A 144,179-nucleotide genomic window follows, 5' to 3' on the forward strand; every position below is an offset into this window, starting at 1 on the left:
GCCACAATTGTTGCAAAGTTGGTGGTTGTAAAAGTGACTGTTAAAAGGTGGTGCTTTTTCTGTGCTTGAAGATTTTTTTTTAAATGCAAGTACGTAGAGAGCCCAAAAATGAAACATTAGTATTGAAAGGCCAAGACAACAGGCTTTTAAATTAGCCAATTAATTTGAATCAGGCACTTAGATGCCAACAACCTATTAAATTTAAATCTGATGGTTTTGACAGCCTAGGTCAAATCCTTTTGTAGGAAATATTGATGTCATCACAAGTATAAAAGAAGGGGCAGCGGGACAAAGTGAGAGAGCGACTACCACCTGCTAGAGTTAACAGCTCTTAGCTCAGCTCTCAGCTGTAGAGAGAGAGAATCACTGTCTCATAGCTTCATCTATGTCTTAGAGAAAGCCCCATCGAGATAACAAAGGTACTAAAGAAGAAAGAAGTTCCAGACAGAAGGATCAACAGACAAGGTCCTGAATATTCCGGAAGACACAAAACCTGGTTGTAATTTAGAGAGTGACTAAGTTCCGTTTTGTTAATGAGTGGGAATTGTATTTATTTGAAAGCATAGCATTAAAATCTTGTTGTATTTGGGAATAGTTAATAGTTAGAAGGGATTTATTCCGTTTGTTAATAGTTTAGTAAATTTGTTCGCTGTTAGATAAATTGTTACATGTTGATTTTAGAGAGTGTCAGGGATTTATTTTGTTTTAACCTGCTGAAGAGCAGGTCATACCACTTCACACACACTTTTTACAGATTATAAAGTGAGGTACTCCTCTTTGGGCGTTTCGGTGTTAGTTCTCAGAGGGGGAATCCACCTCTGCTTTATAACACAGCATTTATATGGCCGACCGAGGTCAGTGATAACCTCCAGGATGTTGATAATGGGGGATTCAATAATAGTCATTGAATGTCAAGGGGCAATGGTTAGATTTTCCCTTGTTGGAGATGGTCATTTCCTGGCACTTGTGTGGCACAAATGTTACTTGCCACTTGTCAGCCCAAGCCTGGATATTGACCAGGTCTTGCTGCATTTGGATATGAACTGCTTCAGTATATGAGGAGTGGGGAATGGTGCTGAACATTGTGCAGTCATCAGCATCCCTGACCACTTCTGACCTTATGATGGAAGGAAGGCAATTGATGAAGCAGCTGAAGATGTTTGAGTCCAAGACACTACTCTGAGGAACACCTTCAGTGATGTCCTGAAACTGAGACGATTAACCTCCAACAACCACAACTATTTTCCCTTACGCCAGGTATGACCAGCATTGATTCGCATTGACTCCTGTTTTGCTGGGGCTCCTTGATGCCATACTCGGTCAAATGCTGCCTTGATGTCAACTCTTACCTTACCTCTGAAGTTCAGCTCTTTGGTCCATATTTGAACCAAGGTTGCAATGAGATTGTTGCAATGTGACCCTGGCAGAACCCAAACTTAGCATCTGTGAGCAGATTATTGCTGAGCAGGTGCTGCTTGGTAGCACTGTTGATGGCCCTTTCCATCACTTTACTGATGATCGAGAATACATTGATGGGATGGTAATTGGCTAGCTTGGATTTGTCCTGCTTTTTGTGTAGTGTTGCTGGAATATTGTTAGGACTCATAGCTTTTGCAGTATCCAGCACCTTCAGTTCTTTCTTGATATCACATAGTGAATCGAACTGGCTGAAGACTGGAATCTGTGATGCTGGGAACCTCTGGAGGAAGCTGAAGTGGATCATCCACTTGGCACTTCTGGTTAAAGGTTGTTCTGAATGCTTCAACCTTATCTTTTGCACTGATGTACAGGGCTCCTCCATCATTGAGGATGGGGATATTTGTGGAGCCTCCTCCTCCCCTGTGTGGATTTTACATGTTTTCCCCGTGTCTGCGTGGGTTTCCCCTGGGTGGTCTGGTTTCCTCCAACAGTCCAATGATGTCCAGGTTAGGTGGATTGGCTATGGTAAATTACTCCTTAGTGTTCTAAGGTGTGTAGGTTAGATGGATTAGCCATGGTAAATGTGTGGGGTTACAGGGATAAAGTGGGGGAGAGGGCCTGGGTAAGATATTCTGTCAGAGTTGGTGCAGACTTGATGTGCATAATGGCCTCTTCTGCACTGCAGGAATTCTATGATTCCAGTGAGTTATTTTATTGTCCACCACCATTCACGACTGGATCTGGCAGGACTGCAGCGCTTAGATCTGATCCGTTGGTTATGGGATGACTTGTCTCTATCGCATGCTGCTTCCACTGTTTGGCATGTACATAGTCCTGAGATGTAGCTTCACCAAGTTGACACCTCATTTTTAGGGATATCTAGTGCAACTCCTGGCATGCTCTCCTGCAGTCTTTATTGAACCAGGGTTGATCCCCTGGCTTGATGGGTTGAGTGGGGATATGCCCGGCCATGAGGTTGAGTTCAATTCTGCTGCTGCTGATGGCCCACAGCCTCGGAGATGCCCGGTTTTGAGTTGCTAGATCTGTTCAAAATCTATCCCATTTAGCACAGTGGTAGTGACACACAACACAATGGAGGGAATCCTCAATATGAAGATGTTACTTTGTCTCCACAAGCACTGTGCAGTGACCATTCCTATTGATACTGTCAAGGATAGATGCATCTGTGGCAGGCAGATTGGTGAGGATGAGGTCAAGTATGTTTTTCTCTCTTGTTGGTTCCCTCAACTCCTGCTGCTGTCCCAGTCGAGCAGCTATGTCCTTTAGGACCGAGCCAGCCCGGTCTGTATTGGTATTACTGAGCCACTCTTGGTGATGGACACTGAAGTCTCCCACCCAGTGTACATTCTGCACCCTTACCACCTTCAGTGCTTCCTTTAAGTGCTGTTCAACCTGGAGGAATACAGATTCATCAGCTGGGACTGAACACACTCAGGGATAGAGGTGTCTGGAGCACAGACATAATCATGCCTTACAGACAAGGTTAGGCAAGCTTCCAGATTTTAATAAGGAGGACTTTGCAGAGTCAACGGGGATGAGTTTGCTGTTGTTATCTCCTGTGCCTAAGTCGATGCCAAGTGGTTCATCTGGTTTTATTCTTTGTAAGCTTTGCAGTGGTTTGATGCAACTGAGTGCTTTGCTATGCTATTGAGTCAAGCACATTGTTGTGGGCCCAGATTCATATGTAGGCCTGAACAGCTAAAGCTGGTAGAAAGGGCCAGATGTTTTTTTTTAAACGACAATAAACAATTGTTTCATGATTATTGTTAGACTTTTTTAATTCCAGATTTTCCTGTTAATCTGTCATGGTGGGATTCGAACCCAAGTCTCTAAAGCGTTCACCCGTGTCTCTGGGTTACTAGTCCAGTGATAATATCACTACGCCACTGCCTCCCCTACATTGAATACCACATCCAACTTTGTTCACCAACGCACAAAGCAATAAAAAGAAAAGTCTTGTACTTATACAGCGCTTTTCATGACTACTGGACAACTCAAAGTGCTTCCAACCAACAGCTTTTGAAGTGTAATCACTGTTGTAATATAGAAAAGGCAGCAACATGCAGCAAGATCCCTCAAACAGCAATGCAATAATGACCAGTTTTTGTTTATATTGTTGATTAAAGGATGACTATTGGCGAGGACACTAATGATAACTAGTGACACTGTGGCACAGTGGCTAGCACTGCTGCCTCACGGCACCACGGACCCGAGTTCAATTCTGGCCTCGGGTGACTGTCAAAGTGGTATTTGCATATTCTCCTCATCCCTGTGTGGGTTTCCTCCGGGTGCTCTGGTTTCCTCCCACACTCCAAAGATGTGCGGGTTAGGTTGATTGGCCATGCTAAATTGCCTCTTGATATCAGGGGGACGAGCAGGTTAAATGTGTGGGGTACGGGGACAGGGCCTTGCTGGGATTGTTGTCAGCGCAGGCTTGATGAACTCCCCTGCTCTAACAGATTCAGAGAAAAGCAACAAGTTTGAACTTTAGAAGGGTAAGTTCTGAGAAAACAGTAGAAAAACTTCTCTAACCTTAGTAGGCAAATAAAGAATACTTGCAATAACACCTTCAACAATCTTAGAACATCCTAAAGCATTTCACAGCCAATTAGTGCTTTTGATATCCAGTCATCCTCAGTGTAATGCAGGAAATAGGGGATTTTAGAAAGGAACCTTACAATAATGTGGGACAGAAATGGTTAATGTTAAGCACTGTTTCAATGTAGCATAGTGGAGGTTGGGGGGCGGGGGCAGTGGGTAAACAAGTGCAAATTGGTAAAAGAACATTCAGGATTTATGTTACCTCATACATCTTCATACAAAGGCAGACTAATGCCTGGAATGGTCTTCCTTATGGGACATTCAGGATCTTTCATGAAGCAGTTAGATGTATGATTGACCGTGATTAAATGCGTTTCTGATTGTTTCATCAGATGATTTGCCCCACGCTTCAGCCATTAGTCAGCCAACACATCCATCCTTGTATGATGACTGCCAATCTCCAGATGCAATTTTACAACTCATCCGCTTCATCCTGGACCACAATGTCTTCACCTTCAACAACCAGTTCTTCATCCAGACACACGGAACAGCCATGGGGACCAAATTCACACCTCAATATTCCAACATCTTATGCACAGGTTCAAACAAGACCTCTTCACCACACAGGACCTTCAACTGATGCTATACACTAGATACATCGATGATGTTTTCTTCCTTTGGACTGATGGTGAACAATCACTGAAACAACTACATGATGACATCAACAAGTTCCATCCCACCATCAGACTCACCATGGACTACTCTCCGGAATCGGTTGCATTCTTGGGCACACGCATCTCCATCAAGGATGGTCACCTCAGCGCTTCACTGTACCACAAGCCCACGGTAACCTCATGATGCTCCACTTCTCCAGCTTCCACCCTAAACACGTTAAAGAAGCCATCCCCTACGGACAAGCCCTCCGTATACACAGGATCTGCTCGGATGAGGAGGATTGCAACAGACACCTCCAGACCTCCTGAAAGATGCCCTCATAAGAACAGGATATAGCGCTCGACTCATCGGTCGACAGTTCCGACACGCCACAGCGAAAAGCCGCACCGACCTCCTCAGAAGACAAACACGGGACACGGCGGACAGAGTACCCTTCGTCGTCCAGTACTTCCCCGGAGCAGCGAAGCTACGACATCTTCTCCGAAGCCTTCAACATGTCATCGATTAAGACAAACATCTCGCCAAGGCCAACCCCACACCCCCACCTCTTGCCTTCAAACCACCGCACAACCTCAAACAGACCATTGTCCACAACAAACTACCCAGCCTTCAGGAGAACAGTGACTACGACACCACACAACCCTGCCACAGCAACCTCTGCAAGATGTGCCGGATCATCGACACGGATGCCATCATCTCATGTGAGAACACCATTCACCAGGTACACAGAACATACTTTTGCAACTCGGCCAACGTTGTCTACCTGATATGCTGCAGGATGTCCCAAGGCATGGTAGATTGGGGAGACCATGCAGACGCTACGACAATGGATGAATGAACGCCGCTCAACAATCACCAGGCAAGAGTATTCTCTTCCTGTTGGGGGACACTTCAGCAGTCACGGGCATTCAGCCTCTGATCTTCGGGTAAGCGTTCTCCAAGGCGGCCTTCACGACACACAACACAGAATCGCCGAGCAGAAACTGATAGCCAAGTTCCGCACACATGAGGACAGCCTCAACCGGGATCTTGGGTTCATGTCACACTATCTGTAACCCCCACGACTTGCCTGGGCTTGCAAAATCTCAATAACTGTCCTGGCTGGAGACAATACACATCTCTTTAACCTGTGCTTAACCCTCTCTCCACTCACATTGTCTGTACCTTTAAGACTTGATTACCTGTAAAGACTTGCATTCCAACCATTATTTTGTAAATTGAGTTTGTGTCTTTATATGCCCTGATTGTGAACAGAACTCCCACTCACCTGATGAAGGAGCAGCGCTCTGAAAGCTTGTGGCTTGTGCTGCCAAATAAACCTGTTGGACTTTAACCTGGTGTTGTGAGACTTCTTACTGTGCTTACCCCAGTCCAACGCCAGCATCTCCACATCATGGCTGTGAGGCAACACTGCTCGGCCTTTTGGCTAAGATCAAGTGTAGTATCGACATGCTGCGCTTGGTTGAAGTCATTAGGTTACATTTTAGCTTCATTTGAAGCAATTTTTAAAAGCAGCATCTCGGCCTTTTGGCTAAGATGCAAATGAGATCAAGCCTTGGAGGAGGAGCTATGCCTACTCCAATCAGCTTGGATCATGTAGATCAAGCCCAAGATAGGAGGTGAGAGCCCTGTCTTGTCAGCTTGGATCGGGAATGTCTCAACTTGTTGAGACTCTGAATTGGACTTGATTTGATTGAATTGGAATAAAAACAAAAAAAAACATTGTGCCATCGTGCTGACCTCATATAAAGCTGATCTTTCTCTACACCCTATCACTGTAATACTACATTTTGCACCCTCTCCTTTCCTTCTCCCTTCTGTATTCTAGGAACGGTATGCTTTGTCTGTCTAGCACGCAAGAAACAATACTTTTCATTGTGTCCCAATACATGTGACAATAATAAATCAAATCAAAGCTGAACCAACTGTCTTGTCTCCCTCATTTCTGGGAGATGATGTCATGGTGGAGCAGACATAATAGAAACATAGAAAAACTACAGCACAAAACAGGCCCTTCAGCCCCACAAGTTGTGCCGAACATATCCCTACCTTTTAGGCCTACCTATAACCCTCCATCCTATTAAGTCCCATGTACTCATCCAGGAGTCTCTTAAAAGACCCTATTGAGTTTGCCTCCACCACCACTGACGGCAGCCGATTCCACTCGCCCACCACCCTCTATGTGAAAAACTTCCCCCTAACATTTCCCCTGTACCTATCCCCCAGCACTTTAAACCTGTGTCCTCTCGAAGCAGCCATTTCCACCCTTGGAAAAAGCCTCTGAGAGTCCACCCGATCTATGCCTCTCAACATCTTATATACCTCTATTAGGTCTCCTCTCATCCTACGTCTCTCCAAGGAGAAAAGACCGAGCTCCCTCAGCCTATCCTCATAAGGCATGCCACTCAGTCCAGGCAACATCCCTGTAAATTGCCTCGGCGCCCTTTCAATCTTTTCCACATCTTTCCTGTAATGGGGCGACCAGAACTGAGCACAGTACTCCAAGTGGGGTCGGACGAGGGTCTTATAAAGCTGCATAATTATCCCCGGACTCCTAAACTCAATCCCTCGATTGATAAAGGCCAGCACACCATATGCCTTCTTAACCACCTCCTCCACCTGCGGGGCCGATTTTAGAGTCCTATGGACCCGGACCCCAAGGTCCTTCTGATCCTCTACAGTACTAAGAGTCTTTCCCTTTATATTGTACTCCTTCATCCCATTTGAGCTGCCAAAATGGACCACCACGCATTTATCTGGGTTGAAGTCCATCTGCCACTTCTCCGCCCAGTCTTGCATCCTATCTATGTCCCTCTGTAACTTCTGACATCCCTCCAGACTATCCACAACCCCACCAACCTTCGTGTCGTCGGCAAACTTACCAACCCATCCCTCCACTTCCTCATCCAGGTCATTTATGAAAATGACAAACAGCAAGGGTCCCAAAACAGATCCCTGGGGCACACCACTGGTGACCGACCTCCATTTAGAAAAAGACCCATCTGTACACACTCTCTGCCTCCTTTGGGCAAGCCAGTTCTGGATCCACAGGGCAGCAGCACCTTGGATCCCATGGCCTCTCACTCTTTCTAGAAGCCTTGCATGAGGGACCGTATCGAACGCCTTGCTAAAATCCATATAAACCACATCTACCGCTTTCCCTTCGTCAATGTGTTTAGTCACATTTTTGAATAACTCCACCAGGCTCGTAAGGCACGATCTGCCTTTGACAAAACCATGCTGAGTATTCTTGAGCATACTAAACCTCTCTAAATGCTCATAAATCTTGTCCCTCAGGATCTTCTCCATCAGCTTACCAACCACTGAGGTTAGACTCACCGGTCGGTAATTACCTGGGCTATCCCTATTCCCCTTCTTGAAAATAGGAACCACATCTGCAATCCTCCAATCCTCCAGCACCTCTCCCGTCTCCATCGACGACGCAAAGATCATCGCCAGAGGCTCTGCAATCTCTTCCCTCGCCTCCCACAGTAACCTGGGGTACATCCCATCCGGACCCGGCGACTTATCTATCTTGATGCCATTCAAAGATTCCAGCACAACCTCTTTCTGAAAGTCCACATACTCAATCTTTTCAGTCCACCGCACGCCCGCAGTACATCCACCCAGGTCCTTCTCCTCTGTGAAAACCGAGGCAAAATGCTCATTAAGCACCTCTGCCATTTCTACTGGTTCCGTACAGATTTTCCCGCCTTCACCTTTTATGGGCCCTATTCCTTCACGTCTCATCCTTTTACTCTATCTAATATAATATTCTATATGTTTCTAGACAAAGTTCTACATGCGTTAAACCGACTTTGCAACCTGTCTTACTGTTGGCTCACTCTGAGATTCAGGACCTTTACCAAGATGGCGGGGCTCTCCCACTCCCCCCGCCTCCGTCAGATGGCCGACCAATCAAAGCCGGCCCAGTGAGCATGCGTAGGCCAAGGCCCGGCGGAAAGGGGCGTGGTCTGACCCCGGGGCCTGGTCTAACCCGGAAACGGAAGTGGCGGCGGTGATGGGCTTGTTGTTGATGGAGTTATGCTTGTTGCGAGAGGGAAGGAGAAGAGAGCTGGGCGCGAGGAGCCGGGTACTAACTCTGCCAGTTAACACTGAAAATCATTATCATCCCTCATCATCAATAATAACACCTTAGGTCATGCAGATTACAGGGAGAAAAGTTCAGGAACACAAGAGGAGGTTTTGGCCTGATCTGTTATTGTCTTATGTTGTGCAGGGAATGTAATTGTGTTGCTATGTGTGTGTGTAATTTCTCCAGTTGCTGCTATGAGATTGCTGATCACAGGAAAGTCATTCTTACAAAGGGAAGCCTCACTTGCCATAATGCCTTTAGGGCAGCTACATTTCAAAAGGCAAAAGCAACCATGCATGTGGTATTGGATGTGGGCCTGTTTTGAAATAAAACATTTGCTCTCGATTGGGCCCTTCATGGCAAGTGTCTCCTTGTGCACCCTCTTGTGTGCAAAAGTTTCCTAAGTTTTATGTAAGATGAGTGCAGCATGTACAGACTTAAATGAAGATTGTCATGCAATGTGCAAGGTGTTTTGGACAATAATAGGACCTTGGAGTGTTCTATCTTGTAGATTAAATGGTGGTGGAGTATTTAACAATAGCTTAGGTTACGCATATGCCAGAGAGAAATGTTCAGGAACACAAGAGGAGGATTTGGCCTGATTTCTTATTGTCTCATGCCATGCAGCAAATATAATTGTGTTGCTATGTGTGTGTATAATTTTTCCAGTTGCTGCTATGGGATTACTGATCATAGGAAAGTCATTCTTACAAAGGAAAGTCTCACTTGCCCTAATGCCTTTCGGGCAGCTTCATTTCAAAAGGCAAAAGCAACCATGCATGTGGTAATGGATGTGAACTTGTTTTAAAATAAAACACATTATTTGTTCTCAATTGGGCCTTTCATGGCGAGTGTTTTCTGGTGCGTCCTCTTTTATGTGCATAAGTTGTATAAGTTTTATGTCAGATGAATGCAGCATGTACAGACTTAATTGAAGGATGCCATGAAATGTGTATTTGGACAATAATAGGACCGTGGAGTGCTCTGTCTTGCAGATTAAATGGTGGTGGAGTATTTATTTCTGTTTAATTATCTAGTATAACTTGTATCAAGTTACAAATTACAGAATATATCTCACTGCTGGGAGCAACAAAAATGAAGCCTTGAAACAAAATTATAAAGCTTTTAAAATGTTTTGAATAGTTTCATGCACAAATCTGGATTGTATTTTAAAATAACTCCTGTCATTTACAGTGTCGCTAGAATTTCAGAAAATTGTAATCGCGATTGACTTAACACAGGCAGATACTGAACAGTGTTATGAGACACAGCCAGCAGTATATGATTGATTCAGTCTCTCCAAATATTTCTGGACACTACAGTTCAGGATATACAGCACAAAGGTAAAAAGTGATGACACAAGTCTGTCACTGGTGTTTGAAACGTGCATCACAGAACATTAGACTGATTTTTCTTTTTTTTACAATTACCGGTAAGCTTTGTGACAACACTGATAATAGATCTCTGGGAATGATTGCAAGTTTGCAAAGATTGAGATAGTAAACACTGTAGTTTGTGAATATAAGTTTTAAATACTTAATTGTTCTATTGACCAAAAATTACAGCTTTCTAATCGCTATCAAGCAGATTATTTCCCAATTTGCACTACTTGATCCCTTCAGAACAAACTTTATTCCACTGTGTGGAGGTGAATATACATTACATTTATATTATATATATATATTCCATATATTTTATACCCAGGGCTTAAGTAACACCGAGCTAGAAGACTTTCTAGATCGGTGTTACTTAAGCCCTGGGTATTAACTTTTGTGAAATAGACCAGTATAAAAATGCGCTGAGTGGTCATTTTTTTAATGCAGGAGAGTGGAACGATTATGAGGGTTCAGGTACAGAAATATGCTCTACTTAGAAGTAGGAATGTAGATTTTAAAAGTTGTCAAACATTAATGTGAAAACAAGGATGAATTTGCAGGAGTTCTGTTAGGAATATGACAAATATTGCCTAAGTAGCACTTGATCTTAATCTAATCTTGGTACTTAAGTGGGAGTTGGATAAACACTTGAAGAAGAGTATAATGAACAGGAAAATGAGACTGGGGCCGTTGCAATGTGTAAACCTTAATGATGCTGCACAATAGTCAAAATGACATTCTGTTCTTAAATCTGCATGATTCGTCCAACTCATGGTTAATGTGCCAGTTCAGCTTATCCCAGGTAGCTTTTTGGGCTAAGAATGTTTGAAATTTAGCAGTCAAATTAGTGTTGTGGTACTCAGGTGCCACTGGAGATTTTAACCTCTTGCCATCATAACTTGTAAATGGTCAGTCACCATGAATGTGTCTCTAACTTTTCTGACATATTTTGTTCTTTCTTAGGGTTTTCAATGTGCCCAATCAAGTAGATAGCTATTTTGTCCTGAGAAGATGGACTTGAAATGATGCGGAGTCTTCCTCTTATCGGTGTACAGTGCCCATTCACTCCAGGTCTGTCAGTGTCTGAATGAGTGCATCATGTCAATGCAGCAAGGCTGCTGAACTGATTTCCAGTCTAGGAGAGCACTATACAACTAAGGTAAATTGATGCTTTACTTATATTGACTATTTGCCCCCATTATACCTTTTTGCTTGACTGGCAGTTAAACGGCTCCCATTTCTGTAGATGTTGGTGATTATCTAGTTATAAACTTTATGGGCAGTGCCTTCTTGATGTAAGTCCATTCTGGTATAAGTACATTCTGACCCATCTATGGAACTGGTGTTGACCTGCGATGTCTCTCCGCTGGGTGGCATGGTGGTTAGCACTGCAGTCTCACAGTGCCACGGACCCGGATTCAATTCCGGCCTCGGGGTCACTATCTGTGTGGAGTTTGCACATTCTCCCAATGTCTGTGTGGGTTTCCTGTGGGCACTCCAGTTTCCTCCCACAGTCCAAAGATGCATGGCTTAGGTTGATTGGCCGTGCTAAATTAACCCTAGTGTCAGGGGGATTATCGGAGTAAATATGAGGGGTTACGGGAATAGGACCTGCGTGGAATTGTGGTTAGTACAGATTCGATGGGCCGAATGGCCTCCTTCCACACTGTAGGGATTCAATGATTCTAAAGTTTCAAAGTTTATTTATTAGTGTCACAAGTGGGCTTACATTAACACTGCAATGAACTTACTGTGAAAATCCCCTAGTCGCCACACTCATTGTTAGTTCGGGTACACTGAGGGAGAATTTAGCATGGCCAGTGCACCTAACCAGCACGTCTTTCAGACTGTGGGAGGAAACCGCAGCACCCAGAGGAAACCCACGCAGACACGGGGAAAAGCATGCAGACACCACACAGATATCAATCCAAACCAGGAATTGAACCCAGGTCCCTGGCACTGTGAGGCAGCAGTGCTTAACCACTGTGCCACCCCTCAGCTATCAACATCCTGGGTTTACCATTGACCAGAAACTGAACTGGGCTAGCCATATAAATACTGTGGCTATCAGAGCAGGTCAAAGGCTAGGAATCCTGCGGCAAGTAACTCACCTCCTGACTCCCAAGGCCTGTCCACCATTTACAAGGCACAAATCAGGAGTGTGATGGAATGCTCTCCACTTGCCTGATGAGTGCAGCTCCAACAGCACTCAAGAAGCTTGACACCATCCAGGACAAAGCAGCCTCCCTTGATTGCTACCATTTCCACAAACATTCACTCCCTACAAGTCTGTATACAGTGGCAGCAGTGTCCTATCTACAAAGTGTACTGCAGGGACTCACCAAATTTCCTTAGGCTGCACCTTCCAAACCCACAACCACCACCATCTAGAAGGACAAGAGCAGTAGATATCTGGGAACCCCACCACCTGGAGGTCCCCCTCCAACTCACTCACCATCCTGCCTTGGAAATATACCACCGTTCCTTCACTGTCGCTGGGTCAAAATCCTGGAATTCCCTCCCTGTGTACACTGAGTGTACCTACACCTCAGGGACTGCAGTGGTTCAAGAAGGCAGTTCACCACCAGCTTCTCAAGGGCAACTAGAGATGGGCAATAAATGCTGGTCTAGCCAACGACACCCACATCCCATAAATGAATGAATGAGCAGTAGTTGAGACGTGTATGTGTATAGGCTTGCGTTTCCCATTGTGTATTGATACTAAAGTGCCAAATGCAGTGAAGAGGCTTGGTGAGGCTTTAAATTTAAAATAGTTCATGTGTGCATTCAAGAGGCAGAAAATGTTAACACTTCGGACTCGGGTCAACAATAATATCAGAATCTCGGGTTATACTATTGAGCACTTGACCATTGGTAAGAGAAAATTATTTTTAAAAAACTTCTGTTGTTGTCACATTCACAGAAGCAAGAATGTTCAGCATGGCACAAACTTCCAAGACGCAGTTCCTGGACAAAGCCCGGGCAGCTCGGGAGGAGAGGAAAGGGCAGAAGGAACGAGAACGTGCAACCATTCAGATTCAAGCGTTGGTCAGGAGGTACCTCTGCAGGTGTCGGCTGCTCAGGGAAATCAGGTCAATTATTTTGTTTTGCAAGAGATTTCATAATGCAATTTTCAAAAGAATAATAGCTTAAAGAACAAATTATGTTTTAGAAACAAAAAATACCAATGGAAGATAAAACGGGCAAGAACATAGCAACAACTGTGACGAACTCGATAAAGCCAAAGAACCTCCAAGATTTGGAATGTTGCTCTTCATATCTGCGGAGACTTTAAGCCTCAGTTCTACATTCCTCATTGAGTTTTCAGGCTTAAAAAAAAACAGCTTGGTATCACTCCATTACTGTGACTATTTCCAACAGCATAGTGGTCCCTAGGCATTCCCAACAGGTTAAAAAAAGATACACTCTCCCTAGTGTCTTGGGAAAGCTGATTGGATTCCAGTTGAAATGGGGAATGCCAGTGTAGAAAGGAAATCATGGATAACATAAAGTCTACAGATAAATGTGAACGGCCTCAAAAATAGAGTGGGCAATATAAACCTGCCTCATTCGCTAGCTCCAGTCCACAAAATACAATAACTCCTGTCAGAAGCCAGGAAATTAAACACAATGCAACCAGCTCAAAAAGTAAGCCAAGGCAAAGGAAATGATATAAATTTGTTAGCCACCTAACAACTATTTTTTCCTGTAGTAATGGGCCTTGGATTCATGTTTTTTTTTAAAGTCTTCCCTAACCTCTCGGACTTGTGCCAGAATTGGAAGAACTGTCCCACAGACTAGCCAAGCCTGATGTAGACATACTCACCAATCCAACCTTATAATGTCCCAGACACCACCACCATCATCATCCCTGGGTATATCCTCTCCCACCAGCAAGACACATTCACCAGAGGTAGAGACACAGTTGTATACAGTTAGGAAAGAGTTGCCCTGGGAGTCTTCAACATTGACTCCAGACCCAAAAAGTCTTGTGGCATCAAGTCAAACATGGGCAAGGAAATCTCCTGCTGATTACCACCTCAAAGCTGATGAATTAATACTCCTCCATGTTGAACACCACTTGGAAGAAGCACTGAGGATGGCAAGGTCACAGCATGTACTCTGAGTGACGGTCTTACATGTCCATCACCAAGAGTGGCTCAGTAATACGACTACTGACTGGGCTAGGCAAGACCTGAAGGACATAGCTGCTAGACTGGGTCTTCAGTAGGTGGTGAGGGAACCAGCAAGAAGGAAAACCCTACCTGATCTCGTCCTTGCCCATCTACATATCGTAGACGCATTTGTCTATGACGATATTAGCAGGATTGGCCACCACATGCACATCCTTTCTCTTCAAATAACTCTCTACTTTCCTTTTGAATGTTTCAATTGAACCTGCCACTACCACACTCCAGCAACAGTAGTGATAAGTTATGCTCCACAACTAGCTGTGCCCCAAGCCAAGCTCTTCAAGTACAACTACAACACTGATATCTAACCAATAATATGTAAAATTGCCCAGATATGTCCTTTTCACACAAAGCAAAACAATCCAATCTGACCAGTTAACGCCCCATTAGTCTACCCTTGATCATTTGCAAAATGTTTTTTTTTCATCCATTCATGGGATAACTGTCTCTTCATCTATCTGGATGTCCTGAGTGATAGGTCTCCGAGGATCATGTGGAATCATAGCACTGCCATCATTCTTGGATGCGACTTGGTCCAGCATGAATGATTCAGCGATCTTAAACTCATTGCCATAATGTCTTCCTTTCTTAATTTAATCCTTATCTTGCATTTAGATCATTCTTAGTTCACCTTATTTCTCTTTTATTCAAGCTTGAACCTTATTGATATTTAGCTCTATGGGCTTCAACCCATCAGTGAGGTTTCTTAAAACAAAACCCCCGAGTGTCATCTTTCTGAGAGCCTCTCTATAATTTTCTTTAAAACGTTATCAACGTTGGTTAATTAGGTGATGTTGCCTTTATAGGATGGAAGTTGATGAATTTTTTGACGTCAGTGAAGCAAATCCATCAAAAAGAAGTGCACTTGCTATATTTAAAATCACAAGGAAGCTACTCTTTGTATACCACATGAAAGAAGATAAAGAGGTAAGTGTACCGGCCGCGGTTAATCCTGTGGCCTAGAATGGGGAAGGAAAATCGCTAGTTTGGGATCCTTTTGAGTAATGTTGTTTCGTTTAGAAAACTGCGATTTAAGTAATTAAAGTTGTAATTTAATCCGGCTGTTGTGGGGTCAGATTTCATGTATTCATCTACTACCCATCATCCCGTTCTAATATTTAAAGTTATCCTAAAGACTGGTAAAAGTGAAAGATTCTCAGACCCATGTTTAAACCGGATTGACAATATCGCTCCAAGGTCAAAGGGTGGCTAGTCTGGCAAATAAAAAAAAAGCGTCACACTGGTACAGTTTTGTGATTCAAGGCGGGACAGAGAAGAAAGAGTTTTGTCAGCTCGCTTATGGTGTAGCTAATCAGACAATCCTTGCCGCTGACACCATTTTCCATTCCCCGGAATAAACATCCTACAAGTGCAAACTTCTGATGAAACATGCAGCTCTGGGGACGAATGGATCTGTAAGACTCTTTAGTGGTGTGGAGTTCCTTTACACCAGCATGTTGGAGCTGAATTAATGACCTGCAAATTTGACTCCCTTGTTCCCCTAGTTGCTGAATTCTTGGTCCTGGCCAGACCAGGCCATCCTGCACCATCACCAAGTTAAAAGAGCAGGCTTGTGACCCACAGCTCCCAATGCCATAAGTGTAACTTGCTGTTAAGACTGAGAGTATGGCCTCCCTTACAATCTCCAGTGTGCATCGAAATTAACCTCTATCTAATTTTTTTTTTTTGCCAGCAAGCCATTAGACTTAAGGAGTAAAGAGTTTGCCAAACATGCAGAACTGTGGCATTGGCATTCCAAAGTCTGTCCTTCTAGTCACTCCACAGGAGATCAATCATTTCAGTTTGTGGAAATTGGGAATGCCATTTGTCCATCAAGGTGCAAAATTTTGTGCAAGTCCTTCCTCTCCTCGCGAGATCTGCACAGGTTGTTTGAATAACGAGTTTTTGTATGTTTCCAGAGACTTCAGAAGCTGTGCCGCTGTATCCTTAATAGCATGGAAGTAGAGAATGAGTCCAAGGTTTGTATGTAATAGTTTTTAATTTCAAATGTATCGCGTATTTCCTATTTCTATCCACCTCTAATGGTTTAGCTGATAGATGTTATGCCCAGTGTATAATTCGACATTCAGATAAGCAAGGTCACGTTCAGTTCTTAGTCTCTGGACATTCCACGGTGTTTTCATTCTGTGATGCCATCTGGTTTGTCTGAAAACTGAGAACCAGTGACCTTTGTCATCAGTCTTGTCTCAGTTTAATTGCCAGACTGTATTAATGAATTGTAGTGGAAAATAAAGGTAAACTTGATTGCTCCTCCCTGTGCTAATGACAGGTCTGTAATCCATTCTCCTCCATTCCAATGCTGCACAGCATAAATACACTCTCCAGTCATGTTGCAAATTGGGCTGGGCAAAATCAGTATTTGAACTCTCCAATTTCTATTTCTCTAAATCTCTATTTCATGAGATGTGGACATTTCATGAAAATTTCATCCAGTCACCTTTGCACTTTACTGTAATTCCTGCTCTGCCCAAGACTGCAAGAAACTACAAACGGTCGTGAATGTAGCCCAATCCATCACACAAACTAACCTCCCATCCATTGACTCTGTCTACACTTCTCGCTGCCTGAGCAAAAGCAGCCAGCATAATCAAGGACCCCACGCACCCTGGACATTCTTTCCTCCACCTTCTTCCGTCGGAAAAAAGATACAAAAATCTGAGGCCGCATACCAACTGACTAAAGAACAACCTCTTCCCTGCTATTATCAGACTTTTGAATGGACCTACCTCGCATTTAGTTGATCTTTCTCTACACCCTAGCTCTGACTGTAACACTACATTCTGCACTCTCGTTTCGTTCTCTATGAACGGCATGCTTTGTATAGTATGCGAGAAACAATACTTTTCACTGTATTCCAATACATGTGAAAATAATCAATCAAATTCCATTTACAGGAATATTGAGCAAGATCTGGTCAGTACAGATAATTTATGCATTTTTTACATGATTTATATCTGGAAGTGTGGTGGGCTCACAAGCATGCTCTTTTTATTTTGGTCAGAAGTTTAACAATACCAGGCTAAAGTCCAACAGGTTTATTTGGTAGCAAAAGCCACACAAGCTTTCAGAGCCTTAAGCCCCTTCTTCAGGTGAGTGGGAATTCTGTTCAAACAGGGCATATAAAGACACAAACTCAATTTACATGAATAATGGTTGGAATGCGAATACTTACAACTAATCAAGTCTTTAAGATACAAACAATGTGAGTGGAGAGAGCATCAAGACAGGCTAAAGAGATGTGTATTGTCTCCGGACAGGACAGCCAGTGTGACTCTGCAGGTCCAGGCAAGCTGCGGGGATTACAGATAGTGTGACATGAACCCAATATCCCGGTTGAGGCCGTCCTCATGTGTGCGGAACTTGGCTATCAGTTTCTGCTCAGCGACTCTGCGCCGTCGTGTGTCGCGAAGGCCGCCTTGGAGAACGCTTACCCGAATATCAGAGGCCGAATGCCCGTGACCGTTGTTCAGTCTGGCAACCATTATTCATGTAAATTGAGTTTGTGAACAGAATTCCCACTCACCTGAAGAAGGGGCTTAAGGCTCCGAAAGGTTGTGTGGCTTTTGCTACCAAATAAACCTGTTGGACTTTAACCTGGTGTTGTTAAACTTCTTACTGTGTTTACCCCAGTCCAACACCGGCATCTCCACATCATGACTTTTTATTTTGGAACAGGATTACTGATTGATTTTGTTGTCATTTAAAATATATATATTTTAAACTTTCATGGCTATTCACAGGTCTGGTATGTCTCATTAGCACTCTCCAAAGATCTCACCCTGCTATGGATCAAACAAGTTAAAGACCTACTCTGGCTCTGCTGTGAGTTTCTGAAGCAACTGAAGGTAAGTCACTTTGTGCAAAGTTCCAGCTGTGTGTGGAGAGGAGGCTGCAGTGTGAACTCCTAAATTACACTTTCAAAAAGTAAGATTAACTACTGTTTGATTTTGGTTGGCAGTAGATCAGAGCATTTAGTGAGGTTGGTTTTCCAACGTTGTCTTTTTATGGAGATGTCTCTGGACCACTGTTACAGAGCCACATGTTCCTGTCATTTAAAAGCCACTCGTGTTCTCACTGAACTTGTGTAATCAGACCAACTTCTGCGGGGGGGGGAGAACCGCAGTTAAACCACTGATGTGTTACTTGCAGTTTTACAACTAAAGTAAATTAAAATGTCAGCTAAATTAAAATTAGTATTAATTTTTTATGAAGGCAGTGGAGAATCTGCTTCCTGGAATTTAGTAGAATATGGGGTAGCTCAAAATCATGTTGCTTATTTAAAGTAAAGATTTACTTAATAGGTGGAACTATTTGAATTTTCTTTTCTTGCAGCCTGATATTCTGCAGGACTGTAAGTTCATCACATTGTATCTCACCATGCTGGTCACATTCACAGACACCTCAACCTGGAAAATACTGAGAGGGAAAGGTCAGTGGCATAAACAGCCTTTATAGTGTCAATTACTTTATTAATTCACTAGACATGTTCCATCTGTTATAGACTTTGGACTTTTGAGGTTCAGGCAATTAATTCCCACTTTTTTCTTTCTATAGGTCCTGTACTCGGGAGCCCGAGTTCAGGATTCTCTTAAGGTTAACTTGCAAGTCGGGTTGGTAAATAGGAAGACAAATGCAATGTTCACATTTATTTTGAGAAGACTAGAATATAAAAGTGGGGATCTACTGCTGAGGATTTATAAGGCTCTGGTCAGACCACACTTGGAATATTGTCAGCAATTTTAGGCCCTGTATCTAAGGAATGACGTGCTGGCCTTGGAGAGGGTCCAGAGGAGGTTCACGAGAATGATCCTGAAATGAAAAGCTTGACAGTTGAGGAGCGTTTGAGGACTCTGGGTCTGTACTCGATGGAGTTTTTGAAGGATGGGGGGGGATCTCATTGAAACTTACAGAACACTGAAAGACCTCGATAGAGTGGACATGGGGAAGATCTTTCCATTTGTAGGAGAGACTAGGGTCCAAAGGCACAGCCTCAGAATAAAGGGACGACCCTTTAGAACTGAGATGAGGATGTATTTCTTCAGCCAGAGGGTGGTGAATCTATGAAATTCATTGCCACAGAAGGCTGTGGAGGCCAGGTCATTGAGTGTATTTGAGACAAGAGATAGATTCTGGGTTGGTAAGGGGATCAAAGGTTATGGGGAAAAGGCGGGAGAATGGGGTTGAGGAGCGTATTAGTCATGATAGAATGCCGGAGCAGACTCAATGGGCCAAATGGCCTAATTCTGCTCCTATATCTTGTGGAAGTCCTATCTTCCTCTTTCTGTGCATTGGCACACTTGTCTGGCTTTCAAGTTTGTGCCTATACCTCTTTGTAACTCAAGAGTCCAAGTGATCAGTTGTCCATTTTTTTTCTTCTTCCTCTGTTCTCTCTGAGGAATTGCTTGGTTTCCACTAAATATTCTCCCCTAACAGCATAAATGCAATCAAGAAAATTAGGTTTCCACTCTTTATAAAAGCAGGGTAAAGTGTAGATCAGTATCACATTATCTATTTCAGTTTAATGGGCATCATTACAATTATGAATTGAATGGAACGTATTTCCATGATCCCACCGAAACGTTTTTTTGATGTCTTTTTTTGTTGCCCTCCCTGTCCCTTTTCCCCCTCTCACCACCCCCACTTTCCTGATGTACGCAGCAGTAATGTTCTCTGTGCTGAATATCCTCTGGTGCATCATTGCATTGAGCAATTGCAGGAATTTCAAAGCTGAGTCCAACACTATCCTCATCTGATGGGCACGGTTCCATTTCCAGCAGAGGCCACCTCGAGGTAGAGAGAGAGAAAGTTCAAAAGTAAGAACTCTGGCTGATCTTTCACCTCCCGTCCTCTGTGCCAAGGTTTCAAGCGGACATTTCAGAGTTCCAACCACCACTTCAGCTAGTTCAGCACAGGTCGAGAGCCAAGACAAAACATGCTGCAGAGTGCAGTAAATTTACTGATTAAATTTATATCGAAATAAATTAAAATTTTCAATCATGTATGTGGGCAGCATGAAGGAAATAGTCATTTTCAATTTCTGAAAATGTTGCTAGCCATCTAAAATGCCACACTTCAGGGCAGTGTAGAGATTCAGTGAACTTGCTCATCTCGCGTTGCCAATCCCATTGATTTTTCTTAATGACAGGAGAAGTTCTGAGACCCGCCATGAACCACATCTGTGCCAACATCATGGGACATCTCAATCAAAAGGGATATTACGTTGTGCTACAGGTTTGTTCAAAAATGCTGCTTAATTTCGGTAAATCTAGTGTTTAAAAAACAGCCTATTGTGGTGGTACCTTTCAGTGAACATTTGAGCTATTTCTGAGATTTTTGCGTAGATTAACTGGATGCCGGATAGGAGTAGAAATCCCATCATTGGGTTAGGTGGTCCCAGAAAACATTTGCTGAGTTTCCAACTGTTTTATTTTGTTAATGGGATGTGGGCATTGAATCATAGAATTCCTACAGTACAGAAGGAGGCCAATCGGCCCATCAAGGCTGTACTGACCATAATCCTACCCAGGCCCTATCCCCATGCATTTACCCTAGCTAGTCCCCTGACACTAAGGGACAATTTAGCATGGCCAATCCACCTAACCCACATCCACCTAAAGCATTGTCTCAGAGCCCATATGGTCTCTTATTATGGAAATGGTGTACCCCTGTGGGAACAGTGTGCATGCCATGCAGTAACTCGCCAATTCTCCCCTAACAGCATCCAAACCCACGATCTCTATTGCCCAAAAGAACAAGGACAGCATGCACATGTCCATCACCTGCAAGTTCCTCTTCAAGTCACACACCATTCTGACTTTGGAAATAAATCACTCCATCATCACGGGTCAGAATCCAGGAACTCTCTACTTAATAGCATTGTGGGTGTACCTACGCCATGCAGCAGTTCAAGAAGGCAACTCATTTAGGGATGGGGGAATAAATGCCGGGCTTACCGGCATGGTGGCACAGTGGTTAGCACTGCTGCCAGGGGCCCGGGTTCGATTCCCGGTTTGGGTGACTGTGCGGAGTCTGCACGTTCTCCCCGTGTCTGCGTGGGTTTCCTCCAGGTGCTCTGGTTTCCTCCCACAGTCTGAACGATGTGCTGGTTCGGTGCATTGGCCATGCTAAATTCTCCCTCATTGTACCCGAACATGCGCCTGAGTGTGGCGACATGGGGATTTTCACAATAACTTCATTGCAGTGTTAAGCCTACTTGTGACTAATTAAAAAAAAAAGTTTAATAAAATAAAAGGTTAAAGCTGATCTCTCTATGTATGGCAGTGAGACGTATGTACAGAACTTTTACTTGCATCGATTTTTGTTCATTGGTGATGGAAAATAAGTTTCTTTATCTCCAGATATTGTTAACAAATGGACTGGCAAGAACCAAACCATCTTTGTCCAAAGGGACTTTAACAGCTATTTTCACCCTTGCATTACGGTAAGGGAACTTCCAGGTCAAAGCTTAATTTCTGGTGCATCTTGCCTTAAACCCTCCTCAAAGTTGCCGGTTAAGCTTTTTTTAGTAACAGAGAAATAAAGTTTGTAGATGAAGCATCATCTTATTATGACCTTGAAAGCCCACCACTCTGCCCGTCCACTGCCATTGCTTATCTGTGACCTGTGATCCAATGACGGTACTAGGCCTCAGGTGGGTGTGGCATTGACAGCAGCCATGATCTATCTGGTGACGCTGCCAGTCAGTGGAGCTGCAGGCTTCTGATTGGCCTGCGGCCCTCAGTGGGTGCGATTTCCATCCCCAGGGCCCTTGAACTGAGTGACATTTAACTTTGTGGGCCTTCCCTAAAAGAGACGCTGCGCAGCTCTCCAGCCAGTAGGGAACATGGCCGTCACCTCCATTAAATCCAGCTGGTTTTGTTTTGTAATGCTTCTACAGTGCAGTGCCTTGACATTTCGTTGAAGGCATTTATATAAATTCAAGTTCTTGTAAAAATATTGGGTGGGATTTTTCCATCCCGCCTGCCACAGAACTCGTAGCGAGTGGGACACAGACCATGCAGAGATCCGTTGACCTCGGGCAGGATTTTCCGACTTTGGGGCAAACGTGGCGGAAAAATCCCGCCCATAATCTTTTATTGGGACAAGTCTCCAGTTGGTTAAACGAGGTACATGAAGGAGAAAAGCATAGAAGGTAAGCAAATAGATATCGATGATGAGGAGTGGGAGGAAAGTCATGTAGAAGATAAGCACTGGCATTGACTAGTTGTGCTAAGCATTCTATTTTCTGTGCTGTGGATCCCATGTTTAAGACCATTAGTTGGTCCTTTCCTACTCGCATGCATTTATTTTTTTAAGAGCACCAGTTGTTAGCTCTTTTGGCACAATAATAGTTTACATTCTTTTCTCCAGCCCAGTGATTGCTGCCCATTTCTCAGACAACCTACTCCGTTCCTTTCTGCTGCACATCATGTCAGTCCCAGCACTGGTGACACATCTCTCTACGATAGTACCTGAGGTAAAGAACTATCACAAAGAAAACTGCATGCAACTTGATATCTATTTGTATAGGTACCTTTCATCTCTCTTTTTAAAGAAAAGCATACGCTTTGTTTCCATCCATCCATCCCCCCCCCCTAGATTTGCCAATCTTCCTTCAACTTTCAGTTTTCTTCCAAGGCATTGCTCCATGAGAACAAAGGTGCAGTCTCTCACCAAACCTCTTACCAATTTCATAGTTGAACTGGACACTAAGGGGTACAAAGAATGGCGATCGTTTGCAAATGGTTCCTCCTCTTCTCCTCATTCCCTTCCCCTCAGAAACAACTTTAAGATAGTTTCTTGTCTTTGTCTTCCCCATCTCCATCAGACTGCCTGACTAATATTTGATTTGACTTATTATTGTCACATGTATTAACATACAGTGAATACTATTGTTTCTTGCGCGCTGTACAGACAAAACATTCCGTCCATAGAGAAGGAAACGAGAGAGTGCAGAATGTAGTGTTACAGTCATAGCTAGGGTGTAGAGAAAGATCAACTTAATGCAAGGTAAGTCCATTCAAAAGTCTGACAGCAGCAGGGAAGAAGCTGTTCTTGAGTCGGTTGGTATGTGACCTCAGACTTTTGTATCTTTCCCGACGGAAGAAGGTGGAAGAGAGAATGTCCGGGGTGCGTGGGGTCCTTAATTATGCTGGCTGCTTTGCCGAGGCAGCGGGAAGTGTAGATACAATCAATGGATGGGAGGCTGGTTTGCGTGATGGATTGGGCTGCATTCACAACCTTTTGTAGTTCCTTGCGGTCTTGGGTAGAGCAGGAGCCATACCAAGCTGTGATACAAACAGAAAGGATGCTTTCATTATATTATATTTAATATACATAAAAAAGAGGGAAACAGAGAAGTGCGAGGACTGCAGTGTAGGTTGATCGGCACCTGGAGTGAGCAGTTCCTCTTTACAGGTACTGACAACACTGTTTTGCTTTCCTCGCCTTTTCTGTTTTTGTTTCAGATTTTAATGTTGGTGAATTGCTGCATTAATCTACACTGCAGTGGGGTGCATTATTATCCCAAGGCTCTGCAGCTTCTACATATTGGGTTATTTGTTTTTGGTGGTGTCTGAGAAAGCTGAATTTGTCTCTCCAGAGGCACGTTGTATCTCCGCAAAACAGACCATAAGACATAGGAGCAGAATTAGGCCACTCGGCCCATCGAGTCTGCTCCGCCATTCAATCATGGCTGATTTTTTTTCTCATCCCCATTCTCTTGCCTTTTCCCCATAATCCCTGATCCCCTTATTAAACAGACGCATCATTGTTATCACTAGCTTCAGGGAACAGGCTATTCATTTAATAAAAGACGGGTTGGGAAGTATTTTCAACAGATTAGAAACTTCTATAGAATATTTTAATGTTTTTTAATTGTTTTGAGCATTAAAGTGCTGAGATTTGTTTGGAATCTTTTTTTTAAACCCAATAACCATTTTTTAGATGATGTTTCTGCCTCTGTTAGAATGAGTGAAAGTTTGGCTTCAAAAAAGTGTGGCTATTTGTTTCATATGCAGGAAGAAATGTCATTGGTTGTAGGTGTTTTCTCCATTTTGAGAGCCGCATATATTTTCTAAACTGCTGATTTGGTCAATTCTTTTGCATTTTACCTTATGGTAAGCGAGTAATCATTTCCATAACATCTTACAATAGCTGGGAAGTTTGACAGTCACCTCTTTTTTTTGTTGCTGTAATCACAGCAGTTTCTGAGGATGACTCTGAGCTCAGTGTGGTACAGTGTGATTGTCTCACACCAGAGTGCTGTTGCGCCGTGTCCGCCCTTCCCCGAGATATCCTCTCAGCTACTCACCAGATCTGAATGAATTGTCCCTTTCTATTCAGTGCATGGCTATGGTCCATTCCCATGAGCTACTTCGGAAATTCATCCTGTTTTTAAGTCGTGACGAGCAATGTGATGATATCTGTGTGTGTTTGGAGGGAAGCCATACGCTGTGTCTGCAGGGTGAGTGTTCCAGGAATATTGACTTATTTAAGGTTGTGCTTGCAATGTTGTTTTTATTTTGCCAATGTTAAAATAATGATTTGTTTCACTATTGCACATGCAGTTTCTTTAACAACACTGTGCATGCAAGGTTCCCATTATCCTTTGTGTTAGCTATTGAGTGGACCCCAGTTCTCACTGCTCTGAAGGTGCTATCTGGGCACCCTCAGTGATGTAAAGGATAATTGGAAGTGACTACAAAGCAGGTTGTGGATAACATGAGCCAAATTTGATCTTCCTATCTGATCTGTTAATTTATCTTGGTAAAGTTGGAGGTCACAATTTATCTTGAAGTTTCTAGGGTATAGAATCATAGAATCCCTATAGTGCAGAAGGAGGCCATTTGGCCCATCGAGTCCGCACTGACCACAATCCCACCCTGGCCCTATTCCCGTAACCCCACTTATTTACCCTTTTAATCCCCCTTCGCAAAGGTCAAATTAGCCTGGCCAGTCAACCTAACCTGCACACCTCTGGACTGTGGGAGGAAACTGGAGCACCCGGTGGAAACCTATGCGGATACGGGGAATTCCGAGACCGGGTCCCTGGCGCTGTGAGGCAGCAGTGCCAACCACTGTGCTGCCGTATTGAGAGAGAAAATACATTCCTAGTGCTCACCACTACGGTGACGTTTGCTGATAAGCAGCATGTGAATGTTGCTTTAACATTGCATACGATGTGTCTCATTCTTGAATAGTTTACTGATACTCACCCATGACAGGAAATTCTGGCCAAGTATTAGAAAGCTGCTTATGGAAGCTTAGTCTCATAGGAGTCAGTGCAATCAGGGAAAGCGGAGGGAAAATTGGGAAGAGGAGTGAATTAATTTAATCTTTTTTGGACTACAGCACAGAGTAAGTAATCTCTGAATATTGATAAAAGTGGCGGTTCGTTCTTAATTTTGATTTTTTTTTTCCAAAATTAAATCTGTCCAACTGACGCAGGGAATCTAATTTATTTGGCATACCTGTCAGAGAATGTGTTGGAGGAGGAGACAAGTCACTTTGTCAATGTGCTGACTGCCATGCTGTCGTATTGCCAGAAATATGTATCTCAGAAGAAGTCCAACTTGACACATTGGCACCCGGTACTTGGTTGGTTCTCGCAGACTGTTGATTATGGGTATGTGCTAGCAGTGGATATGTGAGTTAATCTGATGATATCTGTTAAACTAACATGTTATGTTCATTTAACTTTTCCTGGCTGCTTATTGACCTCCGACCTCTGTTAATAATCTCAACCTCTCACAATGGGAACAGTGATTTAGTGATGACATTTGCACTGCATCTAATCTGTGCTTTGCTTCACCTGGGAGAATTTGATGCTGACACTGTAACATTGTGGCAAAATGCTCCAGTCCCCAGCACTGATGTTTATTACCTCAACACCAGCATTTTGAGCAAAGATACAAAGAAAATGTTTGCCCAGCCTTATCAATAATTGTTTATTGTCAATAAGTTGTAGCTGTTGACCAGTGATTGTTAAATCGCTTTCCATTTTGACAGTTTATTAATTCAGTGGTTTAGGACATTGTCCTTTTTATCTTTAGAATTTGTTTGTCAACCCAACCTAGAGTTGGTGGAACTTTTTTTTCTTTAAGTTTATTCAATAGTGTCACAAGTAGGCTTACATTAACACTGCAATGAAGTTACTGTGAAAATCCCCTAGTCTCCACATTCCGGCACCTGTTCGGGTACACTGAAGGAGAATTTAGCATGGCCAGTGCGCCTAACCAACATGTCTTTCAGACTGTGGGAGGAAACCGGAGCACCCGGAGGAAACCCATACAGGAGAACGTGCGGACTCCACACAGACAGTGACCCGAGCCAGGAATTGAACCCAGGTCCTTGGCGCTGTGAGGCAGCAGTGTAACTAACCACTGTGCCGCCCTTACTTGCTTGTTATGAAGTGAAATTAATTCAGGGAAGCGTTAATACTTATCACTATGGATGTGAGCATTAAATTCCTCCGTCTTAAACTTTGACGCCACAAGAGCAGTTGAAAATGCTGATGCACGAATGGTCCTCAAATTGGCACTTTCACGGAAGAAAACTAGAAGGACAACTTGTATGTTAAAAGGCAAAATCAACAGGCAAGTTGGATCATAGGAATATTGTATATATCCACTAAAATCAGCTTTACACTGAACCTTTTCCCCCAGATAGAGTTGTCAGCAGAAAACCAGTTCCCCATTTATGATATACCAGTACATGGTGTTCACCTTGAACGCAGAACAGGAAACATTCTGTCCTTCAACGTTGATGTTTTTCACTTTGATTTGTTATGCTTTAAAGATCCAGTCTTCAACTAATAATAAAAATTGAAGCACAATTAATTAAGGTGCAGTGTTGAAAGTGAGGACAACATAATAAAACCAGTGTTTAATAGTTCGCTCTGTGCATCATTAAAGAAGCTGTATTCTAAAGAATTTTTCCAGTGATTCCTTCACTCTGCCTCTTTTCAGGTTGAACGAAGCAATGCCTCTGGTCACCAAACAGTTGCAGTACTTGTGGAGTGTCCGGGTTATTCGCATGCTTTTCCATGATGTGTTGAGCAAGAAACTGGCTGAGAATCAAGACCTATCTCATTCTCAGTACTCCAGTCCTTCAAACAACATTCACGTCAAAAGTAAGCATCCTTTTTAGTCTGCATCCTTAATGAAAAGCATTAATCGGTAGGACTTTTACCACCACAGCTTCATTCCCCATACCTGCATTGTCCAGTGGTCATGTCTAGCTATGCAAACCATTTTGGCCTTCGGACTGATCTCAGTTGAGGAACCACAACTGGGCTCAGCACCCCTGAGTGTAAGAGGAGGAGATGCATTAGCCAGGATTTCTGGCCATCTCGGCCTTTTGGCTTAGATGAAGCATTAGATCAAGCCTCGGAGGGGGTGCAATGCTGCATCCTGTCACCTTGAATCTTGTTTGATCGAGCCTAAGATGGGATGCAATGCCTTGTTTTGTCGGCTTGGATCTTGTTTGTCCTTCATGTGGGGTCCACGATTGGAGGTGATTTAAATTGGCTTTTTTGCTTAGAATTAAAGTACCGCAAGGCAAAAAAAGAGAGGTTCTGTTGACGGATGTTTAAAAAACTAGTAGTTTATGAACAGATGTTGGGCATTTATTGATTAATTATACTTTGATGTGCATAAGAACATAAGAAATAGGAGCAGGAGTAGGCCATCTAGCCCCTCAAGCCTGCCCCGCCATTCAATAAGATCATGGCTGATCTGAAGTGGGATCAGTTCCACTTACCCGCCTGTTCCCTATAAACCCCTAATTCCCTTACCGATCAGGAATCCATCTATCTGTCGTAGCCTCCACCACTTCAGTGGGCAGAGAATTCCAGAGATTCACCACCCTCTGAGAGAAGAAGTTCCTCCTCAACTCTGTCCTAAACTGACCCTCCTTTATTTTGAGGCTGTGCCCTCTAGTTCTAGTTTCCTTTCTAAGTGGAAAGAATCTCTCCATCTCTACCCTATCCAGCCCCTTCATTATCTTATTGGTCTCTATAAGATCCCCCCTTCTAAATTCCAACGAATACAAACCCAATCTGCTCAGTCTCTCCTCATAATCAACACCCCTCAACTCTGGTATCAACCTGGTGAACCTTCTCTGCACTCCCTCCAAGGCCAATATATCCTTCCGCAAATAAGGGGACCAATACTGCACACAGTATTCCAGCTGCGGCCTCACCAATGCCCTGTACAGATGCAGCAAGACATCTCTGCTTTTATATTCTGTCCCCCTTGCGATATAGGCCAACATCCCATTTGCCTTCTTGATCACCTGTTGCACCTGCAGACTGGGTTTTTGCGTCTCATGCACAAGGACCCCCAGGTCCCCCTGCACAGCAGCATGTTGTGATTTCTTTCCATTTAGATAATAATCCAATTTGCTATTATTTCTTCCAAAGTGAATAACCTCGCATTTGTTAACGTTATACTCCATCTGCCAGATTCTCGCCCACTCACTATATAAAGAGTCGATGAGGATGAGGCTGGAGTGGTTAGAGTGGAGACGTAAGCTCTGTGGCAAACATTGAACAGTTTCTACCAAAGCTTCCTAGTCTGTGTTTTCTTCGCAACCAGGAGTAGGAATTCCTACAGGAGTAGGAATTTCTCTGACACTAAAGACTGGGCATTTTCTTATGCTTACACCACTTAGACTCACACTTTGTAAGTGAATTCCATGGAGCTGCAGGCAGTTGTGTCACCTTACCTCATGAGCAGTCTGTGAGGAGAGAAGAAAACTGGTGAAAGGTGGAAATGGGACTTAAAATCTGACAGCTGTGTGGTAGATTGGGCTGCATCTCTGGGACTTGGATTGGAAACTATCCCTGACCGTGGAAATAAAGTCTCCCCATTCCTGTAGCAGTGAATTATGAGATGCAATTGGAGCTGGCAGTGGAGTAGTGTATTGTCACTGGACTAGTAATCGCGAGCCCCAGGGCATTGCTCCGGGGACCCAGGTTCAAATCCCTCCAATGGCAGATGGTGGACTTTCAATTCAATAAAGATCTGGAGTAAAAAATTCTAAAAAGGACCATGAAACCATTGTCGATTGTTGTAACAACCCATCTAGTTCACTAATGTTCTTAGTCTGGCCTATATAATGTTCCAGACCCACAGCAATGTGCTTGAATCTTAAAAAGGTCTCTGAAATGGTTTAGCAAACAACTCAATTCACGGGCAACTAAGAATGGGTAAAAAATGCTGGCCCAGCCAGTGACACCCACACCCCATGAGTGAATATAAAAAAAAGTATGCCCTTGCAGATGAAGTCTGTAACACAACTGCACATTGCTTTACCTGGAAATGCTTGCTGCTGTCCATGGAAAATTGGGAATGTGCTGCAGTTCCCAGATCCAGCATCTGTCACCCAGATGAGCATTAAAGGAACTATTCTGTACGATGCTTTGATTTATTTTTATTGTAGATCTCTTCAAGCGAGCATTTCAGAAGTCGGCATCCATGCGAAACATTCTGAAGCCAGTAGGGGGGAAGCGTGTGGACTCTCCAGAGGTGCAGAAGGTCTGCAGTATCTGTGTGCTATATCAGACAGCACTGACCACACTCACCCAGATTCGACTCCAGATACTTACTGGTAAGTCTTGTGTTTTTAAAATGGGCCGGCACAGTGGAACACTGGTCAGTGACAGGGACATGTTAGAGAATCTGAGGGTCTTCTCTTGAGAGCAAAGAAGGGGGTAGCACAATGGTTAACACTGCTGCCTCACAGCACCAGGGACCCGGGTTCGATTCCCAGCTTGGGTCACTGTCTGTGTGGAGTTTGCACGTTCTCCCCGTGTCTGCGTGGGTTTCCTCCGGGTGCTTCAGTTTTCTCCCACAGTGCAGGTTAGGTTCATTGGCCACGCTAAATTGCCCCTTAGTGTCCTGGGATGTGTAAGTTAGGGATTAGCGGGGTAAATATGTAGGGTTACGTGGATAGGGCCTGGGTGGGATTGTTGTCGGTGCAGACTCGATGGACTGAAGGCCTCCTTCTGCACTGTAAGGATTCTACGATTCTAAATGTCCCTTTTTTTTTAAAAAAAACACTTTTTTTGAGGTGGTGCAGCCAAATGAATAAATTTGCAGTGAAGAATACAGCAGAAAGGAATTTCACCGAAGTCAGTATCTGTAATGGAGTGATGAACTATTGAAGTGTTGAAGGTTTACCCCTATCATTTTCCCAAGGCTCCTTTATTTTGTTTTACAAATATTTATCCACTTCCCTTTAAAAGCGATAATAGATTCTGTTTCCATCACTGTTTCAGGTAAGACTCTACAAGCTCTCGAAACTCTCCATGTAAAAGAGTTTCCCCAAATTTTTCTTTCTTTTGATCATCATAAACTTATGCCCTTCAATTATTGACTCACTGGAAATAATTTTTACTTGTATACCTTATCAGAAACTCTTAAGATTTAGAATAATGATAAAAGATCTCTTAAACTTTTTCCAGTGAAAAAGCAAATCTATGCATGTCAACTTACATTATTACTAAAGCCTTTAATCCTTGGTATCATTTTACTAAATCTCTTCTATATGACCTTGGCTTCAGTCCCAAAGAAGGGTCCCTAAAACTTTACACAATCGCCAAAATCCAACTACCGTTGGCAGGATCTTATGGCTCTGCCCATGGCGCACCCTTGCTGCAGTTTTCCAGTGGCAAGGGGTGCGTTCAAACGGAAACCCTGTTGACAACGGCAGGACCATAAGATCCCGCCGCCTCCTACCGCTGTGAAACATGCCGCCGAGAGGGAGAAAAATCCCGCCCATAACATGTGCAGCCTTTCCAGTGATTTGTTCAGGTTTAGAATGATCTCTGCTTGTTTTTTATAAATCTATAAAATCTAGGATTCAATAACAGTTTTATCAATTTAGCCTTCCACTTCTAAGGATCATACCATACATTGTATTTAAAGTAAAAAGTTAAAGTTTATTTATTAGTCACAAGTAAGGCTTACATTCACACTGCAATGAAGTTACTGTGAAATTCCCCTAGTCGGGTCAATGCACCTAACCAGCACGTCTTTCAGACTATGGGAGGAAACTGGAGCACCCGGAGGAAACCCACGCAGACACGGGAAGAACGTGCAAACTCTGCAAAGACAGTGACCCAAGCTGGGAATCGAACTCGGGTCCCTGGCTCTGTAAGGCAGCAGTGCTAACCACTGTGCTACACCATCTATCTACTCATTGAGCCATTGGGAAAGCCTGGAAAATTCATGTTTAAAAAATATATACTTTTAGTCTAAAATAATCAAATGCTGTTGATGCTTAATGGAACAAATCAATAAAACATTTTCAGGGTCATAAATGGGGGAAGGGGAATCGTACTGAATCCAGTGCATTGAAAATGATTTTAATGAGGACCTGCTGATGAGAGTTGGGTGAATATTCTCAGCCCATCTTGTATCCAGGGGGATGAAGGCTTTTTTGTGTTTTCAGTGATTTTGGATGTCTGTGTTTCAGGGTTAACCTATCTGGATGACTTGTTGCCCAAGTTGTGGGCATTCATTTGTGAACTGGGACCTCAAGGGGGCCTGAAGCTATTCCTTGAGTGCCTGAACAATGATACCGAGGAATCCAAGCGGCTTCTTGCAATGCTGATGTTATTTTGTGACTGCTCTCGGCACCTTATCACGTAAGTTTGTGAGAGATTTGAGATAGACCTGCGGTCTTGAGTGAAATGCACTGGGCTGAAGGTGGTGGAACAAAACCACTTCATTTAAAGAGGACCAGCAATTAATGGTGAAAACTTCCTACTCCCAAACACTCCAACTTTATAGAAGAAATTACAGAGATACATTTTTTTTTTTTTTTTAAGGAAAGGCAATTTTCTTACCAGCAGCATGTCAAAGAATGAATTGTGCCTGCGAAGCCACACTGATGATGTGACCAGTGAGAAGCATCTACATTCATTCTCTTAAAAAGAATAGCTGTCACAACTTACTTACAGCCACACCAGAGCCCTCCATTCGGGTTATACTGCAAAATATGTTTTAGCAAAGCCTTAAGCCGGTTATTATGACCGTCTCTTCCAATTAGTTTTGAGTAACTAACACGGAAGAGCCTGCATCAACTTGTCCCATTTCATTGCAAGAAGCCTAGGAAATGAGAGCAAGCTTGTAGATTTGTGGAAATGCATAGTGGCGATCTCTTCAACCTATTTACGTTTAAAATGATGGCCGCAGCACAGGTTCGCTGCACAGGGTGAACACGTTTAATTCCGTTGAACCAAAATCTTAATGCTGAAGCTGAATTGATTTGATTTATTATTGTCACATGCATTAGTATACGGTGAAAAGTATTGTATGACATTTTTAGTTTAGATTTTCTTATGGCATGGCCATAATATGACTCTTGCTCTGCTGGAAATTTTGTTTTTTTTAATATTATTTTCAATTAACACATTATGTTAACAAAGTCATAATATTAGAGACTGTCGTTTGATCCTGAATACCTGTACCAGTTGGAGCCCCATGTCTGAACTATCTATGATTATATTTCTCTAACCCCTTCCTGTTTTTTAAAAATAATTTTCTGAATTATTTTTCCCTGTGTAATATTGGGTTACCTTGTTGCGGGAATGTATTTTGCTTCCACAGTATTTACAGGAGTCCATGTTTATCTAATGACTCTGTTGCCACAGCCGTACGGTTCCGTGGAGTGGACTTTATTAGCGGGATTTTTGCCTTGGAAATACAAAGCTATTGAGAAGTGAAGTAAAGAAGGGGGTTTGCATCTGCGTAGCACCTTTCACAACTTTTGAATTTATCAAAGTGCTTCACAACCAATGAAATAGTTTTGAAGTTTAGTCACTGTTGTAATTGTAGGAAAACACGGCAGCCTGTTTATGCACAGCAGGATCACATAAGCAGCAATGAGATATTGACCAGATAATCCTTTAGTGACTTTTTAGAGAGATAAAAATTGACCAGGTCACCAGGAGAGCTCCCCTGCTGTTCTTTGAATAGTACTATGAGATTTGTTGCACTCCTTTGAGTGAACAGACAGGGTCTTGCCTTAACATTTCATTGAAAAGACAGCACCATTGTTAATGCAGCATTCCCTCAGTATTGTTGAGGATTCAATCTGACCTGGTAGCCACTAACGATAAACACAGCCCCAATTTTTGGTTCACGTCATGTGGGCATTACTTTTTTGCCGGATGTATTTAATAGGAATAATTCAACTTAGATGCTGGGTGCACAAGTAGGATATCACACCACTGCTTCTTTCATTTTTGTGGTTCTCTGTAACAAGCCCCAGCTTCTGCTGATGGAGCTTCATGGATCACTGTTGCTGTTTAGTACAGGTCTGGGTAAATCTAACTTTTTTTTCCGCTGTTTTTTTGTACCACCTGCCTCACTCCCAGCTTTCTGTCTACTATGTTATGTAACTAAATTCTAACAACATTATTACAGGATCCTGGATGACATTGAGGTGTATGAGGAGCAAGTCTCATTCAAACTGGAAGAGCTCGTCACCATCTCCTCCTTCCTGAATAATTTTGTATTTAAAATGATCTGGGATGGCATTCACGGTGAGTTTACTTGCATAATATCAAGAATTGTAGCAGGTCTACTGTCTGGTTAGGTTTGTGGAAACACTGGATGGGGCCAGTGTTCACATTTAATCATCGAGTCTTGGGCTGAAAGACCCGAGGAGCGATCGAGTCGAATGGGTCTATGGTCTCTGCAGTTTAGAAACATGTGAGGTGATCTCGTTGAAACATTAGATATTCTTTAAAAGGCTTGACAGGATAAATAATGAAAAGCTGTTTCCCTTCGCAGTACAATCTAGACCTGGGAGTCATAGGGCCATATTTTACCATTTTGATTCTAAGTGCTGGGCAGACTTGAAACTGGGAGTGTTTCGGATCCGACTTTTAAACCCGTTCTCAGGCGCCCCCATACGCACTCTGCCTGAAAAAGTATCAGCAATTCCCAATTGCGCTGCAGAAGCCTGTGGGTGGGGTTTAACGCGCCCGAACTCCTGCAGCTTCGATCTGCAGCTCCGATCGGCACCTCCAACCGCGCATGCGCAGAAAAAAATGATAGAATGTGGCTCCCCTGCCACATCGCTCCCGGGACGGATAATGCCTCCCACTGGCCCCCACAGACATTTCCCCACGCCCACCCCCACCCAGACCAATCGCGGGCCCCTCCTCCCCCCTTCCCCACACCGATATCAGGCAGAGTGGCAGTGGACCCCTCCCGTACCCCTCACTGGTCTCGGGCAAAGTACCCCCCCCCCCACTGATCTCAAGCAGAGAGCCGTCAGACACTTGGCACTTATCTCCTCACTAATTGGAGCGCCCGAATCAGACTTTTATGAAGCATGTCTGTTTAGCGCCGATTCTGGATGGGCGAACGTGGTGGTAAAGGGGGAAGTGCCAGTGAGGTTGGGCGTGCGGCCCATTAAGTCAATTAAAATGCATGCAAATGCATTTAAGTGGTCGTCACGCCTGTTTCAGGCACGGTCCCGACCACTTCAATTTTCGGGCCTTGGTAAACGGGGACCCGGCGCGGAGGCGGGCGCGGATCATGCTACTCGCCTCACGCCCGACTTTATCAAGTTTTCACGTCCGAAAACAGGTGCAACTTGATGGTAAAATCGGGCCCAAGTCTCAGAATAAGGGGTCGTCCATTTATGACCAAAATGAGAAATCTGCTCAGTTGGAGACTTGTGAATCTTTGGAGTATTCGCTCCCTGAGGGCTCCAGATGCTCAGTCGCTGAGTATATTTAAGGCTGAGATTAATAGTTTCTTGGACACAAGGGAATCACTAGGATAGAGCAGAAAGGGGAGTTGAAGATGGAATGGCAACGCAGGCTCAAGGTTGAGCCTGCTCCTGATATTTCTTGCATTTCTTCGATTATGACGAGCGTGTCCTCAAATGTTTTGAACTTCCTGTTGAAATCTGGCGTTGAATCCAGTTCAGACAGATAATGATGTTGATCTGAGTGTCTCTTAGCTGTTGCCCTGGTCTAATGTTGAATGTTCTCTGAAATTCATTTGGATAAGTCCCTAATCCAGTTACAGGCTGCTTTTATAGTTTGCATTTTCAAATACGTTCGGCTACACCTAGTACCACCAGAAATCCATTTTAACACATTAGAAGAAGCCGAGTTGCATTCTCATCCTCAAAAAAACAGGCAGTAAAGATATAACATTTAAAAGATTATTAATTAAAAGATGTTTTTACGAAAAATAAACTTTTTATTAAGACATTATTAGTTGCACGTAGACAGCCCTGCTTATTTCTTGTTGAATCTGAATCAAGTGTCAGAATTTTGGACAGAATACTATCTGGCAACATTGGATTCTAATGTAAGCCTACTTGTGAGTAATAAATAAACTTAAACTTCAGCGACCCCTTGAGCTACTGTGAAAATTGGACAGATCTCTTTTTCTTTTTGAAAGCATTGCATCATTTCATTCAGGTCAATTCTAAAGAGCAAAAGCTACATTATTCCAAAATAATGTGAATAAATTGGAGACTGAGCGCACCCCACCGCAACCAAATTTGCCACATCTTTTTACACAAGCAGATTCACATCTGGATTTGTCCAATAAATGGATGTTTCCATTATTCTAATTGGGAAAATTCAGGTCAGCTTTTTAACGAGGTGGATTTGATCGCTTTCTCGTGTGCCCCCCCCCCCCACCTAAATCAGGCTTGCGTTAGTGAAGATAGAAACCTAATCAGCCAAAGTCTGAACCGAAATGTTTGTTTCTGTATCTCTCTAGAAAATGCAAATGGAGAGCAACTGGAGCTGTTCCATTCCGTTCACGGGTGGCTGATGACTCTGTATGAGCGAGACTGCCGGCGGCGCTTTGCTCCGGAGGATCACTGGCTGCGCAAGTAAGTGAAGAATGAACTTTCAACACAGTCTGTAAGAAAGCAAAGCCCTTTGTCTGCATCTTCCCTCAGAAAAATGACGCAAGCACCAATCAGACTGTTGCCCTTTCCTGTCTTATAGACAGTCTGCTCCTGAATACTGGTTAAAAATATAGCTATATTTGACAGTAACTGTCTTTTGGAAAATATTAAAAATGAATGGGCACTGAAAACTGGGCTGGATTTTACGTTGCCTGCCAGTGGGTTTGAAGGCAAGGGGCTTGTAAAGTCCAGTGGGCAGCTGCCCACCCACCCCTGACCTGTTAGAAATCTTGCATGGGAAAGGGGAGGCATTGGGCAGCCCATCTGCCCATGGATCTATTGAGGCCTGAAAGTGGACATTTAATGTATGCTTAATTGCCTCATCCAGCCCCTGCCACTATTTTACCTTTGGGGAGCCCATGCCATACAGGAAGTCTGGCAGCTTTAGCTATGCAGTCTGCTATCAGGCAAGGGGTAAGAACCTCCATTAGGGTGCACTGGACCCATTGGGGGCACACCCTCTGCTAGGACAGCCTCCCCCTTCCCTTTGGCCTCTTGAACCCATCCCCTCATCCCCTGACACCTCTGAGCCCAGACTTCCTTGGGCTTCTCGGTGGTGGGACTGCCTGTAATTCCAACAATTATCATGCCCCTTCTTATAAAAGCAAATTACTGTGGATGCTGGAATCAGAAACAAAAACAGCAAATGCTGGAAAATCTGAGCAGGTTTGACAGCACCTGTGGAGAGAGGACAGAGCTAATGTTTCGAGTCTGGGCGACCCTTCTTCAGAGCTCAGACCTGCTGAGATTTTGCAGCATTTTCTGTTTTTGCAGCACGCCCATCTGTTGGGCTACTAGGACTACAGAGCTGTTGGCCAATCAGATTGGTTGGCTGCTCTTTAAGGCGGGATTTCCTGCTGAGACGGAGTGGAATTTTCACACCTTGAGCCAACCAGGGCTGCACCAGTGTGAAATTGCTGCTCCGGACTGGGGGTGGCCTTCCCCACCCAGGCATTTTAATTGGGTGAGGTAAAGTTTAGTCCATTTACAGAATAGAGACAGAACAGCTACTCACTGGTAACTGGTGTGATCTTGAGTGAGAGGATTAGAACAGAAGGATGTGCGCACATGGGGAAACAGCACAAACATAACATTAGGAAATGATCAGTAAGCACGTGAGAAATTTAAAAATGTTCTTGGGGAAAACTGCAGAGTATTTGAGAAGTTTATTGAATTTAGAATCCATTGGAAGAGATGTTAGTGGCTAAGTTTTGTGCCTTAAGAATTTTGCTGGGATTCTGAAAATATTAAATGCCTTTATTACCTCGAGGAAATAAATTTAAAATGTATCAATGCTACCACTTTGGAGTCAAAATGTTTTGCTTTCCATTGTTTTGCAAGACTTCATTCATTAATAATTTTCCCTCTAGGGCAGGAACAGGTACCGAGTAATTGTAGAATCATAGAATCCCTGCTGTATAGAAGGAGGCCATTCACACCATCGAGCCTGTACCGACCACAATCCCACCCAGGCTCTATTCCCGTGCCCGGAATATTTATCCTGCTAATCCCCCTGACACTGGGGTCAATTTACCATGGCCAATCAACCTAACCCGCACATCTTTGGACTGTCGGAGGAAGCCGGAGCACCTGGAGGAAACCCACACAGACACAGGGAGAAAGTGCAAACTCCACACAGATAGTGACCGAGGCCAAAAAAAATAATGTTTTTTTTAAACCCTTTGAATACTGAAACTTTGAACATTTTAATACAATTATTTAACCAACTAATTTTTATTTTGACTCACTCCACCCCAAAATAGTTTGGTTATGCTTTAATTTATTTGAAGAATGTGAGCATGTCCTGCAATGCGGGGTTTGTCCTATGATGAGAGGCTGACTAAATTTGTCTTGTATTCTCTGGAGCTTAGAAGACTGAGCGGCGATTAAAGGCTACAAAATTCTGAAGTCGCTGAGAGATTGTTTCCACTGGCAGGGAATCTAAAACAATGGAATACGACCTTAGGATAAGGGGCTGATCATTTAGAAACTGAGCTGAGGAGAAATTACTTCACTCAAAGGGTTGTGAATCTTTGGAATTATCTACCCCAGAGGGTTGCAGATGCTCCATCGTTGAATACATTTAAGTTTGTGGTAGACAGATGTTTGGTGTCTCGGAATTGAGGGATATTGAGAGCGGGAAAGAAAATGTGGTTGAAGCCCAAGATCAGATGTGATCGTACTGAATAGCAGAGCAGGCTCGATGGACCATGTGGTCTACTCCTGCTTTTTTTATGTTCCTAAGCTTATTACCGTATTACTGGTTTGAATTGCTGATGTTCTAAAACATCTTTTCACCCTGAGTTGGCTGACAATCTTAGGAAAGAATTTTGTACATTGTAATTCCCAATGTCTCCATGTTCCAGTGTTGCCACTCCATAACGAGCTGTTCATCTTATTCATAAAGGGATCTGAAACCCAGCTTGATATTCCAGGACCTGGATAAAGGGAAGAAGAGAGCCCAGTTACTACTGCAGTACATCCCCCACACTATTCCACACAAAAATGTAAGTACCATTCTGAGTAATGGCATGGTGTGCGTGAACAGTCCCATTTATTCAAACAGCCCATTTAGTAATGAAGCTTACCAAATATCCTGGGGGTTACCATGAGCAAAATTCCTGTCAACTCTTAGTAATATTTTACTGACTGTCCTGTACTTTTGCCTCACCTGTGACACCCTTTGCGTTTTTAAAACATTACAATTGACTATTCTAGCACACTGAAGTATATTTTGTTGGTCTTTCTGAGGTTCGAGTCGCAATCCTATTGTTTTGAATAGGCTGTCAGTGAGGTTTATGATTTAACTGCTTCAGCATTATGATTCACTTAAATAAGCTAAATGGGTAACCCTAACCCTAAACCATGGGCAGCAAGGTGGCACAGTGGTTAGCACTGTTGCCTCACAGCACCAGGGACCCGGGTTCAATTCCGACCTTGGGTGACTGTGTGGAGTTTGCATGTTCTCCCCATGTCTGCATGGGTTTCCTCCAGCTGCTGCAGTTTCCTCCTACAGTCCAAAAGATGTGCAGGTTAAGTTGATTGGCCATGCTAAATTGTCCCCTACTGTCAGGGGGATTAGCAGGGTACATACGTGGGGTTGTGGGAATAGGGCCTGGGTAGGATTGTTGTTGGTATAGACTCGATGGGCTGAATGGCCCCCTTCTGCACTGTATGTATGGATCTAAAATGTCACCTAAGCGAGCTATACACTTGTCACGTATTGACCCAAGTACGTCATACATGGCTGCATTATCTTTATAGTTGGAGGGAACTTTCCTGGTGGTCAGTGGAAGTTGTCACAGTTCCCCAATTTTCATCCTCCACATGTGACAGTATTTTAGACATAGGGAAAGAAGACAAATAGGATGCATTGATAAAAGAAAGACCGAGGGCTCTACATCAGGAAATAAGCAGCATGGTCATGGGTTTTCTGTCTTTGGTAGTATGTATTTTGACAGTTTGGAGTTCAGCGGATTCAAAATATGTTTATATACTAGTAGATCCATCCAAGGCCCTTCCATTCTGTGACATGCTCTCAGATAGCCAGTCTGTAATGAAGGCAAAAACGTTTAAAATTGTAGAAGGGGAGAAACCTCTTCAAAGATGTAGGAATTTATTTTAAATTTCATTAAAATTTATTCCAGTTTACCAAACAATTGGACGCCAGTGATTTTGAGAAGATATTTAATCTGTAAATCGTTACGCTGATTGAATAAAGCTCACTTTGTCCTTTCTCTTGTTAGAGGGTGCTGCTTTTCCGAAACATGGTAACAAAGGAGAAAGAGTCGCTGGGGTTGGTGGAGACCAGTTCTGCGTCCCCTCATGTCATTCACATTACAATACGCAGATCCCGAATGCTCGAGGTAACCTGTCCCAAGTTTTGATGGCGATACCACTTTGGTTTAATGCACTCTAATTTTAATATTCCCACTGTTGGGATTTCTCTTCTCTTTTTTTTTTACAGCTACAATACAGGGATTTTCCCCAAATTTTCTTGGATAGTTCCTGAATTTCTCGAGTTGTCTTACTCCCGAGCTGGTCTGCTTTTGTTATCTAGTGGATGCGAGTTCTGGTACAAAGCTGGTATTTTAGCGAGGAGAGCCCTGATCTTTGTATTTCTGACCAATCTTAATAGCAAACACTTCAGGCGTATGTTGGTAAAGCTTAAAAATAGACATCTTTTCCACTGTTTCTACCCATGTCACTCCACAGAAGGTTTCAGTAGAATAATTAGGTTAACCATTTGTCCTTCGAAACGGGCTTTGAATCTTGATTGGTTAATCCACCCATCCAATGGTTTGATTAGCCTTCAAAATTAGTTTACAAGGTGTTTTTTGTCCTTATTTTTCCATTAAACAATCCAGCTGTTTCTATTCCTAAAGGAAGTTCTACATTAAGATGCAATGGCAATGTCTGTGCATATGTGACAAAGAGATGTAGATATGTCTGATAATGTAGATTCCATTCTGCAGTGGAATATGGGATCTGTGCACTAGAAGGCAGACAATTACTGGGAAAATATTGGCTGAATTACTGTTTAAGCCTAATATGCAGCATCTGTAATTCTTAGCAACCAAAGTATAAATAATCCATGCTCAATCCTAAGCAAAATAGAATGTGATCTCACTTTAACAGAGGGGAGTTTATTGGGATGGAGATCTGTTCCCAGGCTTGTTGCTTTGAAGCTGGGCAATGAGATACGCTACACGGTGGCACAGTGGTTAGCACTGCTGTCTCACAGCTCCAGGGATCCAGGTTCGATTCCAGCCTTGGGTGACTGTGGAGTTTGCACGTTCTCTCTGCGTGGGTTTCTTCCGGGTGCTCTGGTTTCCGCCCACCATCCAAAGTTGCGCAGGTTAGATGAATTGGCCATACTAAATTGTCCCTTAATGTCCTAAGATGTGTAGGTTAGGGGGTTTAGTGTGGTAAATATGTGCTTACAAAGATAGGGCCTGGGTAAGATGCTTTGTTGGAGAGTTGGTGCAGACTTGATGGCCTCCTTCTGCACTGTAGGGATTCTGTGATTCTACCTGGAGCCCAGATTGACTGCAGGTACACGTGGCTTTTGACTATGTTGAATGCTTTAATCACAAACACTGGATTGCTCAACAGCCATTCTCAGCAATATTTGTAACATCAAAAAGTAATAGGATTCGTGTTTTCAACAGGGTGTTCAGTACCTGCCAGGTTCCCTATTCTGAAGGGAAGGGGAAGGAAATACCATGGGGCTTAATGAGAAGCATAGATTCAATAGAATGCTTTTATTTTCCCTGTGGATAACAGTGCTGATTTCTGTTTCTGGACAGAAGAGGGTTTAAGTTTATTTATTTTTGTCGCAAGCAGGCTTACGTTACCACTGGAATTAAGTTACTGTGAAAATCCCCAAGTCGTCACACTCTGGTGCCTGTTCAGGTACACTGAGGGAGAATATAGCACGGCCAATGCACCCTAACCAGCACGTCTTTCAGACTGTGGGAGGAAACCTGAGCACCTGGAGGAAACCCACACAGACACGGGGAGAACGTGCAAACTCCACACAGACAGTGACCCAAGCCGGGAATTGAACCTGGGTCCCTGGTGCTGTGAGGCAGCAGCGCTAACCACTGTGCCAGAAGAAGAGAAGAGTCAATGCTGAATTCCGGGGCTGACAATGCCCCAGAGAGAGAGACGAAGGTTAACTGGAAGTGCAGAAAGCAGCAAAGCCACAAGTGAAGCAAGAATGAGCCACAGAATGTCCCCAAAACAATACCCATTTCCACTGCACAGAGTTTGGGAAGTCAATAGCCGAGCATTGTGTTGCCTACTACTATTAGTCAAAAGACATTAATGACATTGCTCCTGGGCAATTACTTTAATATTGTGTCTCTGCTTTGCTGGACATTGAATGAAACCCATTCTGATTCATATCTTAATCATCGTTTATGTCAGACTTCACGTATCAGTCAGCCCATGCACTATTGTCAAAGCACACAATTCTTTCGAAACATCTGTTTATATAATATTCGATGTTTGCTTGGCTCAATAATGGCATTCACAACTTCTGAGTTAGAGGTCATGTGTTCAATTCTGTACCCAGACTTGAGGCTGACACTTAAGGGATTGAAGTTGCTGCCTTCCCACATCTTTTACACGAGACATTAAATCGAGGCATCATTTGTTTTTCAGCAGTTTTTTTTTTACAAATTCCTACAGTGTGGAAGCAGGCCATTCAGCCCATCGAGCCTCTGAAAGAGCACCTTACCCAGGCCCACCCCTCCACCCTATCCCCGTCACCCTGCGCATTTCCCATGGCCAATCCACCGAACCTCCACATCTTTGAACTTTGGGAGGAAACCAGGAGGGAGCCCACGCAGACACGGGGAGAGCATGTAAATTCCCCACACACAGTCACCCAGGGCCAAAATCAAACACGAGTCCCTGGCGCTATGAGGCAACAGTGCTAACCATTGTGCAACCATGCAGTTGCAAAAGATCCCACGACAGTATCCAAAGAAGAACAAGGCAGTTCTCCCAGTATCCTGCCTAACATTTATTTCTCAGCAACACCACTTAAGCAGAATAACTAGCCATTTATCTCATTACTGTTTTATGGGGGCTTGGTGTGTGCAAATTGGCAGCTGCATTTGTATACAAAACACCAACACTACTCCAGAAGGTATTCTTAGGCTGAGCACCTCATTTGGGATGTCTTGGGGATGTGAAAGGCTCCAAATCAAAGCAGGTTTTTGTCAATGTTTTCATCATTTCTTTAGTAATGAGGTGATAGCAAGGCATGTTCTCTCTGTTTCTAGGATGGCTATGAACAGTTACGGCGACTACCTGTAAACACAATGAAAGGAGTCATCAGAGTGAAATTTGTGAATGATCTCGGAGTGGATGAGGCTGGAATTGACCAGGATGGTGTCTTCAAAGAATTTTTGGAGGAAATCATTAAGAAAGTTTTTGACCCTGCTCTGAATCTCTTCAAGGTAGATCACTGCTTGGGTAAAATGTGGGGGAAATAAAATTTAAAGAAAATGCTTTATACCTCTCTGCCTCCATGTTAGTTCTCTCATGTTTCTCTATCTTTCTCACGTATATGGCAACTGATGGTCTGTTCCCTCATGTCCAGTCTAAATTCTGTATCTGTGATCTGCTCAACTATATTTCTTTTTTTAAGAACATTTCAGCTCCAGTTAAATTCTTCTCTGCTTAGTTCTTAGCATAATTTTTTCTCTTGCAGACGACCAGTGGAGATGAGCGACTCTACCCGTCTCCCACCTCTTACATCCACGAGAACCACTTGCAGCTGTTTGAATTTGTCGGAAAGATGTTGGGAAAAGCCATTTATGAGGTATAAACAGGACTATCAAACCTTGTATGAGGCAATTTAACTCCAGAGGAGAATTCAGGATCCGGTGAAAAGCTAGAATTGATCTGCTAAAAATAGAGGTCTTTCCCTGCCCTTAAGTGTTCTCACGTTCTCCCCGGGTCTGCGTGGGTTTCCTCCAGGTGCTCCGGTTTCCTCCCACAGTCCGGAAGACGTGCTGGTTAGGTGCATTGGTCATGCTAGATTCTCCCTCAGTGTACCCGAACGGGTGCCGCAGTGTGGCAACGAGGGGATTTTCACAGTAACTTCATTGCAGTGTTAATGTAAGCCTACTTGTAACACTGATAAATAAACTTTAAGTGTTCCTCTGAATTTACATTGTCATGTTTGTTTTAAATCTTTTTTTTTCTTTGAACTGCTGTAGTGGCCACCATGGAAATCACAGGAATGTGAATTGCAATGTAGATGTATTGACACCAAACCCCCTCCCTTGTGCACTCACACCAAATGAATGTTAAAGCTGCATCTCCTTTAAATCACCCCCAGGCCAACTCAACATACATCGAGAAAGTGTTAAAAATCCACTGCAGCCTTCCAGTTTGATTTTAATGATGTTTCCTAAGGCACTGAACCTATAGGAAAAATGGGGATTGAAGCTTCAGGAAATGCAAGAATTAAACAGAGTGAACAAATAGAATTTCAAAAACCTCCACAAGAACAGACTATGATTATTAATTCACCTTTCAGCAACAGCTTGCTTTTATGATCTGCCTTTAATCTGCTCAGCAATCCAAAGAAGAATTGGATGCTGAGCAACAAGAAGAGTTTAGAGATAATTGAAATCACGTTTGAAGAGAGAGATTTTTGGGATGTTTTTAGAGGAGGGCAGAGGAGCAGCACAGCAGAGTGAGTGCAGGGAGAGAGCGTAGTTAGGAATGCTTTTCTGCCTCCGATGATAGTGTGGATGTACGGGAGATCACATTCAGAGGACTGAAGGACCTCAGCTGGCAGATGTTAGCAGAGTTCCGATGAGGCAAGATTGCGTGGAGAAATTTGTAAGCGAGGAAGAGAAGTTTGAATACAAGTCAAATGTATCCTTTATCTTTTCCCCTTGCAGGGAATAGTAGTGGACGTTCCATTTGCTTCCTTCTTCCTCAGTCAGGTGCTGGGACATCACCATAGTGCTCTGTACAGCTCAATCGACGAACTTCCATCCCTGGACTCGGAATTCTACAAAAATCTCACCTCCATTAAGGTAATTCTGGGACGTGATATTGGTAGAAGGGGTGTTGCATCTCAAACAATAAAGCAAAGCAACGTTGGAGAATTTGATTGCAATTTACGTTTGCCTCTTTTGCCATTAGGTCATCCTGCATAAATACACCCAATTAAAATCATCAGCTCAGCTTGGCAAGAATGCCATTGAACATGATCACATCAAATAATGGACAAAGCACAATCTGATGTATTATTATAACTTTATTTATCCACTGATGCAAAAAGAGGGTGGCACATTAGCACAATGGTTAGCATTGCTGCCTCATGGCGCCAGAGACCCAGGTTCAATTCCCAGCCTTGGGTCACTGTGTTTGCGGCATCTGCACGTTCTCCCCGTGTCAGCGTGGGTTTCCTCCGGGTGCTCCAGTTTACTCCCACAGTCTGAAAGATGTGCTGGTTAGGTGCAATGACCATACTAAATTCTCCCTCAGTGTACCCAAACAGGCACCAGAGTGTGACGACGAGGGGATTTTCACAGGAACTTCAGTGCAGTGTTAATGTAAACCTACTTGTGACACTAATAAATAGGTAAAACTTGTGGGCGGCATGGTGGCACAGTGATTAGCACTGCGGCCTCATAGCGCCAGGGAGCTGGGTTCAAGTCCGGCCTTGGGTGACTGTGTGGAGTTTGCACGTTCTCCCGTGTCTGCGTGAGTTTCCTCCGGGTGCTCTGGTTTCCTCCCCACACTCCAAAGATGTGTGGGTTAGATGGATTGGCCATGCTAAATTGCCCTTTAGTGTCAGGGGGATTAGCAGGGTAAATGCGTGGGGTTAGGGAGGATAGGGCCTGGGTGGGATTGTGGTTGGTGCAGACTTGATGGGCCAAAATTGTCTCCTCTTGCACTGTAGGGATTCTATGATTCAATTTATCACAACATAACCATAATTTAGTTTCAGAAATCCAACACCAGGATAGTTGAGTAAAACCTGATGTAATAATTCAGCATTAAAGTATAACAGATGTATGAGTTCAATTTAGCATAACTACAACATTCATTACTATAGATTACAGTACGTGCTTGGCAAGTTAGCCATTGCATTTTCTGTAGCTGGGAACAAGCATGCATGTCACCCCAGAACGAAGCATGTTAATTGCCCTCCTTCTGTCTTCCACAAGTCTGCTACATCTTTCTTTGCTTCTTTATTTTCACCTTTTAATTTTATCTTTTGTTCTATAACCTTTCTTGTTTTCTTTCATAATTGCTCTCCTTGTTTCTCTCTCTAACATATATATTTAAAGCATGACACATAATTTTATATACATCAAAATTAAAACAACTTGAGCATCTCGAGATGCTTTTTCACAGTAACTTCATTGCAGTGTTAATAAATAAACTTTACTATATGTTAAAGGCATGATATAAATGCAAGCTATTACAATTAGAGCATTAGCAATCAATCATTCCTCTTTGTTTATGATACCATTTAAAACTGCACAATCTTACCTATAAATGCTAGCTGTCCAGCTAGCTTTAGCCCTATTCACATCTGCACTAAATTAAAAGTTAATTTGTGTGAGTTATAATAGAATATCCCAGATCCCATGTCCAGGAAAGAAAAAGATGCATCGTTGCCTGATTTGTACGACTTCACTGATGATCAATATTCAGTTTAAGCCGTGAATATGTCAGGTTATAGAGCAATGGAAAATGTGCCATCCAGGGAATAAATGGGCCATGCACATGCAGTGATCCCTTTAAGATACATGCATGTACAGCAATGAGTTGCCCTTTGCTCCTAATTCATATATTCATTTGTGTAGTGCGACAAAGGGATTGCACACAGCTAAGGAGAATTAGAGGGAACATTGCTTTAAACATCTTGAAAGTTCTTGAAAGAACAGCTTGATACCAAAATCAGGAAAGAACAAAAGTTAACCATAATGCTGCACTATCTAGAGCAAAACCTGACCTCAGAGTTAAGAAAAAGTTAAAAGGAGAAAAGAGAATCATTTCACTGATTCTTACCAGAGAACATTGTCATCTCAATTTCACATTACAATGTATAATGATTGACTTGGTGAACTACATAATAATCTTTTAGTAGTTCCAACATTTGCTGGTGCCAGTGTCTCCCTGGTAACTCAGTCAAGTGCTGTTGAACTTTGACCCCGAATGTCAGCAGTGAGTTTTAACCTCGCCACAAAAAAAACCTGATTTTTAATTTGAGCGGGCACCTTAAGAACATGTGCTTTCGGAGGAATCACTGATGAGTGAGTATTGTGGTTAATTTTGTTTTTCTCCCTCCCAATCCAGGGTGATGCCAATTGTAGATCACCTTGGCTGAGATCAGGGAATTCAGCACAGGCAGAAGATAAAACTCGGGGATTTTTCTGCTTTGTATAGCTCAGTTAAATGCACCAAATGAGCAAACTGAATTCTTGAGTCTATCAGATTTTTTTCTCTCAAAGCTTTCCTCACTTAAAATGCACACAGGAGCAAGAAACCTAGTCACTTCCTTCAAATACAGGACTGTTGTGTTGTTGAGTTTGACAATTGCCACAGACTCGTGGTCATATGCACTCCCAGTGCCATCTTCTTTAAGTCCATAAATGCAGGAGACATCAATCACCACATCGATCCTTTAACAGCACAGCTCATATGATCTTTGCTTGTTAACCATATAATTTAATGTCAATCGTCAGAGGAGAGCTGATGCTGTAGAGTGTAACTGGTTTTACTTGTTTTATATTTATGAACTCGGATAAAAGGGAGAAGCTCAGATAAAGGGTGCAGATGCAGAATACAGCACACCACCAAGGTTGAAGAAACTAAGGGAAATTAAAATGAGGTGCACATGATAGTGGACACCAAGCTTGAGTTTTAAAGCTTGTAGGTTGTAGGAATGGGGAAAGTAATTAATTTCACACATTATTGAAGTATCTGGGAGAGAATGAGCTGCTGTAGAGAGAGGAATAATGAGTGGATTTCACTTCAGTTTGGATGTGAGATGGAGGAGGTTGTTGCATAAGTTTTGCTTCAGTTTTATTTTGCGCTGGTAAGACCACATCTGGAGTACTATGTGCAGTTTTGGTCTCCTTACTTGAGAGAGGACATAATAGCATTCAAATTAGCTGGGAGAAAGTTCACTCATTGATTCCTGGAATGAAGGGGTTAACTTGAGAGGAAAGGGCCTTTATCCATTAGAATTTAAAAAGGGGCGATCTTATTGAAACCTATAAGATCCTGAGGGGAATTAACAGGATAGATGCTAAGAGGATGTTTCCCCTTATGGGGGAGACTAGAACTAGGAGCCGCAGTTTAAAATTGAGAGTCTCCCATTTAAGAATCTTTTTCTCTGAAGGTCACTGGTCTGTGGAATTCTCTTCCTCAGGGAGCAGTGGGGGCTGGGTCACTGCATATTTTTGAGGTTGAGTTAAAGTCTTGGTTGACAAGGAAGTCAAAAGGGTATAAATGGGGGCAGACAGGAGAGTGGAGTTGAGGCCCCAATCAGATCTTATCAAATGGCGGAGAGGCTCAAGGGGCTGAATGGCCTGCTACTGCTCCTAATGGATATGTTGTATATTTTATATGCACCAACACAGCCTGCAATAATAAAGTGAATGTATTTATATTTTTGTTTTTGCAGCGTTACGATGGTGACATTGGTGACCTTGGTTTGACATTATCGTATGATGAGGATGTTATGGGTCAGGTAATGCCCTGGCAGTTTTTTAAAATTAGTAACCATGATAAAATCTCGGATTTATAACTAGGTGATACAGTGTCAGTGGTGTGTGGATCTGCTGTAGACCCTGTGAGGCCCGATCTTCAGAGTCAGATTCCCATGCACACACAACTCAGCTGTGATCAGGAACTGAACAAAGGCTCAAATTGAATGCAGCATAAAATTTATAAATAATTCAGGCTTTATTATTATCCAGAAACTTCCTATTGTTTCTATTATTTTCAGTAAAACTGTTGGGTTGGAAATATAAAGGGGTTTTCACATTCATCTTGACTCTTTAATTTAGTAACCGGTCTTGGCTGCCCCGTTTTGTTTCAACCCCTGGTATTGGTGCATCCTTGATGGATAAGGAACCTGGTGTGGAACCAACACATACAGCCTCACAATGAGTTTACTCTCCAGTCTTTGCTGAGATAGCTCATTTTCCAAAGTACTATTATTGGCCTCACTATTTCTGGTATAGGGAAAAAATAGGTGGATTGGCTAAGCTAAATTGACCCTTAGTGTCAGGGGGATTATCAGGGTAAATACATGGGGTTATGGGGATAAGGCCTGGGTGGGATTCTTGTCGGTGCAGGCTTGATGGGCTTAATGGCCTTCTCCTGCACTGTAGGGATTCTATGATCCTATGAATAGGAGAGTAGGAATGAGCTAAATTACCTTGTCCTAATCAGTAGTCAGCAACACCCTCTTGCTAGTAAATGAATGTTAGTATTGAGATTGGACATATAGCCCAGAAGTACTGCAAGAATTCAAGGGTCTGTGGAAATTTTGCTCAGCAAGAATCAGCACGTTCAGGAGAGTATTTAGTCAGCTATCTTGGTCAGTAGACTCAGTAAAATGTTGATTTTTGCATTGTAATCAACGTAGTTTTCTTTCTGATTCAACAGCTTGTTTGCCATGAGCTGGTGCCCGGTGGAAAAACCATTGGGGTTACTAATGAAAATAAGTGAGTATGTCACTGGCCTAATGATGTGTGGCGTGTATTTCTCCACTAGCCTTGTGTTGTTAACCTTGTTTTATAATATATCTTCCGTTTTCAAATATCTCCCCCAACCTGTGCCTCCCTAATCCCACCCCATTTTCACAGGCACCATGTTCTTTAGGTATTTATGTCGGTGAAAGCAAAAGTTTGCCCTGTGTAAATGAACCAGAGTTACTCATCTGTTTTTTAATTCTTTTATTTAATTTTCAATCATACCTCCCTTTGAAGAACCATTTTGTTTGTATCAGGAAACTATCAGTGCAAGTATGAAATGGACTGCAAGGATTAGTGGTGCTTGAAAACTCCCTCCATGCAGGCCAGCTGGTATAGTTAGACCAAGTCACTATATCACTATCCATTATGGATTATATTGTCCATTTAAAATCCACAATTCATGTTGATTGGGTTTATACATGGCACGTAAAGCCTCTAAGGGACTGATATTTCCCCTGATCATAATCCCAACCCGGACATCTAGCATTGATAACATTCAGTAACCAGGCACAGATCTCATTAGTGGGCAGAGATGTAGCTATTAATGTTAACAATTAACTGAAGCCTGTACATAGCTGGCCCCAAACTGCAGATCATTCCCAAGAGAAAAAGATCTCCAGTAAAATCTGAAGCCAGGACAGAGTATTTGGCCCATCAAACGATTCAAAGAACAGTACAGCACAGGAAACAGGCCCTTCAGCCCTCCAAGCCTGTGCCGCTCCTTGGTCTAACTAGACCAATCGTTTGTATCCCTCCATTCCCAGGCTGCTCATGTGACTATCCAGGTAAGTCTTAAACGATGTCAGCGTGCCTGCCTCCACCACCCTACTTGGCAGCGCATCCCAGGCCCCCACCACCCTCTGCGTAAAAAAACGTCCCTCTGATATCTGAGTTATACTTCGCCCCTCTCACCTTGAGCCCGTGACCCCTCGTGATCGTCACCTCCGACCTGGGAAAAAGCTTCCCACTGTTCACCCTATCTATACCCTTCATAATCTTGTACACCTCTATTAGATCTCCCCTCATTCTCCGTCTTTCCAGGGAGAACAACCCCAGTTTACCCAATCTCTCCTCATAGCTAAGAGCCTCCATACCAGGCAACATCCTGGTAAACCTTCTCTGCACTCTCTCTAACGCCTCCACGTCCTTCTGGTAGTGTGGCGACCAGAACTGGACGCAGTACTCCAAATGTGGCCTAACCAGCGTTCTATACAGATTCAATTCATAGCCAATTGTAGAATCCCTACAGTACAAAAGGAGGCCATTAGGCTCATTGAGTCTGCACCGACAACAATCCCACCCAGGCCCTCCCCGTAACCCCACAGTATTTACCCTAATAATCCGCCCTGATACTAAGAGGCAATTTTGCATGGCCAATCAACCTAACTTGCACATCTTTCAAGTTACATGGTTATTCTACCAAATATATTACGAATGCAATAATTTCAAACCACAAAGTATGCAGTTGACATTTTTCTGTCAATACCTCTTGACCTGTTTGTTTTCCCTGTTATTAGCATGTGTACAATTCGTTCTGATTTTTAGAAGGTTTTTTTTGTGTTGTTTGTCTGACATTTCTAAACGAAGCAGCCAGACATCATCTATTAGATTGTAGTGCCCTTTACTTCAGATTGATTGCCAGAAATCCCCAAGTTGTGGGTCTCTGCAACTGCCATGTAGACTGGTCCATTTTTTAAATCACAAAAGAGTCTGATGAGGAAAAGGATTTGGGAGTGATAAATATCATACACTGAAAACATTGATAGGAGTTACAAATTATGGTAATTCAGAAACTGGGTTACAAATGACCAATTATATATTCATAGAATCATAGAATGCCTACAGTGCAGAAGGAGGCCATTTGGTCCATCGAGTCTGCACCAACCACAATCCCACCCAGCTCCTATCCCCGTAACCCCACATATTTACCCTGCTAGTTCCCCTGACAGTAAGAGGCAATTTAGCGTGGCTAATCAACCTAACCCGCACACCTCTGAACTGTCGGAGGAAACCGGAGCACCCGGAGGAAACCTACGCAAACACGGGGAAAACGTGCAAACTCCACACAGACAGTGACCTTTGGCCGGAATTGAACCCAGGTCTCTGGCCCAGGTCTCTGGCGCTGTGAGGCAGCAGTGCTAACCACCATGCCGCCCAAAGTTTATTTATGGGTCAATGACGGCGCCATTTTGGAATATGGCATGCAATTGTGGTCACCCTCCCTGAAGGTTCGGAGAAGATGGTCTTTCGGAAAAAAGTTATGAAAGTGTACTGAAGTGACCAAACTGCTGGAGAAAAGACTGAAAGAAAGGCAAGAATACAGGTCTTTAATGAAAGGTGCAGATGAGGTTAAGGCTAGTAAACTAGCTTGAACAGGATACACACTAATAATTGAATCAATTACACAATTCACAAGCTTCAGGAAAGGTTACAGATTAGCAAAAACAAGTTTTCCACAACATCAAGAACAGAGTTCAGTGTGTGAGAGAATTCTTTGACTGGATGATCATACATTAGCCCTGGATTGAGTACTTTGATAGGCCCTTTCCTTGTGTCAGACTTTATTGAAGGTTAACCTTTTTTAAAAAAAACATTTATGGGATGTGGGTGTCACTGGCTGGGCCACCATTTTTGCTGATCCCTATTTGCCCTTGAGAAGGCGGTGGTGAGTTCCCTTCTTGAACCGCTGCAGTTCCTGAGGTGCTCACTCACGGTGTTGTCAGGGAATTCCAGGATTTTGATCCCGTGACAGTAAAGGTGATATATTTCCAAGTCAGGATGGTGAGTGACTTGGGAGGGGAACCTCCAGATGGTGGCATTCCCAGTTGCCTGCTGCCTTTGTCCTTCTAGATTGTAGCGGTTGTGGGTTTGGAAGGTGCTGTCTAAGGAGCCTTGGTGAGTTCCTGCAGTGCATCTTGTAGAATGTACATACAGCTGCCACTGTTGGTCGATGGTGGAGGGAGTGAATGTTGTGAAAGAGGGCTGCTTTGTCCTGGTTTGGAGGGTGAGGAGTTGCAGTTTTGGAATTGTGCTTATGGCAGGGTTGTGTATTTGCCAATTTGTAGTGCACGAACATTGTCCTTGCATCATCAGTTGACCGAGCAAGAATCCAGTTCAGGCTAATTACAGCATGGTTGAAGCTGTAGGAAATCTATGCTTTGTCTTTACTGGTGATTTCTGTCTTTCTCACAATTTGATCCTGATGGTTGTTTGACCTGTGCTATAGCTATCCCTGTCGTTATGCACCAAATATTGCCTTATAGCAGGTACAATTTGACACTTGGAATAGCCAGAGATGACCCTTACATCCAGCCAACAGCTCCAAAACGTTATCTCCTGCCATGTTTCTATTCTAGTAGACAGTAGAGCCTCTGTGATTAAACCCAAGACATCAACTTGTCTTTGTCTCTGAGTGCCCTGCTATGCACCCCAACAGATTCCAATTTATTTCAGATTCCTGGTCATTGTAGTTTCTCTTCTTCCTGTTGCTGCCATCACCATCACCTTATTTTGTGATGATGCAGCAGTTCAATTCACCTGCTTTTGTGTTTCTTTTGTGTGTTTGCAGTATAGAAAATACATGTTTGGAAAGTTGGGGCGGGTTGTTCAATACTTAAGAGCTAAAGTTCCTGCCATCCACCAACAGAATCAGTTACATCCATCTCATGGCTCACTTCCGAATGCACACTCAGGTTAAAGATCAGACGATCGCCTTCATCCGAGGATTCCGGTCCATTATTAACCCAGAGTGGCTCCGTATGTTCTCAACTCCTGAAGTACAACGTTTAATTGCTGGAGACAATGCAGAGATCGACCTGGAGGATCTCAAGTAAGACACTGAAATCGGCTTTTAAGTAAATTGCAGACAGTTTGTTTTATTTTTAATACCGCTGTTGGAATGGGGACGGCATAGCTTATTTGGCACCCACAGTCATGTTTAGACAGTTTGTACTTGTAGGTGGAACATTAATGCATTCCCTGGGAAATTCGATGTCCTGAATTTCTGTGGCAAAATTCACAGGAGATCCACTAATATAACTGATATAATTTAATTTTGTGCTTATTTGGGGATTCACATAGAATAATCACTGTTCTCCTTTAACAGGAAGCATACTGTGTATTATGGTGGTTTCCATGGCAATCACCGTGTCATTACTTGGCTGTGGGATATCTTGGCTCGTGATTTCACGTCAGAAGAACGAGCCATGTTTCTTAAGGTTAGTGGACCTCTAGCAGCTCTCTTCCCAGTTCTCTCATCTGATATCCTACTTTCTTTTATTTAGACAGGTTATAAGAGCCAATGTTCTAGGAGTCAAAACTTGGCCACAATTGGGCTGATCACGGTCTATGTTCAATATAGAACCATAGAAAATTACAGCTCAGAAACAGGCCTTTAGGCCCTTCTTGTCTGTGCCGAACCATTTTATGCCTAGTCCCACTGACCTGCACTTGGACCATATCCCTCCACACCCCTCTCATCCATGAACCCGTCCAAGTTTTTCTTAAATGTTGACGCATCGGAAGCATTTAACACTTTATCCGGCAGCTCATTCCACACTCCCACCACTCTCTGCGTGAAGAAGCCCCCCCTAATATTCCCTTTAAACTTTTCTCCTTTCACCCTTAACCCATGCCCTCTGGTTTTTTTCTCCCCTAGCCTCAGTGGAAAAAGCCTGCTTGCATTCACTCTATCTATACCCATCAAAATCTTATACACCTCTATCAAATCTCCCCTCATTCTTCTACGCTCCAGGGAATAAAAGTCCCAACCTATTCAATCTCTCTCTGTATCTCAGCTTCTCAAATCCCGGCAACATTGTGAACCTTCTCTGCACTCTTTCAACCTTATTTACATCCTCCCTGTAACTAGGTGACCAAAACTGTACACAATACTCTAAATTCGGCCTCACCAATGCCTTATATAACCTTACCATAACACTCCAACTTTTATACTCGATACTCCGATTTATAAAGGCCAATGTACCAAAGGCACTCTTTACGACCCTATCCACCTGTGACGTCACTTTTAGGGAATTCTGTACTTGTATTCCCAGATCCCTCTGTTCAACTACACTCTTCAGAGTCCTACCATTTACCCTGTACGTTCTACTTTGGTTTGTCCTTCCAAAGTGCAATATCTCACACTTGTCTGCGTTAAATTCCATTTGCCATTTTTCAGCCCATTTTTCTAGTTGGTCCAAATCCCTCTGCAAGCTTTGAAAACCTTCCTCACTGTCCACTACACGTCCAATCTTTGTATCATCAACAAATTTGCTGATCCAATTTACCACATTATCATCCAGATCATTGATATAGATGACAAACAACAATGGACCCAACACCGATCCTGTTCTGTGTTCTGACTGGCAAATCAGTGTGACAGGAAAAGTCCTAAATTGGGTTCTGCTGTTGAACCCAGATCAGCGTCAACAAAAATATGTTCATACAATGATTTTATACTCCATGCTAGTCAGATTTTGTACAAGTGTCATCTCACACTGATTTCTAGAAAGGCTCTGTTACTCCCTTCATTTTCCTTTACGTGAACTCAATTCTATGCTGTAAGCTGACCAAGATTGCTATTTTAGACACATGAAGACAAATTATTGTAATGAGGAAAAAATAGCAAAACTTTGCAAGTAAATGGATCCAATCATGCTTTCAAATAATGCTGTATTCCCAGCACTGGAAATAAGATCCTACTGGCCTAACCAGCTACTGTTCCATGCATTGACAAGAATATTTATTCGCTTTCTCTCTCAGTACATTTACAGCTGTTACTGAGTGGAGTTTGCAAATGACGATCTTGTGTTGAAGCTGATCCAATTCTGAATGCACCATGTTAATTCTTTACCCTTTCTCTTACACACTCTTACACACTCCGACCCTTTAATAGAACTTCAGTTTCAGCAACAGTAATAATAGCTGGAGAAATACAGATTGAGCCCTTTACTAATGCCCTAGTGACTGTGGAACCTCCAAGGACAGCCACAGTTATAACTTGGGAAGTATTTTCCTTTACGTAGTGCAGCAGAACTGAGGCTTTATGTCTTCCCCGTCTCCTTTGTTTCAGTTTGTCACTAGCTGTTCTCGGCCTCCGCTCCTGGGCTTTGCCTACCTCAAGCCTCCCTTCTCCATTCGCTGTGTAGAGGTGTCAGATGATCAGGTAAGTTATGTTTTCATTTCCCCCCTCTTCCTTCCCCCGTCCCAGAACACAGCAATTTTCTTAGTCTACTGAAAGTGCTGGTTTAAGCAACTGCAGGCCCTCCTCTACCTCACTTGAATGACCTTGTTACATCTGTGAGCTCAGATGATGAGTGTTGACAGACTTGCTCAACCATGCAAGGCACTATTGCCAAGTTTAATATTACATGTGTGCCAGAGGTCATTGGGTAGTGATCAGTAAAGTTAGTTTATTTATTAGTCACAAGTAAGGCTTACATTAACACTGCAATGCAGTTACTGTGAAATTCCCCTAGTTGCCACAGTCCAGCACCTGTTCGGGTCAATGCACCTAACCAGCACATTTATCAGACTGTGGGAGGAAACCGGAGCAAACGCACATAGACAAGGGGAGAACGTGCGAACTCCACACAGACAATGACCCAAGTCGGGAATCGAACCCGGGTCTCTGGCGCTGTGAAGCAGCAGTGCTAGCTACTGTGCCACCCATACTGTGATTCCTGACTGATATTTCTCTTTGCTAGCTCAGGAGTGTAAAAGGCCAACTGTGGCAACACCATGCTGCTACTTGATCCCAGATAGTTAATTCAACAGAGCAGGGATCAAACATAGGACGTTAGAGGGCAGTTTGGATCAGATTTACAATCGGCTAATTTATAAAAAAATTCCCTATTTCTTTACTGGAGGCGGATATGTTTACATTTCAGGACACTGGCGATACACTGGGAAGTGTGCTACGGGGTTTCTTCACCATCCGCAAAAAGGAACCAGGTGGTCGGTTACCAACCTCTTCCACCTGCTTTAACCTCCTGAAGCTTCCCAACTACAGTAAGAAGAGCATCCTGCGAGAGAAGCTCCGCTATGCAATCAGTATGAACACTGGATTCGAGCTCTCCTAAATCACTTCGACAAAGACATGGGGTGTGCATACAGCCTTGTGCACGTATGTAGCTGTGCACTGCACAGGACTGTTGTGGTCGGGAGTATCTTTGTCGCTCAAAGAAATCCAACTGATGTCTAACCAACAGCAATGAATCGTTTGGATATGAAGACCATGATGTGTTTCAGGGTAAAGCTGAGTGACCACGGCTCTCATCATCTGTTGGATTAATTTCCCTAAAGAGGCACAAGTTTAAATCCATTGCCAGTATAGACTTTTGAATGAATCAGAATAGTTAAACTGACTTCTTGAGTGAGAAATGGATTTTTTAATTCATAGCATCCAAAGTCCAGCTTTATCTTGATTTACACTGCCCAGTGACTGAGGATTCATTAACACTTTACTCATATAAATGTATCCAGGATTACAATGTTATACGATCTTTAAGGGGACCGTGAAGAAACGTTCCAGTTTCTACATTTTGCTCATTGTAAACTATCACATTAATTTTCAGTATATTTTATATTACTTTAGCAGATGTCTCAAATGACAGGAGGTGAAAGATATTGCAGTAGCAGAGCGCATGTATTGTTTGATTCTGGTGGTTTTGGCAAAGCTTTTGCCACCTGGTTCCCTCCTTGCACTGTCACTTGACTCTCAATCACAGCACAGCCTGGATCAGCCAAAGCAATATGCCGTATGTAATTGTACAGTGAGCAGTGAATCAATGCAAATAATCAAGTCACTAATGAACAAAACCCTCTTATTTCCGCTCCCCATCCTGCCTTCAATCCCCCGTTTGTTGATTTTGGTGCTGCTACCTTTAATGTAAAAGAAAGTTCAGTGAAAGAGGTAACGGCAAATTTTAACACTCTACTTTATGTTGGCACTGGACTTTGGAACAAACAGTATATTACGTCAGTTTTATTTTCCCTCTGTTTTGCTAAGTCTGGATGACGTGGGACTCGACAGAAAATGTCAGGCTGCTAAATCACAAGTATTTCAGTGGAAAGAGATTAACTCCACGTGTACCTTCATCATCTAAACCCAAGACTTGTGTTTTTAAACTACCAGGCAGCACCTATTGTTATTTATAATAAGTCGTGAATATTTAATGTAAAATAACTTTTTAAGGCGTTTTGAAGCACAGGGAATTGAACTGCATGGTCCATCTTATCTTGGGAGATGAGACTGTAATATTTAAATTATTTTGAATTGTAAGTTAGAAAAGTTTACTATTTCACTAAAATAAGTTATGATTACCTATGTGAATTTCTTGGGCATTGATTGTATATTATATTTTAAGCAGGTTTATCCTTTAATGCTATTAAAAAAACATACACATTCCATTTCCTCAACTTATTTCATTCAGAATGTCTGTCGTTGAGACTCTGGATTTTAATAACGTGAGATGCAGACGACCAGTGGCAGAAGGACCGAGTGACCCACAAGTTCCAAAATTGTGGGGGAAGCGGGCAGGTGATTAAGATAGTTAAGGCCTCAATTAATGGAAGGAAGTTTGCTGAAGTTGCACAGCTTCCCCACTCTGCATCCTGGCAATATGTTGATGCTGGTTTCACACTGGGAGGTATAACACGTGAAGACTTTTAATCATTTACTGGCAGTAATTCTCAGTACTCTGGTCTCTCAAGCAGTATGTATGCTATTTCAGCCATTTCGTGGAGACTGTTGTTTTGCTACTGCTATACTTGATGCAATGGCAGCTGCTCCCTCCTGCTGAGTGTCTCCATTGTGCCGCTGCTGGTTCTGCTGCTTGCTTTTCAGCAGCAGCTACACTGCAAAGGAGACCAGTGGCCATATCCATTGGCTATTAAAAAAATGAAACTCCTGACCCTACAACCATCCCTAATTGGACAGGGAAGCTGGAGGTGGCTTATTAACTGGCTGCCTCCAGGAAGATCACAGATGGTATGTGACTTGAACAGGAACTTCGATGAGGCAGTGTTCTAATGTACCTCCTGCCCTTGTCCTTCTAGGTGGTAGAATCTCACTGTGGCATGGTGCTGCAATGCATCATGTAGATTGTACTGATTCCAGTTAGTGCATGGGTGGAGAAGAAATCCCTACAGTGCAGAAGAGGCCATTTGGCCCATTGAGTCTGCACTGATTCTCTGGCAGAGTATTTTACCCAGGCCCTCTGCCCTATCCCTGTAATCCTGGACATTTATCATGGCTAATCCCATCTGACCTATACATCTTGGAGACACTATGGGGCACTAAGCAGCATGCTAGTCAAATAGATTGCTTTGTCCTCAATTATCCCATGCTCTTTTATTCCCCTCTAGCAATTATAATAACAAATGTTAAAATTTTACATTGGGATTTATTATTTGAATGACAATAGTTCTAGATTCGTCCATAATTTATCAGAGACAAGTTGATTATCCCATGGTATTTTTGTTTGAAATTATAATGGTTCGCGTTTAAAATGTTTACATGTGCAGAGTATAAAGTATTGAAAACCAGAACAATCCTAAATGTGCAAGCTATCTTAACATTCCTAGTAACAGTTATCTCACCTAATCATATGTATAATTTTCACAAATAGGTACAAAATATATCACTTCATATGTCTATGTACAATATCTATCCAATTCATCACATTTTGACTCCTTTCCCTAAAGCCCAGCAATTTAAGTATTTATCCAATTCTGTTTTGAAAGTTATTGACTCTCAGCAGCAATAATAGTGAAAGTGAGCATTCACCCATAATACTCTTCTAAAACTGACAACAACTTTGGCAGGTTTCTATCAGTGATTCTGCATTTCTCCAGAGAACTGTTAGTCTCTTCTCCTCTCTCCCTCTTCCTGGGAATTGCAAAAAATTAGAAATCACTGAACTGCCAAAATTTCCACTCTTGTACTGAATCTTGCTTTAAAAGCTGCTGAGATGTACTTTTAAGGCGTAACTAAAGTTTTAATGGCATACGCAGAACATAATTACTGCTAACCCATCCTCTATGGGCCTGGAAAGTGATTTTGTATTTCTTGATTACAAAATTTATCCATAAGAAATTACACTTCATTTAGTTTTAAGTTTGTTTGGGACATAATATGGGGTAGAAGCTGACATACGTTTTACATTGAAAAAAAATGTTGAAATTAAAAGTGAAGGGATTTGGTGATTTTCTGGTTTACTGCCTATGAATACCTCCGTGACTAACACTTGCTAGATACCTGGCGATCACCTTGATGCCAGAGATCACTAGATCTTTGTGAGCAACTTTCTTCGAGATGACTGCCTTTGCTTCACTGCTGACTGTAAAATCCAGCCAATTATTGATTCTACTTGCAACACCATCAGGCAGACCATTCTGAATTACAAAAACCTTCTCACCTTTCGTCCTTTTGCCAATTACCTCAACTCTTGTCCCCCTTTTTACCACTGGAAATATTATAATTTAGTCTATCAAAAGCCTTCAAACTATTACCATTGAAGCAAGATTTGAGGACTCTTATGCTTTTTAAGAAACTATTGCTTTAAAAAATCTATAATATTCATAATACGCAACTAATTTATTACTCAATGCACACGTCATGTATCCTTTATCCAAAACCCTTGGACCAATTGCATTTTGGTATTCATATTTTCAGATCTAGGCCGAGGACCATCTCCATTACATTTGCCTAAGCCAAGCTCTATAGTCTTTTTCAATTTGTCCCCCACACCCTGCTGTTTGCTTGTTAGCATTTATTACACTTGTAATATTACATTGCTTAATTAATGTACAAATTAACTGCACAGCCATTCCAAAAACGTTTGGCTTTTGGAATGTGTTGTTTTCCGATGTATGGATAAAGAATATTTTGACCTGTACCACCTTCGGAGGAGTGGATATAGTAATAGATTACACATTAATAGAAAATGGCCTGCACAGCACTAAGAATTTACCCATGGCTCCTACAGATTGTTCAGCCTAATGTAAATCAAGTATTCTAATCTGGTACGTCATTGTTATACTTCCTGCAAATCATGTGTCTACTTTATACACTTAGAGCCCTCCTCATTATGAGGTTAAAATTAAAGTTTCTGTTGCACTGAGACCTTCGAGCAAGCCAATCTTGTGAAACAAATGAAAGTCAGGTAGTGATCTTTGTCTTTCTTTTAATTCTTTGAGCCATTTAGTTACATCAAAGCTGATCTGCATTCACCAATACTGCTTTCTGTGCTGCTATCATCTGATTTGTAATATGACTGATTTCTCTATTAATCTCCACCTAACACCACATAGCCCCTTTATATGAGAACAGGAGGGGGCCATTTGAGATTGTTAACTCCATCCTCCTGCCTTGATTCTATATCCTGCCAATTTATTTATGTTGTTTCTCAAATTTTCAACTGACCTTTAGCCTCAAGTTTTTTTTTGGTGGGGGGGTGGAGGAGATTAAGGTCGAGATTTCATGTGAAGTGTGTTGTGACATTACCACTGAATAACCTGGCTCTAAGGTTATACCCACTTACTCTCCAATCACCAACGAAAGGAAATAATCCATCACGTCAAAATTCTAAATCTGATGCTCTAATAATTATCTATACTCCAGAATAAAAACCTAGTCTATGTGGCCATTCCCCATAATTTAATTTTTAGCTCCAGTAGTTAATATATTGTTCCTGAGGTGCAGCAAAAATTTCGAGCCAGACTTTTAGGAAACACACAAGGGTGACAACTTTGGAACTCGATTGCTGGATCAGTTGTGAATTTCAAATCAGAAGTTGATAGATTTTAGTTAAGGGAAATGGGGTATAGATAGTTATCTATGGCGATAGATCGTAGACCAGACATGACATAACTGAATGGCAAAAGTTTAGAAGGGGCTGAATGACCTACCCCATTCCTCTGTTCCGAAGAATGTTCCAGAAGATCACAACTGTAATAGAGAACTGTTGCAAAAAAGTTAAGGAAGGAATGGCAAAATCTTTTTAAAACTTGCAAGAATAGTACAGCCTAGTGATTTTTCTTTGGCTAGCAAATCATATGGTCACCATACCCAGTTCCATTGACTTACTGCAGAGTATCCATTTTGCGAAAATTAAAAATAAGGGTTAATTTAGTCTCTCACTGATGTCAATATTTTTATTTAGAGTGCAAGATTTTTTAAAAATCATTTTCAGTTCAGCATAAATCAATGATGGAACTTAAAAGCCTTACAGAATGAATTCAGTAGTGAATCTTCACAAAGACACCTCTCTAGAATCATAGAATCCCTACAGTGCAGGAAGGAGGCCATTTGGCCCATCAAGTCTGCACCGACCACAATCCCACCCAGGCCCTATCCCCATAACCCCACGTATTTACCCTGCTAGTTAGTCCCCCGGGATAATGATTGCTTAGCAACACTGATTATAATTAAACAAATTGTAGGAAATATCAACTAGAAAATCTGCAAAAATAAAAATTGAACAACATCTGAATGAAGAACTTTCTCCCAGATGTTAATTGGTTTCTTTCAGCAGCAGATGAACCCAATGCCTTTGCTGGCGTTTTCAATTTCAAGATGAGACTGCAAATTTATAACTATCATAATGAATCCATAAACAAAGTCAGAATTTCCTATTTTAATATCACAGCTCAGCTATATTAACAGAGCAAAAGTTTGATGTGCCCCATTGAATGAAGAGTAACCCTGGGCTGTCCCTGTCCAACAAAAATCTGGATTATCCACTCTCTGGGTAGCAGGAAGGAGAAAAGATGAGTACAATTATTCTCAGAAGAGAGGAGTTGTAAATCATTTCATCAATGGATTCTAAGTTTCCTCTCTACTGAGAGTGTTTGTGTCATAGGTTTGCTGGTTTCTTTGCAATTCTTTCTTAGTAAGAGTCACAACTCAAGAGCATTTTTCTGAAGCTGGGGTGGGGAGCTAGAGTACAGGAAAACAGAACTCTGCATCCAACTCATTCCACATCCAACCTCAAATGTGGGATACAGTGCAAAAAAAAATCTTCTGCATTTTACATCCCTTGCTTTGAGCACAAAAATCACACTTCCCTTCCCCCACCTCACCTCAAGTCAAGCAATTACTTTTAACCAATAATAATGTTAATGCTCTTTGTGGAGAAATAGCTCTACACAATTACAAACCAGGAAAATAAGGGGAAAGGGAAAATTGTTTGAACATTATCAGAGAGATGCAGTGCTACTGGGTAAAGTGAGAGTTTCATTCAGAATGGTGTGCATACTAATACACCCAGTTCTTAACTGTGCCCAGCTTTCTAACAAATGCTTCAGTCCACAAGTACAGAATCGAAGATAGCTCAAACTGTTTCAAATTATGTTAACAGCACAATTAATCACTTTTTACCATTAACTGCTTTGGAAAATAAAAGCACAACCTGACTGTGTTCCAACAACAGAGACCTATATTCCCACAAATGCGGCGGCACTCAGGTGGCTAGCTTAGCACTAATCTCCTGAAATCTCAAATTCAAAGCAAGCCACCCATATACCTGTGTCACTGGTACACACAAAGATTTACAATTGTAAGATATAGTTCTGAAGGTTTATCCATCTTCATTTTAAGTGGAACGTGGGGACAGCATCCATCTAGTCTTCATTTGTCCTCTTGTAAATCTGCTCCTTTTTGCCTTCCTTCATGGCAGCATACCTTGCCAATGTGAATAGGTAATCGCTTAGCCTGTGAGGAAACAGGAAAACCCAGAGAATCGTTATCATTGCAAAGTATTACAAATCAATATGGTATATTTCTGTGTGAGAGGATGGGCCATTGTAGGGAAATGTGATGACTGACCCACTTTCTGAACGTCACCCAAGTAGGTAATACTTTCATAAAGAAGCTGCTTTTTTAACAAGTGCCTGAGTGAACTTCAATTAATTTTGTGTTTAAATCCAATCGCACTTTCCACATTTTTGCCCTCCTCACGAAGGTGCCCTAAAGCTCTCTGACAGATACCATTTTACCAGTGACGGGACAAGCAATAATTCTACTATTGGGCATCCTCACTGCTATGTCAGCCAATGACCAGACACGTTTCCAGCAAAGACACTGCACAGCAATTAGGAGCTTTAATACAAAGAAGCCAGATAAAATGCCTCTATTGCCTAGCTGAGAATAGCTAGATGTAAAAAAACCTGTATCTGAAAGGATCTCAAGCCTAATGGTCAAAGGTTTACAGGAAGAAACTCTCCCCAAATGACTGGCACCTTTGCTCAGAGAGCCAATAAATTGGAACGAGAAATGCACACATAGAGATGCTTTTGTGGATAAATTACGTTTTCGACAGCGTAAAAGCTTAACTCTGCAATTGCTGTAGTATTCCTGACACTGGCAGCGTTATGTTGGCCATGTGTCCGCAATGTGATTAAAGTATTCCATTGGCCCTACCCATCAACCTGAGTACAAAAAATTATGAAGCCCCACTTATTCAATTTCCCCCTCCCATTGAGCCCAAGATGGAGCCACTCATCATCTGCATTAATACTTCTCTCCTTTAATACAAATACCAGCTTTTCCTAGTGTTCATTTACCCCTCTTGGGCAATTCAGATGGGAATTGTGATTAGTACTCTGGTCTAGCTTTACATTAACCATTTCTATAGCACAAAACCGGTTTACCTGTTGAGGTACCTTGCAGCATTTAGGTCAGCTTCTCCAGCCCGCACAATACAGACCATGCTGTTGAAGAAAATGCGTAGTTAGATGGCAGACTAGTGTAAACTCCAAAGATACTCAGATTTAAGATGTTTTTTTAATTTGAAATTTCTCCCCTTTACTTTTATACTCTATTCATCTGACTCGTCAGAGGATAGCAGCAGCCAAGACGATGCACCACCTATTCCCGAGTGGTCAGCCCATTCTTCATGACCGCTGCCAAAAAAAACATGGTGAGAGGGGAAAGGTTAATGGGGTGGGATGTGGTTAGTGGACAGATAACGAGGGTTGGATCAAAAAAAAGGTTCAGGAAAGGATTGGGAACAGAAGTCAGCGAATGTAAAACCTTTTGTTCTAATTTCCCACCCCATCCCAGTAGGAAACTCCACAGCCTTCACTTGCAACTCCCTACTCAGCAAGATCCAGTTCCGAAATGATGAGACTCTAACCTGTGCTCACCCACTTTTCAAAAATCAGTGAGCAATGGTAAACTACCTCACAAAAAAATCTTTGTTCAACCAGTATGATCAAGCAGATTTTCTTTTTTGTCTGAAACATATTTTGGTAAAGACTGCTCAATGCAACATTTTCTAGGCTGTTTTTAATGCTGATCAGGTTTACGTGAGTCAACTATAGCACACTACACAGAATGTTGAAGCAGCTGGTTGACATGTTAATTTTTTTTATTCATTCAAGGGATGTGGGCTTCTCTGACTAGGCCAGCATTCGTTGCCATTCCACAATTAGTCCTACTATATTGCTGGTTCCAAATTAGAGGTTAAGTAGTAATCCTGCTTTGAAGGTATCCACTCCCAAAGTTTCTCCCACTCCCTTCCGAAGGCATTGTTTCATTCTTGGGTACAATTTTATCATTTCTACTGTCACATTCAAGTGGTCATTATAGAGTCAGAGGTTTACAGCATGGAAACAGGCCCTTCGGCCCAACTTGTCCATGCCGCCCTTTTTTTTTAAACCCCTAAACTAATCCCAATTGCCCACATTTGGCCCATATCCCTCTGTACCCATCTTACCCATGTAACTGTCTAAATGTTTTTTAAAAGACAATATTGTACCCGCCTCTACTACTACCTCTGGCAGCTTGTTACAGACACTTACCACCCTGTGTGAGAAAAAATTGCCCCTCTGGACACTTTTGTATCTCTCCCCTCTCACCTTAAACCTATGGCCTCTAGTTTTAGACCCCCCTACCTTTGGGAAAAGATATTGACTATCTAGCTGATCTATGCCCCTCATTATTTTATTCTATAAGATCACCCCTCAGCCTCCTACTCTCCAGAGAAAAAGGTCCCAGTCTATTCAGCCTCTACTTATAACTCAAACCATCAAGTCCCGGTAGCATCCTAGTAAATCTTTTCTGCACTCTTTCTAGTTTAATAATATCCTTTCTATAATAGTGACCAGAACTGTACACAGCATTCCAAGTGTGGCCTTACCAATGACTTGGACAATTTCAACAAGACATCCTTCAAACGTAGACTGCTTAATGGCAAAAGGAGATCTATTGGATAATTAGTACTGGATATTGAGGCCCAGTGGATAATTGTAATGTCTATAGTCATGGACAGTTGCGATTATTAAACTTTGCATAATCAAACGTAGACCCTTTCTACTCTGAATCAAAATATCATGTTAGATTGTGTATTCACTTGGCCAGAATGAGTTTTCTTTTCGTTTTCTGAAGTTTATTTATTAATGTCAGAAGTAGGCTTACATTCACACTGCATAGAAGTTACTGTGAAAATCGCCTGGTCGGGTATACTGAGGGAGAATTTAGCATAGCCAATGCACCTAACCAGCACATCTTTCGGATTGTGGGAGGAAACCGGAGCACCCAGTGGAAACCCAACGCAGACACGGGGAGAATGTGCAGACTCCACACAGACAGTGACCCAAGGTCGGGAATCAAACCAGGGGTCCCTGGTGCTGTGAGGCAGCAGTGCTAACCACTGTGCCAGGTTTTATATAATGCTCAAGATTATGCAGTACTTCCTTACGTTGCAGTCCCCTTTCAATTACATTCTCCATGGCAGCACTATTCACCTAAATGGAAAAAGGTAATGAAAGAGGCAGAAAATATCGTTGGGATGGCAGTTAAACAAAGATCCTGTTCATTAACTCACCTCCTCTCTGCCCTACGACAGATTGATCGCGCCAAGTGCAAGGTTGCACTGCATTTTCCTCCTGACTGCAAACAAAAAAGGATTGTGGCAGTCTGTTCAGTGGTACACAAGATATAAACAGTAAGCACAAAATCTGAGTCAGTGGATAGTGTAACATCAGCTTTTGGACACAACAAATGCATTTGCCAGAGAAGCAGTGACAAGTTTTACTCCAATGCCCAATCATGGTCAAACCATGAAGAAGGGCACAAGGGAGGTGAAACTAGAGTTTGAGTCACTACTGTGCGTCCTGCTTATGAATTATTGGAAACAGCTTCCTTCGATGGTAAATAAGAATGGGGCAGAATAAATATACTTCAAACTGAAATATCATGAAGCAAGGTTTTGAGCCTTTGAAGAGCCGATAGGTGGCATGACATTTCATTTCCATTAACATGACAGTCTGATGTGCAATTCACGTGAAACTTCAAAATGTTTTCAGCGCTTTTAAGAAAGCGAATCTGTAAATTCGGATTTTCCCATGCTTTTTGTTATCAGAGCTGTGATGGTGGGTGGGTGGTGGCGGGTGGGGGTGACGGGGGAGGGGGACAGTTTCCTACCATGCCCCTTCCAGCATTCTGTGGACAGCTTCTGAAAGGTTCGTAAATACGTCCCAAATGATAATCGTCCTTCTGGGATGGATCAGGCCCCACTTCCAATGAAAACCACTGTGTGCAATTGCACTGGTGGACAGTTATGGCCAGATACACTGTCCACCACTCTGTATGTTGTTGCTCTGAAACAGAGAGTTGCAGATATGTGAAACTACCCACCCCATTCCTGAGATTTCAGGCACAGCTCTTGAAACTGCCCTGCTCTGGAGGCCCAGCCACACTGACCAACAGAAAGATGTGTTTCTTTTGCTTAAAACCAGTTTTGTGGTAAATATAACTGACGTTGAAAGAGGGTCTTTTTATGTCTTCAATGAATCCACAGCACGATAAAGTACAAGAACACAAGTGGATTTGCAAAATACCTTAACAACATGGCAGCACTCTGTTACAAACATGTGCTTTAGCTTGGTGTCATGGGAATTAAGATTTGAGTACAGCATCCTGTGGGAAAGAATCCCATGACATACGTACTGGTAAGATGAAGTTCGTGAGAGGTGGGAGATGCTCCGTATATCGATCAATCCACTTTTCCAGCTCTATCACTGGCTTTTCACTGAATGCTGTTCTCTCTAGTACAAACACACAAAGGATAAATCAACAATTTAATCATTGAATCCCTACTGCGCAGAAGGAGGCCATTCAGCCCATCAAGTCTGCACCGACCACAACCCTAACCAACCCCTATCCCTGTAGCTCCACGTATTTACCCTGGTAGTCCCCCTGACACTAACACTAAGGGGCAATTTACCATGGCCAATCAACCTAACCCACACATCTTTGGACTGTGGGAGGAAACCGGAGCACCCGGAGGAAACGCAGACACGAGGAGAATGTGCAAACTCCACACAGACAGTGACCCAAGCCGGGAATCGAACCTGGGCCCCTGGCGCTGAGAGGCAGCAATGCTAACCACTGTGCCACCGTGCTGCCCCAAAAACGTCCTGGGCTCACTATGGATGTTAAAGAATCCTGTGTAAAATAACTAATTACTAAGTCAGTACTATGCTGTGTTTTAAATATTGTTAAGCCCAGTTACACACAGTACAGTGATGTAGCTGAGACATCAATACAGCAGCTGCAATATTGGCCAACCAGCAATGCTGTGTTGCAAATCTCAGCTCTTTACAAAGGGGAGCAGCTGAGCACAGGCTAGTTTCACTCTGCTCTAGCACCATCTTGTGGCACAGGCAGACTTAGCCCACCTCTTTGCACATTAATTTCTTGAGGCAACATGGCAGGATGTCAATGTTAGAAATACGATCCCTTCTAAGAGTAAACCAGGAGTAGCCACAGTGAATTGAGAAGAGGTGATGCTCACTGAAGTGTGTATTTAAGAGCTGGGTATTTCCTCAATATTCGGTGAATAGTTGTGAATCATCAGGATATCTTCTGCTGCTTAATTCGGTAACTGGATAGTCACCCTGTTCAGTTTAAGTTTATTTATTAGTGTCACAAGTAGACTTACATTCACACTGCAATGAAGTTACTGTGAAAATCCCCTAGTCGCCACACTCCGGCACCTGTTCAAGTACACGGAGGGAGAATTTAGCATGGCCAATGCACCCTAACCAGCACGTCTTTTGAACTGTGGGAGGAAACCGGAGCACCCGGAGGAAACCCACACGGACACGGGGAGAACGTGCAGACTCCGCACAGACAGTGATTCCAAGCCAGGAATCGAACCCAGGTCCCTGGCGCGCTGTGAGGCAGCAGTGCCAACCACCATGCCAGGACTGGAGTTTTCTTGTGGACAGGGACCATTCCCAATTTCAGCTAGTCACCCTTTTCAAATGAGAGGAAGGGAAATGCCCGAGATAAGTGAACGACCACACGCTACCCTCAAGCATTGCCTAACTGCTCATTCAGGACAACACCAGTTGATGTTTGGGGAGGACAGCCTGTTTACTATCAATCAGATAATTTGTGTCGGTGGGGATGGGGGGTGTTACGGATTCTGCAGGAGGAGAATTAAAATTAAATCAGCCTTAATTGATTTTTTAAAAAATTCCTTACTAAGATGGCTCTCTCGTGCAGAGGAGATGGGAGTCGCTATGTTGGATCCAATATCCTGTAACACACACTGGACCTGTGAAACAAGCCAAAGAAAATGCAATGTTTAATATAGTCATTGTAGATTACATCACAAAGGTAGTGATCATCTCAGGTAGCTGTTCTTCACGGTGTTTATACAAATTACAGATATACCATAGTTAATCAAATTCAGTGATGTTGGCTACCTCGTAAACAATCCTTCATCTTATATTCAGGGGTTTGCTGGTACTGCCTAATATTTGATAGTACAACTCAGAAGACCCTAGTGATTGGAACTAGATTTTCTGCCTTTCTAACCTGTGCTTCCATCTTTCAGCAAGTGGACGATTTACCCTCAAGAGATGAGGCTCGATACAATTATTAAACTGTTTTATTTACCGTAAAACAGCTGGAAAGGCGGCGGCTAAGAGGGGATCTTATTGAAACATATAAGATGATTAGAGGTTTAGATAGGGTGGATAGTGATAGCCTTTTTCCTCTGATGGAGAAATCCAGCACGAGGGGGCATGGCTTTAAATTGAGGGGGGGTAGTTATAGAACCGATGTCAGGGGTAGGTTCTTTACCCAGAGGGTGGTGAGGGATTGGAATGCCCTGCCAGCATCAGTTGTAAATGCGCCTAGTTTGGGGGCGTTTAAGAGATCCGTAGATAGGTTCATGGACGAAAAGAAATTGGTTTAGGTTGGAGGGTCACAGTTTTTTTTTTAACTGGTCGGTGCAACATCGTGGGCCGAAGGGCCTGTTCTGCGCTGTAATGTTCTATGTTCTATGTTCTATGTAACTAAATGAGCTTCACTTTTTTATAATAAGCTACACATCTAGACCCTTTCATGGGCTGGGTGAGTAATACTGATGTTATTTTTCTTTCTAGAAAACCTTAAACTTCAAAGACTGTGCTCCGGCATCTTCTTGTCAAGGCTTGATATTTGCAGATGGTTAAAACCAAAAAGAATGCCTAAATCCCTCCTTTCTTTCCCTTGCCTCCACTTGGGTCATCTCAGATTCTTCTCTTTCTCAACATCTCTATTTGTAGGAATAGGCTATCGACCAATATCCACCATAAGCCCAATGACTCTCAGTTACCCTGACCACACTTCCGCTCATCAAGCCACATAACGGGTATTGCGGTGGATGGCCTAAAGCTTGCTCAAAGCGGTAGGTTTTAAGGAGCTGCTTAAAGGAGGAAAATGGGACAGAAGGGTTGAGGAACTCCAGAACATAAGGCCTTGGTAGCTGCACAGCTACTCACTATGGAAGCCAAAATTAAATTGAGTGTAGATATTTGAGGGCTATTTGTTGGGGAAAGTTACAGAACAAAGAGATCTAGGGGTACATGTTCATAGCTCCTTGAAAGTGGAGTCACAGGTGGACAGAGTGGTGAAGAAGGTATTCGGCATGCTTGGTTTCATCGGTCAGAACATTGAATACAGGAGTTGGGACGTCTTGTTAAAGTTGTAAAAGACATTGGTACGGCCACACTTGGAATACTATGTGCAATTCTGGTCACCCTATTATAGAAAGGATATTATTAAACTAGAAAGAGTGCAGAAAAGATTTACTAGGTTGCTACCGGGACTTGATGGATTGAGTTATAAGGAGAGGCTGAATAGACTGGGACTTTTTTTCCCTGGAGCGTGGAAGGTTGAGGGCTGATCTTATAGAGGTCTATAAAATAATGAGGGGCATAGACAAGGTAGATAGTCAATATATTTTCCCAAAGGTAGGGGAGTCTAAAACTAGAGGGCATAGGTTTAAGGTGAAAGGGGAGAGATACAAAAGTGTCCAGAGGGGCAATTTTTTCACACAGAGGGTGGTGAGTGTCTGGAACAAGCTGCCAGAGGTAGCAGTGGAGGCGGGTACAATTTTATCTTTTAAAAAGCATTTAGATAGTTACATGGGTACAATGGGTATAGAGGGATATGGGCCAAATGCGGGCAATTGAGATTATTTTAGGGGTTTTTAAAAAAGGGCGGCATGGACAAGTTGGGCCAAAGGGCCTGTTTCCATGCTGTAAACCTCTATGACTCTATGGCTGTGGGGCTGAAGATGAGTATTGAGATAGATAGTGTCATGGCCATGGAGGGATTTGAAGCAAGGATGAGAATTTTTAAGATTGAGGATCGCTGGACCGGGAGCCAATGTAGGTCAGTGTGTGAGTAATGAGTGAAGGGGACTTGATGCGAGTAAGAACATAGATAGCAGAGTCTTGGATTACCTCAAATACATAGAGACTAGAATGTGGGAGGCTGGCCAAGAATGTGTTGGAATTGTCAAGTCTATAGGTAGTAGGGTCATGGGCAAGAGTTTCAACAGGAGATGAGTGGAGGCTGCTGTGGAGCCACGTGACTTTAGCTGATAGGCAGTCTTAGGACACTAAGGGGCAGTCTTAGCAATGGCGCAAATGTGAAATCAGAGCTCATCTTGGGGTCAAATATGACACCAAGGTTGCAAACAATCTGATGGTAGGAATCATGGCAGTTCTATAGGAAGGATGTGATGTACTGGAGAGGGTGCAGAGGAGATTCACCAGGATGTTGCCTGGGATGGAGCATTTGAGCTATAAGGAGAGACTGGGTAGGCAGAGAAGGCTGAGGGGGGACTTGATTGAGATGTATAAGTTATGAAGGGTTTGGACAGGGTGGATAGGAAGCAGCTGTTCCCCTTTGTTGAAGGGTCAATAACAAGGGGACATAATTTTAAGGTAAGGGGCAGGAGGTTTAGGGAGGATCTGAGGAAAGATTATTTCACCCAGAGGGTGGTGGGAGTCTGGAATGCACTGCCTGGGAGGCAGAAAACCTCAAACTTTAAAAAGTACATGAATAAGCACTTGAAATGTCATAACATTCAGAGCTATGAGCCAAGTGCTGGAAAGTGGGATGAGTGTCGATTCAGTGCAGTTTTGTTGGTGCAGATTCGATGGGCCAATGGACCTCTTCCGTATTGTATGACTCTATGGCCAGCTTTCTTTTCCTATTCTACGAATACCAAGGTCAATTGTGTGGCATCCACCAACGTGACTCTTATTTGCTGGTTCAGCTCTGACCTGCAACTTCTCGTCTATACAGCTGAGCATCACGTTTGATTTAGCTCAGTTGGCTGGACAGTTGGTTAGTGATGCAGAGCGAAACCAACAGCGTGGGTTCAATTCCTGGACCAGCTGAGGTTATTCATAAATGTCTGCCTTCTCAATCTTGTCCCTCGCCTGAGGTGTGGTGATCCTCAGGTTAGAATCATAGAAACACTACAGTGCAGAAAGAAGCCATTTGGCCCATTGAGTCTGCGCCGACCACAATTCCACCCAGGTCCTACCCCCATATCCCTACATATTTACCTGCTAATCCCTCTAACCTACGCATCTCAGGACACTAAGGGGCAATTTTACCATGGCCAATCAACCTAACCTGCACATCTTTGGACTAAATCACCACCAGTCAGCTCTCCCCCCCAAGGGGCAAGGAGCCTAGAATCATCTGGGACTATGGTGACTTTACTTACTTAAAGTAGAATACTTCGACATTACACCATTAGGAACATTGAAAATTTAATTACTTGAAATCACTCATTTTCCAGGTAAATGTTTTTTTTTTATTTTTCAGTTTGACTCAAAATTGGACATTAAGTTACGTAAATGAAAATGACAACATAAAAAAAGGTTAATCAGTATTGGTTTTACTTAGCTCATAAAATAATGTTCCTGAATCCCAAGTCTTATAAACTTTTAAAAACAAGCTCCAGCAACTGCCACATTTGATGACCCATCTCAAAGCATCCCTAAGACCATCAATAATCTCAACTGCACCAGAGATTAGATAAGATAAGGGTGTTCTTAAAAGGAGTTGAGGAGAAAATAGAGAGATTTTGATAGAGTACTTAAGAAGAAGAGGATCAGTAACCAGAGGGAACTTAGCAGCGGGAAGACACTTCAGACCCGAGTCTATTCCACCATTCAATTAGAACATGGTGGATTTATATCTTAACTTGATCTATCCACCACATTCCTTTAATATCCCTCGGCTAGCAAAAATCTCAAATTATACATTATTGTGCTAGCATCCACTGTTTCTGTGGGGGGAGTTCCCACACATCCAAGCCTGTTCGCATGAAGTGTTTTCCTAACTTCTCTCCTGAATTGTCTGGTTTTAAGGAATCCCCTTGTCTGAGATTCCTCCATCAGCTCTATTTACTCTATCATTTTCTTTCAAAATCCTAAAAAACCTCAAACAAAATCACCCCATTAACCTCCTATATTCTATGAAATACGAGTCTCTTTACATAATCTCTCCTCATAATCTAATCCTCGGCATTGTGGTAACACACTGGTGAATCTACCATGTACTCCTTCCAAAGCCATCATGTCCTAGGTGTAGAGCCTAGAATTGAACACAGTTCCCTAGATCTGGTATAGGGGAGTAGGACTAATCGCCTTTACAGAGATGGCACAGGCACAATGGGACAAATGGCCTCCTTTGGGTTATTTGATTCAATGATTAACTGTACCTTGCAAAGTTCCGCCTCAAACTCATGACCTTGGTCCAAGGAGAACTCGACGGCCAGCCTGAAAAGAAACAACAGACAACTGTTATGAACACCAGACTTACCTCCTTGTCAAAAACAGAGGTCAGGAATTCCAAGTCCTGACAGTCCTCGGAGTTTCTGCAAACACGCAGACCGGGAGCGGGCTGTACATACACAGTTCTGCATTTTAAGTTCTTAGAGCTGAGAATGAGCTCAGACCGTCAATGCATGAAGAAAACCCAGGTCATGTGATGGGCACACCATTGAAAACAAGGATCCCAGGCAAGGGACAGGGAGAGATCCCAAAGGGAGAGAAGACAGGGAGGGGTCCCAAACAGGGGACAGGGAAAGAAAGAGGTCCCAGTTAAAGAGTAGATAAATGGTTATGGTTAGCAGACTTTAATTGAAGAGGGCTCGGAGAAAGCCCTGGTAATCGAAGGTGGCGGCAGAAGGCTGGTCACTCAGTGCTGTGGGCCATTGGGGCTAAGGTAACCCTTTGGAACAGTAGTGTTCTGCTTAGCATGGCCAAAGTTGTGCTTGCAAATCAGTGCTTGAGTGCAGATTCAGGAATCCAGGGGAACTGAGTCTCAGGATACAAGACTGAAACCTTCTGAGGTGGGTTGATGCTGCCTAGGTTGGAGTGTCTTTTGGTGAGAATTCCAAGCCAAAATCTTCAAAAATGAAGACTGGAATCCCTCATGAGAAAGACAAAGATTCAGTGAGATTAGTTGATACACAGCATTACTGACATCTGGAAGGGTTGTTGAGAAATCTGTGGAATTTTCTCACATTTTGCATTTATCGTGCAGTGTGTTAGACCAGTTTGTTCATTCACATCAACCTCATACTAACCCTGAATATTAGAGTGCAAGACAGATTTGGTAAATTGTTTCATCTTTCTGACCTTGTACAATAAAGTCTATTTTCAATTGTTCAAAACCCATGGGATCTTGTGGCTTTATTCACTGAGCAAATACCTTGAATCTCCAAACTTTGTCTACTTTAAACGAACTGTTATTGGTCCGTAACAGTTCACATCCACGTGAAGTGGAAATATTGTCCCTGAAACCAATCAGGTTTCGATGTAAGTTCCAGCAATGAAAGAACAGTGTGCAACCCAGACCATTGGTTTATTGCAAAACATAGAAAGGCGAGTTTCTGGTGGTTCAGAACTGTGCATTATATTTGTACTTCTTCTCTCACACCTATCCACATGTTGTCCCTTTCCCTCCCAAAGTTCCTGCTCGAGTTTGTTTCCATGGATGCAAGCTGAGGCTAATGTTCATGTAAAAATAGTGAACATCATTTAACTGTGATGTGGAGTTGCTGGCGTTGGACTGGGGTGGGCACAGTAAGTAGTCTCACAACATCAGGTTAAAGTCCAACAGGTTTATTTGGTAGCACGAACTTTCGGAGCGCTGATGAAGGGGCAGTGCTCCGAAAGCTCGTGCCACCAAGTAAACCTGCTGGATTTAACCCGGTGTCATTTAACTGTGGGAAACATCACAAGCAATATTCTTATCCAATACCCCCCCCCCCCCCCCCCCTCCCCCTCCCCAAATAATCTGGAGGAGTGAAAATCCTGGAGTCGTTTTCCTTCTCCAAAGCTCAGGAACATTGCAGCCAATTATCTTCCATAACCTGCTGCCCTAACTAAGCTAGTTTAATGGCACACAAAGGATTAAACCTTCTTGGTCTGGAGAGTTCACTCAAGTAGTACAAGCATTCCACCAGCTCAAGTTTCTCAATAGCTCCCAATATTCTGCAAACGTTAAGGATTACATACCCGATTGCAGATGTCAACTCATCTGTATTGCCCAAAGCTTCAAACACATCATCATCTTTTCGCCTACGTTCCCCAGTGAATGTGCTGGAAAACCCTTTAAAACATGGAAATTATAAGACATAAGAAACAAACATCTTTGAAAGGCTCCAAGAGTTCTGAAGATTAATTCAACAAAGAATTAAAACTAAATTATAATTACAGTTGAGCAATTCTTTTCATCGTGTTATCAAGGTGTGGACAAATGTCTAAAGGATATTCCAACCCCAAACACGTGGAAGTTAAAAACCCCACAGAATTGTTTTATATTACATCAATATTGCTTTATATCATATTTGAAATTTTATCCATCTTTTCTGACTCCTTTACAAAATCTAGTGGAGCAGCTCTAACCCTCAGCAATGGGGCAAACAGTATCATTGCAAACCTTTGTCTCCAGTTTTTGTGTAAATCTTTGGAGTCTTGGGCTTCTCTGTTTTGGCATTAGAACTGCAAAACAAAACATTGGTTTAAAAAACTGGAGAAACACATTAACTGCATAAGCTATCTCCAAAACAAAAATTATCTGCAGGATCATCTAAAAGTTTAGTTGTTAATGCATCAACCACCAAGCAATTCCACAGACATTATCTGTTATCTTTCAGTTAGCTGGTGAGGGCAGCAACTGATCTGTATCACTGGGTTGAACAAGGATGGCTCTTTTTTAATTATAATTTGGAGGAGTCTTCCCTTCCTGTCGGGAAACACTTCAGCAGTCAAGGACATTCAGCCTCTGATCTTCAGGTGAGCGTTCTCCAAGACGGCCTTCAAAACACATGAGAATGCAGAATCGCTGAGCAGAAACTGATAGCCAAGTTCCGCACCCATGAGGACGGCCTCAACCGGGATCTTGGGTTCACTACACTACATGTAACCCCCACCATTTGGCCTGGACTTGCAAAATCCTACTAACTGTCCTGGCTTGAGATAATTCACACCTTTCACCTGTGATTATCCCTCTCTCCACTCGCATTGTCTGTACCTGTAAAGACTTGCATTCCAACCATTATCTTGCAATTGAGTCTCTGTCTATATATGCCATGATTGTGAACCCAACTCTCCACTCACCTGGTGAAGGAGCAGTGCTCAGAAAGCTTGCGATACCAAGTAAACCTGTTGGAGCTTAACCTGGTGTTGTGAGACTTCTTACTGTGTCTTTTTTATTCATCCATAGTCCAGGATTGGATTACTGACAGAAAGCAAAGAGTGGGGGTAAATGGGTGTTTTTCTGACTGGTGAGGTGCGCCTCAGGGATCAGTGTTGGGACTGTGTTTTTACAATTTACACAGATGATTTGAAGTTGGTGACAAAGTGTAGTGTGTCAAAATTCGCAGATGACACTAAGATGAGTGGTAGGGCAAAGTGTGCAAAGGACACTGAAAGTCTGTCTTCTTCTGCACTGCAGGGATTTATATATAAAAAATTATTAAAATGCAACATCAATATTTATTATTAAAAATTCAATTTTATTTATTTAATCATGTCTTATTGTGTAGCCAAAAAAAACACCTGTAAGATTTTTTCTTATGTTTTCACATGATCGCTATTGCTGACAGGACTTTCCATTCAATACCATATATTAGTGCAATTGAAATGAGCCCAAATTCAGTGTTTGTTGTTTGGTCAAAGGTCTTTCAAATGAAAGCACTTGTCAGTTTCATCTCCAGGTAAGGAGCAGGAAACAATTGGAGTTCTTTTAAAGATTGTTTTCACGATTTAGTTAAGATTGTATGTTGCCCTCTTTTTAGGTCAAACCAAATAAACAAACTCAGATTAAGTCAGGATTTGTACCAAAATGTTAATCCACATATTGAAGTTCATAGGAGGCTGTGGAACTTGATTCAATCTCCCCTTTATCCCCTCTGTCAGAAAGCAAAATCCCAGCAAAAGAAATGAGTAATGCTAGCACCTGTAATACTGCAATTCCAATTTACAAGACCAATTCAGACAGGTTGAGGCAGCACAGTGGCCTCACAGCACCAGGGGCCCAGATTCAATTCCAGCCTTGGATGACTGTCTGGCTGCACGTTCTTCGTGTCTGTGTGGGTTTCCTCCGGGTGTTCCGGTTTGCTCTCAGTCCAAAGATGTGCAGGTTAGTGGACTAGCCATGATAAACGTGCAAAGTTATATGAATTTCGGGGCGGGGGGAGGGGGGAGTTGGAGCCTGGCCTGGGTAAAATGCTCGTCAGAGACGGTGCAGACTCAATGGGTCAAATGTACTCCTTCTGCACTGTTGGCATTGCATGGTTTTACTGGTGGGGGTTGGTTCTGCTCAGTTGGACAGCCAACAAGGTTCAAGTCCTGTACTGACTGAGGTTATTCATGAAGGCCCCGCCTTCTCAACCTTACCCCTCACCTGAGGTGTGGTGATCCTCACGTTAAAATCTGCACCAGTCAGTTCTCCCCCTCAAAGGGGAGGGCAGCCTATAGTCATCTGGAACCATGGTCACTTTTCACAGTAACTTCACTGCAATGTTAATGTAAGCCTACTTGTGACTAATAAATAAATAAGTTTCACCTTACCAATTTTGCCTGTTTATTTTCCCCACTTTTTTTTCCCATAAGGGCTTTGTTATTGAAGAGAAACACAATTTATATCCATCCAGCAGGATGGTCCCATTACCTGGAAGGGTTTGTGATAAAAAGTTCATAGAATCATAGAAACCCTACAGTGCAGAAAGAGGCCATTCGGCCCATCGAGTCTGAACCGACCACAATCCCACCCAGGCCCTACTCCCATATCCCTACACATTTACTGCTAATCCCTCTAACCTACACATCTCAGGTCACTAAGGGGCAATTTTATTGTGATACAGCAGTAAGTTGTAGGGTGGATAGCCAATGTCAACACTTGCCTCCCCCATTTATTTCCCATCCCTCTTCACACGGTGCTCACCTATCACTGTCTGTGCTGCAGTAGCTTGGCCGGCTCCATAACCAGGCGGTGGCCGCCGCTCTCCGCCGCTGCAGGCAGGCGGCCAGCCTGAAGACAGCCGGGGACATCCCGCCTCTCCCCGCAGCTCCAGCCCTCAGGCCACCTCCAAACCCCGCACTCCGATTGGCCAGGCCCACTCAGCCCACCCGCTCCCCATTGGTCCACCCCGCCTCGCGGTCCGATTGGGTGAAAGCGGGATCCGCCCTCTGATTGGCTCGCCCGCTCAGCGGCCCTCCGCCATTGGCTGAGAGGCGGGTTAACGTTGACTGGCTGGACGTGGATTTGATTGACGGGGCGATTTGTGTTTTGATTGGTGCTGGTGACGGGGATGCTGGCACTCCATTGGCTGGTGGGTGCGAGTCCCGCCTCTTCGGACGCCGTCTCGAGCGGAAGGTAACAGCGTCAACAGTCAGAGCCGGCGGGCGGCCGGGGAGTGAGGGGCGGAGGGTCTGTGCTTGGCGTGTTCATCAATGTAAACAAGAGGACATCTCCACTGCTGCCTCATCCCTCTTCAATCAGAAGTAGCACAAAATAGATTAAGCTGCAGAAAATGCTGGAAGCACGCAGCAGCATTTGAATCTTCCAGGTAATGGACCCTTCTTCCTCTGAACTAACATCTAGCCAGCAGAGTGGAATGTGGTCGGGATATGAGGAGGTAGAAGGACAAGTTGGAGGATGCATCAGGGGAACAAGAACAATAACGTAAGCCGTTAAAGGTGCTACCAGTGGGGGAGCGCACAGGCCTTTTTGAGTCAGAAATCGCCATGAGCACTAAGCAAGGCATCCATCCCACTGAGGGGGTGCTGCACTGCCAGTGGTGCTGTCTCGCAGGTGCAATGTTAAATCTGCCTCCCTGGACATAAAAGATCCCAAGGCACTACTTTGAACAAGAGCAGGGGAGTTGTACTTCATAAATCCAAATTACTGCGGATGCTGGAATCTGAAACTAAAAGAGAAAATGCTGGAAAATCTCAGCAGGTCTGGCAGCATCTGTAAGGAGAGAAACGAGCTGACATTTCGAGTCCAGGTGACCCTTTGGCTGGAATGTTATCGGCATGCCTGCCCTGATTCCGGGGCGGACAAGGCTTGGAAAACGACATTCTCGGGCAGACGTGCCGGTAAAATTCCGCCCTTTAACAAAGCCAGGTGACGGCTCAGTGGTTAGCACTGCTACGGGGAATTGGTTAACATTCCTAAGGGGAGTTGTTCTTGGTGTGCTGACTAATATTTATCCTTCAACCGACATCACTAAATAGATTATCTTTTATCACATTTCTGTTTGTGGGAACTTGCTGTGTGTAGGTTGATTCTATGCTCCATACGTTTCAACAGTGACTACACTTCCAACAATTCTTCATCAGATGTCTAGCGCTTTGGGACGTCCCAAAAGTTGCTATATTGATGCAAGTCTGCCTTTTTTGGTGTCCTACATAGCACCCCAATGGGATTTCCATTACCATACGTGCGATAGTTCATGAGGAATGTGATGTACAAACATACAAATTAAGAGCAGGAGCAGGTCACTCAGCCCCTCAAACTTGCTCTGCCATTCAATAAAACCATGGCTGATCTGATTGCAGCCTCAATTCCACATTCCCACTTACCCTGATAACCTTTCATTGTGAGCTTTGGCATTCGTTTAATGTTCTGTATATATTGTTCTCATAGAAATCATAGAATTTCTAGGATCATTCAATTGCTGAAAACGTCTGTAATAATTTTATTGTGTGAATTATAGAATCCTACAGTGAAGAAGGAAATCATTTGGCCCATCGAGTCTGCACCGACCACAATCCCACCCAGGCCCTATTCCCATAACGCCTAGCTAGGCCCCCTGACACTAAGGGGCAATTCAGCATTGCCAATCCACCTAACCCGCACATCTTTGGACTGTAGGAAGAAACCGGAGCACCCGGAGGAAACACGCAGATGCGGGGAGAATGTGCAGACTCTGCACAGACAGTGACCCAAACTGGGAATCGAACCTGGGTCCCTGGCGCTGTGAGGCAGCAGTGCTAACCACCATGCCGCCCCTTTTAACTTTGACTTTCTGATTTAAATAAATGATCCTAACCAAGAAATTAATGAGCTGAAATTTTTATTAAGTTAAAATGTATCTCTTTTAGGACACAACTTCGGGATGGCAGACAAAACATTTATTATATCTGCTCCAGGGAAGGTGATTTTGCATGGAGAACATGCTGTGGTCCATGGAAAGGTAAATCATAATTTAAGGAAGACTTGTCTTTATATTTCTACATCACAGAATCACAACATTATTACAGCACAGAGGGAGGCCATCTGAACCAATGTGTCTGCACTGTTTCTCCAAATGAGCAATTCCCCCAGTGCCATTCTCCTGCTTTTTTTCTTGTAGCTCTGCACATTCTTCTTTTTCAAGTTTTTCAAGTCAAATTCCCTTTTGAATGCTTTGATTGAACCTGCCTCCACCACACTGTCCGGTATTCCGAACCCAAATCACCTGCTGTGTGAAAAAGGTTTTTTTGGTATTGCTTTTGCTTCTTTTACCAATTATTTTAAATCTGTGCCCCAACTCCCGCCTCCCCCGTACCCAATCCTTTCATGAATGGAAACAATTTCCCCATCTACTCTGTCCAAACCGGATTTTGAATACCTCTGTCGATACCCTCTCAGCTTTCTCTTGTCAAAGGAAAACAGTCCTAACTCCTCCAGTCTATCTTCATAACTAAAATTCCTCAACTTGGGAACCATTCTCTTGAATTTCTTCTGCATTCTCTCCAATGCCTTCGCATACTTTCTAAAGTGTGGTGCGCAGAACTGGCCGCAATACTCCAACTAAGGCTAAACCCGTGTCTTATGCAAGTTCAACATAATCTCCTCGATCCTGTACCCTATGCCCCAAAGAATAAAGCCTAGGATACTGTATACTTTGTTAACCACTCTCTTAATCTTTCCTACAACCTTCAATGACTTGTGCACATATACACCCAGGTCCCTCTGCTCCTGCATCTGTTTTAGAATTATACCCTTTATTGGGTATATTAGATATCTCCCATGTCCTTCCTACCAAAATGAATCACCTCACATTTTTCCACATTGAATTTCATCCACCATCCATCTGCCCATTCTACCAACTTGACCATGTCCCTTTGAAGTTCTGTATTCTCCTCAACAGTTTACAGTGTCTTCCAAGTTTTGTATCATCTGCAAATTTTGAAATTGTGCCCTTTACACTAAGGTATGGATCATTAATATATGTCAGGAAAAACAAGGTCGGGATGGCGACCTCCTCGTGAACCTGCTCCTGGGCCTGGCGAAACGTACCATTTACAGGTCCAGGCAGCGGGCGATCAAGGGGGCCGTCCATCCTGACTCTGCCCCTCTACCGCAGTTATATTCGCGGCCAGGTGTCCCTGGAGAGGGAGCATGTGGTGTCCACGGGCGCAGTTGACGCCTTCCGCGCCCGTTGGGCACCGCAGGAGTTGGGGTGCGTTATCGACCCTAATAATCACATTATGATTTGATGTTCTTAAGTTTCCTTTGTACTTTGATTTTTGTTCGGGCTGTTCCCCCTCCTTTTGGGGAGCTGTCCCTTTTACTTTGTCCTGATTTAATTTGAGTTTGTTTATTTGGTTTGACCTTAAAAGAGGCCAACGCCATTACTAACCTCCTCCAGCCTGAGAAACATTCATTAACCCATTTCCTGTCACTCAGCCGTTTTCCTATCCATGTTATTACTGTCTGTTTTATCCCATGAGCTATAACTTTTTTCACAAGTCTGTTGTGTGGCACTGTATCAAATAACTTTTGGAAGTTCACCTACAGTATTGCCCTCATCAACCTGCTCTGTTACCTTTTCAAAAAACTCCAGAAAGTTAGTTAAACATGATGCTGTGTTAAGAAACCCATGCTGACTTTTCTTAATTAACCCACATTTGTCCATGTGACTATTAATTTTGGCATGAATTATTGTTTCTCAATGTTTCCCCACCACTGAAGTTAAGCTGACTGCTGGGTAGTTGCTGGGCTTGTCTTTATATGTTTGAATAAGGGTATGATGTTTGCAGTTCTCCAGTCCTCTGGCACCTACCCTGAGTCTAAAGAAGATTGAAAAATTGTGGAGAGTGCTTTCACAATTTTCACCTTCACTTCTCTAAGTATCCTTAGATATCTCATCTGTTCTGATGCCTTATCAACTTGAAGTATAGATAGCCTATCGAATTTCTCGTCATCAATTGTAAGCCCATCTATTGTCTGAATTACCTCATTTTTCACCATGGCCTGAGTTGCATCTTCTTCCTTGGTAAAAATAGATGCAAAGTATGCATTTTATACCTCCTCTATGCCCCCGTGTCCATCTGTAAATCTCCTTTTTGGTCGCTAATTGACCCTACATAGTTTCCAAATAGGATAGGATGCGCATTCTTGATGTCAGAGCAGCCCTGTTTTCTCTATTAGTTAATTAACTTACTGCTACTAATTAATTCTACTCCTCATAAATCTTTAGCAATACTAATGAACATTACTACATGTAAATTATAGAAATTTTAATTCCTACTAATACTTAATAAACATTACTAGTAGTAATAAGCCCGATTTTTAAAAAGCCACAGTTTATGCTGTAGTTTAGATCAGAAATACTCACCAGGCTATCGTCACCTGAGCCCTATGATTTCAGACCTTGATTTTTTTTTTCTGAATCTGGGCTCTTGACTGGAAACTGCCTGGCACTGCTCGGACTGAGTTCCCACCTTCCCACTCCATGCTCTTTGTAGCTCTGCTACCCTCGCTCTCTCTTGCTGCTCGCACTGAGCTCATGGCAAGAAGACATGAAAGAGAGAGAGGCTCTGTAAAAAGCAACCTATTTGATTAGGTTCGATTCCAAGGCACTGAGCTCATCAAATAAGTGCTTTCTGACATCTGGCCTGATATTGCCTATCACAAAACTGAACCTGTGTCCTTTGGCCTTTTCTGTAGCATATCTAAAACTGTTTCTTTGTGCAGTAATTGTGAGGCTTAATTTGGACTGTGTTGAGTACATTACAAACTTGCAGGCTCTACCTCCTTGTCCAGCATCATCTTCATGATGGTGAGAATCAACGCCCGAAATGCAGGGCTCCTCTAACCCTGGCATTGGTTTGCACGGGACTAATCTTGTCTCCAGGCTAAATTCAACAAACTTCCTGCAAAGTCACCATTGAGATACTTATTTTCAAATTGTTCCTCATAGCTTGATCCTCTAACAACAGGGATCGGCCTCATTGTCGACATCTGCACTGTCCATGTCCTGAGTGGTCTTTATGATGGGAAGTGACCAAATCCTGTGTGTGATACACCAGGAATGAGTTCCAGAGATTTAAATTTGACAAAATATCCTGATTTGTATTGTTCATTGGGTAGTTTCCCACATTGCCGGGTAGGTGCCAGTATTATAGCTGTACTGGAACAGCTTGGCTAGGGGAGCGGCAAGTTCTGGAGCACCAGCCTTCAGTACGATTGCCGGAATCTTGTCAGGGCCCATTGCCTTTGCAGTAACCAGTGCCTTCAGCTATTTCTTAACATCATATGGAGTGAATCGAATTGACTGAAGACTGGCAACTGTGATGCTGGGGACCTCCGGAGATTGAACATTACATACCCTAGGGACACCCTACATTATGCTTTCTATCCCGCATACCAGTGTAACCGTTCTGACTAACCTCCAATTTGACCTTTCATTTAATTAATTGGTTGATTAATGTAGTTTTGCATAAAATGTCCTAGAGGCAGTTTAAATGCTAATTTCTGAACATCTAGCAAATCACTTGTCTGACTTGTAATCACTCCCTGTATTTGATTTTTATTAATGACCTACACAGTGTTATTGGAAGGGTAATTTTTTTGTAATTTTCCTTTTCTTGTCCCTTTCACAAAATGGATGTTATGGCACATGTCAATCAGCATCTAAAAATTAAATGCTTTTGTTCGGTATTGTTATAGTAGCAGAGGGAGAGAGCTGACTTTCTTCTACGTGTGACGAGCTTGCAGAGATGTATTTCTTTTTCAATTCTAAGGTACTCACACTAACTATTTTTGTGATTATAGGTGGCTCTGGCAGTCAGCTTAAACTTAAAAACATATCTCCGGGTACAACCATGTTCTGATCAAAAAGTACAATTAAACTTACCAAATATTAACGTCCATCTTAGCTGGAAACATGCTGCCCTCCAGTTCCTGCAATCAGCAATTGATGGTAAGATATAGCCAAATGAATCGAATTGTAATGAATAAAGGGCGTTGCACCTAAAGTAAAGTTTATTTAATAGTCACAAGTAGGCTTACATTAACACTGCAATTAAGTTATTGTGAAAATCCCCTAGTCATCACTGTTCAGGTACACTGAGGGAGAATTTAGCATGGCCAGTGCACCTAACCAGCACATTTTCTGGATTGTGGGAGGAAACCAGAGCACCCAGAGGAAACCCACGCAGACACGGAGAGAACGTGCACACTCCACACAGACAGTAACCCAAGCAGGGAATCAAACCCAGGTCCCTGGCGCTGTGAGGCAGCAGTGCTAATCACTGTGCTACTGAGCCACGCACAAGTTACTTGAGGGGAGGGGCAGAGACATTAATTCATAAGGACATGAGTTTGCAAGGTGGTACAGCCCATAGGAACACCATGCTAGGAGACAGCGTCTATAGACCAGTGGGAACCAAATCTCTGCCAGGCTGTTGTGTCAAGGTACACAAGTAGAGGCCTGATTTTTGTGGGTAGGAACTATCCTGGAAGAGATTCTTGTTTATTCTCTAGTAGTCAGATCAAAGCAACATTGACAACAAATTGGATGCAGTGAATCAGGAATTAATTGTGATGAAATGTAGGGTGGAAATCAGGTGCTTATTACACACCATGGGTTGGTTTGTCACTTGACCTGTTTCCAACTGTCCAGTGACCCAAATATGGTCCTAACGACTGCATTCCAGTCACCTTGATTAGATCATGCATTGGAATTCCCCTCTCAGGCAGGGTCCCGTTGTCCAAGTGGTAACTGATGGTTTGCTTCCGCCCAGGTGATTGGACGCTTTGCTAGTGGGTTAGGAGATGACCTTCATTTATCACTTTTTCAAGAAACTTGGCCCTAGTGCGGCTTTACAGATGGGTTGTGTCTCCTTCAATAGTTTTGAAATGTAGAAGATATAGTGATGCAAGTGTGCAGCCATCTTTGACTATGATCCCAGTTCAATGGAATGTGGCTTTAACCTTTTTTTAAAAAAAATCAACTAGGCGTTTCCAGCCAGTAAATTCAAAAATCATTTTTTGTTACAAAGCAGTTTCACAACATATATAAAACATATATCCATATAGTTCTCCTTTTTGATCTGAGCCTGCAGACATTCAACAGATGGACTCCCATTGATCCATTCGTCTAATTCAGGATAGATACGCAAGCTGGATTAATGGCACAAAAAGAGAAGCAGCGACAGGCGAAAGGGTTCAGCTAATGAACCTGATTACATGGAGTACCCTGAAAAAGGAATTCGATATACAGTGGGCGTACCTTTCTCTTGAAACCCGTCACTTAATGACTTAGATTTCTTTTTACATACTTAGATTTGTTAGTAGTTAGGTTTGGAGACTCAAACTTGGCAACAATTCTACGTTTTCCAACACTCTTTTAAAAAAGAATTCTGAGCAACTATTAGCAGCAAAAGGACTTGTGGGATATTTTCCTGGGGTTACCAGTCCAAGGGGAAAATATTGCTGCTGGTTATTTATCAAATATAACATGTACTGACACTTTCACACACATTCGTGACATGTCTACCTACTGGAACTGGTTTAGACCAGCAAGTTTGACAAAGCTTGAACTTGGTCAGATTGCTATCCTGTTTATTAAGCATCTGAGACATTTTTCTACATTAAAGGTGCTATGTAAATGAAACGAATTGCCAATTTTTTCAATTATTTTGTACATGTAAATCTTATATGTTAAGTAATTGAATACATGTTGCCAGTGTAAGAGAGGTCAGTTGTGGAAAAATGATTATTTGGGATATATACCTCTGGTATGGACTCTGCTACAGTTAGCATTCGACAATATTTCTCTCATCAAAAATGTGTCGATAATTGTTCAGTCAAGGGATCAGGATGTTGTTTGTTGCTTCTGGCGTTCCTTTCTCTAAAAGAAAAGTAGTGGTGCCACAGAGTAGTTTGTGTTGACGGACTGACTTCCTGTTGCCCCTACTAATGAAGTTTGTTGTCCACTTTTTCTTTTAGTAGTTGATGTGCTGAATCCAAAGACTGCAAGCCAGGAACAGGTGGATCAAGTGAGACGGTTTGCAGGAATTCCAGAAGGTTCCACAGATGCAGTGAGCCTCAGTATCCTCTGCTTCCTTTACCTGTATGGAGCTATCTCCACCAGCTATGGGTAATGGATTTTTGTACACCATGAATTCACTGCAGTATGAAAGACATGATTCAACATAGTGCCAGTTTTGATTATGGAAGGCAGCAGAATGATGTCAGTATTACAGCTGTTTAGGCTGTTTATTTAGGTTGCAGTATATTAGAAATGTATAATAAATACATTTTCACTGGGAGGGAGTTTGAGTGGATAGAATTGTAGCCTAAAGATAAAAGATTGGATGAGAACATAGATCAACATCATAAAGATAAAAATTCACATAAGTACTCAGAATGGAAAAGATTACAGAAGTAACAATAAAATATCTTGCAAAAACAAGCAGGAGTAATGATTAGTAATGGGGTAACCAAAATACGGGTTCAGATACTGATAGTTAATTATAACATTCAAGAAGTCAACACACCACCACTCACCTAGTCAGGTGATGGCAAGCTGTTCAATTTGGGAAAACTGCACACCAAGACCAAATTGCATAAAGTCCTAGTCCATGAGTTACTGTTTGCTGCTGGCACCGCACTGGGATGTTCCATCCTGAAGTTCACTTGCAACAACTTGTAGATCGATTCTCCAGGACTGCAAGGAGTTTGGACTGACTGTCAGTGTCAGGATGAACAAAGTTATGGGCAGATACATAAAGACTCCACCTTCCATCAGCACTGACAGCCCAGCTCTGGGGGTTGCCGACTGTTTCACGTACAGGTGGCACAGTGGTTAGCACTGCTGCCTTACAGCTCCAGGGACCTGGGTTCGATTCCCAGCTTGGGTCACTGTGAAGTTTGCGCGTTATCCCCGTGTCTGCGTGGGTTTCCTCCGGGTGCTCCAGTTTCCTTCCACAGTCCAGAGAAGTGCGGGTTAGGTGGATTGGCTATGCTAAATTGTCCCTTAGTGTCAGGGGGACTAGCTAGGATAAATGCATGGGGATAGGGGCTGGGTGGGATTGTGATAGGTGCAGACTCGATGGGCCGAATGTCCTCCTTCTGCACTGTAGGATTCTATGTACTTTGGATCAATAATTATGAGCAACCTGTCCCTTGATGCTGAAATCAGCAACAAGATCGCCAAGGCCACAACTGTCATGTCAAAGTTGAGAAGGCGGATGTGGATCAACAGCAAACTAACTGAAAATATGAAGCTCTGTGTGGACTATGTGTGTGTTGGCATCCTTTACAGTAGCAAGGCGTGAACAGCTTCCACCTCCGCTGCCTGAGTCGAATATTGGGGATCTGACAGAAGAGATTGGAGAACATGGAAGTAAACCAGCATGTTTTTCCCCTCGAATCAGTGGTGACTCCGTTGGTTGAATCATGTGATCCAAATGGATGACGGCCGCATTCCCAAAGGCATGCTCTGTGATGTGCTTGCTATCAGTGTAAGACCAACAGGTCACCCATGTCTACGATCCAATGATATCTGCAAGTGAAACTTCGAATACACGGTGATTGAAGTTGATACAAAGGAAGTCCTTGCTGCTGACCAGAGAGCCTAGAGTGAGGCAGTCAGGAAGAGCAGGGAAGAAGGTAGAACATGAAGGAAACTACCACATGGCAGATAAGAGAGTCCGTTGGAAGGAGAAAAACATTAGTCAACCTTGGACCAGTGCTGGTCAGCTGTGGAAGAGAATTCCACTCATGAGTCCGCCTCTATAGCCACAACAATGTTTCACCCAGAAGTTATGTACACACTCGGACACAGTCCATTGTCTCCTGGGATGGATGGATGGCTACTAATGTGTTTAGAAATATTAGGGAAGAAAGAATAGGTGGTGGGGTAAATGTGTTAGTCGGAAACAGCAAAAATAGTAGCAAGAAAAGACACAACTAGAAAATGGATAGAAACAGCACTTTGTACAGTACTTTTTTCCTGCTTCAAGGCAACATGAGGGTCATTTACAGTTTTTGCATGGAAACAAATGAGAAACAGTAGAAACCTGATATTGGGAAAAGATGCAACTTCTAAGACTAACCTTTATTCCTGTAGCAATCAAAACTCCTAAAATGGTACTGTGCTGATCTTGTTTATTTTAAATTGCAGGCAGATGCCGAGTATAGACATTCTGGTTTGGTCTGAACTTCCAATAGGAGCTGGCCTGGGATCTAGTGCTGCGTACTCTGTGTGTCTGGCAGCAGCTCTTTTATCAGCCACTGGGGCCATTACTTGTCCTGTTCCACAGGAGAAAGATACCACCAGGCAAGCAAAGATACCCTGAGGTTTTACAGCCTATCCTGTGATCATATTACTCTAATGATTTAGGCTTGCAAATTTATCTCGCCAAAGAGGGGGAAAAGAATTACTGACGGCCAGAGTCGATGTGGGTTCTTGAGCACATCTCTCTGTGCGCGAGATCATCAGTGTGGGCTCAAGATCCAGCGAAACCCAGAAATCACAAACGAGGTAGCGATTTCCAATTTTCACTGTCCCTTGCTGGCGATGTAATCAGGTTCACGCCCATACTGTAGGGATTCTATAGCAGAAAACTTTATTCCTGATTGGGAGTCAAACCTGGGCATGTTGGTGAAATTGTGGAATCTGAGCTATAGATCACCAAGGAAACTTTTAATCAGAGTAAATTAATCTCCTTGGTAAGAAGTGTGCATTTCCCCCATTAAGGAGCTTGATCATATTTGTATTCATGTTTGTATTCGTTGGAATTTAGAAGGCTGAGGGGGGATCTTATAGAGACCTATAAGATAATGAAGGGGCTGGATAGGGTAGAGATGGAGAGATTCTTTCCACTTAGAAAGGAAACTAGAACTAGAGGGCACAGCCTCAAAATAAAGGGGGGTCAGTTTAGGACAGAGTAGAGGGGGAACTTCTTCTCTCAGAGGGTGGTGAATCTCTGGAATTCTCTGCCCACTGAAGTGGTGAAGGCTACCTCGTTGAATATGTTTAAATCACGGATAGATGGATTCCTGATCGGTAAGGGAATTAGGGGTTATAGGGATCAGGCGGGTAAGTGGAACTGATCCACTTCAGATCAGCCATGATCTTATTGAATGGCAGGGCAGGCTTGAGGGGCTAGATGGCCTACTCCTGCTCCTATTTCTTATGTTCTTATATCATAGAAAAGGTATAAATTGCAACTGATGCCATCGGGTGAGATTTCAGTAGGATTAGGAAAGTGTAGAATCTGATGAATTGTATTGTAAATGCTGGACACAAGGGAGTAGAAATAAGAAAAATAACCATTAAGCACAGTTCAGTATGGCAAAGCTCTGGTAGTGTTTCATTAGATTTAAATTCTGTTCCTCTTGACCAGAGTTTTGATTAAGTTATTTTTCCGTCTTTACCCACAACTAGATGGAGTGAGGATGAACTGGAACTGATTAACAAGTGGGCCTTTCAAGGAGAGAAGCTAATCCATGGAAACCCATCTGGTGTGGATAATGCTGTGGGAACATGGGGTAACATTTATTTATATTGAAATCAAAACATTTTACCAGTGTCTAGAGGTTATGGCTGTCATTTCACAAATGCTGTTGTAATTTGCCTCGATAAAGTACCATCAATAGCATCCAACAAAATGAAGGATATGAATTCCACCATTCCAAATACCAGCAATTTAAATTTACAGGGGTCCTGAATGATGTAGTCAGAAGCAACACAAAACCAGTGTTTTTATCTCCATTCGATCAGGCAACAGACAGCACATTAAGAAAACTATATGAAGAGCAACAATACCCAACATCACAAATACTGTTCCTTTGTTTCCTGGCAATATATATAGTCAACTACTTTAAATCAGCATGAACATGCTCTTATGTGCACATTATGATGCACTCCTACCCAAGGAAGCACCATCAGGGATACATATCTTGCAGGAAATCTCTACAAACATCTAACATTTTTGTGCCACAGTCTCTATACTCGCGTCAATGAGACTTGATTTAATAATGAAACTGTTCGGGGCAGCACTGTGTATCAAAACACCACCATATTGTGTGAAAAGATGTAGATCTAATAATTTGGTTTACCCGGTTACAACTTGAGTCATGGTTTGCAAGGGTGGCACGGTGGCACAGTGGTTAGCACTCCTGCCTCACAGCTCCAGGGACCCGAGTTCAATTCCAGCCTCGGGTCACTGTTTGTGTGGAGTTTGCACATTCTTCCCGTGTCTGCGTGGCTTTCCTCCGGGTGCTCCGGTTTCCTCCCACAGTCCAAAGATGTGCGGATTAGGTTGATTGGCCAAGCTAAATTGACCCTAGTGTCAGGGGGATTAGCAGGGTTATGGGAATAGGGCCTGGGTGGGATTGTGGTCGGTGCAGACTCGATGGGCTGAGTGGCCTCCTTCTGCACTGTAGAGATTCTATGGATTCCAAGGAAGACATCAATGCTGCATCTGTATCTTTTTGTTGGGAATAGGAGGATTAGATATCCCTGATGTCTGACCTGGTCAGCAACCTGAGCAATTGGCAATTGGAGTGAAAGGACCTGATTAGGAGGAAATCTGAAGATTTGTAATCCTGCATTGAAGAGTAAATATTCCCTATCATACAAACATGTTATAATTGAAACAAGTAATTCAAAACATAAAATACTGCATAACCCTTCAGGGTGATCATGTTGAAAGAATTGCTGGCAATTCAATTCCTCTACACCAACAACTGCAAAGATATAAAGATTAATTAGCCTCCAGTTCTCAATGTTATTTAGTGTCTGCATATATCTATGTTGTTTCACCTTTTACACTGTCAGGCTCAGCAATTGCTTCAGTCAGCAATCACTTCCCTCAGCAACTTGCCTCTTGAGAAAGAGTGCAGCTTCCAAATACCATGCGTTATTGAATCTTTCCCACATGCGCCTTGCCTCGCCTCTGCTTACAAGACAAGACCTCTGTCCATAATTCTGAAAGATTTTGTTTTGATAGCTTCAATTCAGTGTAGAACTTGTTGCTGCATAGTGTAGTTGAGGAGAATAGCATAAGCTAGATAAGCACATGAGGGAGAAGGAAAGGAAGGATATGTTGATAGTTGGATGGGGAGAGGACTTGTGTGGAGCATGTGATCTAATGGACCTTTTGGGCCTATTGGCCTGTTTCTGTGCTGTAACTTATATTTTTTTAAATAACGAGATAATTTTCTGGGAATTACTAACTTATATATTTAAATAGTTGCATGAATACTTTAAGAGCTGATCACACGCTTTAATGGTGATGTCATTAAGGTGTTGCACAGGCTGCTGTTTTAGTTTCTTTGTCCTCTGCACAGGCAACAGCCCCATCAATAAATCTGTTGCTGTTAGTTTGAATCTACATGTGAAAACCACATTTTCTTTGTGTTTAAAACCAATAACCCCTAACTTAGTTAGGACAGTACACTGATGGTAGAAAGGGTTAATGAGTAGCTTGTTGTAAAAGAGTGATCTCTGATTTGGACCCTGTGGAATCCCACAGTGCTCAATCATACCACCAGGTGGCGCGCTTACAGCAGCAGTTTGGATTTCTCACTTGTCTCTTATTTCTCTGCCGATACGAAACACAAGTCTTGCTGGCATTATCTAATGAGAGAGAACAAAGAATAAATTAAATGTGTGGTGACTTTCTAATCTGTCAAGAAAATAACATGGTGATGTGATGTACTCACCTTAAAATCGACTTTGGTGGGGGAGGGGGGGTGGCGTGGCACGAGAGGGTGCTTTGAGGGCACATGGGCAAGGCTTGGGAACCATGTGTGGTTTAGAACTGAAGGTGGGACATCAATACTTAATGAATCAAGGAGTCCTCCAGTAGGGGTTATGATCAAGCCAAGATCTCTAGCCGATATTTTTCTTTTGTACCACACAGTCACCGAATAGTAACCCGTCTCTATTGCCAACATGGGTGAATTTGGTAACTGAGTACAAACTAGGGATCACATTTCGGACTTGTCTTGTCTGCATAGCTCATCCATTGGCTGATCAATTGAGACTTTTAATGAAATTCTGTTGTAAGTAGATATATTTACCCCAGAGGTACGAGAAGCTCAGAGCACAGTAGCACAGTGGTTAGCACTGCTGCTTCACAGCTCCAGGGACCTGGGTTCGATTCCCGGCTTGGGTCACTGTCTGTGTGGAGTTTGCACATTCTCCTCGTGTCTGCGTGGGTTTCCTCCGGGTGCTCCGGTTTCCTCCCACAGTCCAAAGATGGGCGGGTTAGGTTGATTGGCCGTGCTAAAATTGCCCCTTAGTGTCCTGGGACGCGTAGATTAGTGGGTAAAATATGTAGGGATATGGGGGTAGGGCCTGGGTGGGATTGTGGTCGGTGCAGACTCGATGGGCCGAATGGCATCTTTCTGTACTGTAGGGTTTCTATGATTTCTATGAAGAACCCAAGATCTATGTTTTTTAATATGTCAATAAAATGTTTCCAATTTTAAATGTTCTTTTTTTTCTGCTTTTAGGGGGAATGTTGAGATATCACGCAGGTAAAATTGTCCCTTTGTCCAGGTACCTATTTTCACTTATTTGACTTATTGACCAACTCTGGCAATGTTATAGCTCCTTTCTAAAATAGAAACATAAAGACTAGAAGCAGGAGGAGGACATTCGGCCCTTCGAACCTGCTCCGCCATTCATTTTGATCACGGCTGATCATCAAATTCAATATCCTGATCCCCCCCTTCCCCCTGTGGCACAACTTTTAATAAATTCGTAGTACCCTTCAAAAATAAACTACTCAATAATTAATGCTATTAAATTAAATATTATGAACCATTGAATATTTCAATATAATGAAGGCTGTTTATTTGCTAATTTATCAAATTCCAATCCAAAAGATAAATGTTCTTTTTTTTTAAAATGAGGGACATTGAAACTGGAGAATTTCCCAGTTTTGGCGTGAATTATTTTTGTTTGATGTTCCAGTAATTTAATCCCATTTACTCCATATTCTGTAAAAAAAAGTCATCAGATCATGTCCTTTTACTTTGAAACAGTTAAAGTGCAACATTCTGATTTGTATTTTTACTAAGTTTTCATATTTATGATCATCTTGTACACTTGCTCCCCCCCCACCCCCCCTTCTCAAAATTAGTCCCTCTCTCCACTCAGTGCAGTTTTACAGCCAAGGCTTGGTGCTGCTGAGCCAACTAGAGGGAGATCTACAGGGGCTGGGCCAGAGTGATTATTTAAATTACTCCTCTAAGATTGCAGTTTTTGTTTTGGCAAAAGTATACTTTATTCGTAAAATATGTGAAAGAACATTACAAACATTCGATGTGTCCATCTCACAAAGTGCAATAATATTATGGGTGGCACAGTGGTTAGCACTGTTGCTTCACAGCACCAGGGACTCTGGTTCGATTCCAGCCTTGGGTCACTGTGTGGAGTTTGCGCGTTCTCCCGGTGTCTGCGTGGGTTTCCTCCCACAGTCCAAAGATGTGCAGGTTAGGTTGACGGGCCATGCTAAATTGCTTGTTGGTGTCCCAAGATGTGTAGGTTAGGGTGATTAGCAGCATAAAGACATAGGGTTACGGGGAGAGGACCTGGGTAAGATCCTCTGTTGAAAAGTCGGTGCAGACTCAGTGGGCCGAATGGCCTTCTCCTGTCGGGATTCTATGAATATTCAGGTTCTCCACATACATCCTGTTGTACTCTGAGGGGTTTCAATATAGTCTGATCAACAGCTGTAAAGGCACATCCTAAAGGCCACGAAAGAGCACTTGTGAAATATCATGTAGTCAATCCAAATGTAGGGAACATCTCTTTGCCGTTTGTTGTGTGGCAATATTTGCTGCATGCCAGCTTAATTGTACTTAACAAGTCACATTGTAAGCAATCTGCTCCAGGTTAATTGCTTGTCTGTTTAAGCAAACAGCAGACTAGCCAGCCCACCCTATTTCAAATTGTTAAGCACCAGCTCTCCCTGTGCAGATAAAATTTTGTTTCAAGTGAACTATGTTAACAATAGATGAAGATATTTTTCTCCAAATCTTTCCTTTGGAATACCGGAACGACACGGGGAACAGGGTGAATGGATGCAGAATCCAAGTTGAGCTTGGTCCCTGCTTTGGGCATTATCTTTTAAGCTAAAAAGCATTGAATTGAATATAACTTTTAAATTAAATTTGGTCTACTTTTTCATCCTGGTTGACCAGTGGCTGGTCTGTTCCTCCTTGAGGAGGAATGTTGGCTCGTTTGGGGAAATGGACTGAGTGGCATGAAGATGTTTATATTTGTTCTTGTTATTTGGTAATTGCTCCAGGATTCTAACCATCATTAAGAGATAACCTGTTTGCTAATTGCACATGGTGCTATCATAAAAGAGTATTTTTGAAGTGGGAGAACCTCCGCCGTATAGTGACAGGCCCCTGCTCCAACTTAGTCAGTGACCCAAAATATTATAATATCATTTCAGAAAACAACTTTCTAAATCAAAAAATACAGCAAAATACAATAACTACAGAAATATTGATACAGATGATCTTCCTTCATTTCCTCCTCCAGTCCTCTGGAAGATCCTTTGGGGTCCTTGGCTTGGACCCCAGTTTGAAAAGCTATACCATAGAGTTTGGTTACTTTCAATTCATGACAGTGTAGTTAGATAGTTATAGACGGGGATTCATTGTTTACGAAAAGTGGCATATATAGAAAGCAGGGTAATTTTGTATTTAATTAAACAAATTATTTTCCCATCTTTCTATTAAAGTAAATATGGATTTAAAAGCCTATGTTTTGACAATTTGTCATTGTTTGTCATTTATATTAATGACTTAGATGAGAATATAGGAGGCATAGTTAGTAAGTTTGCAGATGACACCAAGATTGTGGACAGTGAAGAAGGTTATCTAGGATTGCAACGGGATCTTGATCAATTGGGCCAGTGGACTGACGAATGGCAGATGGAGTTTAATTTAGATAAATGCTAGGTGATGCATTTTGGTAGATTGAACCAGGGCAGGACTTACTCAGTTAATGGTAGGACATTGGGAAGAGTTACAGAGCAAAGGGATCTAGGAGTACATGCTCATAGCTCCTTGAAAGTGGAGTCACAGGTGGACAGAGTGGTGAAGAAGGCATTCAGCATGCTTGGTTTCATTGGTCAGAACATTGAATACAGGAGTTGGGACGTCTTGTTGAAGTTGTACAAGATATTGGTAAGGCCGCCCTTGGAATGCTGTGCACAGTTCTGGTCACCCTATTATAGAAAGGATATTATTAAACTAGAAAGAGTGCAGAAAAGATTTACTAGTATGCTACCGGGACTTGATGGTTTGAGTTATAAGGAGAAGCTGAATAGACTGGGACTTTTTTTCTCTCGAGCTTAGAAGGCTGAGGGGTGATCTTATAGAGGTCTATAAAATAATGAGGGGCACAGATCAGCTAGATAGTCAATATCTTTTCCCAAAGGTAGGGGAGTCTAAAACTAGAGGGCATAGGTTTAAGGCGAGAGGGGAGAGATACAGAAGTGTCCAGAGGGGCAATTTTTTCACACAGGGTGGTGAGTGTCTGGAACAAGCTGTCAGAGGTAGTAGTAGAGGCGGGTACAATTTTGTCTTTTAAGAAGCATTTAGACAGTTACATGGGTAAGATGGGTATAGAGGGATATGGGCCAAATGCGGGCAATTGGGACTAGCTTAGGGGTTTAAAAAAAAAAAGGCGGCATGGACAAGTTAGGCCGAAGGGCCTGTTTCCATGCTGTAAACCTCTGGCTATGAATTTAAGAAGAGTTACAGCATACAAATGTAAACATGCCAGTGTGCCATGAGTTGATGTAATTGTAAGTGAAACAGAAGTCTGCACTGTTTCTAGTACAGTAAGAAGTCTCACAACACCAGGTTAAAGTCCAACAGGTTTATTTGGCAGCAAAAGCCACTAGCTTTCGGAGCGCTGCCCCTTCGTCAGGTAAGTGGCAGTTCTGTTCACAGAACTCCCACTTACCTGACGAAGGGGCAGCGCTCCGAAAGCTAGTGGCTTTTGCTACCAAATAAACCTGTTGGACTTTAACCTGGTGTTGTGAGACTTCTTACTGTGTTTACCCCAGTCCAACGCCGGCATCTCCACATCTGTTTCTAGTATACAGCAGCTCAGTAAGCTTCAGCTCAGAGTGGTACAGATGCAATTCGATCTTTGTATGCTATTGGCTTCTTAAAGGGAATATCACATGTTGAACAAAGTGTTTCCTTTGTTTAGCAATGTAGACAGAATAAAGAGTGAGTGCAGTCAGGAAAATGCATTTAAGTATTTGTTTACTCATTTTTTTCTTGCTCTCTTTGTTTGAGTGTCCCCACCCTCCGGATACTTCTTACTAACACAAAGGTGCCAAGAAGTACGAAAGTGTTAGTAGCAGGAGTCAAAGATAAACTTAATAAGGTGAGTTTTTAAAAAATGATTCCTATCAGCAGAATTGAATTGTCTCTTGTGTTCAGATAATTGAGTTTGAAGAATTCCTTACCTAGTATTTTTATTCTGTTCAATATTGATGTCCTTGACATTTTATCTAGATTTTTCCTGGTGTTAATGACAGAAATTTTGACAGTCTCGAACAACTGTGAGCATGGTTTCCCGTTACAGAACTGCCGCATACTTCGGCACTTGTAGACACCAAGGTGAAGTCACAACATTGCAGGTGTAAGAAATAGAAAAATGTCAAGAGTGCAGTGAAGGACAGTCTTGAAGTTGAGGCTGAAGCATATTGTTGGTACAGAATAAGGAAATTTTATTCTGTTTTTGCTATATAGGGGAGGCGGTGGCGTAGTGGTATTGTCACTGGACTAGTAATCCATGAACCCAGCATAACACTGGGGACCCAGGTTCGAATCCCAAAAGATAAAACTCAATAAAAATGTGACATTAATAGTCTACTGATGACCATGAAACCATTGTTGATTGTCACAAAAACCAATCTGGTTCACTAATGTCCTTTAGGGAAGGAAATCTGTCATCCTTACCTGGTCTGGCCTACATGTGAGTCCAAACCCACAGTAATGTGGTTGACTTTCAAATGCAACCCCCTCAGTTCAGGGGCAATTAGGGATGGGCAGCACATGCCCAAATCCTGTGAATTAATGAATTTTTAAAAATGATCTTAGCTTGATCCTGAACACTAAGTACTTGGAATGGAATATGTTCTATTCTTTAGTGCTATATGGAAGGCCAAGCCAGGCATAGCTAAGAATGAGGAACCAACTAAGGTTTGTTTAATACCAAACGCAGCTGGCTATACTCGCAGCTAAGTAGATCAGAGCTATGTTTGATCGCTACCACATCTAGTCAAGAATGGTGATAGACAGTCAAACTAACAGGAGCTAGAGGCATAATGAACATCCTCATCCTCATCCTCAACAATTCCATCACTGAATTCTGCATAGTCAACATCCTGAGGGTCACCATGGTCCAGAGATTTAACTGGACTGACTGCTGATTTCTGTTGAGTAAAAGTATTGAGGAGTTTGGAACAAAGGTAGGTTAATGAAGCAAGAGGTACAAGTGAAGCAGGATCTAATTGAATGGTGGATCAGGCTTGAGATGAATTACTTATTCCTGTTTCTATATGAACAATATGGTGACAAGAGCAGTTACAGTCTGGGTATTCTGGTGAATCGCTTACCTCCCCCTTAGAGCATCTCCACCGTCAACTCAGAGTGCAGCTGCAACATCACTGGAAACTTGACATCATCCAAGATAAAACAGTCTACTTGAGCAATAACCACTACTGTCCTCCACAAGAGCTCTGTGTCTACGGTATGACTTCTAGTATCTGCAGGATGCACCACGGGACGTTATCAAGCATAATTCAATAGCAACTCGCTGCCCCATGATCTCTGTCACCTAAAAGGACAAGAGTAACAAGGTTCTGGGATCGCCAGAATTCTACCAATAGCAGACCACCCCAATTTGGATGTGTCACTCTCTAAAGATGGCTGGGTTAAGATACTGGAATTCCCTAAGAGCAACATTGTGGAAGCATCATGAATACAAATGCTTCATTAGGTCAATGTGAAGATCCATCATCTTGTCAAAGCAACAAGGGATGGACAATCATTGATGGTAAACAAACCAGGAGCATCATGGACGAAAACAGAGTACGAATAAGTGGGTCAATTCTCAGGTTGGCAAGCTGTGTGACCACTGCAAGGATCAGTGCTTAGGGCCCCAGCTATTCATATTCATATTCTCTATCAATGATTTGGATGTGAGACCAAATGTAATATTACCAAGTTTGCTGATGACAAAAAACTTGGTGGGAATCTTGGTGGGGATTTAGATAGGCTAAGTAACTGGGCAAGAACATGGCAGATAGAGTATAATGTTGAAAATTTTGAATTTTCCATTTTGTTAAGATAAACAAGAAGTGGGCTTTTCCTAAATGGTGAGAGATTGGGAAGTGTCAATGACCTGGGTGTCCTTGTTCATGAGTTACTGAAAGCTTAACACATAGGTGCAGCAAGCAACTAGGAATGCAAGTGATATGTTGGCCTTTATTGCAAGGTGATTTGAGTACAGGAGCTGCAGTTATATAGAGCCTTGGTGAGATGCTACATGGAGCATCGTGTATAGGTTTGGTCTCCTTCCCTCAGGAAGAATATACTTGTCATTAAGGGTATACAACAAAGGTTCACCAAGCTGATCCCTGGGATGGTGGGATTGTCCACTGAGGAGTGATTGAGGATACTGGATCTGTATTCTCTAAAGTTTAGAATGAAAAGCAATCTCATTGAACTCTACCAAATTATCACAGGACTATATGGGGGTCTAGAACCAGGGACACAGTCTCAGAATAGGGAGCAGGCCACTTAAGACTCTTGAGATGAGAAGTTTTCTCACTCGGAGGGTGGTGAATCTTTGAAATCCTCTATCCCAAAGGAGTGCAGAGGCTCAGTCTATTGAATATGTTCAAGACTGAGATCCGTAGATTTCTAAAGATATCAAGGGATGGTGCAGGAAAATGGTGTTGAGGAGGTAGATGACCAGCCATGATCTAGTTGAATGGTGGAGCTGCTGGATGGGCTGAATGGCCTACTACTATTTCCTATGTTCATGTATAACTTCTCCAGGCTCTACACTTCAAGAGCAGATTTTTGCAAACATTAATGTACCTCGCATTGATGAGCACAAAACACATTTTTGAAAAAGGAAAACACTTGGTGGCTGCCCTGAAGAAAATTTATCTTGCATGTTGAAAATTTATGGGTGATCTGTGGTGTACTTGCCTATTCTTCCAGCCATTTGTCATATAAAAGAGAATAGTGAATAAAATGAATTAATTTTCTTTTCCTCCTTTAGCTGCCAAGCGTAATAAAACCTGTCTTGGATTCAATAGATGCTATTTCGTGTGAATGTGAGCGTGTTTTGGCTGCAATAGCATCTGGCATTGCTGTAGACGAACACTACAGACTCCTGGAGGTAACTGTTCCCGTTACACTTTGCTGCATTCGTGCAGAATCTGGTCAAATTATAACTTAAGCATTGCAGATGATGACTCTTGGATTGTGCTGGAAGAAACAACCATATGTTGTATGTTTGGTAACTTGCACCTGCTTGCGTGAAAATCAACACTAAACCGTGCTGGGGTAGCTTTGGAGTTTTGGTGCCATATTTTATGACAGCCCCTCTGTCACTGCTGAGAATGACATCTCAAAGCTCTACACTAGAGCTCTGAGCATGAGAACTGAGAGAACAACTCTATGTTTAAAAAATGGATTTTTGTAATGATTTATTGGATGGAAGTCCTGCCCTTGGCTCAGAACACCTGCTCATAATGTTATTGGAGTGGATTATATGAAAGGTATCGAAAAAGATTGTGAATGTTTTTTCATTTATAGGAAAGGGTTTATATATTTTCACTTTGCAGCTGTTGATAAAGTTAGGAATATAAAAGGAGCCAAAACGGTTTAATACAGTTGACGTAGGTTATCAGGGATGAACAAAATTTGCTTTAAGGGATGGCACAGTGGTTAGCACTGCTGCCTCACAGCACCAGGGATCCAGGTTCAATTCCCACCTTGTCTGTGTGGAGTTTTCAAATTCTCCCAGTGTCTGCATGGGTTTCCTCCCACAGTCCAAAGATGTGCAGGATAGGTTGATTGGCCATGCTAAATTGCTCCGGTGTCCCAAGATGCCGAGGTTAGGGGGATTAGCAGGGTAAATCTGTGAGGTTACGGGGATAGGGCCTGGGTAAGATGCTGTATCGGAGAGAGTTGGTGCAGACCCGATGGGCCAACTGGCCTGTTTCTGCATTGTAAGGATTCTCTTCTATAAGAAACAATTGAATGCAAATCTGCAAAGGGAATGAAGTGCAAAGCAAAAAGGGTGTGACATTGAGAACTGAAGGGGAGGGACATGGTTGGTAGGTCCAGAGGCCACTTCTTAATGACAGACTTTTGTTACTTTGCTCTGCCTCTTGGCATTGGTTTCTCCTGAAATGCAAGTCCAAATGATCCAAGGTTTTCAGTTAACCTGATCAAGTCAGCATTTTCCCTGTCGCAGTTAATCTTGGCCTCGTTCAACTTTTCTGGAGAGTAATAGGAGCGAGCAATCCTGCCTGACTTCAATCACTCCCCAGAACAAAGATTACTGAAGGTGTTTGTGGCAGCTTTGTAACTACCAACAACTGAAATCCTGCACAGGGCCGGAAGTGAACTTGCATTTGCGTATCTGTGAGGCTCAGCCGCATGTTGCCTTTATCGCCTGAGTCATTAGCACAGCTCATTGTTGTGCAGTTTAGGATTAGAATAAACTTCATCCCACCTGTTCAGTGGTGATTTTTTCCTCTTACCAATCTTATTTTCCGTGCTGATTTCAGGAACTTATTGACATCAACCAGCATCATCTTAATGTCATTGGAGTGGGTCATTCATCACTGGACAGGTTGTGTCAGGTAACTGCAACATATGGTCTGCACAGCAAGCTAACTGGAGCAGGAGGTGGTGGATGTGGCTTAACACTGCTTAGGCCAGGTATAACGAGTGCTCATTTTGTTGATTAACTTTAATGATTTAAATGTTTTCAATTCCAGCAAATGTTTGCACTAAAATTAATTACTGGTTCAAAGTCTTGTAACAAACTGAAAATGCTTCACCTTAAGTCTACTAAAGGGACAGAAAAATACGCAGCTACGTGCGAATGGGAAGGGTTTTACACATCTTCGATCTACTTGATTTCTTTTGAACCCTAGTGATTGAACTGTGCCCTTGGCCCACCACCTGGGTTTCTTGACAATTGGGGTTAAGTTCTGGTGTGTTTTTGTGCTCAGTTAGACTTGGTATCTAAATGTAGAAATTATAACAATAAATATACATTTGTATAGCGCCTTCCACATCAGGGTGCCCCATTGCAACTTACATCGAAGGTGAGGATGTTAACATTCAGCCATGGTTAACACTGCGCTGATGATGTCCTCCAGAAACAGCCTGGCATTGCATTAGACACTAACATTTCTCTTCAATAATTAATGCTTCATTACATAGTCCCAATCACAGGGAGGTTCTTCCTAACTACAAACATTTGTATGCTTTAGGTATGAATTGTCTAATTAGAGATTGATGTCTCTAATGATTTTAAAATTACAGAATGTAGCCCATTCAGCAATAATGAATTTATACAGCTCATTGACATGTCCCCGTGTGCTTTCTGCAGCAAATTATATTTGGAGTTGTGCATCCGTCCAAGCGATAACTTCCCAATTCCCGGTCATCATAGTATTAGGGGTGAAGCGCCTCAAGTTTATTTCTTGTGTTCAGAATTGATTGCCTGGAAACTTATTTTGCACCGAGCAGGATCTTAGAAATCTTAGATATCCTACAGCACAGAAAGAGGCCATTCGGCCCATCGAGTCTGCAATCCCCATATCCCTACATATTTACCCACTAATCCCTCTAACCTACGCATACCAGGACACTAAGGGCAATTTAAGCATGGCGAATCAACCTAACCCGCACATCTTTGGACTGTGGGAGGAAACCGGAGCATCCGGAGGAAACCCACGCAGACACGAGGAGAATGTGCAAACTCCACACAGACAGTGACCCAAGCCGGGAATCGAACCCAGGTCCCTGGAGCTGTGAAGCAGCAGTGCTAACCACTGTGCTATTGTGCCGCCCACGATGTATATGCAGTATCAGAATCTGGCCACCAGATGTCAGTGCCATGCATTTAATTGCAAGACCGGCCTAACAATCCATCAGTCGGTCAGCTTGGCACCAATGAACCTGCCTCTGGGTGAGCTGGCTTCATTTTGTTATGGAGCAGGCTGCACCAGTCCCCCTGCTGTTAGCTCTTCCCTGTCTTCTTTTTGCAGGAGTGAAGGACTCGTAAAAATTGAGCAGTTTCCACAGGGAAGAGAAAAGATTTAATTGCCATCAATTGAGATAATCACATACCCAAGAAGCTTCAGTCCCCTATTTAGTTCTCACACTTTCAAAGATATTGTTCTGATATTGCATCAGCACCTATTAAGCTCAGTAACTTTTAGTAAGTAGTGCAGAAACTTACACAATCCGTTAACTGAACTTTGAAGTCGCAGAAAAAAAGCACCATTTCTCAGATATTGTTTTGAGTTGAGGGTGATTATTCTCTGGGGTTTAGTCAATATATATTGGTATGATGTTCTCAATTAAATTGATACCTGCCTCATTCACTCAACCACTTATAGCGAATGCTGATCCATCATTCCTGTCACAATTTCTTGCTGCAGTGTGACCACTTTGCCTTGCTTGTTTTCTGCTTTTACACGTATATGTAATCGCCATTCCTGTGGTCACTGCAGCCAAGAATTCTCCACCACTGCTGACAAAGTGAGGAGTGATTAATTGAGTGCATTTCGATTAGCCTCAGTCACGTTTGGTGTATGTAGTGTTCTGTAGTTTGGGAGACTGCCATTTCTCATTTCCATTTTGTCTACCAACCGTGATCCAAGTGCAAATCGAGCTGCATTTCTCAAAATCAAAATATGTTTTTTAAGTTTCTGCTCCACCTCATTTGCATATTTTCCGATGCTAATTTCCCCCCATGAACCTGCACGGTCGGGCAGTTCTTTAGAAAGTATTTTTAGTTTTTTTAAAGTCTTGATATATTTGAAGAATGGAAACTGATTGTGATGTTAGTGCAGCCGAAAACGGGTTTATCATAAACAGGAAATCTTAATAAATGTGAATGATCAGATTCTTTGGGCGGCCCGGTGGCACAGCGGTTAGCACTGCTGCCTCACAGTGCCAGGGGCACAGGTTTGATTCCCGGCTTGGGTCACTGTCTGTGCGGAGTTTGCACATTCTCCCAGTTCTGCGTGGGTTTCCTCCGGGTGCTCTGGTTTCCTCCCACAGTCCAAAAGACGTGCTGGTTAGGGTGCAATGGCCATGCTAAATTCTCCCTCAGTGTACCCGAACAGGTGCCGGAGTGTGGTGACTAGGGGATTTTCACAGTAACTTCATCGCAGTGTTAACGTAAGCCTACTTGTGACTAATAAATAAACTTTAAAAACTCTTTAGAACTGGAAATAACTTTGAGACTGGTGAATTATTCTAAATAGCTTTTGCATTTCTTTTGATTTTAAAGTTTAATTTTATGAACCTGTTTGAATGCTCATGAACAGGAGCAGCAAGGTGAATAATTTGATTCACGGGATAACCTGTTTTGGGAGTGAGGCTGGCTTCCAATGCGACATTTAAAAAATAACTAATGCAAATGGTCACACAAACTCAGATTTGCACTGGATGTAATGTGTGCGTTGGATTTGCACTGGAGCTAATGTGTACTTTAAATTCCTTTATCTTTTGCACTGGTCCAGCACAGCTGAGCACCTCCACCTCAGTGTGTTCAGTCTACACAAATACTTGTACCTGTTTAACCATCCCCCCCCCCCCCCCCCCCATGGTGTTACATGGCATGTGCTGTGGGTATTGGAGTTGAAAGCTTTAGCGAATCACATCATGAGATTTATATTGTGCTCCCATTTCAGTTTGGTCATTCCTGTTAATTTTGTATTTCAGATACAAGCCCTTCTATGGTGGAAGCATCTAAACGGGCTCTGAAAGACTTAGGGTACGATTGCTGGGAAACAGCTATTGGTGGCTCGGGTGTGTCTCTGCACTCACCATCCTCCTTGCACAAGGACATATTTCAGCTTCTGTGTGCTGTGAAGAATTGCCAGTGAAGAGTTTTGGGGAGACTACTTACTGCTGTGCTGATCACTTGTACACACGCTTGTGTACTCGACGGGTTGTGTCAATGTGGCCGGGATTTGATCACTAATTCTTCACTTCCTCACCTCCCTCCTGTACCCCGTGGAGAGCTCAGCCCAGTAGCAACGACTGTCTTTTACCTCTGTACATGTAACATTGTAGAATCGCTTCTCAATGCAAAGGACTGCTTATTTCCAACAGAGTGGCCGATTGAAGCGTGGTGCCTTTAAGAGGAAGCATTAACGCAGGGGGGAGACTATTTCAAAGTGCTGTACTTGGCTGGAAAATGCCGCAGTGGACGTACATTGCACACCAGATGCACTCTGTAATGGTTGACTTTTTGACTTCAACAATAAACTGGTTATTAAAGTGTTTTTGTGACTTCTCTTGAAACAATGTATTGGAGAAGAGTGTTCTAGTGAGAGTTTACTGGGGAAAGGTGACAAATGTGTGCGAGTCAGATTTGATCCTTGTACCGTTTGACACATTCGCTGTATTTCACTTTTTCCTGTTACAAGGAGAAGAGGAGCTGGTTTATTGTAACCTCCCCGCCACATCTCGCACGTTCCTGGCGTGAACACATCTCTCAGGGTAACTTTCACATTGAGTTTAGGAGAAGAGTATTGATGAGAATTTTATAGACTGCGACACCCTGAAAGATCTTCCTTTTGATCTTGCAACCCCCAACGCTCTGACAAATAATCTCGGTTGTTTAATTTTGGGGGGAGGAAGGGACTTGGAATAAAACATGGTGCTAGTCTGGGGCAGAGTATTTTCTGATTTATCACCAAACGCCTCTTTCTCTTTCATCCCGCCTGTGTTTTCTATCCCTTCCCTTTCTAATGATGGGGGTTGCTTCATCCTATTGATCCGCAGTCACTGTCCGCCTTGCCGTTTGTACATGAACTTTGACAAAGTGTTGATAGGTAGTTAAACCATCGGAAGAGAGAAACTGGAGCCAAGCTTGAAGCTATTTCCTTCCGCCGGCACCCTTAAAGTAGAGGTCAGGTATGGTGATTTAATTATTGGGCTTTTAACAGATTAATAAAGTCACTATAAAATCTCGATTTCTGACAACGCCTTTATAATGTTGATTGATAAAAATCCCGAGCCCAGAATCCCTGATGTTCCTTCCATTTAAAAAAAAAAGTAATTTCTGTAGAGTGCTGTCTCTTGTTAGATTGCTAACCATGTCTTGAAATGTGAAGGCTACGTGGGGCCTGTAGGACTCTGTTGCCAGGAGCATATCAGGGGATTCGCCCAAGCTGAGATAAGCTAGCTCAGTGTAAATCAGGAATTAAAACTGGAAGCTTAGCTGCAGACAGGATGTGCATTTACCAAGTGACCGTCTCCTCTCTTTAACCTTGAAGATAGTGACGTGACACAAAATCCTTACCATAATTGGCTGACTAAACATTTCCAACAGAGACCGTTAGAAACATTGCCCCGTTTGAGTAACCAAAGGGTTTTGGAGATGTATTTTTTGTTTAAGGAAGGATGATTTTTTTAAAAAAGTTGAAATCACAGTGAGACCCATCCCATGTGGCCAGATAAGCTTTGGGCTTTTCCTAGTTTCACCATCAGTATTACTTGTAAAAGCCTCGCACCTAACAATCTTAAAACAAGACAGTGACAATTAATCATCGAGTAGATCATGCTGGAGCCAGACATTTGCGAGCAATTACAGCTCACCTCCGAAACTGCGAGGCAGCTGCAGCTGGATGGATCTGCCTTTTTAATTCATCTGTCCAGGCAGGGCTGAAGTGAAAGTGTTACAGGGAGGAGGTTGGAGAGTAAACATTCCCAGACCACACTCGCCATGAACAGTGCTATAGGAGATTAATGTGGAACACTCTTGATTTCAGCACACCCTGTAGTCGTTCTTTATGTGGGGTAAATGATGCAGGAACATTGTTTTGGACCAGTAAAACATTAGTGGTTCTATAACGAGGGTTTTTTGGGGGGACAAGACTGACCATATTTAGTGTTCTGCTTTTAAAATAAAAGCAGATGTAACAGTTTCTGGATTGTGTGAAAGATTAGATTAGAGGAAAAATGAAAGCAAAGTACTGGATGCTGGAATCTGAAACAAAAACAGAAAATGCTGGAAAATCTCAGCAGGTCTGACAGCATCTGTGGAGAGAGAATAGAGCCAACGTTTCGATTCTGGATGACCTTTCGTCAGAGCTGATTAGATTAGAGGACATGGTTTAGATATTTGACCAGAGACATTTTTTTTCTCTAAAGTAATTTTCCCTGAATGTTTTAATAATTTTCGATTTTTTGGCGTAATTGGCAAGTATGAACCCCCAGAAAAAGTATTGGGCTGACTTGTGGATATTCTGAGCATGTTTAATTCAGGTGATGTACCTGTACTAAATTCACTTGAGGCTTACACCTTGAACTGGCTTTTGAAGTGAATTACTGTTAACCCACTTAATGTTCTGAGAAAAGTTTCTGAAACTCTTCTTCCTGTTCCCCGGGAAAGGTTCATCAAACAAAACATTGATTCCCCTTACCTGTCAGATCACCGTGTTCCACATAACATTTAACCACCCATCTTATCCCCATGACCTAAATGCTCTTCCTTACCAAAGATTTAACCAGTGTATTCAAATGTGTAACCGGGTGTATAATTCCACAGATCCAGTACTCCTTTGTAATTGAACCATTTATCACATTTTCTTGGTTTAATACATTTTTAAAGCTTCTTTTACCGTTCTGTGATTGTTCGGCGCCAGCAGCACAATACAATCATTTGTATTTTCTCGAATGCTGCTATTAACACACATCCCTGAAGAGTAAAGTCATTATATTGTCTCAGTCATGGTGTCGTTAAAAATACTTCGTTTCAGACAGGTCGAAGTGTTTTTTTTCTCTCTCTCTCCCCTGTTTTCTCCCATCTCGAAAGCCTCGACTTCTTGCTTGGGGCTGAGTTCCCTTGAATGTTGGCCGCCTGCGATTTATTTCAGCCCATCCTTCATGGAGAAGCCCAGGCACTTGATAAAGGGCTGGGAGAAATTAGCATGGAGAACATCGCAGCCGAGCTGCATTCGCTTCTCACTCACTGTCTGTCCAACATGCACTTTCTAGCATAGACTCATTGGATAGCAGAAATCCCCAAGTGTTCTTTTTTCTTTTTTAACCCCTCTCTAGGCCAGAGACACCGAGGCCATTAAACTGTTGCCATAACTGATACCAACAGATGTGGAGATGCCGGCGTTGGACTGGGGTAAACACAGTAAGAAGTTTAACAACACCAGGTTAAAGTCCAACAGGTTTATTTGGTAGCAAAAGCCACACAAGCTTTCGGAGCTCTAAGGTGAGTGCTCCGAAAGCTTGTGTGGCTTTTGCTACCAAATAAACCTGTTGGACTTTAACCTGGTGTTGTTAAACTTCTTACCAACAGATGTCGCATAGATCAGCAATTAAAGGTGGGATCTTAACGGACGGAATGTTTTCTTTTAACTCTCCGATTAGATTAAAAGAAAATTATTAAACAAAAAAAGAAAATACCAGCAGAGGGCAGTAAAAACTTCCTTTCTGCTTGACTTATAAAGCAAATAGGGATACTTCCTGGAATACAACTGAGATGGGGAGGGGGACAACAGATTCATTTCAGAGCATCTAATTCCACATTATATATATATATATTAGTAATATAATACTATCAGTTTCATGAGGATTTTAATTTCACTGATTTCATGGTTTACAAACCCATGAAAATTACAGTGCAATGAAATGAATGCAGGCCATTAATAATGAACTTTATAACATTCAAGGAAATTAAAATAGAACCAATGGGTCAGGATTCCTCAGATGCAAGTAACCTCAAGAGTTTTACGGTGTACCTAATATTTGATGAGAAATGAGAGTGTATGTGACTGTTTCTTTAAATCTGTAGAGAAACTGCAGAACAGTTTATAATCTACCTCCCTAGTGCTTTAAATTTGCACCAGTAAATGCATTTGCTAATTATTCCTATTCAAAGCTATCTGATCCAAGCCTGCCCAGAAGGGAAAAAAAAACAATAAAACGGGGGAATAAGAATACTGGTCTGAACTGGCCTTTTATGTTTTAAAATGGAACACCAGTAAATCAGGGAAATAAGAATATTGGTGCAAACTGTTTTCTGCTTGTTGCTGTGGAGTGAAACCTACTTCTACTCACCTGGTGAAGCAGCAGCGCTCCGAAAGCTCATGCTACCAAATAAACCTGTTGGACCTGGTGCTGTGAGGTTTCTTACTCCTTCTTGATGCTTCTCTCTGATGGATCTCAAAAGTTCTCAAATTCACTCATTTGGTGTCTTACAATCATATACCTGTCTTTCCTTACTCTGACTTGTTAAAAAAATCCTTATTCAAAATTATGGAAGAAAATCGAGTGAAAAGCTTCTTTTAAAACAAATGAAACTAAAAGAGAAGGCAGTCAAAATAGATAAATTATAGAATCCTAGAAAGTTTCCAACAGAAAAAGAGGCCAATTGGCCCATTGTACCTGTGCCAGCAAATACACGGGGGTGAACCAAAGTCATACTGGAGACTCAAAACATTAACTCTCTTGCTCCACAGATGCTGCCAGACTTGCAGAGTTTATTTAAAGTTTATTTATTAGTCACAAGTAGATTTACATTTTACTGTGAAAATCCCCTAGTCGCCACACTCCGGCGCCTGTTCGGATACACTGAGGGAGTATTTAGCATGGCCAATGCACCTAACCAGCACATCTTTCAGATTGTAGGAGGAAACCAAGAGCACCCGGAGGAAACCCACGCAGACACGGGGAGAACATGCAAACTCCTCACAGACAGTGACCTAAGCCAGGAGTCGAACCCGGGTCCCTGGCGCTGTGAGACAGCAGTGCTAACCACTGTGCCACCGTGCCAAATTTGAACCAATTGATCTGCATCCAGGAAAACGTGCGATTGAGGGGTGCGGTGGAAAGATTTGTACAGCTATTGATAAGGCACAAGGTTGTGCAACTTAATGATGTTCCCTTAACATAAAGGGCAGTGGAAACCCCCGAAAAAGCTATTGATGTTCGATCATTGGAGAATTTCAAAGCAAAGCTTGACAGATTTGTGTTGGGCAATGCTATTACGGTTTGCAGAACTAAGGTAGATGGATGAGATAAAATGCAAATTGACCATGATCTAGTTGACTAGCAAAAGAGGCTTGATGGCCTGAATCACGTTCCTCTGTACCTATAATAATCATTCTTTGAATCTGTATAAGCTAGGGAGAATTATAGGTAGAAGGAAAAAAAAGGGTTGATGGGTGTAAAAGAGAATGTGAGAGACAGACAAGGAGAAAAAGTACAAGGACAGAGAGAGACAGATTGAAAGTCTGGCTCCTGTCCAGTTTATTCAACTGTGTTCCATTTCCTGACATTTTATTATACATGAAGAAGCGGCTTTACATTGATTAGACTTGGTGATACCAAGGCTCTCATCAAAATAAAATACCATCCCTCATCAAATATTTTTTTTATGTCAGAAAATTATCAGAAAGTAATGATTTTCTACTGGCCTCAATTCGACCTTTTACAGCGAATCTTTCAATTTATTGTGGTAAAAGAAATAATTATTAGATACTGCAGCATACGTGACAACATGTAATTAAATCGAATCAAATGCACTTTTTGCATCATTACACAGCTGGGTGCATATAATGTAGCTCAGTCTGCTTGTTACTTTGACATTTATTGGAGTCAATTACAGGAGTGCTATATCTACTGCAAATGCAGTGCATGGCAGTCAGCTTTTCTGCATTTGAATTCACTTTGGAAAGTAAATGAGAGAAAATATAATTTTCCCTTCTAATCTTCTCTTCTGAAGGCATCTGTGATCGTTTAACAAGACGGATTCAAATTAAGTTGTCCTTTGGCCCATTTGATCTTACTCTCCTGGAATACTAGCCCTGTTGTATTTCCATCTTGTTGCTTCTTAACTCTTCCGCCCCACTTTTTATTAACCTGCCTCAATAGGTGCCAAGCGGCTATTTAATAATTTGAGGGTAAGGAAGGAACATCACAGCCCAACCTAATTGTAAAGTAAAGTAAAAAAGTTTATTTATTAGTCATTAGTAAGGCTTGCATTACACTGCAATGAAGTTACTGTGCAATTCCCTTAGTCGCCGCATTCCGGCATCTGTTTGGGTCAATGCATCTAACCAGCACGTCTTTCAGACTGTGGGAGGAAACTGGAGCACCCGGGGGAAACCCACGCAGACCCAGGGAGAACGTACAAACTCCACATAGACAGTGACCCAAGCCGGGAATCGAATCCAGGTTGCTGGTGCTGTGAGGCAGCAGTGCTGACCACCATGCCGCCCATGTGTTCTCATCTGACAGCTATACAGGTTCACTTCCACTGGGTGCGACAGTAGAGTGATCATAAACAATAATCCTGGTCTATTTTTCTTTTCACCTCTCTCTCCTCAGTGTTCTAAGTCCGATTGTAACACTCTTATTGCTGTAAGAGGAGGCCCCTGCGATCTTCCTAGTCTTGAAACACAATGAAGGTTCCACCTTCCCTACTGAAATTAACAAGAAAACGCATGTTGCATGTGGGATACATGCACTTCAGTGTAGCACAAGTCATTAATGCAATTAATTTGGAAGTAGACATCCTGAGTTGGCATCAGAACTCTGGTGGCACAGGGACCCACCTCAGAAGATATTTTGTTTCTTGAGCATTGCAGCCAACAAACATAAACGTTTGACCAGAGTGCATCATTGCCTACTACCCCGTCTCCAATATCGAATAGCCTGTCAGTACCAACTATTCATAGCAAAAGATTGAATACCCAGACAACATACTCGAGGATGGCTGGTGTCTGTGGGACTCTACCAATGAGAATGCAAGAAGGTGAATGAGAATGCTGGGTCCTGTGCGGGGGAAGTTGAATAGGAATGACCCCAATTAATGTTTATAACAAAGAGAAGAGAGATTGGGATGGAATGAAAGAAGGGTTATGTTGATTATTTAGGCAAATCAGAGGCTGGGTGTTCTGCGGTGAGTAAGAACATAAAAATATAAGAACTAGGAGCAGGAGTTGGCAATTCAGCCCCTCGTGCCTTATCTGCTCTTCAATACAACTGATGGTTGATCTCATCTCAGCTTCATTTTCACCTTCTTGCCCACTCTCCGTAACCCTTCATCCTGTTACTAATTAAAAACCTATTTGTCGCCTCCTTAAATTTGTTTAGTGTTCCAGTGTCCACTGCACTCTGGGGTAGAGAATTCCACAGATTCACAACCCTTTGAATAAAATAATTCCTCCTCATTTCTGTTTTAAATCTACCACCCCTTAGCCTAAAACTATGGCCTCTCGTTCTACAATGTCCAACAAGGGGAAACATCCACTCTACGTCTACCCTGTTAATCCCCGTTAGCATCTTATACACCTCAATTAGATCTCCTCTCATTCTTCTGAATTCCAGTGACTATAAGCCTAAACTGTTTAATCTCACTTCCTGAATCCCCCAAGTCTGCCCATCAACTACAAGGCACAAGTCAGGAGAGTGATGGAATACTCTTCGCTTTCCTGGATGGGTGCAGCTCCAACAACACTCCGGGGGCTGGATACTATCCAGGACAAAGCAGTCCCACTTTATCAGCTCTCCATCCACCACCTTAAACACTCACTGCCTCCAGCACTGACACATAGTGACTGCAGGGTGTATCATATATACAAGATATTCTGCAGCAAATCACCAAGGTTCCTTCGACAGCACCTTCCAAACCTACAATTTCCATCACCTAGAAGGACAAGGGCATGTTAGGAAAACAAAGGTAGTTTTAAGGGATTTATATTTGTATTGGTAAACATTAGAAATAAAGTATAGTTTTAATTGTGTTCAATTTAATATTTCTGTGCCTGGAAGGGTAAAACTACTAGTTCGATTCATGCTGGACAAATGTGTTTATACGTGTAGGGATTGGTTAAGTTACAGCTGTGTTGTGCTGAGAGAGGGCTATGGCATGAAGAGTAAGTAGTCCAGCAGAGGTATATGGATGTTGCTTAGCAACTGGAGGCCCTTTTAAGGGAAAAACCTTTTTAAGTTTTAATTTTAGCTGAATTTGTTGGCATTTGGAGATATGACTTCAGGAAGTGAACATTTCCCAACTCTGCCAGAAGAAAGACTGGACAGGACAGGAGCTGCAAAGAGGCAGGCTTCCCAAAGAACCAGTTACAGTCCAGATAACCAGGGAATTGGGACAGAAACAATGTTTCAGATGTAAGAGAACAGAGAACAAGGTATTGTTCAGAAGAAATCAAGGAGGAATAAACAAAGTGTTCTGAGTTAAAGAGACAATTGCAGTAACCAGATTTGAAGTGGGACAGCAGACTTCAGAAGTAAATGAAACATTTGATGTCATTTTATTCAAGTCTGGGAACTGAAAGTTAAAACAATTTGAACAATTTATACAGCAGTCAAGGCAAAGAAATCCTAAAGGGGTTGGTGTAAATTCCTGGACTGGATTCACTGTTAAAAATGGAACAGAAGCATTGTTTAAAAGTGTCATTTGGAAAACCTGGTCTGGATTTCACAATGCGAACAGTTAAGGGAAAGTGTTATTGAGAGAACATTTTAAAGTGTGATTTTTGGGATTGGAGTTTGGAAACTCTCATTTGACAATAATTTGGGGGGATTCTGAGGAGAAAACCACAGACACTAACTTGGGTTCAGAGCAAAGAGTGTGTGTATTTGACAGGGTCTTTGTGTTAATGGGGACTATTGTAGTTTAAGATGTCCTTTGTAATCCGTGTTACTCATAAAATCTGTGTGTATTTGTTAAGCCAAGAGGGGAGTAAAGGAGTATTGTATAATAATCTAACTTTTCATTCCTAATAAATATCTTTTTCTTGTCACTAAAACTAATTAGCGGTCCTGTGACTTTATTCCTCCAAGTTTTATACAAAAAAAATAAAAGTTACAGTCTTTTGAGCCATATTGAGCCTGTTATAACATCAACTGTGATCATAACAGGCAGCAGACACGTGGGAACACCACCACCTGTAAATTCCCCTTCAAGTCACACACAATCTACTCGAAACCATACTTTCACTGTTGTTGGATCAAAATCCTGGAATCCCTTTCCTAACAGTACTCTGGGGGTGTACTTACACCACATGGACTTCAGCGGTTCAAGATGGCTCAAAACCACCTCAAGGGCAATTAGGGGTGGGCAATTAGGGGTGGGCAATAAGTGCTGGCCTTATGAGTGTCACCCACATTCTGTTCACAAAAGCAGCAAAAGCAAGGAATGAATAGTCACTGACATAATGGCATTTGCTACCAAATAAACCTGTGTTTACCCCAGTCCAACACTCGCATCTCCACATTGCGAAGCTCAACAGACACTTTCATGTCAGGATGTCAATGTGAGCACTTGAAATCAGGTAGGTTTATTCTGCCAGCTATTATCTCCAGTAATAGTGAACAAACTGCTTTGTTTTGGGGGAAGTATTGCGAACAGGACATTCATAGATTCATAGAATCCCTACAGTGCAGAAGGAGGCCATTCGGCCCATTAAGTCTGCACCGACAACAATCCCACCCAGGCCCTATCCCCATAACCCCACATATTTACCTTCCTAATCCCCTAACACTAAGGTCAATTTAGCATAGCCAATCCACCTAACCCACACATCTTTGGACTGTGGGAGAAAATTGGAGCACCCCGGAGGAAACCCACGCAGACACAGGGAGAACATGCAAACTCCAAACAGACAGTGACCCGCGGCCAGAATTGAACCCGGGTCCCTGGAGCTGTGAGGCAGCAGTGCTAACCACTATGCCACCATATGTTAATGGCATCAGTTTTTTTCAGAAAGAATCAAAATTCAAATTTGATTAAAAAATAGAAACATGTCCTCTCCCAGTTTGGTTGAAGAAGTGTTGCCCAGTCTCTGATGATCCAGGGACTGGAAGATCTGGGTTAAAGTTTCAGGTTGTGGCCTTTAATCATTTTTGCTTTTGCATCTCGTAGATATTGGGCAAGGTTGACTCTGGCTAGGCAGCAGACCAACTCCAAGTTCATTCAACTGATCTCTGATTAAATGGTTGGGAATTTATTAAATGGAGACTCATGGCCAAAACCTATGGCATTTTCATCTGAATCAGGTCATGCCAATACGCTTACATCCTCTTGGCCCACAACATCCTTCCAAATTGTCTTTGTCTTACAAGGAAATGTCTTTTCTTCTCATTTGTACAATAGCCCAGTTTTGGTAATACACATGTCTCTGCAGTGAAAGGTTCTGGGTTCAAGTCCGACTCCAAGGCTTGAGTGTAAAATTTCATGGCTGGCACTCCAGTGCAGTATTGAGGGAGTGCTGCACTATTGGAGGAGACATTACATCAAGGCAGTATTCTGAAGAAGAGCAGGGGAAGAAGAGTAGTCCAAAGATGTGTGGGTTAGGTGGATTGGCTATGCTAAATTTACCTTAGTGTCAGGGGGACTAGCAGGATAAATATGTGGGGTTACGGGAATAGGGCCTGGGTGGGATTGTGGTCGGTGCAGACTCGATGGGCTGAATGGCCTCCTTTTGCACTGTAGGGATTCTATGATTATCCCAGTGTCCTATCTAATATTTATCCCGCAAATGCAATCACAAAAAACAATTATCTGATCATTATCACATTGTTGTCTGTGGGAGGTTTGTTGAATGTAAATTAACTGCCACAATGCCTATACTTCAAAAAGCATGTAAGCATTGGCTGTAAAGCATATTGAAATGTCAGGTGGCAATGAAAAGTGGTATGCATCATAGAATCATAGAATCATACAGCGCAGAAGAGGCCCTTCAGCCCATTGAGTCTGCACTAACACATTAGAAACGCCTGAATTACCATCTAATCCCATCTGCCAGCACTTGACCCATAGCCCTGAATGTTATGATGGTGTCAAGTGCTTATCCAGATACTTTTTAAAGGATGTGAGGCAACCCGCCTCCACCACCCTCCCAGACTGCGCATTCTAGACCCTCACCATCCTCTGGGTAAGGAAGTTTTTCCTCACAACCCCCAAACATCCTGCCCCTCACCTTGAACCCTATGTCCCCTCGTGACTAACCCTTCAACTAAGGGGAATAGCTAGCTGCTCCTTATCCACTCAGTCCATGTCTCTCATAATCTTGTACACCTCGATTAGGCCCTCCCTCAGTCTTCTCTGCTTCAACAAAAACAACCCAAGCCTACATGACCTCTCTTCATAACTTAAATGGTCCATCCCAGGCAGCATCCTGGTGAATCTCCTCTGCACCCCCTCCAATGCAATCACATCTTTCGATGATGTGGTGACCAGAAATGCACACAGTACTCTAGCTGTGGCCTCACCAAAGTTCTATACAACTCCAACGTGACTTCCCTGCTTTTGTAATCTGTGCTTGATTGATAAAGGCAAGTGTCCCATATGCCCTTTTCACCACTCTATTAGCATGCCCTCTGCTTTCAGAGAACAAACACGCTAAGGTCCCTTTGTTCCACAGAACTTCCTAGTGTCCTACCATTCCTACAATGTAACTACAAGACTTTCTTTATTTTTCTCATTTTCCAGTTCACTCACATTAGGAAGGTGATGACATACTCACCATCTTCCCACTGGGACTGTGCATTTACAGACTGCTGGCTCTCTGCCCTCTCTCTGCAACTTTCTACACTGCACAGTGAAACATAGTCTCAGGACCTGCACTTTCCACCTGACCCAGATTGCATGGCTGGGCATTTTACCCTCCCAGGGCAAACTTTTGGTCACTTTTTTGGTGATTTTTGGACAAACAGCAATAAAATTGTCCAAGTGATTCATTGTAGCTCTCACCCATCCAGTCCCACTTCCACTCCAGCTTCCCACTCCATCTCCTTGTGGGTGGCACGGTGGTTAGCACTGCTGCCTCACAGCGCCAGAGTCCTGGGTTCAATTCCGGCCTCAGGTTACTGTCTGTGCCGAGTTTGCACCTTCTCCTAGTGTCTGTATGGGTTTCCTCCAGGTGCTCCGGTTTGCTCCCACAGTCCAAAGATGTGCTGGTTAGGTTGATTGGCCATGATAAATTGCCCTTTAGTGTCAGGGAGATTAGCAGGATAACTAGGTGGGGTTATGGGGTTAGGGCCAAATGTCCTGTTCTGCACTGTAGAGATTCTATGATTCCTTTACTGATGAAGTGTCCGTGTCGTCACACATTATGTGTAAAAAGCAGGTTAATGAGTGGAACACGGCTTCTGGAAAGTTTCACTACCATTTGTGCTGTTCAAATGTTCAAACGTTTAAGGGGCTGAATGGTCCACCCTTTAACCGGGCTAGTAACCTATGCTGCAAGACACACTTTTTTGACACATGGTCCAATAATAAGTGGTCAGTAGAAACTGGACAAGGATTTTTCTAGCAGCCAGGACTCATGCATTTGCTACCCCAGGGCTAAAAAAGGGGAGGCAATTCTTAATCTTAAGATCCAGTTCTGCAAGTCGTGTAATAACTGTTCGCAGTCCCAGTGCTGCACAGGTATCTAACGTTTGTAACATTGGAATGCCACCCTCTTTCTTTCTAATAGGCTGCAACATGGGCTGAGGTTAGCAAGTATCTTTGTGGTAGGCAAAAGTCTCACATCCCGCCTTTGAGAATGCACACTAATCAATGACGGGTGAGGGTTGGGAAGGTTGGGGGGTTGGGGAAGATGGAAAGTCTCAGTCATGGACTCGACTGGATGGGATCATTCAAATTATGCCAACAGAATTGATCAATTTGTGCGTAGAGAACTGAAAAAAGCAACTAATTAAGTTCTAAACCAATGGCTCTCTCCGTCCTCCACACTCCGAGCTGTCTACCCAAGGTTACGAGACTCTGTGTCGCGCACAAAGTGTTTATACAGTTGAATGGTGCATTCACACAGAGGTAAACACACTGAAGTGAAGAGGCTGAAATGTCACTTACCCACAACTCCAGTTTATCGGTTCCAGTTAGTGGAATTGTAGCACGATACATTAGAAGCAGGAGAAAGAGACTGTACAGCACTGTCTCTCTCAAAAAGTCTAAAATACTGCACTTACAGAGTTCAGACACGTAGGAATTTTAATCTCCAGAATGTGACCTTCATTTTAACAGTAAATTTGAAATGTTCACTTAATATTCAACCCTTGGGATTTTTAAGTAAAGATTGATTTTTTTTGTGCCATGCTCAATGGAATTTTTCCTATTGAAAATGTGTAACTGGATTGTCTGCAGCAGTGAGTTTCAAAGGCGAGTAATCTTACAAAAGAATGTCTATTTGAGTGATTTCAAAAGGTGTTGGAATACATGTGATGTGACAAATAGAAAAAGAAAAGAATTCACCAGGCATTCCATAAGGTTGCCTTTGAGAATCATATTAAAGGAATGCATGGAGATTTGTTGGAGGGAATTTAATATGCTCTCTCAGGTAGGGAGGCATGGTGCTGCATGTTATATCAGACTTCAACGAGATGGGTGATTGGTTAGGATATCCCTTGGTCCGGCAGAGAGTTCTGTCAAAAGTCATAGTATATAAAAGTTTATTTATTAGTCACAAGTAGGCTTACATTAACACTGCAATGAAGTTACTGTGAAAATCCCCTAGTCGCCACACTCCGGTGCCTGTTCGGGTACACTGAGGGAGAATTTAGCATGGCCAATGCAACGAATCAGCACATCTTTCGGACTGTGGGAGGAAACCGGAGCACCTGGTGGAAACCCACGCAGACACAGGAAAAACATGCAAACTCCACACAGACAGTAACCCAAGCAGGGAATCGAACCCGAGTTCCTGGCGCTGTGAGGCAGCAGTGCCAAACACTGTATTAGGCAAATTCTGACTGTTGTAATCAGAAATGTGCTTCATCTGACGTAAATCAGGAATCGATTATTTCAGATTTCATGGTCAGAGGTCTAGTGTGTTCTTAACTGCCCTCATGCCACACAGTTCCAGGCCAACAAATATTGGGCTTTGCCAGTGATGCCCTTACCCCAGTGGTTCCCAAACTTTTTTCACTGGGCCGCACTTTCGGAATAAAAATTTGCTCACGCCACACCAAATTTTTTATTGATAAGAAATACATTCAAAAACAAAAAGAAAACAACTCCTAGCAGTGCTTGATTCATAACATAGAACACAACTACTTTATAATATGATCATGGGACATCCAGAAAGTATAAAACAATGCTTGTTTAAACCATGTTTAAATGTTTCTTTGATTGTCCTTGAATCTTCCCGCCACACTTGCCATCCTCTCTCGCCGCACCAGTGTGGCGCGCCGCACCCTTTGGGAACCACTGCCTTATCCCATGAAAGAATACCAACAACTTTGAAGATAGGTATCTATGTCCTATTTCTTATTCACTGGTTTCACCTTTTTGAGTTCCGTGGGCCTAAATACCTGGAAAGGGGTGGTTCTTGGGTCTGTTATTTCAATAGATAAATCATAAGTCAGAACACCAAAATCTTTTCATACTCATAACTTGAGACAAATTATTATCACATAAAATTTAAACTTAATGAAGGTGGCTATAAGTTTGGCCGTAGTTGGAAAGCTGGTAATTGTGGATCAGGTTCCATTTTTACATTTCTAGCAGAACGGGCCAGGGTGCAAAACAGGCAGCCAATCCGTGCATTAATTTCCTACCCACGTCTGAACTGAAAGTTATCTTCAAAGTGTCACCCCTGAGGCTTCATCATGTGTATTTATGTGGCACAGTGAGACAAAATGCTTGGAAACTATTATAATCTGGAATGCAGTGCTGGAATGGGAAATAGAAGCAGATTCAATAAAAATTTTCAAAGAAATTGAACAAATACTTGAAGCGGGATAGTTTGCAGAATTATGAGGAAAGGATAGGGGAAATGAGACTGATTGGATCATTCTCAGAATGCACTGCATGGCCTCTTTCTGTGCTGTATCATGATTCAATGATTAAGCAGTATCACAGAGAGCATTGTGATCTTTCTTGAGTGTAGCCTGTTTGACACGGTTGGTGAATGTCACAATGAGGAATGTAGTACATGAGAGGACATTATACATGGAGACATGGACAGAATTTTCTGGCCTTGCCCACTGCGGCGATCATCTGCTCTCTCTGAAAGTCAATGGGCGTTTGGCTGGGCCGGCAAATCTCCCGCGGCAGATCATGCCACAACACGGCCAGAAGATTCCCAGCCATGGTGTATTAGAGATTGTCAAAGGAACAAGCAGTATCACAGTGAGATTAATAACTGAAAAAAGCGACATGCTGTGGAAGATTTTTGTCTTGCATTCACCAGGACAGTTGGCAAGAATAGCAATAGTAAAGGGAATAACAATTTATGTTGCATGAGAAGAGAGTGCTGATTGGTTGGCATGTGGACTCTGGTATGGGCTCTCATTGGTAGAGCATGTCCTGTGGGCCCTATTTTACCATTTTGATTCTAAGTGCTAGGCAATCTTGGAACTGGGAGTGTTTCAGATCTGACTTTTAGACCCGTTCTCAGGCACTGCCATACGCACTCTGTCTGAAAAAATATCAGCAATTCCGAATTGCGCTGCAGAAGCCTGTGGGTGAGGCTTAACGCGCCCAAAATCCTGCAGCGCCCGACTTTACCAAGTTTTCGTGCCCGAAAACGGGCGCAACTTGATGGTAAAATTGGGCCCTGTGTCATTTTCAACTAAACACAAGCCATAGGTTCAGACATTCCCTGGTTCATTCCCCATGGCAATGCTTTGAGCAATCAGAGTCTGCCTGATTTGAATTTGGCAGCTGACTTTTCCCTGCATTGTCCGCGGCAATGCCTCGACTAATCAGAACCCACTTGACAATCTATCAACACTCTCATACACTACAAATTGTTGCTCTCTTTACTTCTGGTATTCTTGCAAACTATCCTGATGACTGCAAGATGAAAAACCTCGATAGTGTGAACCTTTTACCAACAATACTCGAGTTCTGTACTATCAAACAACTACAATGAGATTAATGGTTTTTGAGAAATTTTTATGTGTTTTGGGTCTACAGGCTTGTTTTATGATGTGATTTGATTTTTGAATCTATAGACTATAGAGGATAATTCTTAACACCCATCCCGTCCTTACCATCTCCTTATCAATTTTCTCCCATTTTTTGCAATACATTTTCATGAATATTGATGTGGAATCTCGCAGATTCTTTACTTTAAGAGATGGTGAATATCAGTAAGCTATTGGACTGAGGGGACATCAAACTTCAACCAGATTCTGCCTACACCCAACATCCATCTGTACATGTCCAAAAGCAAGGACCTTGGATGCTTTCTCCCTTCTTGTGGTGCCAGTGGGACACACCAGCTGAAATGCGGTGGGTGGGAGTCACATGTAGGCCAGATCAGGAGAGGAGGGCAAATTTCCTTCCCTAAACCAGATGGGTGTTTAAGCCTAAATGCAAGATGGTTAATTCCATGGTGGGATTTGAAACCATGTCCTCAGTAAATGTGCCTAGATTGCTGGATACGAATCTGGTGACATTACTGATATGCCACAATCTCCCTTCTTCAGGTTTGGCTGTGAACCCATATTGTGGTCAGACAACCAGCTGCCACTTACTGTCGTGGCTTTCGCGATTAACAGTGACTTGTGTGAGGTTCCACAAAGACCCTTGGAAGCGTTCCCCAGCGCGGAACAGTGCATTAAGGCAGATGGGAAGGTCTAAAAATGAAAGGGAGTCGACTTTAAAAAATCTCTATCCTCAATCCAAAGCAGTATTGTTTGCACCTGTGTCCAAACATAAGTGACAACTGTGGGTGAATTTTCACGCAGTTTGAAACCTGGGCGTTAATCATGCTTGAAAATGTGAGAACTAGGTTGCAATAGGAAAATTATTGAAGTTTTTTTTGAAGTGGAGGGTTAGGCAAATAGCTAAGGTCACGCATTGTCTTTTTATAATGTTTGTGTGGTCGTTGCTCTCTGAAGTCAGGAACTATGGGTCCTTCTGATAATACAATTCTAGGCAGTAAAGTCATTTGGTTTCTGAATTGTAGCCTCTGGGTAAGAAGGCCCATTTCCTCTACAAACACCTTTGATACAATAAATGAGGTTACAAATTGCAAGAATAAAGTTTACGAGGAAAAAGAAGGGTTACTAGCAAGTAAATATTGTGATGAATACGTTTAATTCAAGATGCATTTTTCTCTCTTTGTTTAAGTTGACCTGCATAGATTGGATTTTAAACTCATCAACCTGCAAACATGCAGCTCGCTCTCTGTTAACTTATTCCCAGCTTTGTCAGCCTGCTTATGTTATCTCAAATAAATTTTTTCAAAGGGAATGACAGCAGCGACACTTAAATCAGCCGTTATCTTTATTCATGAGCTTCTGAGGAAAGATTACAATGTAGCAATCAAACTGAATTTGTTCAGTAACTGCATTTTTTACAAAAACGTTCTGCAAGGCTGATGTTTTTTAACCCGTTGGGAGCTCGCAACACTTTGCCTGTCTTTTATCCCCTGCACTGCTGGCCTGAAGGTGAGGTCCAATTCAACAGCTGCCCTACTTCACCCAATTGTACCCTTCGTATGTGAATGCAGACTTTGCGTACCAACAGTTTGGTCGTGGCAGACATTACAACAGACAGCAACTCTATGATTAATTTGGAATACAAAATTATGTTTTTTTTCCTCTCTCTCTTTCCCCAACCTAAGGCCGTTGAGTTTAACTCAATTTCCCAATTGCAGCTCAACATCCAAATAACTCAAAGGATCAAAGTTTCGATGACCTGCTCTTAATGGCACAGCAACAAGGGGGTGGCACAGTGGGGGGGGCACAGTGGCACAGTGGTTAGCACCGCTGCTTCACAGCACCAGGGATCCAGGTTCGATTCCCGGCTTGGGTCACTGTCTGTGTGGAGTCTGCACGTTCTCCCCGTGTCTGCGTGGGTTTCCTCCGGGTGCTTCGGTTTCCTCCCACAGTCTGAAAGACGTGCTGGTTAGGTGCATTGACCTGAACAAGCGCTGGACTGTGGCGACTAGGGGAAATTCACAGTAACTTCACTGCAGTGTTAATGTAAGCCTTACTTGTGACTAATAAATAAACTGTAACTTTAACATGTTATCCTTGGGGTTCATCTTTTGATTGTTTCAGTGGTTGCATCTTTATGTTCACACAGTGTTTATTTGCAGATAAGCTTCCAGTTTGCAGTGTGACAGATTGCTGGGGTGACGGGCCAGAATTTCACGGCGTACCGCTGAGCATGCCCGACCCGAACATGCGTAAAATTGTGTCCCGATGCACCGTGCACGTGTGCAACATTGAGGTCAGCGGCACACGGAGGAATCGGAGCCGTGCCGGTCAACAACCACAAGGCCAATTAAGGCCATTAAAAAGCCTATTAACTCTGATTTTACGTTGTCTGTGAGACTTTGTGTTTGTCACATGAGCACAAAGGACAGGCAGGCGTTACATTTTTATCAGTTTGTAACCCAAGGTCCCACGAGCCCAAGCACTTTAATTTTATTTGTGATTTTTGCTGCTGTCATATTTCTGAGTTTTGCCAGGTTTCTGTTTGATTGTGTAAGCTTACTAAACTGGTTCACCTACAAATCTGTGCCAACGTTTAAACAAAATAGATTAGTTTGCACAAACCATGAGGAACAATGACGTTTACAAAATAAATTGACTTTGGAAACCCATGCCCATTGGCATATTGCCACTGTAATTATTCAGTGGTGGGGTGGTTGAGCTGATGGTAGGGGCTCTCTAAATGTCAGACTCCCCACGACCCAGGCCTTCATTATGACCCAGCGTGCAGATACTGCAGGTTTGTCATTCAACTGACCCAGCAGTAGATGTAGAATATGGTCAGATCCCTGCATAATTAAAAATAATGTTTATAAAATGGATTCCCCTACAAAAAGGAACAACCACACTTTGTTTGCAGACCCCAGCATGCGCTCCCTCACTTTGCCCTTCCACCATGGCCACTATCCCTAGCTGTGCCACTTCAGCCGGGCAGTCAGGTACACCTGTTCTACTGCTGATAGCATGGGGTGTCTACCACATTGGAGCATTCTACTCGCTAAATTTCAGTAGGTTATGGGTTCAAGTCCCACTCCAGAGAGCTGAGCATATGGGTTTGCAGTCCCAGCACAGTCCTGAGAGAGTGCCACACTATTTGTGGTGCCAGTGTTCAGCTGAGATGTTAATCTGAGACCATGTCTACTCTCTCAGGTGGATGTCAAAGATATCACATTGCTGTCTATGGGAGCTTGCTCTGCGCAAAGTGGCTGGCCAGCACATTTTCCACACAGCGGATACCACACTTCAAAAAGCAGTGATGCACTCTGGGACATCTTGAAGTCATGAAAGGTGTTGGAGAAATGCTTATTCATTTATTTATTTTTCTTCACTGATGTAAATAGTTGAAGGGAACAGCCCCACCTCCCCAACTCTTTCACCCCTCCTCAACCCACAGCTTCCTCACTGCTGCCACAAAGTTTAATTAGATCAGTGGCAGATGCTGGGCAGAGCCTGTATATTTTCCAGGCATATTTCAGGCATATTGTATACAAATACATTGAGGCAGTGAAGGTATTATTCAGGATCAGTTCTTAGATGAAAAGACGCACTATTAACACCAAATTAGTTTCCGTGTTGTGGGACTATCTGTTTTTCCAATGGAAGTTTAATTGAAGTTCCCAAAGTCCTGGAGGATACCATTGGACCCAGCCTCCAACCACTCCCGCCCCAGCCTGCACTGACAGGTTAGCGCGAAAGATGCGTTTCCCACTGGGCAGGCCTTAATTAGCCATCTAGCGTGAAATCCGATTAAGAACATCATCTCACTGGGGGCGGATTCTACAGCCACTTCTGGGTCCGCCCACTTCGCACGCATGCCAAACATTGAATCAGGCCTTGGGTGCGAGACATGTTGGCTAATGGATCGGTTGTTGTGGGTTGCATGCAGGTTAATGGACTCTAACAGTGCCTTCTAGCCAAGTTGGCATTCAGTTGAGTTGTTTATAGTAATAGATGACTGTTAGTAAGTTTCATACAGTATGAAAGCAGATTGGTTAACACTTGGGAAAGGGTAGGAGAGATATGCCAATGAGTTGGGTGCAGTGTATTAGACAGAAGATCGGTGGTTGCTTACAGGTGATTGGTATCATTTGGCTAATGCTTTCTAACCTTTTCCACTGACTTCCCAGAGTAGGCCCAGTTAATCTTTTGAACAATGGTATTTTGTATTTGGTACAATGTTTTTTTCACCTAGATACCTCAATATTAATGGAAAAAATGTAGCTTGCCTTGCATTTCCTACGTTCCTCTAATAAACAAAAACATCTTTCAGTATGAGGGTTGATTTTAGGTCTTGGTAAGTGTCAAGTGAAAGTTGAAAATAAACATTTTCACAGCAGGTTCCAAAGAAACTGTCAGTAGAAGAGTAAGGGGTTGGTACATTTGTTTTGCTACAAATAAACATCAGTGTTTCTGTTACATCTCAATGGGTATCAGACTTATTCCAATTGAAAAACAGTTGGAGCTTTGACTTACTGACCCCGTGTTTCTTTCCTAACACTTACACAACATTGCATAAAATGTTAAATGCCAAATATCACCCAGTACAGTACCCATGATTTTGCCCGTACGTTACATTCCTGATCTTGTAACTGCAATCAGAATAGGAAAGGGCATTCCCACAGGAATGAAAAGGATGTAGGAAAGTTATCAAACCATTCCGGAGTTAATCTTGCATCTTAGCAGAGCCTTGGGAGCCTGTCACTCACCTGGTCCAATGCGTCACATGGAGAGGCTGGAACAGAGGGAGGGGAAAACAATCGAGTAATTTACCCCACCTAACAAAATTTCAAATTGACATGCTGATACATACATGTCTGAATGGATACATCTATGTGGAGCATCTCAAAGCTTCACACAGTGAATTACACCTTAAGTACAAGATGCATCTAGACAAAGATGTCAATTTCCACACGTTGGGTTTCTGATATTGTCTGTATTACTGTGAAGGAAGCCCTGAGGGCAAAATGATTATTATTTCCTCTACCAGAGGAGAGAGGGGTGGAGAGGCAGAGGGGTTCAGGGAGGGAATTCCAGAGCTTAAGCTGCTGAAGGCACAGCTGCAATGATGCAGCTGAAGATGCTGGATAGACAAGAGGCCAGAGTTGGGAGCAAGAGTGTTCTTGGAGAGTTGTGATGCTGAAAAAGGTTATAGAGATGGGAGGGGGGAGGCCATGGAAAGATTGGTTGTTGATGAAGCAAGAACCAATATAGGATGGAAGTATGGGGCTGTGATGGATGAGGGGGACTTGTTGTTAGTTAGGATATGAGCAGCAGAGTTTTGAATGAGCTGAAGTTCATGGAGGGTGGAATATGAGAAGCCAGCTACCGGAGAGCACTGAAAGAGTCAAATTCTGGCGATATCAAAAGCATGGCTGATACCTTCAGCACCAGATGGTCTAATCCAGGGGTGGAAGGGTGAAACTGGAATTGAAAAAAAATGTTTTATTATAAGGGACATATTCCGTAAATTTAACTGGACAATGTTGGAAGGAAGAAAGTTTTATTTTTGTGTCAAGAGAAGAATAGTTACACTTCTTCAGTCTTTGTCATTTAATCTTTTTCTGTTGCCTTAATATCAACCAGTGAAATTTCAAACTACTTCAGAAAGTGTCTCCCAACAACAGTGCAACTGCCGAATTGCATCATGCAGACAATTGGCAGCGATTTCTTTTTTTATCTGCACAGGCCCTGACATTTTCTCTCTCTCCTTGACCCCTTTTCATGGCCACTCTGCTATCGGGAATAATGTCACTGGCTCTTTAGGCTCTATTCATCAGAGCAGAAAGAGCCTTGTGCTGACATTGACAGAAAATACCATCTGTCCCTCTTAGGGGAAAGAAAGCTTCAAATGAACCCATCACAAGCGCTTTTTTTCCCCCTTGCTTACCATTTAAATACAAAAGGGTGGTCATAATTAAATTCCAATACAAAGTTGAATTACTGAGACAGCGCAGAACAAGAGGTGTGCTGACAAAATGTCTCACACTGTTGAGTTAAGGCTTTTCCTTCTTAAAGAGGTGGTGTAATCATAGAATCATAGAAACCCTACATAGAAAGAAGAAATCATAGAAACCCTACCGTGCAGAAGGAGGCCATTCGGCCCATCGAGTCTGCACCGACCACAATCCCACCCAGGCCCTACCCCCATATATTTTACCCGCTAATCCCTCTAACCTATGCATCTCAGGACTCTAAGGGGCAATTTTTAACCTGGCCAATCAACCTAACCCGCACATCTTTGGACTGTGGGAGGAAACCGGAGCACCCGGAGGAAACCCACGCAGACACGAGGAGAATGTGCAAACTCCACACAGACAGTGACCCGAGCATCGAACCCGGGACCCTGGAACTGTGAAGCAGCAGTGCTAACCACTGTGCTACCGTGCCGCCCAGAGGAATCTATTTGGCCCATCGAGCCTGCACCGACAACAATCCCACCCAGGCCCTATCCCTGTAACCCCACGTATTTATCCTGCTAATCCCCTGACACTAAGTGACAATTTAGCATGGCCAATCAACCTAACCCGCACACCTTTAGACATTTAGTGAACCAAATGGGCTTTTATGATAAGCAATATTTTTTTTAAAAATTAATGCAAATTCCACCACCTGCCCTGGTGGGATTTGAACCCAGGTCCTCAGACCATTATCCTTGGTCTCTGGTCTACTAGTCCAGTGATAATGCGACTATGCCACTACTTCCCCTACAGTACAGAAAGAGGCCATTCGGCCCATCGAGTCTGCACCGACCACAATCCCAGCCAGGTAATGGGATGCATCATTTTTTCCCCAAGCTTCAAAGGGCCCTCATTTCAGAATCTTTTTTATAAAGAAGCACAACCTTGCCAAGAAACACTTGTGTGCTTATATATGCTCCCAAGTTGCTTGGTATTATCTTGGTGTTTTCCTCTTCCTCCGAAAGGCATTGTGTCATACTGGGCTCTAACTGCATGGCACAGGTCCCCAGGAGCATCAGAGAGTTTACAGAGAGTTTATAGCACAGAAACAGGCCATTCAGCACAACTGGATTTGTACTGTTGCTTATGCTTCACCCAAGCCTCCTGCTACCCCATCACATCTATCTTTATCTTGACATTCTTCTATGTTTTTCTTTCTCATATACTTACCTAGTTCCCTCTTAAAGGCAAATACACTATTCACCTAACCTATTCTATGTGGTGGTGAGTTCCACATTCTAATAGTCATTCATTTTTAATCCTAGGAGAATTGACAGTTTAGGGCAGAAATTAGGAACCGATGTAGATGATCAGCCATTGCCTTATTGCATGTGCTCACTGTCCTACATTAGTTCCTGGTCAACAATACCTTGACTTTTAAATCCTCGTTCTTGTTTTCAAAATCCATCAGTCTGGTTTTCCTTAATTTCCTATCATCTCCATTATAATTTCAGAACACAGTTTTTCTACCTAATTGAATGGATTCTAGATTTCATAATCTCCTCAGTTTAAATTCTAGAAGCTTCCATTTACCTGTTTAGGAAAAAAAGAATAAGTGAGCATTGGTCCTCTAGAGACTGAGTCCATGGAATTAATAATGGAAATAAACAAAATGGCAGATGTGTTTAAACATATATTTTGCGTCTGTCTTCACTGTAGAAGACACAAATAAGACTCCAAAAATAATCATAAATCAAGAGGTGAAAGAGATGGAAGAACTTAACAATTACAATCAAAGGCTGCTAAGAAAATTCTTAGAACTAAACGCTGACAAATCTCCGGGTCCTGATGGAATTCATCCTAGGATCTTAAAAGAAGTGACTGCTGAGATAGTAGATGCATTGTTTTAATTTTCCAAAGCTCTCTAGGTTCTGGAAAGGTCCCATCAGATTGGAAAAGAATGAATGTGACTCTTCTATTAAAAAAAAGGATGGAGACAGAAAGCAGGAAATGGTAGACTAGTTAGCCTGACATTGTCATAGGGAAAACGCTAGAAACTACTGTTAAGGAGGTTATATGGCAGGGCACTTAGGAAGTCTCAGTGCACTCAGGCAAAGTCAACATGGTTTTGCGAAAGGGTAATTATGCTTTACTAATATTGAAGCTTTTTGAGAAAGTAACAAGCAATGTAAATAAAGAGGAACCCAAAGATATGGTGTATTTAGATTTCCAAAAGGCATTTGACAAGGTGCCACATTAAAGATTACTACTGTTAAGGCTCAGGTCAGAAACTCTAAAGTGTTTTATGGAGCCCACCTGGACCATAAATTTTGCATCTTGAATTTGGCTAGGATAAGCATGATATGTTTCACTTCCAGTATGATTCAAATGACCCACTAGGCAGCTTTAATCAAACAAAGTTTAATAAGAATATAGTGAATATGTATAAAAAGAAAAATAGCAACAACTTTTATCAATTACAAACAAAACAAAACAACCACAATAATGTATAACCCTTAACAAATATGTCTAAGATATTCCAATCAAACCAAAACCTTCCATAGACAAAACTCTTTAAACCAGTTCAACACAGCAAAGACTAATGCTCACGTGATACTGGAATTGAGTCCTTTTGTTGGAGAATTTAAAACTCTCAGTCTTGTAAGTTCTAATAGTCCTCTTGATACACCCAGAACAGTTTGAAGTCAGAATAGCTTCCCAGAAACCCAGGTAGACTCTGGTCAAGCCACCAACAGCAGATTGTCTACTCCAGGAAGGCAAGATCTTGTTTTCAGATAACCAGCAGAATTTCCAAATAAAACATGGAGAGAGAGAAACACTCCTTTCCAGCTTGCTGTCCCTTCTAAAAAATTAACCTGCAGCTCAGAACTGAAAAAACTCCTGTCATCTGACCTGCCAACCAGTTTTCCTCCTAACAATGCAGGGTCATAAAAACTAATCTCAGAAAGTACCTGAGGCCCCCATTTAAGCCACTTAAGGAGCAATAAAAGGACACCTGGTAGACATCCCGACAACAATGACATCAGCTAAGACTGTGAGTTGCAGAGTGCATGACTTTTAAAAATCACTTAAAGGTACACTAACATCACACTACTCAAAATATGAGCTCATGGTATAGGGGGTAACATGTTAGCATGGATAAAAGATCAGTTAGCTAACAGGAAACATTGAGTAAGGATAAAAGGTATTTTTTTGGATTGGCAAGATGTAATGAATGGAGTACCACAGGGCTCAGTGCTGGGACCACACCCATTTACAACATATATCAATAACCTGGGTGAAGGGACCAAAGGCATGGTTTTGAACTTTGGTGATGACGCAAAGATTGGTAGGAGAGTAAGTTGTGAAGAGGGCATAAGGAGTCTGTAAAGGGATATAGATAGGGTTAAGTGAGCGGCAAAAGTTTGTAGTGTGTTGTGGGAAAATGTGAACTTGTCCGCTTTGGCAATAAGAATAGAAAAGAAACATATTATTAAAATGAATAGAGACTGCTAAATCTGTGGTACAGAGGGATCTGAATATCCTGGTACACTTATCACAAAAAGTTAGTATGATGGTACGCCAAATAATTAGGAAGGCAAATGGAATGTCGTCATTTATTTCAAGAGGGATGAAATATAAAAGTAGGGAAGTTTTGCTACAGTTATACAGTGTGTTGGTGAGACCACATCCAGATCATTGTGGACCATTTTGATCTCCTTATTTATGGAAGGATATAATTGAAATGGAAGCAATGCAGATAAAATTCACTACTGATTTGTGGAATGAAGGGGTTGTCTTATGAGAGAAGTTCGGATAGATTGGGCCTGTATTATTGACATTTAGAAGAATGATCCTTCGGGGACTTGACAAGGTGGGTGCTGAAAGAATGTTCCCCCTTGTGGGGGAGACTAGAACCAGGGGACATAGTTTAAAAATAAGGGGTGTCCCATTTATGACCGAGATGGGGAGAATTTTCTTACTTTCAGAGGGTTGTTAGTCTGGTGTTCTCTTCCTTGGAGAGCAGTAGAGGCAGGGTCATTGAATATTTTTAAGACGGAGCTAGATAGATTCTTGACTGTCAAGGGAGTCAAAGGTAAAGGGGGTAGACACGAAAGTAAAGACCTCAATCAGATCAACCATGATCTTATCAAATGGTACAGTAGGCTCAAGGGGCTGAATGGTTTGTATATTCATATGTTTACTTTATGTCAGCCTCCCAATTAGAAGATGGAGTCTGCTTTGTAAAAAAAATGTGCAAGGTTTTATTGCCTGATACCAAGCTCTGAGGATATTTCTGTTATAAATCCAAACCTAGGAATGCCACTAAACCCATTGCTCATCCTGGCTTTGTTGAGTGAGTCTATTGAACCTCACCAAATGTTCTTTTGAAGATTTGAAGCATCCTGCATTAATATTATTGATTCATATTCATTCTGCTTCCTTGCACTGTCCAAATTAGTAATGACTGCAAGCTAGTACATCAATGCTGTCATCAGGTTGCACAACAACATTTCAAACTCTATGATGGGTCCATACAGTGAAGCACCCATTCACTGAACTTAACCAAATTGATTTATATTTCATTATGTCAACTACCATATTTAAATTGTGCTGCAATGGTGCTTTACAGATTTTATGAATAAAATATAGTTTTGGAAATGAAAGATCCTCAGGGATGTTCCAAGGAACAGGACCAAGTGCTGAGGGATACATTGAATTTTGGTCCAGCTGCTGTAAAGGCTCAATGGAGAGAGGCCGCGGTTTAAGGCACTCTCATCAAGGAGCTAGAACCAGTGTAAAACCTCTCACTCTGTATAGAGGATAGAAACGTAATGTATTGTACATCAAATAACCTGCATGATCTGGATTATACCATCACAATTTTGACATTTGGATTACACTATTATAAATGTTGTGAATGACTTTTATGTTTGAAATAAGGAAAGGGTCCATGGTGGGTGACATTCAAACAGAGACCTTTTGAGTCTCAGTTGCCCTTTGCTTATTTCACTAAGGAAGTTTCATTACTGCCGGTTACAAGTGAGGAAATCCAGCCCCATGCTCCTACTTACAAATGGCCACCTGCAAGAGCTCATGAGAATCATGAAAGACAGAACAATGAAGACCGGGTCCTTCCTATTTAGAATTGCAGCCAAGAATGAGAGAACTGCATATTTGATGTGGGCCACATTCTCCTAAAGTAAATACACCTTCAAGAAAGAGAACATTATCGAGGACATAGGTCCTGAAAGTTAACTGTGTGAAGATTAATGTTTGGGATGTATTAAATGCCTTTGTCTATTTATTTATTTATCAGTTAACCATTTTTAAAAACAATGTATATATACAATGTCACTGTTAAAATAACAGACTAAGAAATTAAACATGAACATGCCTTTATAGAATCATAGAATCTACAGTGCAGAAGGAGGCCATTTGGCCCACCAAGCCTGCACCGACAACAATCGCACCCAGGCCCCATCCCCACAACCCCACATATTCACCCTCCTAGTTCCCCTGACACTAAAAGGACAATTTAGCATGGCCAATTAATCTGACACATCTTTGGAGTGTGGGAGGAAACCGGAGCTCCCGGAGGAAACCCACGCAGACACGGGGTGAACATGAAAACTCCACACAGACAGTTACCCAAGGCCGGGAATCGAACCCAGGTCCCTAGCACTGTGAGACAGCAGTACTAACCACTGTGCCACTCTGTCAGCCTTTATGTAATCATAAAACCCATGCAAACATATTGGGATCAGGAGAAATCCTAGGCCCAATCTCTGATTTTACGGATATTCTCAGGCTGTACCTCACAAGGACATTGAATGCAAATACTCCCAGTGATGAAATTCACAATTTAGTGAGCGCAAACTGGCTTTAAGAAGTGAATCCCACTATTGGAATCTTTTTTTTAATGTATAATCTTTCAAAGAACTGTGGCCAGCTTTAGAAATATTTCGCCTTCTCCAGCCCTGCTGATTTCCTGAACACGGAGGTAAAATAGGATTTACTTTACAAAAAAGCAGAAGAGACAGCTGATTGTCGATGTGATTGCAGCTCATTAGATAGGCAAGCGTAACGCTTGCTTCACCATTATATTGCCATGAATTCTCTAACTAAATGGCACAAGCTTTCTTTACATTAAAAATATCATTTTTACAAGGTAAATATGTGTAATTATTTATATTAAAAATACCAAGGGAATATTTATGTCGAAACCTGACTGTTTCTACACTTATAACTTGCTTAAATAAGATATTTTTGCTCTTTCATAATCTTTTACTCTCTCATTTTTCTCCCTCACAATGTTTTCCCATTTCTCTTGTCTCTTGCTTTCCGACATTTCCAAATACTTTTTCTAACGCTCTTCTCCACGCACTCTGCAGTTTGCTTTCCAATTATTCTTGCCATCATACCCCTTCCTCCTCACACCTCCTCTGCTTACTTTGAACAGAACAGTTTTCTATTGTAATTTCTGCCTCATTTCCCAGTACGATGTAAACATTACTTTCTTCACTGCAGACGGGCAGTTACACTAACACATACATTTGCTGCCAGCTCCCCACGGCGAGAGCTCAGACTAACAATGGGCTGTTGTTTAGTTGGGGACAAAAAAGCAAACCATTTGCTCCTAAAATTGAGCAGAGGTAAGAGGAGATTAGCAGACAGGAGTTTTGGATCCCCCATCAGTGCGTTTGAAGGTGGAGGGCTTGTTAAATATAAGACATGGCCGTCCCACCACCTGTACTAACCCCCAACCTGTCACTCATTTTATGTTGGGCAGGGAAATGTCAAGCAGACCGCCTTTGGGCCTATTGAGGTTTAAGCAGCCAAGTAATGACCTAAATGCTTCATTCTGCCTCTGTCGCTATTTCACCCGCAGCAGGGTGAGGTCCAGGCCAGGTGGCTAGCATGGCAACTTTTATTGCATGGGCTGGTGTTGGCATTCCCCTGGGCTAATGGGATGCACCATCCCTTGAACCCTACACACACACACAAAAACACAAACAAACAGATACTCAGCGCCCACCCCCCCAACCTGCCCCCACCAACCCCCCCCCCCCCCACCCCCTCTCCCTGTGCCCCCACCCAACACCTTTCAAATCTGGTCTCTGCATCCTCCTTGCGGAGATCTGCTGCCAGGCCTCTCCAATACCCTAGCCCTACCCCGAAGTCCTCCCTCCATAACCTCCTCTTGTTCCGGGGTTACTTGTTCTCCCAACCATGGTCACCTCTTGAACTTGGCACTGCTGGATCTGCAGGCCAATTGAATTGGTTGGCAGCTCTCTAAGATGTGACTTGCTCCCCAAATGGAGGCAGAAGTCTCCACGTGAGGCAATTAAGTCTGCATCCAGTGTAAAATGGCTGGGGGGCAGTGGGCTTTTTGGTGAGCGTGCTCCCTAATGATTTTTTAGTTGGGTGCGTGGGGAATACGGGGCCTTGTAAAATCCAGTGCAGTGTCTCCCGAGAGTTATCATCTTCCCCTACATCCCATTTTAGACACTAACAACTGAGGTGAATATCATATCGCATTGCAAAGCCATTCTTAACGTATACCTGCCAGTCCTGCCTTAAGGTTCAGATTTGTGCAAAATGACCAGTTTAGCAAGGAAAATTAATAGTTTAAGTCAGGGATGGTATTGAAGTTCTAGAGAGCAAGAAATGCTCCTCTCGCTGATGTTAGCTCATTTTGATGGGAATGATAGTCGGGGTGCTACTATTAACTTCAGCATTCCTGGTTTATGGAATTTTTAAAAATCAACTGGAGTTCCTATCCCGAACAACTCTGTGCTCTGTGCTGGGAAGTACAAGGGTGGGGGCTAGCAAGAAAAGAATGAATGGAACTGTGAACACTTTCCCCATGGCCTGAAAGAATGCACACTAATGAGTGACAACTCATTAGTTGTTGAGAGTAAACCCATTGTTAGCCCAGGCCAGCAGTTTCAGAAGAGAGTGGGCGAATATTGAATAAAATAATAATAAACTGAAATAACTGCAACCTAAAAATTACTAGACTGAAACATTGTTGAGATAGCTGTTTAGTCAACCTTTTCATATCAACTGACACAAGGCAGAGCCTGAGAGAGGCAGAACCAAGAGACAAAATGTGAGTCCAGTGAAAATGTGTGAATTGTCCTGTCACAGTTGATTACTAAAAGCCTTGTCCTTTGCAGGGACATATGGTGTGACTGACTGAGAGGGAGGCTAAGTGAGAATGAATGAGAAAATGACTGATCCCCAGTGGCAAGGACATCCTCTTGGGGAAGGGCTGCACCAAAGTGAACAGCAATTACAGGCTGCTGGAGAAATAGTGTATTAAAATCATTAACACTTCTTGAAAAGTTATTGTTGCATTTTTGTGATGATGGCTAAACCAGTCAGGTGTTCTGTTTTAAACAGCTGTCTGTTCATATTGAGAGAACTCCCCTGTGTATTGGATTCTGTGGGACATGGAACAGAATACTCCTATGACCCCACCAATGGGTTCAAAGGTGGGCAGGGGAGAATTTGGTTTCACGCTGGTGTGTATTTCCCACAACTAATGGGATGCAGATGAAGGCCTGACCAGAATTTTCCACCCACTCCTGATTCTCTGCAATGCCAGCAGAAAAACACACCGGTGCTAAATACTTCTGGAACAACATGGCGTGCAGATGTCAGGACTTACCTGAACAATGCCTGGCATGGATTCCAGAGTTTGGAATGGAGCTGATCAGCAATCCTGGACCCCGGAACACCACGGCAGTGGGTGGAGGGAGCACATACAGGCTGATTTTCCAGATTCAGTGTCATTGAGGGAAATCCATCATCCAGCCTGAGAATGTTCTTGGAGATCCATTTTTTTCTCAGGGGGCCCATCCCAGAGTGCCTCCAGAGGTCCATCTTCATTTTTAGGAGGTCCACCTTGTTCCTTCAATAGTGGGTCAGCGATGTTGAGCACCATTTCAATATAGCACCCAGATACAACGATGAACTATGATATCAGGCCTGCCCTGCCATGGAATATAGTGCAAAGCCACCAGTCTGAATGTGGGAGGGAGGACTTTCTCTCATCGAGGAGACACAAACTATGGCAATCTAAAGACCGAATATATCCCCGAGTGAGGCTGGGAGAAAAAACCATCGGAGTGGGCCTAATGTTGAAAATTGGTTCAGGAATTCTAGGAGACCGATGAAGGGGACCTTCAATGGTCACCAAATGTTGTGCTTCAGTGAAACGGAGATGTTGAAAGCTGGAAGTGACTATGGACTGTTCCCTATAAAGACTGTAATCCTGTGGAGAATATGTTGTATAGCATATCCATACAGCCTGGGGTTATTGATCGTGTTAAGACATTAATAAACATTATCTTTTCTGTATTTTAGAATACTAGTTGCCGACAAAGCAATGTTTAGTCAATGTTGCTTTTAGTTTGTTTGTTACAGTAAAAGTCATAAAACTTGAAATCTTGTCACACAATTCCTTTAAGTTGGTTATTGGGAATTCAAATCTCTTTTTTTAATATTGACAGTCTCCTCGGGGGATTGTAACATAACAAACCACCTTAATCTTAGGACCAAGATGGCAATGCTGAGTGGACATAGGATGGCTAATATGTAAAATGGAAAAATGTTGCCCTGGGTGATGTCAGTGTTTGGACACACCCAAATATTGAGGGCACAGAATGTAGAGAGACCTTTACATGGTTTCCAACTGTGCTTTACCTGGCATGAGTTGTCAAAATGGAAAAATATTCCATGCCCTGACACGAACGTACTTCACCCTGTTTACAAATTTATTCTTGTTGAAAACATAAAAACCGATCTCAAATAAGTATGTTTGCTATTTTGTACAAAAGCTCAGGCCTATTAACTGGCAGCGAGTCCAAACACGGCTGGTGGGGATAAATGCTCATGGTGGCATTTCAAGCACTCTAGAGCAAAAAAAAGCATTGAGATCAATTTAATTTTAATAAACACTAGTAAATCTCCAATGTGGCAATAACAGCCAAAGACTCTGGTAGATTACAAATGAATACTGTTTAAGATTGATCATAAAATATAAATGAACAATTTTGAGGGAAAATGAATTTTCATTTGTCTCGGGTTTTCACTTGGTGATGCTAAGAGGATTTCAGATTATTCAGATCAGAAAGCTGTGACTGTCTTATGTTCAATCTTTCCGTGTCATCAGTAATAGATTATATTTTTACTAATTCATTTTGTACACCATCCCAGAAAACTGAGGGATGAATCGCTTGCAGTCACATCACCCAATGCAGCATCAACTTTCTTTGGGGAGAGACTGCACAACAACATTGTGCTCTGGGATGGTTTAAGAAGCAGGAGTGAGCAATGCCTACTGGAGGAAAGAACCACTTTATTTTTCTTATCTTTCAGAAGCTTGCAGGAGAAGAGCTTTTGGCCTATTGTGCCTATACTAGCATGATCCAAAATTAATTTTGTAAACCTGCTCTTTTCTCCTAAGAGTTGGCCAGAACACCAAGAGGATCTTGGCATCTTTTATGCTCACCTGACAAGACATCAGAGACTGCAATTTAACATCCTAGCTGACAGTACAACACTTGCTCAGTACAACACAATCCAGTCAACATTCTCAAATCCCAAAATAGTGCTTCAACCCAGGGCCTTTTGACTTAGAGGCAAGAGCATGAGAACTAGTGAAGGTTAAGGTATCTGTTGTATTAGATTATCAATTATCCACAATTACTGAAGATTAATATATTGTACTAGATTACCAATTATCCAGAACTAGTGAAGGTTAATATTTGCTATACTAGATTATACTAGATTACCAATCATCCACAAGTTGTGAAAGTAAATTTTGCTTATTAAAGGCTAATATCTGCTGCACTAGATTGTCAATTATCCACATTTAGTCAATCTTTTTATTTGAAACAATTCATCCAATTACAAACCAAAATACATCATAATTTCACAATAATGAATTACAAACCAGGATTCATTACAATTTCACAATAATAAATTGTAGAATGACAAACCAATATAACACAATGTAGATTATCTGTAACCGCCTGTAACCGCTCAGCCTATGGGGGTTTTGATTTCCGGATATCCACAAAGGTTAAATCTGCTAGATTACCCATTATCCACAATTAGTGAAGATTAATATCTGCTCTGCTAGATTGCCAATTATCCACAATCAGTGAAGGTTAATATTTGCTGCACTAGATTACTTCTAGGAATCCGAGAAAAAACAGATGATGCTTATCATTTAAATGACTCAGCCTTTCATGCAACAATCTTCAAACTTTTATTTAGAAGCAGAGGAACTTCAGCCTTTCAGAAACTGAGGATGTTTAGACAACTAGCAGTAAGTTCCTTCCTTTCACAGAAGCGCCATCCACTAGGCCACATGTGGAGACTGAAGTCATGACCCTCTCAGTTCTTCATGGAGAAAGGCCAGAGATGAAGGATACAGAAGGCACTGCAGTAGAAGGCGACCATCCCTATGAAGACCTGTTGGACATGAATTGGCTCTTCCTAGCGATTGATGAGGGAGAATTCCTTGCAGTACCGATTGGTTCCAGAGAAGGATTCATCTTTCCAGTTGATGGACGTATGAAGTCTCTGTTGTATTTTTAGGGGAGTCAGCTGTGTTTTTAGTGGCTGAGCAGCATTCAATCTTTGTTCCACTGAACCTACCAATGTATTGGCCTCACCTAGCTCCTGTTGTCCATGAGATGTCTTCCACAGGGAATGCTTTGCCTTAGTCCAGGTCCTAGTCCATAAAAAAATCATCCTGCTCAGGAGCTGGTACCTTCCTGCGGTTAAAGTCAATTGCTGTCCATACTTCAATCCCAGCTGAAAGTCTTTGCCCTCCAGCGATGGAGGTCAGCACAGAAGAATCTTTAGCATTTCTGAAGCTGCAGAACCCTATACAGCAATCTTGCCCCAAGTTAATTATTGAAGATGAGGCTACCTTGTCTCCAGATCCTCAGCAATTCTACCCATTGCCCAGAGTGGAGCAACCTCACACAGAGAGATGTGTGGCTCACATTCCACTGTCTACAGAAAGTAGACAGTCCTCCCGAAACATTATTGGCAAATCACCTTTTCTTCTTTTCCTTAGAGGAACTTGGTCATTTCTTTCTTTGTTGCCTTAGTCTATCGAAACCTCTGTTCTTCAATATTTTTTCAGTGCAGCTGTGACAGTCTTCTCTGGAGTTGAAGATCATTCCTCTTCTGAAACTCTTTCTCTGTATGTTTAAGGGTGCAACAATTTCCTCAGTCTCATGAGTTCTTCTCTTCAACTTTCTGAGGATCCGAAGGTCGATTCTCTTCAGTCTTCTCATTGGATCAGTCTTTCATTGAAAAGTCTTCATTGTCCTTGCAGTTCAGTCATTCTGCAACCTATATTCTGCTTCTCAGTAATGCTGCTAAAGTGTGTCCTATTCTGCAGGTGATGATGTCCTACCACATCCAGAAGAAAGCCCTCATTTCTCGGCCCTCAGGTTTGAGAACACTGTGGAAGATTGAATCTCCCAGGACTGTGACTTGGGTAGGGCAAGAGCAGGATTTTTTTAGGGTGGAATCTGCAGATACAAAAAGGAAGTTACAGAAATGCAGTGTAAATAGTTAAAGATGTAGTTTCATGTTGTTGTTGAAAGTAGGATAGTATACTAGAAGGGGGAAGATGTAATATAAAGGGTTTTCAGATGGGATATGCTAATGTACGACATGGATGATGTACTACTGACACCAGTTAGACATGTATTCTCTCTCTGTCTCACTCTGGGGACGATCTTACCAAAGACATTCTAAATCCAGGACGGGCATGAAAATGGGAGAATTTCAGATCTGTCTTTTGGGTGAGTTCAAATCTGCTATCTTATGCACTCAGTGCATGAGAAAAAGCAGAAAAGGTTCCTCACCTGTAGAGAGAAGGGCAGGGCTTAAGTCGTCTGAACACTAGCTGAGAGCAGCAGAGGGCACTATTGTGCATGCGCAGGTCTCTGCTACTCTCAGCTAGCCTCCCAGCTTAAAGCACAGCAATTCTCCGCGAACACCCCTGCCTGTCTGGATCGATTTTCTCCTCCCCATGATCGGCTGTCTGACCCCCGCCAAAATCACTGCCCGACCCCATGCGATCGGCCGCCCGAACCCCCACAATTGGCTGCCCAACCTCTACCCCATGATTGGCCAGCCCCGATCGCCCCTCTCCCTTCCTCCACTTATCCCTGATGCAGAGTGGAAGAGGGTCCCCCGCCCCCACCACCGACTGGCCACCCCGGTCTGGCCCTGCCCCTAGTAGGCACTGCCCCCTCTGGCCATACCCCCTCAGCAGTGCCAGGGCACCTGGTGGGCAGTGGCAGGGTGCCTGGCATGCACTGCTAAGGTGCCAGGCTGGCACTGCCCCCCAACCTCCCTGGAGGGCTTCAATGTCCTCTGGTTCTACCAGCGAGGCCATCACAACTGGTCCTCGTTGCTGGGGACCAGCTGTGATTCTCACCGGAGAAAACCTTCCATGCCGAGGCCACACAGGCAAGTGAGCCCAGGCGATAGCATCCCGGGCTCATTAAATCAATGTAAAAAAACATTTGAATCTTATCTAAATAAATTATTCAGCCTCGCGCCAGAAATGGGCGTGAGGCTGATTGTGCCGGATATCTGGTGCCGGTAAGATCGTGAGAGGCAAGAAATCGGGCATGAACCTTACCGGCTCGCCCTGCTCGTCGACCGACTGGGCACAATGGCAAGATTGCCCCCTCTGTCTCTCTCTCTCTTTCTCTCTTTCCTTCTCACTTGCGAGGTTGGAATCATGCCAGGTTACTCTGTAACCTGTTTAGATGTAGTACTAATAGACAAGTGTTAAACAGACACCACAGTATGTCTACTATCTGCCTCCTAGCCAAGTCCTATATCTAGAGTCCAAGATAAAAGGACCATCCCAGAATAATTCACATTCCAGGAACAAATATATAGAAAACATTTTCTAGTTATTAGTATAATCCTGCCAAAACTACACTGTAGTCTCTCTCTGTCTTTAGTGTCCTTTCTATAAAGTGACCCTAACCTAAGACACAGTGCTCTAGCCATTGTCTCTGTACAAATTGGCCATGAACGCTTTCTTTTTGAACTCTATGACTTTTGAATAAAACTCAGGTTGTCATTAGACTTTTTGTGGCTTTATATATGTATACTCATACTCTTGATAAATTAGATATTTGAACACTGAAGTCTTTGTCCCTGCACGGGAACAGAAATTTTCCATTGAGTTTATGTTCCTACCCTTTCCTTATTTTTTCAAAATGCATCACTTCACGTCTCAGTATCAAATTGAATCGACGTCCTGTCTGCATATTTTTGTTAACCTATTTATCTTCTCCTAAACTCTTCTATAATGCACTCACTGTTTATCAAGCTTCTAATTTTATACCATCAGCAATTTTGGACATTGTGCTTCCTGCACCCAAGTCCCAATCATCTATATTCACACAGCACTGTGGTAAACCACTTCCGGATATTCTACAGTCCAAGTAATGCCCATTAATCTAAATCCTTTATACCTGCCTATTAACCAACTTTCTACCCCTCCTATTATATTTTCCTTACCCTGAATTATCAAGAGCAGAAATGGTGTCGTTCAGCCTCTTAGTGGGTTCAGGAAAGGTCAAGTGGCTTAATATTCATCCTTTCACTCCTAGGGGTGTATGAGGAAGGGGGACTCAGACAATGTTTGCTTCTCTCAAAGGGAAGAGATTTAGGGTATTGTGTTCCTAGGATATCCTCTCCAGAATATTAAGTTAGCACCTTGTTGTTCTCTAGTGTATGGTATTATGTTGGGCATTTCACTCATTGCTGTATGTATTAAAGTTGGTATCCTGGTGCTCCTCAGTATGAAGCAGTAGCAATCTGTTCATTTCTCTACAACTCACAGTCCTCCACTTTTTTCCTCAGTTGCTCATAGGAGCCTCCCATTTTCAATTTCAAGTTGTCTAACATTATCAATCTCTTTCTCCCTCTTGATCTACATCCTTCAATCACCTCCATTAACAAAGTTCCTCAGAATGTGGCCAGTAATATGTAGTCTTTCTCCAGAACCAGATTTCACAACTTTCGCATCTTTAGACGTCTGCTTTTTTTTGAGGTACGTACACTTTGTGAAAGTTCGGATTGGTATTGATCACTTCTCCACTGAATAACCTCTAAATAATATCAATGGAGAATATATCACTTCCCTTGTGTGTATCCTCTGAATAACAGTAAGCTATATAAATCTCAGTCCCTAATATTCATCCACTATATAACTTACTTTTCACTCTCTTTACAATAGTGAGCTAGTTACCTCTGCTTAATAGTAAAATCCCTATAGCCCAATATGAATCCTCTATATAAACTGGATGATTGTGTTTCTGCTGGTTTATATCCTCTGGGATATAAACCACCAAGCTGGGTGGTTCACTGCTCCAAAATTTGTTTCATCTGACATTTCAAAACTAATGTTCCACTTGCCTAATGGCTGTGTGGGTGAATGCACCACCCAGTATATTTTCCACAGTCCATTAAACACATGGAAGGTAAGGGAGATTGGAAGTTAGCCAGTACTTGTCTAATTTTTTAAGGGGTTGATGTATGTATGATCCTGGGAATTACAAACCTGTAAGCTTACTTAGGGAAACTACAAAGTATATCACAAAGGAAATAATTCAGAGCATTCCACACGAACTAAGACACCATAAATTCTCTGAAAGCAAGTTGTACAAAACAACTCATATTTATACAGCACCTTTAACAGAACAAAACTTCTCAAGGCATTTCACAGGTGCATTATAAAACAACATTTGACACAGAGCCACACAAGGAGATTTTGGCTGGAATTCTCTAACCGTTCATGCCCTGCCGCTGCTGTCAGAGGGGACAGAGAACTTGACGTTCAGCCAAATCTCTGTTCACTGCAGCGGGCTGGGAGAATCCAGCTGGAGTCAGATAATCAAAACCTTGGTCAAAGAGGTCAATTTTAAGGATTGTCTTGAAGGAGGGAAGTGAGATTGAGAGGATATTCCAGAGCGCTGACAACCGAAGGCATGATCAGCAATAATAGATCAACCAAATCATTTAATAAAGCAGTTAACAAATGGTAATTTAATGAACTTTTTAAGTTAGGATATTTATGTTGCGGATGTCTGATACAGTGATCACTATATCAGATTTTCCATTGATTTCCTGTGATTTCTGTTGGTTATTAAAATAAACTGTGAGAAATCACGAGTCAAACAGGCAGAAAACCCCAGTCAATATGTTCGCTTCTGTGAGGCATTTGATGAGGTGCCAAATGAGCTACATGAACAAACTGAAAGAATTTGGGCAATGTTAAAGCAGTGTTCAGACCACACATGGAGTATTGTGTTTTTTATAATAGGAGTTAGGACATTAGAGGGATGGACTGAACAGTCTTTTCTCAAAAAAAGCAACACTGAAACTGGAGTGTATTACGATACAAATAGTTGTAGAATAGGAGTCCCTGGTGTAGTGTAGGAAAATGTATTGTTACGATCCCCATGGGGAACTGCAAACCAAAATAACTACATTTACCAAACGAGCCCCAAATGAAGAAATGACCAACAAGATTCCACTTTTGTAACTTTTACTTCACCATGGATCAGAACCAGTACAAAATTAAACACAATTTAACTGGCAAATGATACTTCAAATAAAAAGGTAAAGTTTACTTTAAATAGTCGATAACACAAAGATACATCCTACACAACCATATGTATTCACATCATTCTTCACACTAATGTGGCAATATGTAGCTATATAGTTCCATAATATGCTGTTCATTATTCACACAGGGTAGCTGTAATGACTTCAATCAGGCCACCGAGGTTGGCCTATTGGAATATGAACTCCCTGATTAAGGAGTCAATTGATGGGCCAATCAGGGAGTCTTTTCCTTGTATTTAACCGGGATTGTCAGTTCCTCTGGCACTCCCGAAGGTAGACTGCTGACTGATAGCACGCTATGTACTGCTGTCAGAATTGTAAATAAAGCGATTTTGGTGAAGGGATTTCTGCCTCCAAGACCTATTACAGTAGCCCCATCTGACAACAGCTTTCACCTCTGAGTTTCACAGGTACAATTATCATCAGTAAGGCATTCTTCTATAAGCTCTCTTTCCCTCGGGCCACAACAATCCTGATGATGTAGCTTTCCAGAATTCCTTTCCAACTGACTACCCAATAACATCCTGGTTCACGATTCGGCTTCGTTTTGGAAAACAGCCCAGCTGTTTAGTATCTCCGAGCTATTCACAGGTTTTCTGGTTTTAGGCCTTTTTTAGTCAGCTCACACATTGCCTTCAAGATCTCCTGTATCTTTTCCTGCTAAACAGAGAAACTGATCTCTTTTTGAGAGTGATTTGCTTCTTCTCCT

At 42.6% G+C, this 144,179-nt stretch overlaps 3 protein-coding genes across 7 annotated transcripts; 2 read left to right on the forward strand and 1 right to left on the reverse strand.

Moving 5' to 3' along the window:
• The first annotated feature begins 8,655 nt into the window (after positions 1–8,655).
• On the forward strand, positions 8,656–57,966 carry ube3b (ubiquitin protein ligase E3B). 4 transcript variants are annotated; one of them, XM_078227278.1, is made up of 29 exons: positions 8,656–8,749; positions 9,947–10,095; positions 11,092–11,287; positions 13,052–13,220; positions 15,128–15,248; positions 16,241–16,300; positions 18,083–18,187; positions 18,675–18,771; positions 20,488–20,573; positions 21,701–21,783; positions 22,713–22,818; positions 24,687–24,807; positions 25,791–25,968; positions 27,311–27,474; positions 29,787–29,954; positions 31,824–31,995; positions 33,779–33,897; positions 36,107–36,221; positions 38,707–38,806; positions 40,046–40,165; positions 43,094–43,270; positions 43,525–43,635; positions 44,729–44,866; positions 48,478–48,543; positions 49,467–49,525; positions 53,202–53,384; positions 53,661–53,772; positions 55,629–55,721; positions 56,446–57,966. In XM_078227278.1, exons 4-29 carry the CDS (start codon positions 13,060–13,062, stop codon positions 56,635–56,637), a joined length of 3,207 nt encoding a protein of 1,068 aa, XP_078083404.1. In that variant the 5' UTR covers positions 8,656–8,749; positions 9,947–10,095; positions 11,092–11,287; positions 13,052–13,059; the 3' UTR covers positions 56,638–57,966. The 4 variants fall into 4 exon arrangements, with proteins under 4 accessions (XP_078083404.1, XP_078083403.1, XP_078083401.1 ...); XM_078227277.1 differs by lacking the exon at positions 9,947–10,095 and adding an exon at positions 10,318–10,400; XM_078227276.1 differs by lacking the exons at positions 8,656–8,749; positions 9,947–10,095 and adding exons at positions 8,842–8,859; positions 10,318–10,400.
• A 3,502-nt stretch (positions 57,967–61,468) lies between these two features.
• mmab (metabolism of cobalamin associated B) lies at positions 61,469–78,481 on the reverse strand. Its single transcript, XM_078227279.1, has 9 exons — positions 78,324–78,481; positions 75,816–75,877; positions 75,392–75,485; positions 73,588–73,645; positions 69,054–69,126; positions 67,512–67,609; positions 66,388–66,452; positions 64,211–64,270; positions 61,469–63,272 (listed from the first exon to the last, which is right to left on the reverse strand). Exons 1-9 carry the CDS (start codon positions 78,428–78,430, stop codon positions 63,182–63,184), a joined length of 708 nt encoding a protein of 235 aa, XP_078083405.1. The 5' UTR covers positions 78,431–78,481; the 3' UTR covers positions 61,469–63,181.
• A 247-nt stretch (positions 78,482–78,728) lies between these two features.
• mvk (mevalonate kinase) lies at positions 78,729–105,217 on the forward strand. 2 transcript variants are annotated; one of them, XM_078227280.1, is made up of 11 exons: positions 78,729–78,948; positions 80,489–80,580; positions 84,429–84,576; positions 86,607–86,757; positions 88,786–88,941; positions 90,052–90,155; positions 93,129–93,174; positions 96,948–97,038; positions 99,952–100,071; positions 101,471–101,624; positions 104,652–105,217. In XM_078227280.1, the coding sequence occupies exons 2-11, from the start codon at positions 80,503–80,505 to the stop codon at positions 104,813–104,815; spliced, it is 1,212 nt and encodes a 403-aa protein (XP_078083406.1). In that variant the 5' UTR covers positions 78,729–78,948; positions 80,489–80,502; the 3' UTR covers positions 104,816–105,217. The 2 variants fall into 2 exon arrangements, with proteins under 2 accessions (XP_078083406.1, XP_078083407.1); XM_078227281.1 differs by having other exon boundaries at positions 101,471–101,545.
• Positions 105,218–144,179: the final 38,962 nt, after the last annotated feature.

The sequence above is a fragment of the Mustelus asterias genome, chromosome 13 (assembly GCF_964213995.1).
Source record: "Mustelus asterias chromosome 13, sMusAst1.hap1.1, whole genome shotgun sequence".
Taxonomy (NCBI): Eukaryota; Metazoa; Chordata; class Chondrichthyes; order Carcharhiniformes; family Triakidae; genus Mustelus; species Mustelus asterias.

Coding starts and splice junctions, on each gene's coding strand:
- mvk (XM_078227280.1), top strand. CDS start 80,503: ATGGCAGACAAAACATTTATTATATCTGCTCCAGGGAAGGTGATTTTG. Junction 86,758..88,785: donor GCTATCTCCACCAGCTATGG/GTAATGGATTTT, acceptor TTTAAATTGCAG/GCAGATGCCGAGTATAGACA. Junction 100,072..101,470: donor AACACTACAGACTCCTGGAG/GTAACTGTTCCC, acceptor TGCTGATTTCAG/GAACTTATTGACATCAACCA.
- ube3b (XM_078227278.1), top strand. CDS start 13,060: ATGTTCAGCATGGCACAAACTTCCAAGACGCAGTTCCTGGACAAAGCC. Junction 13,221..15,127: donor CGGCTGCTCAGGGAAATCAG/GTCAATTATTTT, acceptor TTGCCTTTATAG/GATGGAAGTTGATGAATTTT. Junction 27,475..29,786: donor AAACAACATTCACGTCAAAA/GTAAGCATCCTT, acceptor TTTTTATTGTAG/ATCTCTTCAAGCGAGCATTT.
- mmab (XM_078227279.1), bottom strand. CDS start 78,430: ATGTCCCCGGCTGTCTTCAGGCTGGCCGCCTGCCTGCAGCGGCGGAGA. Junction 75,878..78,323: donor TGCAGCACAGACAGTGATAG/GTGAGCACCGTG, acceptor TTTGTTTTGCAG/TTCTAATGCCAAAACAGAGA. Junction 64,271..66,387: donor TGTCGTAGGGCAGAGAGGAG/GTGAGTTAATGA, acceptor TTTCTTCAACAG/CATGGTCTGTATTGTGCGGG.